Below are 144,179 nucleotides of genomic sequence, written 5' to 3' on the forward strand. Positions count from 1 at the left end.
AACAACCAGCTTTTAGATATAGAAACTATGCAATCCTTATTATAAAAAACAGCTCATTTCAATTTTGTCATTGAGCCAAAATGGCATTAGGGTTCTGAGTTTCTTGATCCAGAAGACTTCTCTCTGGAGAAGGATCTTCGAGTTATCCAAGCCCGGTTTCTTTGGTATTTGTTCAATGATTTGAAATTTAAGTTGGGCTATCGAATGACGTTGTTCTATCCAGTGAACATCCAATGGTGATGTGAGATTTTTGTTCCGAATTCGACTCTTATGTTCAGAGAGACGCGTTTTGATTTTGCGGGTTGTCTTCCCTACATAAAACAAGCCGCACGGGCATTTAATCATGTACACCAAGTGTTCTGAGTCACAGTTAGTGGTGTGGTGTAATTTGATGCTCTCGCCCGTTCTGGGGTGCGATAAAGTATTCCCTGGAATGACATTATTGCAATTTTTGCAATTCCAACACTTAAGTGTACCACGTGGTTGTTCATCTCCATTGGGTTTCTTCGGTTTACGCCTAGTCAATATTTCTTTCAGGTTTTGCACCCTTTTATAGGCGAACAAAGGTTTTTCACGAAACAGATCTTCAAACTCGCTTTCAGCTTCTAGTGCATCTCACCTTTTCATGATTATGTTCTTAATGTCTCTGGAGGCAGAAGAGAATTTAGAAACAAACACCATTCTTTGTGTGCTCTTTTTTTGTTTCTTTTCAAGTAGTGTCCTTCGGGGTAAAGCCTTGACTTTTGCTATTTGTTTGTCTACATTTGTTTTTGGATATCCTCGTTCAATACACCGCAATTTTTGCTCTTCTAGTGTGTTGTTATACAAATTTCCTCATCTGACGATATTCTTTTAATGCGCATGAATTGAGACACTGGCAGATTCTGAATTACATTTTTTGGATGAAAACTATGAAATTATAGTGCATTGTTTTTGTCTGTTGGCTTTTTGAACAGCTGTGTTTGGATTTGGTTGTCCTTAAGTTCAACTACTACATCCAGGAAAGATATAGCTTTATCACTGATAGTGTAAGTGAATTGAATCCTTGGATCTACTAAGTTGAGACTTTTAATGTTGTTGATTAGAGCTGTTTCTGTGTTGTTCCAAATTAAAAAATGTTGTCGATGTACCTTCTGAAGTATACCAAACCAGCTTTCCAAGTCTGGTCTGTCAATATGAAATCATGTTCAAATTTCGCCATGTACGTATTTGCGTACATGGGTGCTCCTGGAAAGCCCATGGAAGTACCATTGAGTTGGCAGAAGAATGTGCCTTGCCATTCAAAGTAACTGTTTGTCAAGCAGAAATCAAGTATCTGAAGAATAAAAACTTTCAGGGTGTCTGGTATGTTTTCTTGTAAGAGAGCCCATTCAACTGCTTCCAACCCGGCAGCATGTGGAATTGAGGTGTATAGAGCGACTACGTCTATTGTGCATAGAATCAGGGTATCTGTTCGCTCAATGGATATTTCGGCCAAACTTCTTACAAAATTTGAGGTATCTTCAATGAAAGTAGACCATCTTTGGATAAAGGGTTGTAAGTGATGATCAATGAATACTCCAGGGTGCTCGAAGATTGATTGACAGCCTGAAACAATTGGTCTGAATGGAGGGTTGGTGAGGTTTTTGTGAATTTTAGGTAAAAAATAAATCCTGGGTCTCCTTGGGAATGTTTGTAACAGATAACCTTTTGTTTAGTGTCTATCCAACACATTTGTTCAGCCTGATCTAATATTTTACTGAGTGTGTCTGAAATTTCCATGGTGGGGTCGTTATTCAATAATCCATATGTGGTTTCATCCATTACATGTTCTGTGCCTTTTTGAAGGTAAAAGTCAGCATCCATAATCACAATAATTTGACACGAGCTGAGTACAGTGCTCTGCAACAAATGGCTCAAGATGATACTCTAATCTTCCAGAAGGCAGACAAAGGAGGAGGACTTGTGATTATGGATGCTGACTTTTACCTTCAAAAAGGCACAGAACATGTAATGGATGAAACCACATATGGATTATTGAATAACGACCCCACCATGAAAATTTCGGACACACTCAGTAAAATAATAGATCAGGCTGAACAAATGTGTTGGATAGACACTAAAACAAAAGGTTATCTGTTAGAAACATTCCCAAGGAGACCCAGGATTTATTTTTTACCTAAAATTCACAAAAACCTCACCAACCCTCCATTCAGACCAATTGTTTCAGGCTGTCAATCAATCTTCGAGCACCCTGGAGTATTCATTGATCATCACTTACAACCCTTTATCCAAAGATGGTCTACTTACATTGAAGATACCTCAGATTTTCTAAGAAGTTTGACCGAAATATCCATTGAGCGAACAGATACCCTGATTCTATGCACAATAGACGTAGTCGCTCTATACACCTCAATTCCACACGCTGCCGGGTTGGAAGCAGTTGAATGGGCTCTCTTACAAGAAAACATACCAGACACCCTGAAAGTTTTTATTCTTCAGATACTCGATTTCTGCTTGACAAACAGTTACTTTGAATGGCAAGGCAAATTCTTCTGCCAACTCAATGGTACTTCCATGGGCTTTCCAGGAGCACCCATGTACGCAAATACGTACATGGCGAAATTTGAACATGATTTCATATTGACAGACCAGACTTGGAAAGCTGGTTTGGTATACTTCAGAAGGTACATCGACAATTTTTTTTTAATTTGGAACAACACAGAAACAGCTCTAATCAACAGCATTAAAAGTCTCAACTTAGTTGATCCAAGGATTCAATTCACTTACACTATCAGTGATAAAGCTATATCTTTCCTGGATGTATTAGTTGAACTTAAGGACAACCAAATCCAAACACGGCTGTTCAAAAAGCCAACAGACAAAAACAATGCACTACAATTTCATAGTTTTCATCCCAAAAATGTAATTCAGAATCTGCCAGTGTCTTAATTCATGCGCATCAAAAGAATATCGTCAGATGAGGAAATTTGTAACAACACACTAGAAGAGCAAAAATTGCGGTATATTGAACGAGGATATCCAAAAACAAATTTAGACAAACAAACAGCAAAAGTCAAGGCTTCACCCCGAATGACACTACATGAAAAGAAACAAAAAAAGAGCACACAAAGAATGGTGTTTGTTTCTAAATTCTCTTCTGCCTCCAGAGACATTAAGAACATAATCATGAAAAGGTGGGATGTACTAGAAGCTGAAAGCGAGTTTGGAGATCTGTTTCGTGACAAACCTTTGTTCGCCTATAAAAGGGCGCAAAACCTGAAAGAAATATTGACTAGGCATAAACCTAAGAAACCCAATGGAGATGAACAACCACGTGGCACACTTAAGTGTTGGAATTGCCAAAATTGCAATAATCTCATTCCAGGGAATACTTTATCGCACCCCAGAACGGGCGATAGCATCAAATTACACCACACCACTAACTGTGACTCAGAACACTTGGTGTACATGATTAAATGCCCGTGCGGCTTGCTGTATGTAGGGAAGACAACCTGCAAAATCAAAACGCGTCTCTCTGAACATAAGAGTCGAATTCAGAACAAAAATCTCACATCACCATTGGCTCTTCACTGGATAGAACATAGTCATTCGATAGCCCAACTTAAATTTCAAATCATTGAACAAGTACCAAAGAAAGCGGGCTTGGATAACTCGAAGATCCTTCTCCAGAGAGAAGTCTTCTGGATCAAGAAACTCAGAGCCCTAATGCCATTTGGGCTCAATGACAAAATTGAAATGAGCTGTTTTTTATAATAAGGATTGCATAGTTTCTATATCTAAAAGCTGGTTGTTCCCCCACCAGTGGTCCCTATTTCGCAGTAGAATACATTGACATACACTCCATAATAATCTATACATTCACAATTGGCCAACTAAAACCTTCAGGAATGGGTATATTTGTTTTATTATTTGTATTGCTTTGTTCATATTGTTATTTTGTTTACATTATTTTATTTTATTTTTATTTATTCACTTCACAATTGTAATAATGGTGATTTTGACTGGTGTCCAATGTTTATATAACTTTAACATGTATCTCTAGGAATGTCTATATCACTGTCAGTATTGTCTCTGCTTTCACATCGGACATTCACAGCTATGTGGATCTTGAATAACGGCGACACAACGTGTCTGCTTCTAGAAAAGAGTTACTATGTTTACAAACAAAAGCATGATGCACACCGTGCCAAATAACAACCCTAGCGTTAATCTCTAGGTAGACTTGTCTAGCGCGTACAGTCGCTTTGATGACGATTTTCGGTTTCACTTGGTCATTCATACTGTTGGCATTAAATATGAGCTTGTTCGCAATATCATGTGAGCCTACTGCTTAAAGTTTTGGCTTCGTCAATAATAAAAAAACACACTTAGCAGCGAGTCCGTCATTTATGTTCACTTCTCACCACGCTAGTCAATAATTGCGGAATCTCAAACGGAAGTGTATCCACCCTTCTGAAATTGAATGGTCAAGCGTTCCACGAGTAAACGGACGGCGGTATCGGTAAGCGGATTTGTAAATGCAATTGTGAGTTTGTCGTAGATAACTGTCGATAAGTATAGTTTCTGATACGTATATTTTTCGCATTTCACAGAGGTTGCTTTTCGAACTTCATCCTAACCGTCGATTAACGTGACTCTGTAAAAGAGGTGAGCACTCGACTTGTTACAAACGCACTGTTCGTTTCAGTTGCTCATTAGTTTGAACACGAACAATATTGTGGACTGTCGTCTTCACTTTATTTCCCAACAGGTTAAGTACCTGTAAATCGTCCGGTCGTCCAATAGGTAAGCCGCATAGTTATTAGTGAAAAGTGCATTGCACGTCTTTTTGTAATTTTTTGAACAGCATAGTCTGATCGCATATTTGTAAATATCTATATTGCAGGCTACAGTTTCTAAAAAGATAGAAGTAGCCACAAAATCACCAGAAGTTTTTGTGTTTCTCAAGGTGAGCGCTATAATTTCATTGCTCTCGACTGTCATAATGTTGGTCTTAGAACACTGATTGCGAAAATGTTAAGGGGAGTAGTGTCACATGTTGAGCACACGAAGTCAGATAGCGCTTTGAATAATGCTGTCTTTATTTTACTAAATTTGTGCATCGTGTTTTTCTGTATAAAGAACCTGCACAGGCATCAGATAAATAGTTTCCTTTTTCTTCACAGGAACCCCTGATGAAGGGACCTTGCGTCCCGAAATGCATTAGGTACTCAAAGCTTGTGGTTTCTTTTATGTATAGTTACATCAAAAACCTCTGAAATGTAATATATATATATAATGATGTATTGTTGAAAATTGCAATTCATTTTGAAAAATGTGAAAATATCCTGATGAATATGAAGTAAAAATTACTGAATGATTTAAAGCATCACTGTTGTTGCGTGCTGAAGTCTTAACCGCCATTCTTGGGGTCAGACCACTTACATTGTTTACATAACTGTTTAGCAGGCAGTAATTCAGCACAGCACACATACCATACCAAACAGACAATCAGTTTAACCGAGTGCGATCTCCACCCACATTCATCATTGATTCTTATGGGCCTCAAGGCTCATAGGAATCAATGGCAATTTCCGAATTGGTAAATACCAATTCGGTAATTACCAAATCTTAACGATTCAGTAATTTCTACCGAATATTTACCTACATAGCATTTAGCGATTTGTAAATACCGCATCGGTAAAATTCGGTATTTACGAATCGGTAAATACCATTTACCTACATGAGGCCCTTTGTCTCCATTGTTCCTCTCATCAGCAATCTCCTAAAGGCGTAAAGTTTGAATGGTGCAATGAGCATGTGACGCTTTCAATCAAGTTAAGTTGTTGTTTGGAAAGAGTGCTGTCCACAAACCTTTTGACCCTAGTCCATTGTGCCGTCTCACTGTTGATGCCAGCCAAGTTGGGAAGGGGTGGAAGATGGTGTAGAAAATACCATTGGGTTTGCATTCAGAGTTTTGAGGGCTGCCAAATTACAGTACTCAGTGATTGAGAAGGAACTTTTAGCTTGTTCTTGGGCAATTGAAAAGTTTTGCCCATACATTTGGGGAAAACGTTTCCTTCTGAAAACTGATCACAAACCTTTACTCAACATCTTGGGTGGAAGTGTAAGTAAACGTTGTACCCCTAGAATTTTGAGGATGGTCATCAAAATCTTGCAGTATCAGTTCGATTTTAAGCACATTTCTGGAGGTAGGAATGGTAGAGCAGATTGTCTCTCGCATTTCTCTGCCAAACTTGATGAAGATGATGAGATTACTTTTGGGGACCTCATTGATGAAGAATGTGAGGACTGCCTAGTTGCAGCTATGGCGATTCCAGAGTTGAGGTTTTGTTCAGAAGATTAGTGGAGGTCTGCTTTTCATGATGATAATGTTCTCAAAGATGTACTCTTGTTAGGAATGGGTGGCCTAGAGAAAAATAGCCTCATTAACATGTTAATGGTGACCATTAGCATGTTAATGAGGCTATTTTCACCTCTCAGCGCCCCTGCAGCCCCACTCTGACTACGGCGGCAATCGCCCGGCCCCCACAGGCAGCAGAGTCTCTGAGTCAGCTCTGGTTGCAGACAGCCTTTAAAAAAAAAATGAGGGAGACAGAGGGAGGGAGGGAGGGAGGGAAAGCGAGGGAGGGAATAGTGCTACATGGGCCTAATTTGTGCCGGAGCTTTCCGGTGCTCAGCACCGGCACTTATTTTTCAGGGCCGGTACTACAGCTTTCTTCATGCTGTCAGGCCATCCCCAGATAGAACGTAACAGATAGTCCTAACGAACCAACCAACCATATCCCACGTTTATCAAAACACTTCCAGGAAAACATATTTTGCGCAATGCGTTTTAGAGGGCTTGCACATTCATGCACGAAACAAAGAATACAATACCCCCTTGGTTCAGGCACTACAACATCACACGAGACGTCACTTCAGGAGTTACGGCCGCCGTTTAATTACAGATCACGCCCGAGTCACGTGCTTGTGATTAGCGCAATATCCGGCTCCTGCATAGCGCACAGACTCCCGGCTGAACAAAGGTAGGAAGTGCGCTTCGGTGCTCATTGTGGCATAAGATCTGCTGCAAGACTTCCAATATGCATGCCCTGGAAAGGCATTTCGCCTGAGCACGGGTTGACAGTTTTATACCGAGGAGCCCCTTTGAGCAATGCTAGCAGGAAACTTGCTGTGTGTGTCAATCTACACTACTACAGACTACCTTCCATCTGGAAACAGACAGAAGTGGGCCCGTATTTTGGTCCATGGTATGTGGCCCTACAGGTCACACTCACTCTCGCTTAGTTTTGGAAATTCCTGCAGGCCCTGCACCGACCGCCTGCCTCTCAGCAGCCTTTCCCTCCCTGGCGGATTACGCGACTCAGGCACCCTCGCCAGATAGAGCTGTAATATTCACCTGCCTTCCATGTGGGAACCAAGGGGACACACAATTGCACTGAGGAAGGCAATTTCAGCACCTGGAGAGCAGCACAGCTCCTCTCAGACCCTCGGAGAGTCACGCAGATTGACCCCTCCCTTCTCGGGGCCAGGCCCTTTGAAAATGATACGAAGGTCCGGGTCCAGGTCGACGGATTTACAGCAGTGCTGCAGTGCTCAAAGAGAGTGTCTTCTTGGCTGTCTACTCCCAAACACCGTTAAACCACCAGCATAAGGGACACGCTGGAACTGACACTTGTAAGTATGTATAGCAGCAGTACCTCAATTGCTGTTAATTTCTTTTGGCATTTGGCCTCGTGCAAAATGTACATGTAAGCAGAGCAGTTTTGATGTACTGATGGTTTGGGTTCCATGGCAGTATGTTATAGTAGCAGTGGGCTGCATCAATATCTGGTGTATTGTAATTTGAGATTACCGTTTCCACATTTCAGGCGGGAGCCAGCCAAAATAAAGCACTTTTTGGCTTTAAAAATCAGGAGTCTCCCTTCTGAATCGGGAGAGGGAGACAGAGGGAGGTAGAGCTAGAGGGAGAGGGAAAGTGAGGGAGGGAAAGGGAGGGAGAGCGAGGGAGAGGGAGGGGAAGGGATGGGGAGGGAGGGAGGGAGAGTGAGGGAGAGCGAGGGAGGGAAAGGGAGCGAGGGAGGGATGGAAAGCGAGGGAGGGAGGGAAAGGGAGGCAGACGGAGGGAGACAGAAGGAGGGAGGGAGGGAGACAGAGGGAGGGAGGGAGGGAGGGAGACAGAGAGAGGGAAGGAAACAGAGAGAGGGAGACAGAGGGAGTGAGGGAGACAGAGAGAGGGAGGGAGACAGAGAGGGAGGGAAAGAGAGGGAAAGGGAAAGTGAGGGAGGGAAAGGGAGGGAGAGCAAAGGAGAGCGAGGGAGAGGGAGGGAGAGGGATGGGGAGGGAGGGAGGGAGAGTGAGGGAGAGCGAGGGAGGGAAAGGGAGCGAGGGAGGGATGGAAAGCGAGGGAGGGAGGGAAAGGGAGGCAGACGGAGGGAGACAGAGGGAGGGAGGGAGACAGAGGGAGGGAGGGAGACAGAGAGAGGGAGGGAGGGAGACAGAGAGAGGGAGACAGAGGGAGTGAGGGAGACAGAGAGAGGGAGGGAGACAGAGAGGGAGGGAGAAAGTGAGAGGGAGAAAGTGAGAGAGTCAGAGTGAGTGAGACAGAGGGAGAGATGGAGAGAGATGGAGAGAGAGAGAGTCGGAGGGAGACAGAGTCAGAGGGAGACAGAGAGAGGGAGAGGGAAAGGGGGAGGGAGAGGGAGAGGGGGGGGAGAGTGAGAGGGAGAGAGAGGGAGGGAGACAGAGAGAGTGAGTGAGACAGAGGGAGAGATGGAGAGATGGCGAGAGATGGAGAGAGAGAGAGTCAGAGGGAGACAGAGAGTCAGAGGGAGACAGAGAGACAGAGAGTGGGAGAGGGTGAGGGAAAGGGAGAGGGAGAGGGAGGGAGAGGGAGGGAGAGAGGGAGGGGGAGAGAGAGGGAGAGAGAGGGGGAGAGAGGGAGAGAGAGGGGGAGAGAGGGAGAGAGAGGGGGAGAGAGGGAGAGAGAGGGAGAGGGAGAGAGATGTGTGTCTATGCCGGGTCTGGTGGCTCAATGGACAAAGGCGTCCGCTGCAGGGACCTATGATCAACCTTATGGTCACAGTTTTTGTTGTTGTTCTAGCCCCGCCCCTTCCCCACTGACCCCGCCCCCACCGGTGCGGCCCTCAGACACAAACCACACTGTAAATTTGGCCCCAGAGAGAAAGTTTGTGAGTGCCCATGGCTTAAGGCAAGTGTTGGTATATTTATACCTGGAAAGTGCTGTGTTTGATGTAAGGTTGGACATAAGACGTCAATAAAAGATGTCACTAAGAACTGACTGTTCCTTTAATGCTCACAGGAGTGCAATGACAAATCAAAACAAAGACATGGGGAATTCCCAGGTTGCTGAAGGTTTGGTGTGTCGAAAGAACTCTTTGTGCTTTCTAGGAATCTAAAGATGTAGCCTTGCCATATTTGGGCTGCGTGGGCTATGGCTGAATATGGGTAAGATTCGTATGCCTTCATTAGGACATGATTTATCACAACCGCATAAGGGCATGAATCAGGAATATTTAATTAGGGTCCTAGATACATTCACAACACCCACTCCACATATAATGTCCATCATTACTAAATACTAAGCAATATATAAACATATAGGTATGCATGTGTTTTCCAACCCACCCCAAAATACATTGAAAAGCATTTGAAATGGTATAGATACACGAAATGAGTATTATACTGTACGCTTTCAAGCAGAGTTATCATTCAGGAAATGCAAATATGAATATAGGCTGAAAGAATTGCAAAAATTACATTTATGAAATGGCTCTGAATACAGAAGTCGTGACCATTTCATCACAAAGCTATATAAGATTGTACATATGCTAGAGGCTGATTCAAAATATTGTCTCTAGAGTATATAAAAATAGAACTTCTGTTCTCTAAGAATAGTTCTACTTTAAGCAGAGTACCATGTGTCAAAAAATGGTAAATATTTTGAAAATTAGGGGAAAATAATTTCGTTCTCGGGAAGGGAGAAAATAGTGTCACTGTCTTTTTGGAGTTCTGTCTATCAAAAACTGAAGGCCGAATTCAGAGTTCAGGGAGCGCTGTGAGCTCGTTTTTTCAAATATTATTCTCGTTGTTAGGAGAGAACATTACTTCTGATAGGCCGGTAAAAAATTTGTCGACAACATTAGGTGAAAGTTGGGCCAACTCCGAAAAGGTGGAAATTGTGCAAATGTGCGATGCATTGCCATCATCGATGTCAGGATCAGCAATGTTCACAGAAGGTTGTACCTGTGTGGTGCCGCTTTCATCTCGTACCTCACCGCCACTTAATCGTAATGGTGAAGTCTCAACGAATGCAGTCATCAGAATAGGTAGCCGCTGGGGACAACACGTTGCATGAGTCGTTACTGGACAAAGCAAAGCGTTGATATCCATTGGTACTGCTGATGGTAGTGTAAGACAAACATCCAACACGCATTCTTCTCCGCATAGCAGACATCGAAGCACAGGTAAGATGCATTTTTGCCAAATTGGTCTGAATGAAAGAAACCAGGTAGTATTCAGATCTCTTAGCTGGGCCAATCCGAGGGCCTTAGTGATACGGTCTCGATATCGTATTGCTAGGATCGTTTCTTTCATCATAGCCAGAGTTTTGTCTGTGACTTGGCTTGCCAAATCGGAGCAGAAGGAACAAAAATAAAATTCCTGCTACGAGTCCCAAAATAAGAGGCAGGCCACCGAAGAACGAATGCACAAAATTCGGGAAGACGCCAAGAACTGCTTTGAAGGGTGTTAGCAGTCCCGAAAAAATTGTCTTAAATACATGTGGGATGTCACTGGTATCTGACATGTTTAAGATTTGACTTAACATTTCTACGAAATGCACCGGGCAATTTGTCGATAATAGGGTATGTATCCCTGCAGCTGTCCTTGCAACTTGCAGGTCATAAGTCTCTTTGGACGAGGTTAAAGGCACATTTGTCTGTAATTCTGCTTAAAGTATCAATTTGAATAGAAGAGATATTCACATAAGGCCATATTGCCGCCTCCATGTCTGGATTGCTGTTTGTATACAATACTTGCATACAGCAAATGACCCTTGCCGTCACAGTTACGAGGTAGACCTTTCCTGGCACCATGCCACAGCAGCTGTGATCACTTATTAAAACGTAGCTACCGTTGGAAAGCTGTCTGAAAAATGGCTCTATCTGTGTAGTAGGGGTGCCCTGAAGATGACATGAACGGTTGTTCGAAGAACCTTCACAGGCTCCATGCAAGTTAATACCTTGACACAAGAGTGTACTGCTTAGTGATTTTTTACAATCATTACCACTAAGAAATACCTCTTTTTTCCCTTCACTGTAACATTTGTGTGTATAAGGTAAATTCCAGGTCGATTTGATGTATTCTTTACCCAACCTTCCATACAGGCCTGCTGGTATATATTTTTGGCAGTATTGAAACTGAAAAGTTGTTATCGGGATTGTAATGGTGCCATGTATTATCCATTCAATGACAGGTCTTTCTGACATTGTCAATGGTAATCTCTCAAGTTTTTCAATGCTCAGTATCGTATAGTCTGCTCCTTTTTGTGCCAAACTGATTTGTTTATCAGTAAGGTTAAAGATAGAAAACAATGACGTTGTGTTGATTAAACGCCATGGCACATAGCCTAAACGCAGGTTTTGTAACGCCCAACCTAGCTGTACAATAGAACGTAATTGGGACTGGCCATGTTGTAACATTAGCATGTCCTGCTCTATTATATCAATAGCAGATGATACAATGCTGTCCAGTTAATAGATTCTGGAGGACAGAGTCGTTAACCCATTGTCCACTACAGAAAGTGATTTTTCCAAATTGATAGTCAATTTCCCGTACTTTTTCAGCAGTTTCAATTTGTTTTAATTTCAAAGCTTCATTGTAAACTGCGTATATACAGGCGTATATGAAACGTTTTTGACGCTGTTTTGCGAGGTCCCATTATGAAATCTCGCAAGTCAGCACCTTCTTTAAGTAAAGTTAAGTGTTGCTTTATTTCGGGAAGTGTGGATTTCTGTAGCTATTCAAGGCATAGTTTTCTACACTATATGTTGTTACTATCCCTGTATGTTGTCTCTGGGAATATCTAGGGTCTGGCCTGTTCTGTTTGAACCCCTGTATTTTGTTCAGGAATCTATTTTGACAGTTATTTGTGTCTATGGGCCATATCAACCATTTTTTCCAATCAGGATTTGTTCTGTTTTGTTTTAAAATATAGGACACGTCTAACCCCTCATCTGTAGTGGTGTTTCTATCAGGCATAGGTTTTGGTATAGACGGGGTATTTAAATCTTTTATCTTAGCTAAGTCAAGACAGGTTGTTTGCTGAATTGTGTCATTCAGGACTATTATTTGTTCTGGGATCATGCAGGCTCTAAATAATGCTTCTAGACCTTGTACCTGCCATTTTTTTGTTCCCCAGATGTTTTTTTTTTCAATGTTGTTTTTCCAAAACCCAAAACCAAATGTTGACATTTTGTCATGAAATTTTTCAGAATAAATCAATTTAGTATTTATAAGCATGTTTTTCATTCCTGTCTTATTTAACAACTTGAAATAAAACATTTCTGGATCAGTGTGATTAAACCCTGAAAAGTATTGGAATTTTTCAGAAAACGTTTTCGAACTGCCTATTGGCGGAGTTGGACAATGTTCCCACTGATTATAAGTAAAAACGTTTCTAGGATTTGCAGAATTATGCAAATAATGATGACCATAGTGGTTATAACAGTACATCTCTTCATAATTCGATGAACCCTGTAAATAATCATGTTCTGTAAATTTTGCTGACATTTCTAAATCTGACATCATATTATTAATGTTTTCAAAGTCCCAATCATCAGAAAAAGAACTTGGTGTCACAAAGTCACTTAATGAAATCTGGAATTGGTGTGGATACTTCAAGAGCTCTACCGGGCCATAGATTTCATAGTCAGTTCTGTCCCATGCTATACCAACAGGTATAGGCTTTGCTGTGATGTTCACTGATGATAGTTCTCTTTTATGTATGTGAGAGGATCTGTGTGGTTTCAGGACCAGGTTGATGTTCTGACTTGCTGTGTCCATTGTACTGTAATAAATCTACCCAAAATTCGAACTAAGATTAACCAAAGTAGAAAGATAAGTACACCTAGCACAATCCATAGTTCAATCCAAGGGGAAATCAGATATGTTTCTTTGAGTTGATGAAAAAGTTCTGTAATTTTCATTTTGAAAGTTTTTGTTGCTGGCTTGTCTCCATGTTCACTAGAATCATCGGAAAAGTCATCAAAGTTGATAAAGTAGCCAGATGCAGTTCTGTCAATTGGTGGGATTGCTTCCGGATTTCCATTGATCTTTGCATTTTCTTTTGTTACATTTGTATAGTCCGAGGCTACATTGTTGTAGACTGATGTTTCTTGAACTGTTGCAATTTGGGTTTCAATAGGCACAAGTTCCATGGCTTTGTTGCATAGTTCTTTTTTATTCACTGATGGTTTATCGAAAGTGATTAGTCTTTCAGTTTGAACCTCTTGGATTGTAGCAAGATTTGGTCTTCTGCTATTTCTTGGGAGTCCACTGGGCCTACTACTAATTATTGGCCACATGATTGTGGTTTCACCAGGTCGATGGAAACAACTCTGTTTTCCTTTTTACCAGCAAGTGGCGGTAGTACTACTGATCTTGTTCCGCTGACAGCTAAGACAGGTACTGCTTTTCTGTAAGAAGGCCAAATTCCTTCTTCACCGCGATCTTTTCTCTGACCAGATTCCCAATCTTTGGAATCCAGACAGGTCTTGCTGGGACAGGTGGTTCTTCAGTGGTTGTTGGCTTAGACTTTATGTTACTTAGACTTTTACTTCTTTCATTCAAGTCCTGTAAAACAGCCAAACGATCTTTGATATCAAAGGTTTTTTCTTCTACCACTGAAGTATGACAATCTAAGTCCTGGATTCTCATTCTAGTGTCGAATATTAGTTTGCATGGAGTGAAACCCTTTAGAGAATTTCTTGGCAGATTGTTAAGACTACGTTGGACACTTGCTAGATGTTTGACCCACCCATCACCCGAACCTAATACCCTCGCCATTATAGATTGCTTTATGTCACGGTTTTTTCTTTCCACAACTGCATTTCCCTCAGGATGGAAGGGAGAAGAGTACCGCAATGCAATGCCCATGCTGCTCATGGCCTCTTTGTAAGCTTGAGAGCTAAACACAGGACCCTGATCAGAATGTAGCATGCCAATTACGTATGTGCCGATAAAGACTCGCAAATCTTTTATAACAGTTCTGGCGTCAGCCGAGCGCTGGGGCCACATCTTTAGTGAATCTAGTCTTAATAATTATGGGACTGCATTTGTCCGGTCGGACGTCTGCGCATAGATAGCCTGATGCTGTCTAATAGTGGTGTCTGGGATGGTGCCTGGTCCATTTCACAACTGCGATCTCTGTTGCAGTCCTCACAATTTATTGCAAAATTCTAAAATTTCTACGCTCATCCCCGGCCACCAGTATTGTGATTGTAATTCTATCAGAGATTTCAGGATCTCTTTGTGCCTCAGACCCAATCCCATGTGTGCTTCTTGTATCAAGAAGATTCTCCGGTTCGTGTTTGGAATTACTCTATCCCCCACTCCAGGGATTCGAGCAAACGGAACGGAGTTCGCATCATTTATGTATGTATTATTGAGTGGCTAGTTGAGAGGTAATGCCGCATAGTCGCCTTTTAATGGGGCTTTTACTGCCAGCATGGTTTCTCCATCTATTTGTTTTTCTGAACGCTTTTTAGTGGCTACGGAAGCCAGCTGACCAGCCGCCGCTGTGGCTCTATCAGCCAATGAATTCCCTGCAACGTGAACGCCATCACGTCGATGCCTCAGTGTATGTATCACGTGAGTCTTTTGTAGTTCTTTCTTCAAAAGAACTACTTGTTCCCAAAGTTTTTTATGCTTTATTGTGGCACCTGTGTCATCAGGCATTCTGGGCCACTGGCCCAGCAATTAACCTCCCCCTAATCACCCCGTACCACCCCAACAGAGAGCTGCGATCTACCCATGCCTTTCTGGCCACAGTACCCAAAATAAAGAGAACTAGAGCCGGAGGCTGCTCTTTCTCCTTTAATGTGGCCAAACTGTGGAATACTCTACCACAACACCTTAGATCCAACCCGGAACTCACCTCTTTCTGTAAGCAATTAAAAACTAAGCATGGGTGGAAAATCCGTTCCGCTCGCGGATTTTGCGGATTTTCGGTAAATTCGCAATCCGCGAGATTCGCGAATTTCCCGCAAAATCTGCAAACAGAACGGATTGGGTCAAAAGTTCAAGCTGACTTTTGTAACTCTTTTAGAATGGCGCCGGCAAGCTGCCAAAGCCATTCTAAAATAGTTACAAAAGTCAGCTTCAACAGGAAGCTCTAATAGATAAAGTAATGCAGGTGCTGCTCAAATTCAGTTACACAATCATTAATCACCCCAAAATGATTGTGTAACTTAATTTGACCTTCAACTGGAGCACCTGCTTTACTTTATCTATTAGTGCTTCCTGTTGAAGCTACTTCTAGCTATTTTAGAATGGCGCTGGCAGCTTGCCGGCGCCATTCTAAGTGGTGCTGAGGGCAGAAGGGCACAAAAGTGGGACAGAGGGCAGAAGGGGACAAAAAATGAGTGGGGCAGAGGGCAGAAGGGCACAGAAATGAGTGGTACAGAGGGCAGATGGGCATAAAAAACGAGAGGGTGGCAGTGATTAAGCAGGCAAAAAAAAAACCTTGCAAAATTGCAAAGCGCTTCGTGAACACCCCCGAACACGCAAAGCGCCTCGGGAACACCCGCGAACACTCAAAAACAAAAAAATCCGCAAATTCGCGAATTTTGCTGATTGCCAATTTGCAAAATCGCGAATTGCCAATTTGCAAAATTCGCCCATGCTTTTGTTTCTGTTCAATAAGTAGGCACTACAGATCTCATCCAACTCCGTACCCTCTGTCAGTTCCAGCGCTTGGACGCCTCAGGGCAGCAATGTGCGCTATACAAAAATCATTTTCATTTCATTTCATTTCATTTCATTTCTTTGTAACCGTTTTGAATCCAAGTCTGCAGGTTCTTATTGGAAGATTGGACGCAATATTGAGAATCGCACACTATTAGTGTGGGGAATTCGCGATCAGCATTTTCAAGCGCCATCTTTAGGGATCTTATTTCAGCTCGCTGAGCTGTACAGTTTCTGAATGATTCTGTTTTAGTGACCATTGGTCTGACTTTACCTAAGCGCCAACGACCTTTAACAATTGCGCACGCGTTGTTGTAAATTTGCTTTTCCACAACAAAACGTTGTGCAAATCTGTCTGTGTAGATTACACAGGTGTATTGTTCGAGAGGCAGGATTTCGGCCAGCAGAGGATATTCATATTCGTATTCCAGATTTTCTAGTTTTTTCATTTTCGGATCAAAATAGTGTTTCACGTCTTCTGCAGCAAGAGAATTTTCCCATTGTATCCATTTCGGATCTAATGCCACAGCATTTAGATTGCGTGGGCTTGTTAATGCCTCAATGGCTGATTCTGATGTAAAAACAGTTATTCTCTTGCCTTGGGCTAGGGCTCTTTCTCTTGCTACAGCAGTTTGAACCGCTGTCAGAATTTTTTCCGTCAAACTGAATTTCATTTCAGCTTGTGTGTACAAATGTGATTTGTAAGCTATTGGTACAGTTTCTCCCTCATTAGAGGTCAGGTATGTGAATCCGCATCTTCCTGGGATGACTCGGATTACCAGATTGCGTTCGTTTGCACGTGTTCGCAGTTTTGTTTTAGTTAACATGTATGTCTGTAATGATCTCAAAATTTCTGTGTGTTTTTGAATCCAATTATTTGGTTTGAAATCAGGTTTTATTAATTCGTAGAGAGGTTTAACCCTCTCTGCATAATTTAGAATGTATGTTCTTCCAAAATTCCGGAAACCTAGTATTGATTGTAAATTCTTCAGCGTTTTAGGTGCTTGGAGTACTGCACATTTCTCTAAGAAATTGTCTGCTAGGCTTTTGCCTTCACTTGATAATTCATATCCTAAAAACAGGACAGTTAGATTGGCTATTCTTGACTTTTTAAAGTTGAATTTGTAACCTTCGGATGCAAACTCAAGTAGTATGGTGTTAACTCTTTTCAAGTGAGTCTCCACACAGAAATTTTGAGATCATTATCATCATTTGACATTCCTTCAATGTCTGGGTGTGGTGTGTAGCTGGCTAGAACCGGCCACGTGGCTCCTGGTCTACCTAGTGGACCGAACCTGGTAATGTGATTTTGATGTTTTAGGGCATCATTAAATAAGAGCAAGTTCTCTTGGTATGTTAGTGGAATTTCAATTTCCTCGAAAGGAGAGTATTCCGCTGGAGATTCCGCTACTTTATAATATTGGAACTCACGTGTCACAGTATGTGCTGCTGGAAAATTTATCTAGGAATAGAATACCTCTGTCTGCCGATACTCATGTGCCCCTACCACAAATACAACTGTACCACCTCTTGGTGATACCCCATTTTCTATAAGTTTTATAGTTATGGTTTTTCTTATATTGACCGGGATAAGTATTGCATCCGGTTCTGTATTTTGGATGACTGTGTCCTCCGCTAGGAGTTGAGCTGCTAGCCTAACTCTTTCCCTTTCATCCTCACTGTCTGACATTTATACTGACAGAAAGGTTTTTTGTTGCAGATCAAGTTTCAAGGAAACAAAGATTAGGTGCACAATATTTTGGAACACTGTATCCTTCAACGTTGACTATACCGTAAACTAATACATAGGATTCTCATCCTACTAAGTTTCGGCGGATATTAACCTTTCACCTACTCCAGACGTCTATTGGAGTTTTTACAAGAGAAAGGGGTCTGTGTGAAAAGCACGACTGAGTTACTCTAGTATCTTGCGTTAGATTATCGCCTTACCAAACGTTGGGCGCCATGTAGTGTAGTTCCTATATTCCCAATAGGCTCTGCGCATTGGAATAACATAAACAGCAGTGTAGACGTAGGACTGAGGTCCTCTAGGTCTCTACTGACTTTGTTAGACTTAATTAGTTTTGCCAGCTAGCTCAGAGGTCACTAGAAACTTTCTCGAATGAATGGGGAGGGGTTAACTTCCCTGATTTAGACAAGAAGGGATTAGCTTCTGACAACCATATAACATGACAACTTTGCTCCCCCAGAATAAGGAGTGTATCTCCAGAGTCGTGTGAAAACAATAGACAGCTATTTCACTCAGTCAATTGTGCATGCTTAATTTCACCAGGGTGCAGAGAAATAGAGAGACGGGCGTTTTCAATAAAAGGTGTTATTTTATTGAGCAGTCTACATTCTCATGCAAGAGAAATGAATTGCCACAATTGCAATACTTATTATGAAGTAAAGTGCGTACAGTAAAAGGAGTATTATAAAATAATACTGTAAAAGCATTGATATGGTTTCTTAGCCATATGATACTTTAAAACGGATAAAATATTTACATACATAAAAACATTGACTAACTAACTCAACTGGTGCTTCTAAGACACGCCTACCCCGGTTTACCTGACCTAAGCCTAATACGTGGGAAGGAGTAAGTAAATTTCAGTTTTAAGTTAAGTTGGGTTTTTGCCCAGAATCTGAATCAAGAATTCTCTCTAAGGTTTGAATCTGCTCCGTACCTTGGTTATAGAATGAAGGAGGTCTTGTATCTCGTTTCTCAGGACTCGATCTCCCAATAACCCACAAGGGTGACTGGAAAACACCAGTGCTGGATTTCTCGGTGTGAGAAAAGGCAGCTTCTCCAGTCTGTCAAAGGGGAGGGGCGGCTTTCTTCTGCTCTCGCATCAGCTGGGCTTCGGATAAGTAGATAGCCGCTCTGCTGCACACCACCGTGTGTTTGCTTAAGGCAAGTGTTGGCATATTTATACCTGGAAGGTGCCGTGTTTGACGTAAGGTTGGACATAAGACGTCAATAAAAGATGTCACTAAGAACTGACTGTTCCTTTAGTGCTCGCAGGAGTTCAATGACAAATCAAAACAAAGACATGGTGAATTCCCAGGTTGCTGAAGGTTTGGTGTGTCGAAGGAACTCGTTGTGCTCTCTAGGAATCTAAGGAAGTAGCCTTGCCGTATTTGGGCTGTGTGGGCTATGGCTGAATATGGGTAAGATTCGTATGCCTTCATTAGGACATGATTTATCATAACCGCATAAGGGCATAAATCAGAAATATTTAATTAGGGTCCTAGATACATTCACACAACAGTGTCACAGGAGCTTTTACAAGGTTGCAAGATAAGCAAATATCCCAAAGTTATGTCTGATCATAAACCTTTGGTGATTGAAATAAATATTGGGCTACAATCCTCACAGACACCATGGACATTTAATAGGGCTCTATTAAGTGAAGAGGAGTATGTACAGCAACTTGAGGAATGGATCCCCAGGTTTATTGTAGAGAACCTAGGGAGCACTAATATAAGTATAGTGTGGGATACAGGGGTTAGAGGAGAAACATCTAGGTATGTCTGGGAGGCACAAAGTAAGGATAAAACCTTGTTACAGGCCCTGTATGAGGATTTGGGTAAGGCAGAAGCCAAATTGTTTGAGGTATGGTCTGAAGGGGCAGAACCGGAGGCAGTCCAATCAAAGATTATCATTGCTAGATCTGCCATTATTGAGATATCTCTCAAAAAATCGGCTGGCAAGTATACAGCTTGGCAGAGTAGGGTTTATGAGAATAGTGAGAGGGTGGGTCATTTACTTGCTGTACGTACAAGGGAAAAAAACTGTACTAACCGGGATCAGTGAAATTAGAGATCCTAACGGAGGTATGGTAAGTCAGCCTGATGCTATCCTCACTTCATTTAAAAAATGTTGTCAAAGATTATATACTGAGGATATTCGGGTGGAAGACCAAAAAATCAAAGATTATCTAAGGGGCCAAAATTTTGATCAGGTATCTCCTGAGGAGAGCGATAGCTTAGATGCGCCAATCACAATACACAAATTAATAGAAGCTATAGATTCTATTCCATTAGGCAAAGCTGTGGGAACCGATCTAATACCAGGGGAATTCTACAAAAAGTGCAAGACACAGATTATGGCACTCATGTTGGAGGTATTTCGTAGAACACAATTAGATCTGCTATCCCCCAATTCCTGGAAAAATGCTAATATTATAGTCTTCCCTAATAAAAGGCAAATCCGCAAAGGAATTGGGATCGTACCGGCCAATTACATTGGTAAATAGTGATGTAAAAAAAAGTCTAACATTTTGGCAAATAGGCTAGCCATAGTTATCAAGAAGCTTGTATCCTCTTTTCAACATGGGTTTGTCCCGGGAAGGGCCACACCTGAAAATATTTGATGTATAATCACGCTTTTTCATTATACAAAGGTTCCAGGAGACCCTATTACTACTCAATGCTGAAAAAGCATTCAGTAGGGTCTCATGCCCTTTTTTATGGGCAATTATGGAAAGGAAAGGACTGGGCAAGGGTTTTATTGGAGTCATCAGATGTATGAATCAGGAACCTGTGGCTAGAATAGCTATGATAGGTCTTACATCTTATCTAATCAAAATTACTTGCGGTACACGACAGGGGTGCCCCTGCTCCCCGCTATTATTTGCACTTTATATAGATCCTTTAATTAGAAAAATTGCGACGAATAACAAGATTCAGGCTATTCATTCTATCGAAGGAGATACCAAGATTCTAGCATACGCAGATGATCTTGGTATAATTACAGCTAACCAATTAGAGGCCATTAACGATGTAGTAAGGGAAGCAAAAGACTTCAGTAAAATTTCAGGATATTATCGCAATGAGAATAAGATGATGATTGTTAAAAACTCTAGAATAGACCTGGATGATACATGGGTATTGGGATATGCTAGATATCTAGGGCTTATGATCTGTGCCATCATCGATGAAATTGTGCAAAACAACCTGGAAATTTGTTCTAGAAAGTTGTTCCTTCAGTGGTCATATATATCTATAGGCAATATACATCAGATAATTTAGAGAAAGGTGACAGACTTATATAGGCATGTTTATTTTGTCATAGTTTTTATTTTCATTTGATTAAGTTTTTTTCATTTCAATTTCTCGTATACAAATTACATAATTCATCATAAATACATTTTACAAACTCGAAAAAAAAAATTTGGTTTTTAAAACACACATTATTGATAAAACCCAGAAATAAAAGAAAGAATTATTTATACACAAAGAGGAAATTGATTGATTTTTAAGGAGGCCACCTGATATTTAAATACACAACTCAATTTGCAAACATACACACATGCATACCACAATTACACTACCAAAAGGGGAAAAAAGGGGAGAGAAACTACGTATGGACTGACAAGTTCACAGGTTGTCAGGTTTTAGGGTCTCAGAAGAACTTAAGACCCCCGCACATGATTGGTCGACGCGCGTTTCGGTGGATAACCACCTTCCTCAGGACCTTTTTTTCTCTTGTGGGTCAAAGATATCAGGGGACAAGAAGGGATAGGCCAATATGGATTCCTTGCGTGCTCAGTTGCTAGATTTTCGGACCGAATACTTGTTAAAAAACACCACTTTTCATTGTGAGACAGGGTTCGATTACTTCAACCTGTTCAGAGACAATTATATGTTCTCCAGGGAGTCAATTAAAAACTTTTAATGGCTGATGATGCTCTCAGTAGTACAAAATGAATCGGTAAGATGTGGTCTCAGTAGTTTCGGTGTCTCGTTATTTGCAAAGATGACGGAATCATTCCTTTATATGGCTAGTGGTCTGCCGCAAATTCCTGGACCGGGAATAGGGATATTACTTTTTTCAGCTTGGTTAATCTGACCCCGTTCTTTACACTGTATCCATCTGTACATGTGAGGTCTCGGAGTCTACTCAGATCTTCCTCGGTCGTCGGTGAATTATGTAATTTGTATACGAGAAATTGAAATGAAAAAAACGTAATCAAATGAAAATAAAAACTATGACAAAATAAACATGCCTATATAAGTCTGTCACCTTTCTCTAAATTATCTGATGTATATTGCCTATAGATATATATGACCACTGAAGGAACAACTTTCTAGAACAAATTTCTCTCTTCCCCTCTGTTCCTTGGTCGCAAATTATCCTTTTGAGGGGGTCCCATTCTTCATGCTGTAGCAAAACAACCTGGAGCCTCTGCTACAAAAGACTAAAACAGACTTTAATAGAATGAACTGCTTGCATCTTACACTCCTAGGGAGATGTAATGTTATCAAGATGTTATTTTTGCCCAAAATTTTATACTTTTTCAGAGCTATTCCAGTCGAAATAAATAAGGTTTGGTTTTCTGCTTTTAATCAAATAATCTTGAAATTCCTGTGATCCGGGAAACGTCCCCATAGAGTACTAACATATATCCCAGAGATCGGGGGGATTTGGTCTGTTCCCAATGTCCAGATCTATTATTGGGTGTCAGCTCTACAACAGATGGCCGAATTATTGGGTAAAGAGATGGTAGCAACAGAGGAAACATCCTATACTTCTATTGATAGGCTAGTATTAGGGGCAGAGGCCAATGGCTGTCTCATGCGTCATATCGATTTGATTATTTTAAAAGAGTGACATTTAAAATTATGCTGGGAGCATTTAAGGTTTGGACAGCAGTTGGAAAGAAACTTAAAACAAGCAGGATACATAGATATACCCCTCTGGCTGATAATGATCAATTGGCAGAAATCTTCCAAAATGGATATATGAAAAATATAGATTGATAGGGGCATACGGCATATTAGTGATCTTATGGTTGATACTAAAATACACTCTTTTGATACACTCAAGAGAAAATTCGGGATTGGAAATAATAATTTCTTTAAATTTCTACAAGTGAAGGATTATCTATCTAAGAAGGCAATCAGGTGTCATAGAGTCTCCTTACTGGATATGGCACTAGGGACTCCATCACCAATACCAACATTTTATCAATTACTTAGCAATATAATGGAGGAGTATCTCATAAAACACACCAATCGCTGGCAGGATTTGGTGCAAGCAGGGGTAGAGGAATGCGGGGATTCTTAATTATTGAGTCAGACTGCATTTTTTTTGGCAATTTTACAAGCACAATGTGTTAAAACCTGGCTTAATTTGTACATTACTCCAGCACGGATTTCTAAATGGGGAGGCTCTAGAGGTATACATTGTTCTCAATGCAGATGTTTTGCCGCAGATAGTGTACATATGTTTGCAACTTGTCCACGATTATCATCTCTGGTCGCCGAGGTGGGTAACTATATCAAGCTTATGCTGGGGTTTGAGGTGGATCTTACGCTGCAAGTAATTGTGTTGGGGTAAGCAACCAAGCAATGTCGGAACCAAATCCGGTCTTGCTCTTTGCAGCTATGACGGTGTTTAGGCTATATCTGGCTACTGTTTGTTTAGATAAAGAACCTCCTTCAGTACATTGTTGGTTGGGGAAACTGCTAGCTACCTACCGTTGTGAGAACGCGGTACACAAACGAAGAGGTCTAAAAGCCAAAATAAGGGGGCTTGAAATTCGGTTACCAATAACCAACTGGACTAATGAGGCTATGACTTGATTTTTTTATTTTTTATTTTTTATTAGGGTTTTTTACATTTCCAGGATAGGTCACAGAACAATCAACATAGATGCTATCATTATATGACAATTACAATTGGGAATCAATGACAACAGGTTGGCCTTTGTCTCTTGGGTGTGACAATGGTGCATTGAGTCCCTGAACTCATAAGTGGGCTATCTTGTTGCAAAATACCATGTCTTAGTGTACCTGATCCCTTGGACGATATAATTATGGGGTCGTGTGGAACTGTTACCCCTCCGTCAGTGTTCCACCCTACTCGGCTTATGCTAACAGCAATGTTATATGTAAACGTGTTGGACTTGAACTTGCGGACTGAGGCTAAACTGGGATCCGCGGGGGATACCCCCGAGAAGGTGTAAGGGAAGGAGGGGGAGGAAAGTAGCGTTAGAAAGGGATAACGGCGTGCATAGGGGGCGCGGCGCTTTCGGCCGGTGCCCCGGTGGACACCTCCTGGTTGGCGGTGCGTGTCACGGGGGCTAGCAGGACAAAGGGAGGGGGGAAGATCTGCGGCCGTATCAGATGACCCTATCTACTGGTTAGGCCATCGTGGTGCGTCGACTACCCTGCAGGGGTGCTGTGTGTGGAGTAGTGGTTGGGTCCGTGGGCTGGGGTCCCGAGGGGGATCGCCAGGTTGGGACTGCGTTGGCTCTGGGGTGTCTCAGACTGTCGTCTCGTGCTTAAATTGTATTAGCAGGTGTGCCCACTCCATAGAGATAGGGTGTCTGTGTGCACCTTTTACCTCTTCATCTCTTAGGATCTCTTCCTCCGCCGCACCCCACTTATTGATGGCTCCCACCCAGGCCGCTTCTGGCGGTCCCGGAGGGGCCCTCCAGTGCATGGCTATATTTTGTTTTGCCAGGAGGATGGCCAAGGATGCGAACCGCCACTGCAGCTTCTCGGATTTCTTCCTTTTATAGATGCCTAGGGCACAAGCCTCCCAAGTGGTAATGTGTTGTAAGTGTACCAGCGCGTGCAGCGTACGGTATACCTTGCTCCAGTATGCTTGCAGGGACGGGCAGTCCCAGAACATATGTTGAAAGGTTGCGTTCATCTGGCACTGGCATCGGGGGCAATGGAATTCCGTGTTGGGATAATATTTATGCAGCTTGTCGGGCGTTAGATAAGCTCGGTGTAAAATGTTGAACTGTATATTTTTGAAGCAGGCGTTCCGGGAAACTTTTTTGGGGTATTCTAGCGCCCCTGTCCACTCAGTGTCGTGGAGGACTCGTCCTATGTCATCCTCCCAGGAGTTGCGTAGCCTGTCTAGAGGATTTTCAATGAGATCCCGAATGGCCTTGTAGTGCCATGTCACCAGGTGCCTGCCCGTGAGGCTACGACTTGATATGATTAATTTACCTAATTTATCTGATTTATTGACATAAGACTTAGTGAGATTAACTGGGATACTAAAGAGAGACTGAAACGAGATTTTACTAAATTCCAAACTCCAAGGTTTAGAGCACATCAAGGCTTAATCTAAATTAAGATTCCTTTGGTTTCAAAGGCAGGAGGGGGTCGGGTGGGTATGGTAGGGGGTGAATGGGTGCTGTAGTTTAGAAGGAGGGGAAGGTGTAAAGACAAATACTTGACATCCTGTACATAAGTATTGAAATTTATATTGTTTAAGTGTATTAATTGTAAGTATAATGTATGTGTTGGATGTCTAAAATAATTTATTTTTTTTAAAGTCTCGCCTTTCAAACTAATGAGGGGTAGGACGGCTAATACATCTTCAAGACATGGATGGATGTCTAAGTGGATCAAGATTGATTCTGATATTTCAAAATTGATGGCTATTGTCAAAGAGAACATGTCTTGCATTCGGTATAAGCAAAAACAGTGGTATGAATCCAAGAAGGATGGTAAGGCTTCTCCTTTGGAGTTTGGAGACTTGATTAGGATCAGGAAGTCGATTCATGTCAAGAAAGGGAAAAGTAAATTTGGCAAAGTATCAACGATTGTGGGGAACACCATGCAAGTAGATGGGGGTTTTGGTGAACCTGAGCAAGGTTGCTAAAAGTTGGCAAAATAATGAAAGTCCTCTATCTGTTAACAGGAGCTTTGTTCCTAGTAATGTAGATCCTCTACAGGGTAATCTTAGGAGTACCCGTGAAATTGTTAATCCTGCTAAATACAGAAAGCAAGTTTCTTTTTTGATTTTTTCTTTGCTTTGGGAAGAAGGAAAGATATGCAGTACATAGTTAATGTGTGGTATCTTATGTACTATGTGCCTTTAAGCTATTTTAGTATTTGTAGTATTTCTGTTGTGTTTGGAATGTTCCTAGTTGCTTGTGGACATTAGAATGTGTGAATTCCTATCTTAAAGCTGTGCTGTTGGAGCTGGCTTCTTCCCTGCTGGCTCTTTTTCATGTAGCCTGGTAATAAATATCTTCAAGACTCTACTTGTTTCCTGCTTCCTTACTCCACTCGCAATTCTCAATTGGGAGCCAATGCAGTTTGCCAATAAGACTAGAGACAGGACAACAATTTCGAAATGAGAAAAGCAGCCTGGCCACTGCATTTTGAGCCAGCTGGAGTCTGCGAATCACAACCTTGTTGGTTCCCAGGTAGAGGATGTTGCTGTAGTCTAGCCGGGAATGGATAGCTGCCTGAATAATTACTTGTTGGGTGGGAGGGTAAAAATTGGAGAATCGGTTTAAACCCACACATAAGTCCAAAGCACACTGCCTACCTCTGATTTCGCCTGCGTTTCGAAATTTCTGCCTTGCCCACCCAGCCACCTATGCTTTTGACAACAGACTTAGAATGCAGAGGAGAAGCAAGTGATGGAGGCCACCAGTGGTCACCCCAAGAGTGGCTGACTTTTCTTAGGAGGAGGGTCTTAGTTTTGCTTGTATTAAGTTGCAAGCAATTGGCTTCCATCCACTCTGCAACAGCAAGCATATTTTGACAAGGGGTTATTCGAGACGAACACGAGCTGAGCGTCATCCACATAGGGCACTAGCGTGAGCTCTGCACCAGCTACTACAGGGGGAGTAGTGAAGAGGCGGGCGCCGGAGTGTTAAATAAAAGAAAAGAGGAGTCAAAAAAAGAAAAAACACTTGCCTTCCCGGCAGCCAGCTCTCCTCTGTCCTCTTCATCCTCGACACAGGCAGGATCAGGAAGCACCCAGGCTCCCTCAGGGACACTGAGCGCTGGGCGATCGAGCAGGGGAGCATATCAGAACGAATGTTAGGCTCACTTTGCGAACATAGAAGTACTGACGCTGATCGCGCACGCATTTTGAATTATAGAGATAACGGAGGCTCCACACGATTGAGCACCAGATTAAGTATGCCTACATCCTGTTTCCTTCAAGGAATTATCATTCTACTGACACTCCCGGTAATATATAACAAGCAAGAGAGGACATCAAAATATCTTGCTAATTAGCTATGCCCTGGATAATGAGACTGCGCTCGCTGAGCCTTCAACTATAAGACGTTGCTATATTTATCTCCATATGATACGAACCCCCAGTTTTTATATTGGTATGTATATGTCTTTGTCTATGTTGGCCCTGAAGAAGGTGATATAAGTTACTCATGTTCACCGAAACATACGTAGGCCTCATACATCTGAGATCTACATATGAGAAGAAGATAAAGAAATAAAGATAAAAAGAAAAAATCAGCATAAAAATTATGAAGCATCATGATACAGAATTGTAGATGTAATCATTTGAGGATATACTTATAATCTCAGATGTACTGCCCTTCTCTGTTGTCGTAGTTGTTTTCTATATAGTTTTGGTATGAGTATGCATGAGTGGTTGTTAGGGTGAGATAGTTTATGAATGATTGCTGACGGTATCATTTGCACTATTTAATTATATCTGGGGTTCATGTCGAGTTCACTTTTGCATTTAATGAATTTTTCAAATTATGTATTGTAATAATGTATTTCATAAAATGTTATAAAAATACCATAAAAACTTTTTTACTCTGACAAACAAAAAGAAAATAAATAGCAAAAAAAATAAACAACATGACAAATAATTTGTTTGTTTGAAACGTTTTACATGTGTTGCATCTATCTAAGTTTGGAGATTTAATCACTTTGAAACTATATAGGTCAGTTCAGAGGTCCTTCATTGTTGTTATCTACTGTCACTCCCTCCTCTAGACCTAAAACTAATTGTGGGAGTACCCTTATCATATTATTATTGCACCCAGGCTCCCTCCCCATAGCCAATTACGATTCTGCTATGCAGCGATGTGATTGGTCTGCGCGCTGTGTCTCTGCGCTCAGATAGAGAATGGGAGGCTGGGCATGTTCCTCACCAGGCTGTGCAATGGAGCCTAGTGGGAAACTTGAAAGTGCGGATGGTTGTTTGGCCAGACCAGGACAGCCGGCCAAACAGTCATGCACACTTTAGAGTGTGATTTCCACTCCTTCCCTTGCTCTGCAGCCGGCACAGTCCCACCAACAGCTTTAAAAAGCACCACAATAATGAAAAATGAAATGATAATAACATTGTTATTATCATTTTATTTTTCTTGTTGGGCAACACTCCTCCGCCTTAGCGAAGGAGCCGCCACTGCGTGAGACGCAGGGATTTCACAAACTGAGCCAAATGTTGAATGTAGATATTTAACAGAGTGGGTATCAGAGAGGAACCTTGGGGAACACCTTAGATCAGAGTGTGAAATTGAGAGCTATGCAGGGGATTAAACTTGAAAGAGTTGTCAGAGATATAGGGGTAGAAAGAGGGTAGGGAAGGATCGCCTGAGCCAATCTCCTAGGACAAATTTTTGTGGGACACAGTGTTAAAAGTGGCACTTAAGTCATGTACGATGAAGGCCGAAGACCTGCCTTCTTTATCAGTCAATTAAGATTTATCAGTCACATTAATTTCCCTTCTCTTATGCTTGTTTAGTTTATCCCAGACAGAAGTAGCGCATATGCTGGGTTTGTATGTTGGAAGGGTTTTCTTAGGCAGTTGATGTAGAGAGAGTAACCCTCCTTTACATTCCAAAAATAATTTGTGTGGTTTCAGAAAGGGCGTGAAGATATAGCATAGCATATTCTTAAGTTTACAACACAAAATAAAATGTAATTAAATCTTATGTCAATATCTCAGACCTTAACTCCACATCTGGAAAGATGTTTTAATATTTGGGCATAGCATCATAACATATCTATCCACAAAGCTAACTGGGACAAAGGTGCTAAATGTATTCAAAAGCTAGCACCACACTACGCACAAACCCCGCAATCAACATCTGCAGACCTGGTCAATGAAGGATCCTTCAAGAGAATGAGGCATGGATGTAGCTCTCTGGGAGTTGAAAGCGCTAGAATATGGAACCTTACAATCCGTACCCGAGATCTGAATAGAACCATTGTCGATTGAGGGAAGTCTGAAAACGAACCTATTTGGACTAGGCTTCAAGTGAACTGGTCACCACAGAAGAACCTGAGAAATGGTTACTCATCCACCGGGTCGGATTCTAACTTCCCCTCCATTCTTAACATTTTTTTTTCTAAACTATTTTCAGCGCTCTGAAGTAACTAAAAGGGCAAGGGCAGCGCTTTACAAAACTGCTACCTAAATACATACTTAAATAAATAATGACTTGCAAGTATCACATAGAATATGAAACTATTGATCTAGATACCTGTTGTTACACTGTTAATTTTACGGAACACATTAAAATAATGCCCCAAATCCCGAGAGTCCATTTATGTTTTGTAGTCCATGCATTATTCATAGCACGTACACGGGTCTATATTTAGAGGTTCAGATGTTCAGCAGCTAAACTGACAGAGTCCAAAATGCAAAACATGCCAAGCCCGGTCACTCTCCGAGCCAGGAATCTCTTGCTGAAGTGTGAAACGTGCATTAAATCATAAACTAATTATGCAATACGTTTTCTATTACATTTGTGGAGCAAGCAGTTTCTTATGAGGCAGCATTCCAGCGGCTTTTCACATTAAGAAATATGATCTCTCATAAATCATTAAACTCTCTTTTCAACAGGTACAGGCTGGGTTTCATATTTGGTCCTCGCTTGAAATAATGTGCTGTTATGAACGGAATTTGATCTCTTTTCTTTGATGTAAATTTGCATATACAGCTCTCTACCGTTTCAACTTTATTTCTAAAAAGTGGGGTGCACCCGAAACCCTAGCAGTAGGTAAGCAACATGCATATTATGTTATTTTGTCTTAGGTGTGCATTGCCCTATAGAAAAATCCTTACTTTGTGCCATCGTGCACTTTTTAGCAATATTTTCCATTTAACTGATGCCTTCTTTCTTGTGTTAGTCCTAAAGTAATAATAAGGTGGCTATAGACACAAGTGTTCCAAAAAACAAAAATGAGTAATCCTGCTCGTTCTCTACTAGTCGCTGGGAATGGGGTAAAGGACTCCATCTCCTTTACCAGCATTTGTAAAGCGCAAGCTACCTCCGGAGAGGTGTCCCGGCGCTGGGGGCCATCGGGAAGATTAAGCGAGCTATTGCCCAGAGTCACATGGTGCTGGGATGACCTGCCACCGGCACCGGGGATGGAACCGTGAACCCCCTGGTCCAGAGTCAGGAACCCTGGCCGCTGCGCCACACCTCTTCCACAAACAGACGATAAAACAGTAGTGAACATTAAAGGCATGTAATCACGACATTAGCTTCTTTCCTTCACCAATTATTTTTTAATCATCAGGAGGTACATCAGCCTTTTCTCTTGCTCATACCCAGAACAATGCAAGCCACCTTCGATGCTGAGCATGGTACCCCTGACCAAAAACAACAGGGAGGGAGGCTCCACCGAGAAGCAGCGACTGAAATACCGTTGTTCCATAGCCTTAAGCCTTCACTGTTTCCACATTGCATGCATTAGGAATCAAAGGTGGAGGTTACCAGTCTGGATGCTGCTAGATGGATGCCTGAATTTCATCCATCTATCTTCCCAGAAGGAAAGGATTAAAGTGTACCACTAGAACCGCCTCATGTTTGGCTAAATAAATAAGCTGCGGCTTGTACCATTCTTTTCCATGCAAAGAGTAGCTCTAGAATGCTCAGCGCCCTTCCCGAAAACCCTATATAGGAATCAAATATCACACAATCATCTTCGAAGTCTTCTAGGCGTCAGCAGCTTGATGGATGTCCAGAGCACTGCTGTATGAGATTACTGTTGTATTGAAAAGATGTCCAGTAGTCCGATGTAGACAATGTAAAATGTTGAGAGTCAGTTGGAGAATGGGCTGAGCAGTAGGAAGGCTGCTCCTGGTGGGGCTACTCATCCGTGGCGCCACAAAAGTTAAGGGGGCCCCCCTGCAAGGTACACGCAGGGGCTCCCACTCTGCTTTAATAAGGAGCGCACAGGCCTGAGTACTGTGCTGAGGGGGCCCCCTGCAGATCGGTGGGCCCCCTGCAGATTGGGGCCCCCCACACCGCGGGGGCCGCGGTGGCCTGTGTTACGCCCCTGCTCCTCATGACAGCTATAATAAACATCTTACATAGTCTACCCTGGACTACTGGACATCTTTTCAATACAACAATTACTTGCCCCGAGAATTGCCGCTATGGGATTGGAAATAATCCTACAACACCATTAGACTGTCTTCAAATCAGAAGCTGATCCCTGAAGATGAGACACAATCAGGGAAAAAACAGAATACTGCCTATCTATACTACTATTATAAAGATAGAACGCAAACCTTTTGGCAAGGTAAACGCGGGAACCACAGCGCCAATCCACACACCCAATACATTGTTGTAATCATCAAGGTGTGCAGATGGACATAGGCTATAGAAAATTTTTTAAAAACGTAAATTAAAAAATATAACTTAAAAAAAGTAGTGCCCTGAAAGTAGCGCCGGCCGCAACGCTGACGGCCACGACGTAGCGCTGGCCGCAACGTACGTGATGATGAGGAGGAGCGGCGGTGAAGTGAGGAGTGGCGGCTCAGGTAAGGCTCTGGGACACGGGACGGGAGGGAGCCGGTGCGGGAGGTTGGCCCGGAACAACTGCGGTAAGATCAGGGTCTGGGGCAGCATTTCAGGCTTGTGTGCACTCCCGCCCCAGCCCCCGCCCGCCACAACATTCTCCGGGACACAGACAATGTCGTGGCGGGCGGGGGCCGGGGCGGTAGTGCACGCAAGCCTGAAATACTGCCCCCAGACCCTTTCTGCCCCGGGCAACGCTGGGGCGGGCTGCTAGTAGGGAATACAAAGGATTTCCAGCATTCTGACACTTTACACTGGACACTTGCAGGAGACCTCAGCCACTAGGCCCAAATGTCCCATTCTCGGCCAGATTTCTATGAGTAAGGGAAACCCTGTTTGAATAGTATGCCTGCATATTACCTAATCCTGCCAGAAGCTGTAGAGCGAGCTAGTAAATGAACTGCCACTGGTAGACTAGGGTTCCATAGCAAAGTGAAGAACAGCCTGGGACACTTTTTTTTTACCAGAGATATGGATTGAGACGGAGAAAGCTAAAATGCACACCACTGATTGCAGAGGAGACATAATTCAGTGGCACCTCCTGCTCCTGCCCACAGAATAGCCATGAGTGGAGAAATTACCTCATTTTCATTTTAACTTCGTTGCTAACACCTATACCGTACCAATTATAAATGTAAGTTATTTCAGTATCCACTATGTTATTTTTATTGAAATAAAATGTAATCATGCTCCTAATCCCAAATGCTAGCTATACTACTACCCCTAAACTGTGCAACCATTAAATTATTAGTATTTCACTTTATGCAATTCATCTTAATTAAATTAAATTCAAGTTAATTATTTTGTTCGTAGCCCTTGACTTGTATGGTAATTACTTTTTTTCAAATTAAATTAAGAAACCCTAATCCTAATGCAAATGTTAACTCCAACCCAAAATAGTATACATATATAATTAAATTAAATTAAATTAAATTCAAGTTAGGTGTTGCACAATATCACACTTTGACACTAAACCAAATACAAATTCTATTGCTGACATTAAACAAAGTTTATTATTTAAGTTAATGATTTGAATTAGATTACATTAAAGTACTTTCAATTGATGTGTCTCAAACTGGGAAACTTTACACTACCATTAAAAATACCCGTAACTCAAAACTAAACCATAACGCTTACCTCAAGCAATGATAGATATTTTGTAATGTGTTTTTCTTACATTCCACATTAACCTAATCAAATAACAAACACATCTGTTCACATACCAACCCTAGTAATGCTAACTCTAACAGAACATTAACCAATGGTAATACATTTTTCATATTATTAACTGCCTTTCATTTAATATTTTAATTGTTTAATTGCATTGAATTAAAGAAATTTACATCAAATATGTATTTTAATGCTTTCGACTTTTGCAGGAGACTGGTGTTCAATTCAATGGCAAATGAGGCAATGATGTTGTTGAGGTAATGGTGTTGAAGTAATGATCAGTAGATTGTTGGGCAGGTAATGATATGCCTCTCCCCCAGATAATCTAGGCCCCAGCTCCCACTTACCTGGACTGGTTGCACGACTAGTCTTCAGGCTTCAATTCAAGGGCCCATCCTGAGAAGGATCATTTCCTTCCTCACCTACAGAATCAAATGACTCCTACTCCTCCATACACCTCTGAACCCAAGAAGCTCGTCTGTGGAGTCCCCAAGGGGTCCTTCCTCAGCCCAACTCTATTAAATGTGTACATGGCACCCCTTGCCTACATCATAAGAACCCACATCATTAGCATTGTCTGCTAGGCCTACAATACACAAAGCTCCCTTTGTGTGTTGGAACAACACCAACAAGACTAACGTCACCTCCTGCATGACCAATGTGGCCTACTGGATGAGGGAGAACTGCCTAAAACTCATCACGGACAAAACGGGGATCCTGATCCTCAGAAACAAGAGCGTCCCATAGGGCCCCTCCAGGTGGCCATCCAAAGTAGCACCCACGCCCACCCCACAGACCACGCCAGAAATCACAGTGTCATCCTAGACGACATACTCACAATGAATAAGCAGGTTAACACTGTAACTGCATCCTGCTGCCTCATTCCCAAAATTCTTTGCAAGATTTTCAAATGGCTCCACATGCCAATTAGATGCACAATCACTCAGGCCCTCATAACCAGACGACTTGACTAGGGCATTGCGCTCTATGTAGGGATCTCCAACCAGCTCATGCAAAGACTGCAGACTATCCAAAACACCAAACTGAAACTCATCCAAGATGTTTCATGGAGAGCCCACATCACTCCCTGCCTCACTAAGCTACACTGGCTACCCATCCAGAAATGTTGCCAATTCAAACTGCTCACTCGCACCTACAAAGCCCTCAACAACACTGGACAAGATTATCTCAAAGGCTAACTTTAACTCTACCATCTGTTCAGACGGATATGCTGAACCTCACTCATCCTTGCGCCGGTCCCCCACATCCACAGAAGCAAGTCAGGAGGGTGGCCCTTCTCCTTCATTGTTACCAAGTCCTGGACTGAACTTCCTGAACACATCACAACAGCTCCCTCGCTGCTCAACAACTGGAAGAAACGTACAACCTGGATGTTCAACTAGGAACTTCACCCGGCCTAGGTACTTGCTCCAACGCCTGGATACTCTAGCAGATGATAAGCTGCATTGTACAAATCGACCTGACCATTGCATAGCATTACTAAGAGACAAGAAAGTCTTTCCTCTGGGCCTTGGTTTTCTGTTGCCCAAAATCCAAATGTACCCATCTCGTGTCTCACAGAAATCTTTGGGAAACCATTAGAAAATTGCAGCGCAGAGTTCAAGTTCAAGTTCAGTAATTTGTATAGCGCACTACTCACCCAGAGGGTCTCAAGGCGCTTGGGGGAGGGTGGGTACATTACTTATCGAATAGCCAGGTTTTTAGTTGCTTTCTAAAAGAGAGGTGGTTCTGTGTAAGGCGGAGGTGAGTGGGGAGAGAATTCCAGGTTTTGGCCACTAAGTAGGAGAAAGATCTTGCTCCCATGGTGGATTTATTGATGCGCGGAATTGTGGGGAGGGCTTGATTGGATGAACGTAGTTGGCGGGTGGGTGTGTAGAAGGACAGTCATTTGTTGAGGCATTCGGGTCCTAGGTCGTAGAGGGCCTTGTGTGCGTGGGTGAGGAGACGGAACGTTACTCTCTTGTTGACGGGAAGCCAGTGGAGACCTTTCAGGTGACCGGAAATGTGGGCTTGATGGGGGATGTCCAGTATGAGTCTGGCTGAGACGTTTTGGATGCGTTGGAGTTTTTTCTGTAGTTTGGCTGTGGTTCTGGCGTAAAGGGTGTTTCCATAATCTAGTCGGCTAGTGACTAGTGCGTGGGTGACTGTTTTTCTTGTATCGGTGGGGATCCAACGGAAGATTTTTTTGAGCATGCGTAGGATGTTGAAGCATGATGATGAAACGGCGTTGACTTGTCTGGTCATCGAGAGGGAGGAGTCTAGGATGAAGCCCAGGTTCCGTGCGTGATCTGTAGGTATGGGTGCTGTGCCCAGAGCCGGTGGCCACCAGTCGTCCCATGCAGAGGAGGACGATCCTAAGATGAGGACTTCCGTTTTGTCCGAGTTTAGTTTTAAACAGCTGTTCTTCATCCATTCGGCTACTTCTTTCATTCCATCGTAAAGATTGGTTTTGGCTGTATTGGGGTCTTTGGTGAGGGAAAGGATTAGCTGGGTGTCGTCAGCGTAGGAGATGATGTTGAGGTCGTGTTGTCGCGCAATGGTTGCGAGGGGACTCATGTACACGTTGCAGAGGGTGGGACTGAGTGATGATCCTAGTGGTACGCCGCAGATGACTTCGGTGGCCTCTGATTTGAATGGGGGAGGCGGACTCTCTGTATTCTTCCGGCGAGGAATGAGATGGTCCAGTCCAACGCTTTTCCTTGTATTCCGACGTTGCTGAGGCGTTGTATGAGGGTGTTATGACAGACTGTGTCGAAGGCGGCGGAGAGGTCAAGTAGGATGAGGGAAACTGTTTCTCCGTTGTCCAGTAGCGTTCGGATGTCGTCCGTAGCAGCGATGAGGGCGGTTTCGGTGCTGTATTTGGCTCGAAAGCCGGACTGTGATGGGTCGAGTGTATTGTTGGATTCAAGGAAGGCGGCGAGCTGGCTATTGACGGCTTTCTCGATGACTTTGGCCGGGAAGGGGAGGAGTGAGATGGGGCGGTAGTTCTTAAGTTCAGAGGGGCCCGCTGTGGGTTTCTTCAGAAGGGCGCTGAGTTCAGCATGTTTCCAGCTTTCTGGGAAGGTAGCGGAGTTGAGGGAGCAGTTGATGACATCGCAGAGGTGGGGTGCTATGATGGAGTCTGCTTTGTTGAAGATGTGGTGGGGGCATGGGTCAGTTGGTGAACCTGAGTGGATGGAGTTCATCAGACGAATGGTGTCTTCAGTAGTGATTAGGTTCCAGGCGCAAATGTTGTGAGAATGCTGTTTTGGTTCGGAGGTGGGTGGAGTGTGTTGTTCATCGGACATGTTTTCAAAGCTGTTGTGAATGTCGGCGATTTTGTTGTGGAAGAAAGATGAAAGAGAGTCGCAGAGGTCTTGGGAGGGAGTGATGTCGTTGGTGCCGGCGGTGGGGTTGGTAAATTCTTTGACGATGTTGAATAGTTCTTTGCTGTTTTGGGCGTTGTTGTCGAGTCGATCCTTGAATGCTGATTTCTTGGTAGATCGGATCAGTTGGTGGTGTTTGCGGATGGCGTCCTTGAAGGTGGTCAGGTTGTTGGTGGTTGGGTTTTTTCTCCAGGTTTTCTCGAGGGTACGACATAGCTTCTTGGATTTCTTAAGGTCATCGTTGAACCAGGGGGCCTTTTTGCTACCTGGTTTGATCTGGTGGTTTTTCAAGGGTGCTAATTCGTCAGCGCTGTGAGTGATCCATTGTGTGAGTTTGGTGGCAGCTTGGTGTGGGTCCGATGCTATGGCGGGGGGATTTGGTTAAGCGATGTGAAGAGTTGGTCAGTGGTGATTTTGTTCCAGTTTCTTGGAGGAATAGGTTGTGGTGGGATGTGAGTTGTGGTCTTTTTGTAGCTGAAGTGAAAGCAGCTGTGGTCCGTCCAGTGGAGAGCTGTGGTGTGATCGAAGGAGATGTGTTTGCTGGAGGTGAAGATGGGGTCGGGCGTGTGTCCGGCAAAGTGGGTGGGGGTGTCAACAAGTTGTTTGAGTCCGAGATTTGCCAGGTTGTCCAGAAGGGTGGTGGTGTTGCTGTCGTTATTCTTTTCCATGTGGAAGTTGAGGTCTCCCAGTAGAATGCAGTTCTCGGAGATGAGGGCTTGTGGGCTGATGAAGTCAGTGATGTCTTCGTTGAATTGTGTGCGGGTTCCTGGTGGTCTGTAGATGAGGGTGTCTCTAAGTGCGGTCCTGGGGTCGGTGTGGATCTGGAAGTGAAGGTGTTCGGCGGTCGCGAGATTATCGTTGGAGCTGGTCGTGATCCGGATGGTGTTCTTATGGGCGATGGCGATGCCTCCTCCTGTTTGGTTGGTGCGGTCTTTTCGGATGATCTTGTAGTTGTCTGGGATGGCTATGGCGACATCGGGTGCTGATGAGGCGTTCATCCAGGTTTCTGTAAGGAAGGCGACGTCCGGTGATGTAGTGTCGAGTAGGTCCCAGAGTTCAGTGGCATGTTTGTGGATCGATCGGGTGTTCAGCAGAATACACTTTAGGTGGTTAGAGTCGGAGTTGTGTTCGGAGGGGGAGGGTTTGGCATGGGTCCTGATGCAGGCGAACTTGCAGGAGTGGCAGGCGAATGGTCCGTGGGTGTGTCCTGGGAAAGCTACGCAGCATTGAGGGGTGCGTCCGGGGTTAAGGGCAAGGAGAGTAGCGGCGTCATACGTTAAGCGAGTGGAGTGGGTAATGCGAGGACCAGGGGGTCTAGCACTGGGAGCGGTCCAGGCGCGGACGGACGTAGACGGACTTACCTTTGGCGCGCCTTCGGCGCGCATAGGGCGCGTCCGCTGCGCGTGTACGCTGCACGAAAATGCATCTGTCATAAATGGTTAGTGGAGGGGGCGGAGCGTGGGAGGGGCAGCTGGGAGGCGGGAGCGTGGGGGGAGGGACGGGCTGGAGGCGCAACCAAATGGCAGCGACAACAACAAAAGGCAAACAGGACGAGATTGGGGAACGCTGCAACTAATGCTTAAGGGCACAATCAGGCACAATTAATCTCAGGGGCAATGTGAGCGGTGGAGCGCTGTAATTATAATACAGGCACAATCAATAACAAGGCAATGCACAGGCACAATCAATGGTCGCAGGCAAGGCACAAATAGATTATTGAGGCACAGAATCGTTTTGCCAGCAGCGCTATGATACCAGGACGCAGGGTGGAGCAACCGCTTCTGCCGGAGACAGGCTGGTCACAGCGCTTCGCCGGACGGGATGTTCCTGGTAGCTAGTGGGTGGGAGGGGCAGCTGGGAGGCGGGAGCGTGGGGGGAGGGACGGGCTGGAGCAGCAACCAAATGGTAGCAACAACAACAAAAGGCAAACAGGACGAGATTGGGGCACGCTGCAACTAATGCTTAAGGCCACAATCAGGCACAATTAATCTCAGGGGGCAATGCGAGCAGTGGAGCGCTGTAATTATAATGCAAATGCTGGTCTCCACTGGGTATGGGTTCCCAAGCAGTAAGGCCAAACCCTGCCTTAATTGGTATCAAAAAAAGATTGCCAGTACTGCCAACTGATTCTAAGGGCTTAGTAGACACTGTACATATGTGAACCAAACAATATGTAAGGAAGATACAAATCATAGAATTAATCACTTTTAAATTTGCATTTTATTTACACTTTTTCTTTTTAACTTATACTTTTTTTACCATTTCAAAGATTTTTACAAAATATTGTGGTGAAACATATTACAAAAAACGAACATCAAGGTACTTTTCGCATCAAAATCTCATTCATACGCATTCATACAACTAGACATTTCATTCATACTCAAAAACATTCATTCAACTAACAGTCTAAGACAACATATACTTTTAACAATTTATATACACTTTATGACTCGGAAACCATAGAATCTCATTTGTGAAAGTAAATCCCTCTAATCATAGAGTTGTTCAATTTTCTTATGGTTTCAGCGTGAGAACGTTATCTGAGAAGGTCTACGCGTTTCAAACTCCTTAATTATGGAGTTCTCGTCAGGACCATAGACTGTGAATGAAAAACAAGGGGAACCTCTATTAATGCGTGATCTCAAAAAGGTGAAAGCTGCTTTTGGCTTAACACCCACTTCTCTGCCTCTTACCTCTCTAATTGTCAGTAGGATGTACCTCATAAGTTCGTCACCGTCCGCGGAGCGGGACCACCTATATAACAAATGTGCATGCTATTGAAATCGCTCAAGAAATGACTCAAAGAAATGATGACAACACTCACTCTCACACATGTTTTTTAAGTATACTCACTTAAAGGTGATGATCTTTCTCTTTAATTCTAAAACAAAGCATGGTGGAAAATTGAGTCAGTGACCTGTTTTTTGCTGTGAAGAACCATACCTATGGCGTTTTAAGGAGTTTCGAATCTTACCGGTTTTGTTGTTCTCAACCACTGTGGATTGGATTCCGTTTGTTTGAATTGATGATTCGCAGAGCGCCTGGGGGAACCAAGAGAGGACGATTCAGAGTTTGTTTGTATGAGACACAGACCTCAGTGGCGGTGTTTTTAGTGGATCATACCTTTCGTTCGCAGTGTGTTCTGGCTGTGTCCCGCCTCACGCTCAGAGATGTGTTGCTCTGTGGAGCTATTATTTCCTGTTTTCAAAAGTCACATGACTTTGTTGTGTACTGTGGTCGCCATCTTTGTCTAGTCATTTCTTGTTTGGATTCACATGTGTGTACTTGACGCTTGTTGTATTACCTCATGAAGCTAGGTGGTCATCCTGTTGGTTTTGCTGATTGTGTGCCATATTGAATCTGATACAATTGTTGTATGATTCCTTCATCGGGGTTTCTATTGGATATGGAACCTGTCCATAGGTCCTAAGCATGGTTCTGTCTTTGGAATAGTTATAACTTGAACATCTCAGAGAGTTCATTTAATCTGTTTGTAGCTGTATTGAACCTTACGATCATTGATGCTTCTGTTTTTGATAATTTGGCATCTAGATCTCCTCCTCTCGGGTCCTGTTCCACATTTGTTATCACTGTCCATCGTAGTTCATTGTCTCCATGATTCTTCATTTGCCAATGATTTACCAGTGGGGCATTTACTACCTTTCGTTTGATCCTTGATTTATGTTGTTGGATCCTTAAACGGACCTCCTGGTTGGTTTTCCCAATATATAGGAGGTTACATGGACACTTGATTCCATAGATGACCGATCGTGTTTTACAGTTTGTAAACATCTCATGTCTCCATGTTACTCCGTTGTGTTTAAATGTTGCTCCTTCTTCGGTGGACTCACAGCAGTTGCATCCTCCACATTTATGGTGTCCCATCACTGGTGGTAAGCCCATCATGTTCCTCAGATTCGTGGGTGGTTTAATTGGGAGTGCAGCTCTCACCAATTTATTGGCTAGACTTGATTCTTTTTTGAAGGCGAATAGTGGGGGTTTGTTCAATTCCTCACTTAGATTTTTAACCAAGTGCCAATTGTTATGTACCACTTTTTTTAGCATGTTGGAGTTTGGGCAATATGTGGTGACTAGAGCTATTCGGTCCAATTTCTTTTTGGCTTTTTTCTCCAACAAATGTTCCCGTGGAGTCCACCAAGCCCGTTTTTTTGAACGGTGTAGGAGTTTTTTGGGGTACCCGCGATCAATGAGATTGTTGGGTAATTTCTCAGCATGTTTTTCATATTCTTGCCGATCTTGGCAATTTCTCCGGATCCTAAGGTATTGCCCATATGGCAAATTCTCTTTTAAACTACGGGGGTGATTACTGGTGAAGTGCAACAATTTGTTCCGGTCAGTTTCTTTTTTGTGTAATGTTGTAAACAGATCTCCTTCATCCCAAGGGTATACTTCAACATCCAAGAATGGAATTTTATCTTTTGAGTACATGAGACTAAATTTGATCTCTTCAGTTCTATTGATCAGCCATTGATTAAAGAGCTTGAGTTCCTCCTCGGAACCAGACCACACAAAGAACACGTCGTCAATGAACCGACACCAATGGTTGATTGAATGTCCAAAGGGGTTGTCTTGGTAGATGAATTTGTCCTCATAGATTGACATGAAGAGGATGGCTAATTCCGGGGCGAATGGACAGCCCATAGCCACTCCTCCTGTCTGAAAGTAAAAATCACCATCAAAGAAAAAGTAATTGTGTTTGAGTGCAAACTGGGCCAACTGTATAATGAATTCTGTGGGAACCTGTTCTGGCTTCTCTCTGGTTTCCCAAAAATATTTAAGAACCTGTATTCCTTCATCTTGCGGTATTTGTGTATATAGGGACGTTATGTCCATTGTAACCAACCAATCAGATCTTCTGTCAAATTTAACATTATGTAGTTTGTTGATGAAATCGGTTGTGTCTCTGATGTAAGATTTAACATCAGGAGTAAATGGCTTCAAGAAGAAGTCCACGAATTTAGAGATCGGTTCCATAAGAGACTCGCATCCGGACACTATGGGTCGTCCGGGCGGAGAGTTGGCGTTTTTATGTACTTTGGGTGGTACGTAAAAAAGAGGAATTCTTGGGTGTTTTATTTTCAGATATTCCAATTCCTTTTTTCCAAGGAATCCCTTTTCGGAGGCTTCATCAATGATGGAATGTAATTGATGTTTTAATTCCATTGTCGGGTCTTTGTTCACTTTGCGATAACAGTTTGTGTCGTTTAGTTGTTTATTGACTTCGTTGATGTATAATTGGCGGTCCCATATAACAATTGATCCCCCTTTATCTGCTTGTTTGATTATTACAGATGTGTCTTTTGATAGGTTTGTTAATGCAGCAGACTCGGATTTGGTGATATTGTATTTGACCCACCTGGTCTTTTTTTCCATTACCCAATTGCAGAAAGGATGGTTCTCTCAAAGGTCAATAGTTCCTTTGGTACTTTGTGGTTTGGAGGGCAAAAGGTGGATTTGTTATGTAATCCAGTTATTTCCGTGTTGGTGTTGGTGGGGTTTACTGAAAAATATGTCTTCAACCTTATTTTACGAAAAAATTCTATGGTTTCAGTTTTTAGTTTTACAAAGTCAGTCCTTTTTGAAGGGACAAAGGTGAGGCCCTTTTGGAGTATATTCTCTTCGTCTTTTGTCAAAACTTTATTTGAAATGTTGAAAATTAGTGAAGGTTTCAGTTCTTGTAGTTCTGACGTCGGGTCGACATCTCCCATGGCTGTGTATATCTCGGTTTTCCTCTTGGTTTTGTCTGACCTCTCTCTAAAAAATTATTGGGGCCCTGTTGGTTTTGTTGGAAGGAGCCTCTTCTATTAGTCGTTCTTCTAGGCTCTGTATTTTCCCCTTCACTATTACTACCTGACGATGAGGTATCGGAAAAGGTGATGTATTTTTGGAATGATCTTCCTTGATTTTCCTGCAAGTATCTTCGAGAGTCTGGTCGTGAATAGAAGTCTTGTTGAAGATACGGGTACACCTTCTCTATATTGAAACTTTTTTGATCTTTTTCAAATTGATTTGTTTTTTGATTGATGGTGTAGTCCTTGAATTCACTGATCTCTTTTTCAACTTTATCTAGTAATCCTTTAGCATCCGATATGAGTTCATTGGTGGTTATATCTGTTTGTAACTTTTCTATTTCCTCCAATTGGACCTTAGATAATCTTTGAGCTGTTTCAATTTTCAGGACCATAAGGTCCCGACTGCATTTTGTTTCTATGAAACTATATCCCTTTTTGTAGATGGGATCTTCCGTGAAGATGACCGGTATGTTTTTTATCTGTAGGCCTCCTGGGATAGTTCCTGCTCTCAAATGTTGGAGCAGGAAATGGCCATGTAGGTCTGTTCGTATCTGTTTTTTGTTTAATCTCAGGAGTTTTTCCGTTTCGTTTTGGTTTTGTGCTGGTGCACTTAAAGAGGCTGATGCAAAGAGAGGTGGATCCGCTAGCAGCTTTTTTATGTGATCCTCACTGTATGCAAAAGTTTCATTCTCTGACATACTTTCCTAACACTGTAAACACACTTATTCACAAACACCAATCAAAAAAACAATCACTCAACGGACGACAAAGACCGACGCAGGACCGAGTTCCTGATTCTCCAACGAGAATGTGCAGTTAAACAACAACCAAATAACCAAACTTCCGTCAAGAAGGGGCTACCACACAGGCGACTGCCTGCTAATACAAATGCTGGTCTCCACTGGGTATGGGTTCCCAAGCAGTAAGGCCAAACCCTGCCTTAATTGGTATCAAAAAAAGATTGCCAGCACTGCCAACTGATTCTAAGGGCTTAGTAGACACTGTACATATGAACCAAACAATATGTAAGGAAGATACAAATCATAGAATTAATCACTTTTAAATTTGCATTTTATTTACACTTTTTCTTTTTAACTTATACTTTTTTTACCATTTCAAAGATTTTTACAAAATATTGTGGTGAAACATATTACAAAAAACAAACATCAAGGTACTTTTTGCATCAAAATCTCATTCATACGCATTCATACAACTAGACATTTCATTCATACTCAAAAACATTCATTCAACTAACAGTCTAAAACAACATATACTTTTTACAATTTATATACACTTTATGACTCGGAAACCATAGAATCTCATTTGTGAAAGTAAATCCCTCTAATCATAGAGTTGTTCAATTTTCTTATGGTTTCAGCGTGAGAACGTTATCTGAGAAGGTCTACGCGTTTCAAACTCCTTAATTATGGAGTTCTCGTCAGGACCATAGACTGTGAATGAAAAACAAGGGGAACCTCTATTAATGCGTGATCTCAAAAAGGTGAAAGCTGCTTTTGGCTCAACACCCACTTCTCTGCCTCTTACCTCTCTAATTGTCAGTAGGATGTACCTCATAAGTTCGTCACCGTCCGCGGAGCGGGACCACCTATATAACAAATGTGCACGCTATTGAAATCGCTCAAGAAATGACTCAAAAAAAGGATGACAACACTCACTCTCACACATGTTTTTTAAGTATACTCACTTAAAGGTGATGATCTTTCTCTTTAATTCTAAAACAAAGCATGGTGGAAAATTGAGTCAGTGACCTGTTTTTTGCTGTGAAGAACCATACCTATGGCGTTTTAAGGAGTTTCGAATCTTACCGGTTTTGTTGTTCTCAACCACTGTGGATTGGATTCCGTTTGTTTGAATTGATGATTCGCAGAGCGCCTGGGGGAACCAAGAGAGGACGATTCAGAGTTTGTTTGTATGAGACACAGACCTCAGTGGCGGTGTTTTTAGTGGATCATACCTTTCGTTCGCAGTGTGTTCTGGCTGTGTCCCGCCTCACGCTCAGAGATGTGTTGCTCTGTGGAGCTATTATTTCCTGTTTTCAAAAGTCACATGACTTTGTTGTGTACTGTGGTCACCATCTTTGTCTAGTCATTTCTTGTTTGGATTCACATGTGTGTACTTGACGCTTGTTGTATTACCTCATGAAGCTAGGTGGTCATCCTGTTGGTTTTGCTGATTGTGTGCCATATTGAATCTGATACAATTGTAGTATGATTCCTTCATCGGGGGTTTCTATTGGATATGGAACCTGTCCATAGGTCCTAAGCATGGTTCTGTCTTTGGAATAGTTATAACTTGAACATCTCAGAGAGTTCATTTAATCCGTTTGTAGCTGTATTGAACCTTACGATCATTGATGCTTCTGTTTTTGATAATCTGGCATCTAGATCTCCTACTCTCGGGTCCTGTTCCACTTTTGTTATCACTGTCCATCGTAGTTCATTGTCTCCATGATTCTTCATTTGCCAATGATTTACCAATGGGGCATTTACTACCTTTCGTTTGATCCTTGATTTATGTTGTTGGATCCTTAAACTGACCTCCTGGTTGGTTTTCCCAATATATAGGAGGTTACATGGACACTTGATTCCATAGATGACCGATCGTGTTTTACAGTTTGTAAACATCTCATGTCTCCATGTTACTCCGTTGTGTTTAAATGTTGCTCCTTCTTCGGTGGACTCACAGCAGTTGCATCCTCCACATTTATGGTGTCCCATCACTGGTGGTAAGCCCATCATGTTCCTCAGATTCGTGGGTGGTTTAATTGGGAGTGCAGCTCTCACCAATTTATTGGCTAGACTTGATTCTTTTTTGAAAGCGAATAGTGGGGGTTTGTTCAATTCCTCACTTAGATTTTTAACCAAGTGCCAATTGTTATGTACCACTTTTTTTAGCATGTTGGAGTTTGGGCAATATGTGGTGACTAGAGCTATTCGGTCCAATTTCTTTTTGGCTTTTTTCTCCAACAAATGTTCCCGTGGACTCCACCAAGCCCATTTTTTTGAACGGTGTAGGAGTTTTTTGGGGTACCCGCGATCGATGAGATTGTTGGTTAATTTCTCAGCATGTTTTTCATATTCTTGCCGATCTTGGCAATTTCTCCGGATCCTAAGGTATTGCCCATATGGCAAATTCTCTTTTAAACTACGGGGGTGATTACTGGTGAAGTGTAACAATTTGTTCCGGTCAGTTTCTTTTTTGTGTAATGTTGTAATCAGATCTCCTTCATCCGAAGGGTATACTTCAACATCCAAGAATTTAATTTTATCTTTTGAGTACATGAGACTAAATTTGAACTCTTCAGTTCTATTGTTCAGCCATTGATTAAAGAGCTTGAGTTCCTCCTCGGAACCAGACCACACAAAGAACACGTCATCAATGAACCGACACCAATGGTTGATTGAATGTCCAAAGGGGTTGTCTTGGTAGATGAATTTGTCCTCATAGATTGACATGAAGAGGATGGCTAATTCCGGGGCGAATGGACAGCCCATAGCCACTCCTCCTGTCTGAAAGTAAAAATCACCATCAAAGAAAAAGTAATTGTGTTTGAGTGCAAACTGGGCCAACTGTATAATGAATTCTGTGGGAACCTGTTCTGGCTTCTCTCTGGTTTCCCAAAAATATTTAAGAACCTGTATTCCTTCATCTTGCGGTATTTGTGTATATAGGGACGTTATGTCCATTGTAACCAACCAATCAGATCTTTTGTCAAATTTAACATTCTGTAGTTTGTTGATGAAATCGGTTGCGTCTCTGATGTAAGATTTAACATCAGGAGTAAATGGCTTCAAGAAGAAGTCCACAAATTTAGAGATCGGTTCCATAAGAGACTCGCATCCGGACACTATGGGTCGTCCGGGCGGAGAGTTGGCGTTTTTATGTACTTTGGGTGGTACGTAAAAAAGAGGAATTCTTGGGTGTTTTATTTTCAGATATTCCAATTCCTTTTTTCCAAGGAATCCCTTTTCGGAGGCTTCATCAATGATGGAATGTAATTGATGTTTTAATTCCATTGTCGGGTCTTTGTTCACTTTGCGATAACAGTTTGTGTCGTTTAGTTGTTTATTGACTTCGTTGATGTATAATTGGCGGTCCCATATAACAATTGATCCCCCTTTATCTGCTTGTTTGATTATTACAAATGTGTCTTTTGATAGGTTTGTTAATGCAGCAGACTCGGATTTGGTGATATTGTATTTGACCCACTTGGTCTTTTTTTCCATTTCGCCAATTGCAGAAAGGATGGTTCTCTCAAAGGTCAATAGTTCCTTTGGTACTTTGTGGTTTGGAGGGTAAAAGGTGGATTTGTTATGTAATCCAGTTATTTCTGTGTTGGTGGGGTTTTCTGAAAAATATGTCTTCAACCTTATTTTACGAAAAAATTCTATGGTTTCAGTTTTTAGTTTTACAAAGTCAGTCCTTTTTGAAGGGACAAAGGTGAGGCCCTTTTGGAGTATATTCTCTTCGTCTTTTGTCAAAACTTTATTTGAAATGTTGAAAATTAGTGAAGGTTTCAGTTCTTGTAGTTCTGACGTCGGATCGACATCTCCCATGGCTGTGTATATCTCGGTTTTCCTCTTGGTTTTGTCTGACCTCTCCCTAAAAAATTATTGGGGCCCTGTTGGTTTTGTTGGAAGGAGCCTCTTCTATTAGTCGTTCTTCTAGGCTCTGTATTTTCTCCTTCACTATTACTACCTGACGATGAGGTATCGGAAAAGGTGATGTATTTTTGGAATGATCTTCCTTGATTTTCCTGCAAGTATCTTCGAGAGTCTGGCTTCTGCCGGAGACAGGCTGGTCACAGTGCTTCGCCGGACGGGACGTTCCTGGTAGCTAGTGGGTGGGAGGGGCAGCTGGGAGGCGGGAGCGTGGGGGGAGGGACGGGCTGGAGGTGCAACCAAATGGCAGCGACAACAACAAAAGGCAAACAGGACGAGATTGGGGCACGCTGCAACTAATGCTTAAGGGCACAATCAGGCACAATTAATCTCAGGGGGCAATGCGAGCAGTGGAGCGCTGTAATTATAATACAGGCACAATTAATAACAAGGCAATGCACAGGCACAATCAGTCTCAGGGGGCAATGCGAGCGGTGGAGCGCTGTAATTATAATACAGGCACAATCAATAACAAGGCAATGCACAGGCACAATCAATGGTCGCAGGCAAGGCACAAATAGATTATTGAGGCACAGAATCGTTTTGCCAGCAGCGCTACGATACCAGGACGCAGGGTGGAGCGACCGCTTCTGCCGTTGCAGTACATGGGCATTTCCAGTTCAAGCTGCTAGTAAAACAAAATATTGGCAGAGCCTGCAGCGGTTCTCCAATGCCATGCTGAGCATTGCAATTCAGCACAGCTGAATGAATTCACCACAGGTGTGGAAAACACAAAGGACTGTGGTCAACTGACCAGGGCTAGCTGCTCCCCTTATCAGTAGGTGGCATTGTAGTGCTCCACATGCGATCAAAACGTTTAACTCCATAGAGGGGTGCACCCTCCTTTTTTGTTAATGTATTAAAACTGAAATAAGACATTGATTAAAAAAAGTCCATATCAAAATATATATTCCAAACACTTATGACACCTTTATAGCTGGGATTTGAAATGAACAAACTTCACATAGTAGGCACTTCAATAGGCTTATAACCAGGGCATAGTGAAGAATTCTGTTTAGTTTGGATGTCATAAATATTTTTCTACATATTCCACCATTACAGCTCCAATAAATAATGTTCATCATTACACTTAGAGGAATTACGTAAATATGGGTAGATGCAAGTCTGATTATTGGAATACTTCATATGATAGCTTTGAACTTTAATTACTACCAACAGATCTTATATGTCATATTTTGTATTTTTCGAGAGTTTTCTTTCAAAGATCATTCAGAACCTAACTGTATTATTATTGTAAATTAGTTACACTTATCAAAGTGTAATTCCATTATTCTGAATGAATCAGATATGGCATGAATTATGCAGGGCACTACAAATGCATTTATGAATCAGTATTGCACATGTCGATATTCTTCAGATTGATAATCATTCCACAATTCCAACACCTTCTGGACAGGAAAAACAGCGTACTCTCCCTGTTCGTACTCTCCCTGTTCGTACTCTCCCTGTTCTTGCTCACGTGTGGGAACCTGCAAGATGGTTCTGTTGTCCAATAGAGCCTAAATTTTGTTTCACATGAAAAATGTTCTGTCTACGTTGACAAGCTGTGGAGTGACTGGTAAACAGATTGAGGAGGTAAGACAAAAGAATCGACCTTATAGCCCGATATGAAATTTACAAACCCCAAAGTTCTGTTCCAGGTGACAAACCTGTCTTGCCGCTGTTGGAAAGGTCTGAAACAAGGCACAAGGTAGGACTTCCCATGGATTTTGCTAGTTGGCTTGGATCTGAAATCCCCCTTTAATTGGCCAACAGGTGATGAAGAACACAACTCAATACCCTCAAGTAGGATAAACCATATGCTCAGTTGTCCTAGGCTTGCTTATTGCATGTAAATCTACAACTGATCATGATTATCACCTGGAAGCTGAAAGCTTCTGCAGGATGTTTTCTGGATGCGGCCTGTCTAGCAATCTTCCAGTCCTTCTTCAAAATCTGCTACTCTACCACGGGTAGGAGCTATGCAACTATTGCAAAGGTCAAGAGGCTGTTAAATGGCTGTAACTGAGAGAAATCAAACCTGAAACCCGAAATTTATTAAAGCCCCTCAGAGTGAATCCCCTTATAGAGTGCCTCAGACAGACTTTGAAAGTACCTCATTGAGCAATAGGGGACCTAGGTGGTGTAATATCCAGCTCACATGGTCGAGATCAAGTGTATATTGAGCCTAACCAGGGCTGAGTGGCCTTGTTGTTCACTGGACCTACTGGTGAAAAATTCTACTATCCTAGGTAAACACTTCTGCCAGGTTTGTCAGTAGACTATCTATGTAGCCAAATTGTGGATTTAGTGCTTCCACACTCCTCCACCTTCATGGTACAAGTGGGTCATACATTTAAGGCTCACTGCTTTCTCCTGTGGCTTTCCTCCACCCTTCAAGCAGAGGGTTCTGGACCACAAGATAAATGTGAAGCTTCAATGGTACCTGCAGTCAGAACTATTCGAATGGTGTTCCGATAGATCTGGCTTGATGGCCACCTAAATCTAAGCCTGAAAGAAAGCCATGAGAAAATAAATGCCCTACTTCTAAAAATACTCACATCTTGGAACAGGCTCAAGAGCATAAGGGCCATATGTATCAACACATTTCCCCATAGACACAGAATGGGCAAAACCCTTTGATACATCTGGCCCTTAGTCTCCAATGTTTCTTCCTCGATAAATGCAAAGGCAAGGGCGATGAAGAGTCCAAGAAATGCAAGGAATGAAAATTAAAATGCTATGTCTTTTTCAGAGCCTTTTTTCAATGGGGCTATTTTTTCTGGATAAGGTTTACCTCATTATGCCCCTAGATAAGACTGGAACAGACACAGGTGAGCTCTGCATTGGTTCTCTTTCGTAGTGATGTATTATGGAAGAATGGAGAGATCAGACTCAACAAGAAATGTAGGACTCTGCAATGTATTCACCTTTAAGTCACCCCCACTTCTCAACAGTTCATAAATGTCGCCAAGACGCTGTCGATGAGGGGAGTGGGTTACGCCAGTATACAGCTGCCAAAAGTCCTGGCCACCATTAGAAAATATCCCCAACTGTGATTGAATTGATAATATTCTACTTCAAGACGGCCACACCTATAACATGCATAACAACAACTCTGGTCCGCCTTCCACCTGTTCCTGACCTGTATAACAGGACAGGAGAGAGGAACTGGATCTTGGCGGATAAGACCAGCGCTTCCAGCATCACGTATTTTCTCCTGGAGGACTGCCAGTAGAAGGTTGAATAGGATGATGCTTGAGAACCTCGCCTTCTCCTTAAAGAGATGGACAGCCCCTCGACCCCGCCTTCCAAAATGGAGTTCACACAACATCCTTCCTTCCCTCTCAGGACCTTACCTTGGCCTTTCTGTACATGACGATCACTCCTTGGCATCCATCAGGTCACCAGAATTAGAAGGCATTGGCCTTGAACCCCAACGTTGAGAGTGCATCCCTCTGCAGCCTCAGGTTCTGAAGACCCTCTTTACAGATGGCCACACACAGAAAACTATCTTATTCAACACAGAACAAGTACTTGGATGTCAGGGGAATGGACCCTATATGGCCCTTCCCTGGGAAACCTAGCGAGAGCCCTTGGCCCAAGCCATTATTGGAGGGGTGTGGGAGATCTTGTGGGTGCCTGTCTCATGAAGCTGGGACAGTTCTACGGTTAAGAAGCCCATGAACTAAAAATGGACACGAGGTGGTGGCAGGAACGCTTGATGTCTCCCCATTATTTCATTATTTTTCTCAGATATCAGCGCCTTGTGTCGCTTGATCTCTGTTCCCAAGATACAGCAGTCGAATGGCTATTTAATTATTTTTTTCTCGAAAAGATAGCGCCGACAAGGGCCTCGTACCCTAAGAAATGCACAATGCGCATTGTCATCTTTTTGGATAGACAGCTTCTGTTTTAAATTGCGCATGCAGTGTATTTCATCTGTTCTCCAATGTCAAATATGTAATTGTACCCTCCAAAGAGGGATTATGTCAGAAGAGAATTTGCAAGGTTAAACAGTATCTATAAAGAACATTCAGGGCGCCATGGCTTGACGTATCCATTGAATATCATTCATCTTCACTACCTTGCCAGCTTATAACTGCCTGAAATACATTTGCTTGCCCCAGAATAGCTGACTATTTCATATTGTGCTTTTCTCCCCATGAAGGTAAAGGCGACCTTGCTTATTTGAAACGAAAGGTATATTGAACCAGTTAGAATCAACACTGTTCCGTTTCATTTAGCCTCCACTAAAAATGTGAGGAGCGAAGCTATTGATCGCTTTTATTTTACTATATATTGCCTCATTTGAACTTTACAAAGTCATTAGGCACTGAGGGAATCCTTATCCCCCCGCATAATCTCTTATTGATGGCATGCTGAAGAAATTGCCTTGGCTTTATTGATTGTCAGCTCGGGGTACGTGGCAGCATCTCAAGTGGAAAGGTGCATGTTTTGCTACATTCTTAGAGATGGGGTTCCTTGAAAAGAAATGCACGTGTGCCTCTGTAAAATTAGCATCAGCTGAGTCAAAAGGATTACATTAATTTAAAAATGTTGCAATTGATAAAATATGGTGGCTGACAATGGTAGTTTTACTAAAGGTTGTGCTTGATAAAAAAAAAAAAGAATGTATGGGATTAACGTTGATATATTTCATTGCACCTTGATTGTGTTCATCTAGAAGAATCAATAAGGGGTGTTTCGTTGCGAGATTTTTGATTTATATACAAAATAGTTTGTATCTCTTGAGCATCTTTGAAGCATGGGAATGACCTAGGTCTAATCCTTGCAGTGATGGGTGGGTTTCACCATACCAATAAATTACCTACTGTCCAATGCACAAAGGGCAGGCCGCAAAGAGGGCGTTGAATCTGGATGTATAAATCAGTCACGACAGCACGCCTCCTTTTGCAAGGATTTTCCAAAAGTCTTACCTCAATAATATGCATTAGGTGGGTTTCCTTTTGCAACTCGTTATAAATGGGTGTAAATGCATGATAGGGGCCTGCAAGGGACAGCAGGCCCCCTTCACATTCACAGAATAGCTATTTGATTGTGTTCATTCCAGCCCATGTCCTTTAACGGGACAGAGGCTGAATTCCAAAAGTAAATTATCCATTCTGTGAAAGGCATCACGGAAGAACATGCAGTGGTTCTCTGTACTCCTGTCTGCTACCCCCAGTGCTCCAGATGTGATTCACAAGGTAAAACTATGTCCATCACAAACAGCGTCCACATTGTGAATCATTACCACCTGCTTGGACAGGTCAGTAGCATGAACAGTTTGCAACTGCAATTATGGTTACAAGTCATTGACACATTGTATTATGAACAACAATGAGGAAGGGAATGCCTCATTGGTATGCCAAGAGCCAGCTCCAGTAGGAAGGCCCTGTGGCACTGGGGGCCACCACCACTCTGGTTGCCCTAGGCCCAGACACTTTATTCTGAATTCTGGAGAATTGTGAATAGGCCCTGTTTTCAGGATAACACTACCCCAGTTATTAGTGTAAATATCCTCCCTGACCAGTGGGTTAGACACTTTGAGGGCCTGTATAATAACACCAAGGGGCCCACACAAGAGGGATTGTGGGAAGGTGACAGGAGTGTAGACCTAGCCTTTACACTTGAAGAACTCAAACTAGCGATACAAGGGCTCACACCCAATAAAGCACCAGGCCCCGATGGAACACCACCGGATCTGTATAGAAGCAACATAGACCTATGGGCACCTATCCTAACAAGGGTCCTAAATGCGGCGGTTAGGTCTGGCCTCCCACGCTCCTGGTCCACCGCACTGATAGTACCCATTTTTAAGAAAGGGAGCCGAGAAGATCCTAAATGCTACAGGCCGATTTCTCTAATCGATGTTTCAGCAAAAATTCTAGGGAGGGTGATATTAAATTGGCTAACAGAGTGGACCGAGGAACACCACACCCTAGTGAACACTCAGTATGGTTTTAGATGTGGTAGATCAACTAGCAACCAGTGTTTAAACCTATAACTGCTAACTGCTAAATATACCAAAGCCAGCAAGGGCACTGTTTATATGGGGTTTATGGACCTGGCAGCCGCATTCGACAATGTCAACAGAAGTAAACTATGGGCGATGATGTTCACGATGGGCATGGAAGTGGAGCTCATCAACATCCTAAAAGAGCTCCATTGGAACACTACGGCTAAAGTGAGATTTAGCCCAGAGGGGGGACGCACGGAAGCTTTCCCTTGCTTAGGAGGAGTAAGGCAAGGTTGCATCCTCGCTCCGTTTCTTTTTTCGTTATATATCAATGGACTAGAAAGCTCCCTCATCTCCCTTGCCCAGGATTGCCCAAGAGTAGGATCGCGGCAAATCCCAGTACTTTTGTACGCGGACGACGCGGTGTTGCTGGCCCACACACCGAGGAGTCTACAACACCTGGTAAACGGCTTCGTGGAGTTTATGGCAAACCTGGACCTTACAGTGAATCTAAAAAAGTCTTTTGTCATGGTGGCCGGCAAAAAAACAGCCAAGAAACCAGTGTTCAAGATAGGGACACATACTCTTGAAACGGTTAACACCTTTCCCTATTTGGGCCTTTTGTTGGATAGTGACATGCACTTTAAAGCGCTAGTGGAAGAACATTTCTCAAAGCTTATATCCTCCAATGGGGCAATTTTAAGTTTTGCGAATAGACTTGGCCGGTGGTGTCCTGAACAAATAATGACCCTCTATGGTTCGATCATCACGTCAAAAGCAGTATATGGAGCTGAGGTGTGGGGATTCAAGGACCCGACAAAACTACAAATTGAAGAAGACAAGTTCTTCTGTAGAATCCTCAAAATTCCACAATCTACCCCCTCAGTCATTGTACACCAAGAATTGGGGATGGGATACATCTCGGACGAGGTGAAGATTAGGCCTATCACTGCTTGGATTAGAATATGGACCAACCCAGAGGCTGAATTAACCAGGGAAATTGCAAAAGACTGTCTGCTAAGGGACAATGCACTCCAAATCCCCTGGTTGAAATATGTTAATGTTACTCTGACAACTATTCACCAGTCTCATTTGTTTCTTGATCACGCGCTGATTACAAACAATTGTAAAATGACAGTGAAGAAACTGTTATTAGAAAGCTTTGCAGCTGCCAGACTAAAAGCGGGGATACTTAAGAGATCAGTAACAGCGCATAGCCTAGTAGACAACGGGGTGGGCATGGAACCCTATCTGTTTTTAATGTATAATTAACAGGACAGATTTTTAATATGTCGTTTTAGGCTCAATCTTTTACCTAATATTTTAGCCTATCCTTTGGGGTTTACTGTAACGATTGAGCAGAAGGGTGCCTGCGGCTGCGACAATAGGTCTCCGCAGGACACCCTTCATTTTGTACTTTTATGTCCATTTTATCAATTGCCTAGGCGTCGATTTCTGGTCCACATACTTAAAAGCCAGAAAATACGACATGCGAAAGCAGCCCTGTTGTTTCTACAAAAAGCAAATGATACGTATACCCTGTGCGCCATTTCAAGTTTTCTAAAAATAGCTGTTAGATTAAGAAAGACAAGAAATTAACCTTAGCACGAACTTTGTAGTTGAATCATGATCCATGTACAATGTGCCCAGTCAATGTTTTAATCTTTTTCAAATAGGCGTAATGTTCAGAAATGTAATTTAATTTAATAACATTTTATGCACTGTTTACCATGTATTTTTATGATGATTTTTAATTATCGAAATAAAAAACGAACTGAACACTTTATGCTCACTGTACAAGAGCCATTCTCTCAATGAGAGGTGATCTCCAGAGGTGGCACCAGCTGCCTGAGCCTCAGCTTGCTGCCTCAAGCTCTCCAGAGTTCGGCACTCTTTCTGTGCCTTAGAGAATTCTTTCCTGGTGGGCCCAACCTCAATTTGCCATCCATCAAGCTCAGGCAGGTCTCCCAGAGCAACAATGGTAGGCTTTGTGGCTGTCTTCTCAGTCACCCAATCGACCTGGAACATGTGGACTTTGGGGGCTGTCTTCCCATTCCCCCCACCCTTCCCTTTCTTGGCAGCTACCTGGGCCATTTGTTCAGACTTCTTTGAATCCCTCTTGGGCAGCCATGGACCTGGTGGTGAGGCAGACTCACTCAGGCAACCCTAACATCTAAAGTTGTGACCCCTGCTGCACTTCTTTCCAGCCAGTGTGCTTCAGGTCATTGCCTAACAGGCAATCTACAGGCATGGCAGGGCTCAGAGCTACATTAAGAGAACCTGAGAACCCCTTACCCACTCAAAGAGAACTAGAGCCACTGGATTGTGACTCTCCTGGTTGTCTGCCACCACAAATAGGTGGAATGTATTTGGTATGATTTCCTATGAGGACACCAGATGACACATTACAGCAGTCATGCTGGCTCCTGTGACCCTCAAGGCCTTCAACCCCTGCCCATTGATGGTGACCCACTGCCTATACTTGAAAGTTTTAGAAGGTATGTGGGCTTTGGACACCATCTCTTTGTCATTCCTAGACATTAGAGTAACCTCTGCTCTCTCTCCCACACTAACTGGGACAATCTCCTGTCCAAGCGCTACACTGGTTTACCTGGGGATATGTCCATCGGTGGGGCAGCTGTTCCCCTTGGGAAACTTGGCTTCCCCTTTCACATGCCTACACTTGAAGCACTCTTGGCACCTGGGCCATACTTACCTGCCTTCTTATTGCTATAGATAGTTCCCGTTTGGTCAGATTGGGGTTAAGGTCCCTTCGCCTGAGAACTAGTTTGAGGGCCTTTACAGAACTCCCTGTTTTTTATGTTTCTCACCCCTCTTTCTTCTGGTGGGGACTGTGACCACCCTTTTGAGAATTCCCCCATCACACGCCCAGATGCCTTCTTAGACATGCTAGTGATAACCCAGAGGTCTGTCTCCGTAGCAAGGGTTCAGTTAGCTTACTATAAACTAGCTTTATAAAATAGGTGTTGAGCATGTGCTCTCTTAGAAATAGATTGCACAGGCCAATATAGTCATTAACTTTGCATCCCCTCACCTAGTCACTTAGTGCCTTCCTGTTATAATCTACAAATCCACTCAAGACTTGTTTGGGAGTTTGTGCCTGTCCCTGAACCTAAGGAAACACTTTTTAAGGGTCTACCCAAATTTTGTAAGTAAAATGGCCTTCATGGGAGCATACTGCATCTGTTCCCCTATTCGTGTTAGAAGGGTGACCCTCCCCAGCATGGGCATGTGTTTGCAAAAGCTTGCTCCTCTAACCCCTCTGGGACTGTGTGCATTCTGAGGGCTACCCCATATGCTAAAAAACATTAATCTATATCATCTCCCACCACATAGCTGGGCTACAGGTCTTCCGGTATGCTAAGTCTCCCCTCTCCATCGCACACTGAGGGTACACTACTACCATTGTCACTGTACTCTCCTCACTGGGCTGTGATGTTCAGCACTCCGAGACTTACCTCATGGGCCACTCTCCTTTCTCCATGGCCCTGGTGGCCTCCTCTGTTGCCCTCTTGGCAGCAGACTCCTCATTGGTCCGCCTCTCTTCTAGGACCACATTCCTTTCCTCAAGGGCCCTCTTGGTAGTTGCCTCCTTCTTGCCTGCCCCCGATTTTAATCTAGCCAGCTACAACTGAAATTCTCTCTTAGCCCTTCTGTCCTCCAACTCGTCTGTGAACAGGCCATTGGAAAACACAAAGGTGCCCACCCTGGCAGGGTACTCATCCTTTCTGGGGTGCTGCAGCTGAGGAGCTATGCTAAGGTCCTCTTCATGCTCCTCCATAGCCTCCTCCTCCAGTCTAACAACTGCTGGGCCTCCTCATAGGCCTCAAGGGACTTTTGAAGCTCCTCTTTTTTGGGCTCCTTTTGGCTGGGCACCATCCTTTCTTGCTGAAACCCCTAGAGCTCAGCTATAGTGTAGCTCTCCAGGTTGAGGAACTAAAATCACTACTTGTAAGTACAGTCACAGACACAGCCAGTCAGGTAGATTGGGAGTGAATTTGGTAAAAGCAAAATGGCCCACTAAAGAGAATTACAAAAAAAGCTGAATCTGATACCAAATTATTTATATGAGATTTTAGTGTTATACTAATCATTGTATGTGACTGCAAAAACACAAGTACTGGATCTCACCATTGAGCACCAATGTGAGAAAGTGGGTTGTTGGCTGGGAGTGGTTGAAACCCTACTCAAATACAGCAACAATCCTTGTCAGGGTGAACCACAAAAAGTCACTAAATGAACATTTGCTTAACTCTGTTGTAGCTTGGCGCAAAAGCAGTAAGGCTTAACTTAGAGGCAATGTGTAAAGTATTTATGTTGCAGTTAAACATTAATAAAGTGAGAACACAACACAAGAAAAATCACACACCAATTTAGAAAAATCGAGTAAAGTTTAGTACATTATTTGACACCAAAACAACAAAAATCAGTAGAACTAGAAATATGCAATTTTAAAGATTTAAGGCGAGTATAGTGCCTAAAAGTACAAAGTGCTGCTCGCAGCTATCTGGTTGCGTCAGAACTGGTGAAAGTCACAGGTTCAAGCTGACCGTGAGGGAGTGCAGGCCAAATACAGGGACCAGGTCAGTACAGCTGAAAAAGTTATCTTCTAACGTCTAGCGCAAAGAGTTCTGTTCATGTTGGAGGAGGCCACTCGGAGCAGGGAGAGCATTGTGGATAGTCGTCTCTGTAGCAGATAGCTGCAACTGAACCACGGAGATCCTGTCAGGCTTTACTTAGGTTAAATATTTTTGTTGGTTGTATATATTTGTTATTTTTAAATTGGCTTTAGTGTTAATATTTAAAATTAAAATAAGTCTAAAATATGGGGCTCATTATGATGCCAGTGGGACCAACATCCCCCACATTGTTCTGATGGGCCCAGCAGTGGGTCACCATCAATGGGCAGGGGGTGAAGGCCTTGAGGGTCACAGGAGCCAGCATGACTGCTGTAATGTGTCATCTGGTGTCCTCATAGGAAATCATACCAAATACATTCCACCTATTTGTGGTGGCAGACAACCAGGAGAGTCACAATCCAGAGGCTCTAGTTCTCTTTGAGTGGGTGAAGGGGTTCTCAGGTTCTTTTAAGGTAGCTCTGAGCCCTGCCATGCCTGTAGATTGCCTGTTAGGCAATGACCTGAAGCACACTGGCTGGGAAGAAGTGCAGCAGGGCTCACAGCAGAGGAGCCCAGGTGCTGGCAGCAAGATGCGGGTGATGTCTTTGATATGCCTGAGACTTCAGTAACAGGAGGCAAGCCTAAACAAGCCCTTGGAGAACCTTTAAAGATGCAGCATGCAGAGAGTAAAGTCCAGTCCTCTCACTCCCAGACAAGAAGCAGTGGGTAGCAGTCCATCACAGCAAAGTGACAGTACCTTCCTGGCAGACGGTCCTTAGTCCAGAGGTGTTCTGAGTGTATGGTGTCAGAGGTCCAGTACTTATAACTATTTTGGCCTTTGAAGTAGGGAGACTGAAAAGAAAGGTATTTGTAGTGCACAAGACCCTGCCCTTCATAGCCCTGGCTCCAGACACTACAGGAGGGTATGCAGCTCCTTCCGGAGGACAAGCACAGTGCTATTCAGGTGCAAGTGTCAGCTCCCCCCTCTCACTCACTCTTGCTCAGGAAGACCCATCAGCCTGGTGATGGGCCATCAGGAAATACAGCACACACCTCAGTTTCCTTTTTTGTGTGACTTCCTAGAGGAAACGCACAAAGCCTATCTGCCACCCAACCTACATGTGCATTGTAGAGATAGGCAGATACACTGAATGGTTAAAGTAAGAAAATGCCAACTTTCTAAAATTAGTAAAAGTTACATGCAAGCTTGCACTCCTTCCCTTATTCATTTGTAATCATTCAAAGACAGACTGTGATCTGTAGATGTGTGCGATCAGCTGCTGTGAACCGTCCCAGTCACAGCATTTCAACAAAAAGTCCAAGGGGCACATTGCTCACGCACCCAACTGTCGCACTGCGATTTAGGAAATGTTCCCCACAATAACTAGCAGTGCGGCAGTTGGGTAAATAAGTAGAAAAAATCAGTAGAACTAGAAATATGCAATTTTAAAGATTTAAGGCGAGTATAGTGCCTAAAAGTACAAAGTGCTGCTCGCAGCTATCTGGTTGCGTCAGAACTGGTGAAAGTCACAGGTTCAAGCTGACCGTGAGGGAGTGCAGGCCAAATACAGGGACCAGGTCAGTACAGCTGAAAAAGTTATCTTCTAACGTCTAGCGCAAAGAGTTCTGTTCATGTTGGAGGAGGCCACTCGGAGCAGGGAGAGCATTGTGGATAGTCGTCTCTGTAGCAGATAGCTGCAACTGAACCACGGAGATCCTGTCAGGCTTTACTTAGGTTAAATATTTTTGTTGGTTGTATATATTTGTTATTTTTAAATTGGCTTTAGTGTTAATATTTAAAATTAAAATAAGTCTAAAATATGGGGCTCATTATGATGCCAGTGGGACCAACATCCCCCACATTGTTCTGATGGGCCCAGCAGTGGGTCACCATCAATGGGCAGGGGGTGAAGGCCTTGAGGGTCACAGGAGCCAGCATGACTGCTGTAATGTGTCATCTGGTGTCCTCATAGGAAATCATACCAAATACATTCCACCTATTTGTGGTGGCAGACAACCAGGAGAGTCACAATCCAGAGGCTCTAGTTCTCTTTGAGTGGGTGAAGGGGTTCTCAGGTTCTCTTAAGGTAGCTCTGAGCCCTGCCATGCCTGTAGATTGCCTGTTAGGCAATGACCTGAAGCACACTGGCTGGGAAGAAGTGCAGCAGGGCTCACAGCAGAGGAGCCCAGGTGCTGGCAGCAAGATGCAGGTGATGTCTTTGATATGCCTGAGACTTCAGTAACAGGAGGCAAGCCTAAACAAGCCCTTGGAGAACCTTTAAAGATGCAGCATGCAGAGAGTAAAGTCCAGTCCTCTCACTCCCAGACAAGAAGCAGTGGGTAGCAGTCCATCACAGCAAAGTGACAGTACCTTCCTGGCAGACGGTCCTTAGTCCAGAGGTGTTCTGAGTGTATGGTGTCAGAGGTCCAGTACTTATAACTATTTTGGCCTTTGAAGTAGGGAGACTGAAAAGAAAGGTATTTGTAGTGCACAAGACCCTGCCCTTCATAGCCCTGGCTCCAGACACTACAGGAGGGTATGCAGCTCCTTCCGGAGGACAAGCACAGTGCTATTCAGGTGCAAGTGTCAGCTCCCCCCTCTCACTCACTCTTGCTCAGGAAGACCCATCAGCCTGGTGATGGGCCATCAGGAAATACAGCACACACCTCAGTTTCCTTTTTTGTGTGACTTCCTAGAGGAAACGCACAAAGCCTATCTGCCACCCAACCTACATGTGCATTGTAGAGATAGGCAGATACACTGAATGGTTAAAGTAAGAAAATGCCAACTTTCTAAAATTAGTAAAAGTTACATGCAAGCTTGCACTCCTTCCCTTATTCATTTGTAATCATTCAAAGACAGACTGTGATCTGTAGATGTGTGCGATCAGCTGCTGTGAACCGTCCCAGTCACAGCATTTCAACAAAAAGTCCAAGGGGCACATTGCTCACGCACCCAACTGTCGCACTGCGATTTAGGAAATGTTCCCCACAATAACTAGCAGTGCGGCAGTTGGGTGCGTGAGCAACGTGCCCTTTGGAATTCTTGTTGAAGTGCTGTGACTACGACGGTTCACAGCAACTGATCGCACGCATCTACAGATCACAGTCTGTGTTTGAATGATTATAAATGAATAAGGGAAGAAGTGCAAGTTTGCATGTAACTTTTTCTGCTTAGAAAATAACATTGTCCCAAACGAGATTGCACCCCATAGAGAAAGTTGAACTTTGCCAAAACATAAAGTAAAAGTATTTCATCACTTCGGAGACAGTGAACCATTGGAGTGGATTCTATGGAGTTACGATCGAGCTAACATTTAGCGTGAACAACTGCAGCTGATCCAAGAGACAGTTTATTTCATTTGCTTATTTGGTTTCTTTCATCTGCATGTATTTTGTTTATGTTGCAGTGGACACATTTTTTGTCTCAGCGTATGTTTTATTTTCCCGAGCTAACATTGTGGTTTTATTATTCAGAGATAATCATGCATTTTTTTCACATGTTATGTGGGGTTTGATATATATAGGGGATGGGAATTGCCTTATGGGAGATCGAGTTCTTGATACAATGTTTGAGAAATGAAGCATGGCTATTGGGTGAATAGGTTACGTAACGACAGTTTATTAGGGAAACAGGTTTAATGAGTGAGAATATGATTTAAATTACGGGCCGCTTGGGAGGGAGACGGATAACAGTTTGGAGGAGGTTAGACTGCCAGTTGCGGCTGTCCAAGGTAACTTATAGTAGGAGAGATAGCATGGGGCACAGGGAAGGTGGTTTTGAAAGGGCAGTGGGGTGGATATTTTGTGAATGAGGGATTTTGAAAGAGTGTAGAGGATTTTTCTGATGTAGGGGTATCAATGAGCCATTAGTTGCACATTATTGGGCATCAGGGAAAACTGGCATGGTAAAGGAAAGTATGGTTTAGGGGTTTGGTTGCATTACATGAGTTTTTGCATCAGATGTGGTAGAAGTTTGGATGGTTGGGAGGTTTTGAGTAACAAGGGCGTTAGGGACATGAATTGAGTTAGTGCATATGAGTTTTTTAAAATTGGAGTGGGTGTATTAACGATTGATGGGTGATTTGGGAAGGGGATGCTGGTTGGGGCACAGTTTTGCATATTGAAGATTTTATTTGAATTGTCAGCAGAGCAGTTTTTTCCATCTGTTTTAAGACCCCTGACGAAGAGCCGCGTGGCCTGAAATGCATTGGGTATTATTTAATGAGCCTACTCCAGTGTATGATTGACTTGGACGTGTCACTGTTAAAAAGCCTGGATGGGCATGCAGGAGGCATGAGAAAAGTTGAAAAAAGAATCTTGGTGAAATCCCGCTGTCTCCGCAGTGACTAAAATCATGAGGAAAATTGATTAAATAAGAATTTTGAAAATATTGGTATCAAATGGTCTAAATGGATAACTCAGCAACAAGTGGTTTATTGTGGGGAACATTTCCTAAATCGCAGTGCGACAGTTGGGTGCGTGAACTTTCTAAAAGTGGCATTTTCACACCTGCAATTTAAAATCAAAATTCACTAAAAGATGTGTTTTTAAACTGTGAATCCAGAGACACCAAACGTACTCTTCCTATATTTTCCCAATTGAAAGTTACACTTTTAAAGTGTTACAAGGGAGTTCGTACTGTAACCTATGGGAGAGATAGACCTTGCTCTAATGAAAAACAAACTTAGCAGTCTTTCACTTCCAGGACATGTAAAACTTGAAAGTACATTTCCTACCTTTTAAATACATGGCACCCTGTCCATGGGGCTACCTAGGTATTACCTTAGAGGTGACTTAAATGTAATAGGGCCTGGCAAGTAGGTGAATTTGCCAGATCAAAACTGTAGTTAGTTTAAAACTGCACACACAGGCTCTGCAGTGGCAGGCTTTATGGGCTACTCATGTGGGTGGTACAATCAATGCTGCAGATCCCCTAGTAGCATTTTATTTACAGGCCCTGGTGCATGTAGTGCACTGTACTAGGGACTTATTAGTAAATCAAATACGCCAATCATGGAAAAACCAAATGCCATTACATTTTAGACACAGAATGCATGCATTTTAGCACTGGTCAGCAATGAGAAAGGGCCCATAGTCCTATAACCAGCAAAAGCTAAGTTCAGCACACAGTCAAAACAGAAGGTCAGAAGGCAAAAGGTTAGGGGAAAGCATGCCAAACAATGCCAAGTGTAACACCTGTCCCCTCAGCAGAATGTGGGGGGAACTACCCAAACCTTCTGATTTCTCTTTACAAAGGTGGGAGAACCTGAAAAAGACTATCTAGGTAGATGGACCACCTCAACTGTTTAGGATTCTTACCCTTCCTCTGCATTAGCCATCTGAGTGGCCTGTGATCTGTCTGAACAAGGAAGCGAGTCACAAACAAGTAGGGTCTTAGCTTCTTCAGCGTCCAGACAGCAGCAATGGCATCCCTTTGTATTGTGCTCCACCTCTGTTCCCTGGTAATTAACCTCGACTAATGAAGACTATATGTTGATCTAGGCCCTCTTTGTTTAGCTTTAAGCTTTCTCTAAGGCTTTAATTAGTCTGCACCACAAATTCTTGGGAGAGGTCAGGCGCCTTGAGCATGGGTGCTGTGCACATGGCCTTCTTCAGGGTGTCAAAAGTTGTCTAGCATGCCTCTTTCCAGATCACCTCACGTGGTTGTTTCTTGGTTGTCAGTTCTGTCAAGGGAGCAACCATGGTACTGTATCCCTTGACAAATCTTCTATAGTAGCCAGTGGGGCTGCAGAAGGCTCTCACTTCTTTCTGGGACTTGGGTGGTGTCCAAGCCAGAATGGTGTCAATCTTTGGTTGTAGGGGCTGCACCTTGCTGCCCCGTACTTGGTGTCCCAAATACACCACAGAACTCAGCCCTATTTGGCACTGACAGGTCTTAATAGTGAGGCCTGCAGCCTGCATGGCCCTCAGCACTTCTTCAAGGTGGTGCAATTGGTCCTCCAAACTGGAGCTGATTACCGCAATATCTCTAAGGTATGCAGCACTGAACTGAAGTTCTTCAACCTAGTCAGGACCTGGCTGACCAACCTCTGGAAGGTCGCAGGGGCCCTAAAGCCATGACCCGAAACTGATAGTGCCCTTCTGGTGTTGAGTACACTGACCTCTCTTGTGTCCCCTCGGTCAAGGCAATCTGCCAGTACCCAGAAGTTATATCAAACGTGCTGTCGAACTTGGCAGCTTCAAGCTGATCAATAACTTCATCAGCTCTGAGGAAAGGGTGTGCGTCATTCTTGGTGAATGCCTTGAGCCCAATGTAGCCTACATAGAAACCGAGTTCAGGTATGATACCAGGTGGAGCAGCCTTGGGGATCAAAACCACTGAGCTTGAACAAGGACTGTTCGAGGGCTCAATAACCCCATATTCCAGCATCTTAGATACTTCCTCCTTGTTGATGGCCCTCACTATGTCAGACAATCTGTAAGTTTTATGCTTACCAGGAAGGCTATCCTCAGTGTCCTCGGGTGAGTGAGAACAGAGACGCAAACTATCCCAGAATCTGGAGAAGGTCTCTCTGCTGCTCTAGAGTCAAAGTAGGAGTGAGGCTCACACCCTCTACTGACCTATCCTGCTCTTTAGAAGACAGGAGGTCAGGGTGAGGTTCACTCTCCTTTCCACCCCATCATCTGTGACCAAGAGCATGGTCAAGTCAGCCCTCTCGTAGTGAGGCTTGAGGCTGTTCACTTGCAGGACAGTCAAGGTGCTCCTAGGAGTCTGCAAATCCACCAAGGAAGTGACGTCACTCTTGAGATCCTTTACCTCAAATGGGCCTGACCACCGGTTTTGCAGAGCATGGGCTCTACGGGCACCATTACCCACACAGTTTGACCAGGCTGGAAACTGAACCTGATTGATATTCTGGTCATACCAGCGTTTAATGTCCTTCTGGCGACCTACCAGATTCTCCTGGGCGAGTTTCCGGAAACGGGCTGCAACTAGCATGTAACTCAATATATCTTGGGGTGGCTGCCTGGGAGCTTGCTCCCAGCCCTCCTTCACCAAACTGAAGGGTCCCCTCACAGGGTGTCCATACATGAGTTTAAAAGTGTTGAAGCTAACCCCCTTCTGCTGTACCTCCCTGTAGACAAATAAAAGACATGGCAGTGGAACGTCCCACTAATGCCTCACGGGTTCAGGTAGACCTATTATCATGCCTTTGAGGGTATGGTTAAATCTATTAGCTGACCTATTGGTTTGGGGGTGGTAAGGAGTAGGATACCTCACACTCCTTCCACATGGATATGAAGTTGGTATCACAGTCAGATACCACCTCCTTTGGGAATCCCACAGGGGTAAAGATTCCTATCAGTGTCCTGGCCACAGCGACTGCACTCACCGTCCTCATAGGGATAGTTTATGGGTACCAGGTGGCATGGCCCACCAAGACCAGGATGAACCTGTTGCCCATAGCAGTCTTGGGATCCAGAGGCCCCACAATGTCAATGCCCACCCACTCAAAAGGGGTACTCATGAAAGGAAAAGGTTACAGGGGTGTTTTGCATTTCCCCCTGTCTTGCCACTCACCTGGCATGTAGGACAGGATCTGCAGAACGCATCTGAGGCCTTCCTCATTTGAGGCCAATCAGTGGGTGACAAGCCTGTCAAAAGTGTTGCCTGCCCCAAATTATCTGCCAGTGGCACATCATGAGCCAGACCCAGTAGGAAGATTCTGAAGTGCTGGGGTACCACCAGCACATACATGCGGTGGGCACATGTAGTGCACCCCTGTATTTGCCATGTATGCCACTCCATGCATGAAGGTGCAGTCAGCGGTCTTCTATGAGCCTTGCAGACTGCCGCAGTCAGACCATCGCAACACCACCCACAAGACCAGATTTAACTCCTGATTTATGAGGGCTGTTGCACCGAGGGTTTGGCAGTCCAACAGTGGATGATGGAGTACTTCCGCCACTGTAGGATCACCGAATGCCCTTAAAGTTTACCTGAGCTCATCCTCTGGTATCTTGGCACCGAAGAGTCAGGCTAGACTAAATAGGCAATGTGTAAAGTATTTGTGCACACATACACAGTAACAGTAAAAACGCCATAAAGTATACCACACCTGTTTCGAAAAATAGGCAGTATTTATCTGAATAAAACAAGATCAAAATGACAAAAATCCAAGTAAAGATATGAATTTTGCAAGAGTAAATCAAAATATAGCACTTAAAAGTCAATAGCTTCAACTGGGGCTATTCAGTCATACTTGGCCGAGGCAAATGCCAATCCAAAAGTTCAGTCTGACAGCAATGAAGAGCTGGCAAGATACAGGAGTCACGCAGACCCACTGGCAGTAAATTGGGAGTGTCGATGCTCGGGGACAATGCGTTGAAATACGGAGGTGATGCGTCGCTGTTGCAGGCGATGTGTTGGTTACGAAGTAGGGTAAAGTCATTGATGCGTTGATGTGTTGATGACAAGAGCACTGTGTATTGCTTCCCAGGCATCGATGTCAAACCATTGATCTCAAGGCCATGTGTTGATTTGAAGCCAAGGAGGGCCGGAAATGCTTATGAGACGGGGCGGGGCGGGCGTGCATTTATCAGCGATGCATTGTCTGAGGCTCATGCAGCAGCTGTGAAATAGAGGCGCTTTGCCTGCAAAGTCGGGGTGTATTGTAAGTCAAGGTTGTTGAGTCGGCGAGGTATGTCCACAGGTTCTGTGCAGGCAGCTGCAATGCCTTGAATTACCAGGGAGTGCACTGATTTGAATGATGCTTTGGTGTCAATGCGTTGGTTTCTTGGTTTGCAGCACCAAACACTCACTTTTAAGGGCTCAGGACTAGGTGTGGCACCACTTGGCAGAGCAGGACTCACAGCAGAGGAGCCTAGGTGCTGGCAGAAAGGTGCAGGTGAAGCCTTTGATATCCCTGACACTTCAGTAACAGGAGGTAAGTTCAAAAAAGCTCTTGGAGAACCTTTAGAGATGCAGGATGTAGAGAGTAAAGTCCAGTCGTATCATTCCCAGGCAAGGAGCAGCCGGCAGCAGGCTAACACAGCAAAGCAAGTAGCAAAGTGGTAGTCCCTTCTGGCATCACAACAGCTCTTCTTCCTGGCAGAATGACCTCAGTCCAATAGTGTTCGGAGTATATAGTGTCAGAGGTCCAGTACTTATACCCATTTTAGCCTTTGAAGTAGGAAGAATCCAAAGAAAGGTCTTTGTAGTGCGAAAGCCCCTGCCCTTCTTTGTCTCCAGACACACTACAGAGGGGTAGGCAGCTCTTTGTTTGGGGACAGGCACAGCCATATTCAGGTGCAAGTGTCACTTCCTCCCTCTCACTCTAGCTCAGGAAGACCCATCAGCCTGGTGATGGGCCATCATGATATGTAGGACACACCTCAGTTCCCTTTGAGTGTGACTTTCTAGAGGGAATGCACAAAGCCCAGCTGTCCCCAACCCAGACGTGTATTCTAGGGACAGGGAGAGGCACATAATAGTTAAAGCTTCAGAAAAGTAGCATTTTCAAACCTGCAATTTAAAGTCCAAATTCACTAAAAGAAGATACCAAACTTACTCTACCTATCTTTTCCCATTGGAAGTTACACATATAAAGTGTTGCAAGTCAGCTCCAATTCTAACCTATGGGAGAGAGGCCTTGCTGTAGTGAAAAAAGAATTTAGCGGTTTATCAATACCAGGAAATTTTTTAAATCCATTGTACATGTCCTGGCTTTTAAATACACTGTACCCTGCCCATGGGGCTACCTTGGGCCTGACTTAGGGTTTATAAATATCTAATAAAAGATAAGGTTTGAGGCTATCAAGTAGGTGAACTTGTCAAGTCGAAATTACAGTTTAAAACTGCACGCACAGGCTCTGCAGAAGTAGACCTGAGATAGGTTTGAAGAGCTACTCATGTGGGTGGCACAATCGCTGCTGCAGGCCCACTAGTAGCATTTGATTTACAGGCCCTGGGCACATGTAATGCAGTATACTAGGGACTTATTCAGTCAGTCAGTCAAGCAAGCTTTATTCGACGATTTGTCATAAAAGCATACAGTACATATAAGTTTGATTTAAAAATAGACAAAACACAGTTAAAAATTATTTTATAAATGTGGGACTTATTAGTAAATCAAATATGTAAATCATGGAGAAATTCAATGACATTGTATTTTATACAAAGAGCACATGCGCTCCATCTCTGGTACTCAATGTAAAAGTGCCCAGAGTCCTAAAACCAGCAAAAACAAAGTTCAGTACACAGCCAAAACAGGTCAGAAAGCAAAAAGTCAAGGGAAACCATACCAAATCATTTTCCTCTCTGAAACAAATTCAGTAGGCTTTTCAGGGTTCCTTATCACTTGTTTGCTTTTTGTCGCTTGTTATTTCCACCCTCTGCCAAAATAATTGTTTTACTTTTTAAACGGGTTTGACTCCCTCTTGGCAATAGATTTATGTTTATACTTGTATCCAGCTATCAAAGTGCATAAACAATGTATGGGAACTTTGATGTTGCATGCAGTGTGGATGGGTTAGTGAGGTCAAAGTTGTGGCTAGAAAAACTACATATTCTGTACTTTTTTGGTCTTTTACTGTCAGGTAAGCAACATATAAAATAACGTTCAGCTTAAATGAAAAATGAATAATAAAAGTTGTTATCAGTGGTGGGAAAAGCACTTTAGTATGTTCTGAAACCTCTGTAGGTTATACACTGCAGAGGTCTGTGTGTAACCAGAGAGCCGCAGAATTAAATCCTGATTGTTGCAGTAGAGAATAGTGATTTGTGTATTTTCAGTGCTACAAGGTCACAGCCTGTGACAAAAAGCACTGTGAATATATGTCATTATTTTAATTTTGCATTGCACACATTATACGATAGACTTAAACAAAATGTGCACAAAGGTTTAAGATAAAATGGTGTTCACAATATATAGATGTTGATAATACCCAACTGCACGTAATGCAATTCTTTTTACATTACTGTCCCATCAACACCTCTAGACGTAGTAAGGGCTATATAAATACAACTACAATTAAAAGCACACACTTCACAGCTCAGTTGTTAACTCTTTACACTACCAGTCAAAAAGAATAAATCTTTGTTATCCCAAAGCTTTGAGTGATTCGATCAATTAACCCAGTACCGGCTCCCAAGCAACCTTTACATTTGGAAATTACCCTTTACATTTACAGATTAACTCGTATCGCACTTTTGCATTTCTTTCAGGCAAGCAGGCACCCTGGCAGGAAGGCTTGTTTAGCTGTCTGCCCACCTTCAGTTTCACAGCACAGAAGACTCACAGAATGACACTTCAGCTGAAGCATTTGAAATATCGGAATTAACCGTCCTGGGTCAGTTGTCTTTACAAGAAGTAGGGGGTCAGTTATTCATGAATCAATAAAGTATGGGCACGTCATGCCCCTCAAATACCACCCACTTTGACCTCTGCTTGAATCATGCCTTCCTATTTCTTTCATTCCCCTGGCCCAATGAGGTCTGGCAGTGAGCAAAACATGTTTGGTGTTTTTACAGCCAAGTCATACTCAACTTTGTTGTAAAATATATTGTAAAGATAAAGTGACCTTCAGTGGGTTTTAACCATATGCTGTCTACATCTAAATCTAAATGCAAACCTCTCTAATTCAAAAACAGATGATCCCAATATCAGAGGTCTCTAAATATTGAATGGATGGAATCTATGTAAAAAATTGAGACTTAAAAAATGAGCATCTTGTTTGCCCTTTATAGCAGGCAAAGCATAGGTTTTTGGCTTTCTGCTTAAATGCAATACCTATCTAATTCCTCTGTGCCATTTCTATAATCAAGGCAGATTATGTCTATCTTTGGTAGAGTTACAATGCTATTCTTTTATCACTCAGTTGTTGAAAAGCCACCTTTAGATGGAGCCCTGTGTGGTGACCGGCTGGTCACTGTTCTAGTGTTCCGAGTTGTATGATTGTACCAGCCCAGAGGGCTGGCTTACACTACCACACAACACCCATCCATCACAGGTGTCACAGGAAATGTCACCTTGCTAATAAATGGGGTGGGGTGCACATGCCCTGGGCCAGTTCTAGGAAGCCTATTCCGTGGAAGTGTTGTTACTCTTAATGCATGGGGGCCTATGGCTCCACCCTTTACATTTGAGACGAGGGGGTTGACCTGCGTGTGCAGCCGCCTTGATGTTGGGGTAGTATAGCCTGTGTTGAGGGCAACTCCTACCAGTAGCAGTGATGCTGTGGAAGAGGGGGGGGGGGGGAGCAGGCTCATGGTGGCCCTGGGCAGGGAGCGTAGGTAGGGGGCCCCGGAAGACGGGGTCCCGGCGGGGCAGAGCGGGAGGCCAGTGAAGAGGGGGGGCTCAGAGGATTATTATATTAAGGATATATATTGGCGTGGTGGCCCCTGGGGGTTTGGTGGCCCTGTGCATGTGCACAGCTTGCACATGCCTAAGGCCGCCCCTGGGGGGAGTCCTCAGTGAACAGCTGGGCGAGTGGTGTGCCAGAGGACCTTGGGAGTGCTTAAAGGAATGAGACAAACTACTGTCCCTCAGAGACAATGCCTGCCTGCACCCCAACTGACGTCTGGGTCAGTAGAGGACTGAGGCCAAGCACCTGAGTTTTCCTGACTGCGGCAGCCCCCGAGGCGAGTGAGACTGCCCCAGAGCTGTGGGAGCAAGCGAGGTGCTGGAGGGTGCCATCGGCTGCGCTGCGAGGGCAGTGAAGCAGAGCGCAGGAGTAGTGAAAGGCCCACCGGCACCTTCCTGACCCCAAAAGAACCCGTATGGGCAAGAACCCTGCACTCAGTGTGGGGTGGACCATGTTCCAGTGAGATCAGCTTCTTCTGCTTTTGGTGCTCCCAGTGATAGAGCAGACCTGCGGACTGAATGAGGATGTCCTGCAAAGAGAGCTTGCTACATTAGATGTTCTCCCTATAGGAGAGAGGTGCCAGATTGAAGAGGGGCCGCGCCAGCATGAGGTGAGTCTCCTGCTTGTCCTGTGAATATAGAATGATCAAATTGCTGCCACAGCTCCATATGTCAAGTAGCGGTGTGAGGTGGCTCATGACAGCAGAGAGATCTGCCGTGGGTGTTTAAGAAATGGAGGCTCTCCGTTGGCAGCTCGAGCTCACGCAGCCCATGCGGTAAGAGAGACGGCTGCGGAGGGGTGAGGGGGATTGGAAGGCCAAAGAGCGGCTTTTGGCCGCACAGCAGTGCATTTAAGTAAGGTCAGGAGGAGAAATTATTACCCTCCCTATACCGAGACACTGCAGAGGCCTGGTGTGCCCTCCCGGACGAAAAAAAGTTCTTACTGTGCAAGGGAGGAGGTGCCACTGCTGAGGGAGGGTCCCTTGCTGCGCAATGGGGCTGGTGGCAGCCTTCAGCAATGGGGCCCTGCTTGCGGGTAGGGCAAGCACGTAGTTAGCGGGAGTGCTCTGAGCAGCATGAGGAATCCTGATGAGAACAGGCTGCAGGCAAGCGGAAGAAGCAGTGGCAGCGGCTGAAAAAATAAAATAAAATAAATACACCCTGGTGCAATGTGAAAGAGACTGCAGTAAATGGTGCAGTGAGTAAGAGACTGCAGTGAAGGAAAATACATCTGTGACCCACCATCAGAGTGGGTTGGTGCCTTTGCATGAAGTGAAGGGGCAGCCCAGGTGAGGCCGCACCACCAGGCCATGTTTGGAGGGAGGGCGACGCTTACTCCTCAGTGACTAACCTGCATGGACCTCAGTGGTCAGAGAAGCAGGGGCATATAGAAATGATGCGGTGATGCTTAGTGGTCATGGGTGGTCACTGCATGAGGTAAAATATCCCTGTAGAAGAGCAAGGCTGCAGTGTGTGGAGGGCTGCCTGGCACAGAGATGAAGCTGGTGGCATCACTAAGAAGGAACAGGAATTATGTGCCACCACTGAAAAGAACCCCAAGTAGCTTGAGGCTGGCCGAGCCGGAAACAAGAAACACCCCTACTGTACAGGTATGAGTCACGGGCAGAAAAGAGACGGTGCAGTGACCCATGGTGCCAGAAGAATGAGCACCCCCAAGTGAAGGATAGAGGGTGCAAAAGGCAAAGTGCGCTGAAGACTGTGTCAGAGGTATGGGCAGGAGCCCGAGGATGAGAGCCCTGCAAGGAAGAGTGCCAAGGTTTTCACAGGGAGTGACAGACCATGCAATGCCTACCTGAGTAGAGTCTGAAGAGTGCCCCAACAGCATAGCCTTGAGGCACAAGGGGTGCATCTTTAAGTGAAGAGGAGACCTGCGAGAGGTCGAAGAGGAGACCTGCGAGAGGTTAAAGACGAGACCAGTGGGAAGCCGGAGAAGAGACCTGTGAGAGGTCGGAGAAAATTACTTGTAAGAGGTCAGGGAAGATGACCTTTAGGAGGTCGGATAATATGACCTGTGAGAGGTCGGAGATGATGACATGTGAGTGGTCGGAGAAGAAGACCTGTGAGAGGTCGTAGAAGATTACCTATGAGAGGTCAGAGAAGATGGCCTGTTAGAGGTAGGGAAAGATGACCTGTGAGAGGTTGGAGAAGGAAATTTGCGAGAAGGCGAAGGAAGAAGATCTACCAGAGGTCATGAAATGAAGAAGGTCACAATGAGAGGTTGGGTCACTGGACGAAGAGAAAGCCTTGAGCTAGGGATAGGACATGGCCATGGAGACCTGTGTGAAGTTCACCTCATATGGAGAGGCCTAACCAGAAAAAAAAGAAGAGTGAGACAAGAAGGGACCAGACCGCGATGTGAAGTGAAAGAAGAGGAAAAGGAAGAAGTGTGGCACAAGGTCACAGCGTAATGAGTCCATAAAAAAGAATAGAGGAGTGTGTGATAGACGTCTGGCACACCGGAAGGTACAGAAGATGACTGAGAGCAAGAACATCTTAGGAGTGTAGAACATCGTGAGTGAAGCCCAGTACCTATGTAACATCTGCACACTATGAGAGAGTGGCTGTCCACAAGTCTTCGGTTACACCAAGCAAACAAGAACTTCAGATGAGAGAAAGCTGGACCATTGTACCATCCATCTTTGGGGTCGCACATGAGACTGGATGGTGGTCCTGCCCAGACGTCCTGAGAGACCTCGGTCATAGGGTCTAAAAGAGGATCTGACCAATCAACACCTGACCATGGTGATCCAGGGGCAAGGGCCTCAGGGATTAACAGTGAGAGAGAGATCCTGACACGAGAGATGCATCTGCAGCAGCTCCCACGCAGGTCCCAGGAAGCACAAAAATCTTTTGTTGGAGGCTGTTTAGCCCAAAGACTGTCCTGTCAATGCCGGTACACCATTCTGGATGGCAGGAGTAATCCAATCTGAAACAACTACCCTCTGGAGTGAGTGACTTGGAGGTGGGGCTCGTAGTGATTCCTCTTTGAGCCTAGGGTATGGCATTGGAGTGACACAGCGAAGTACACCAAGCGAAGTGGAAGCGTGGTGAAGAGGACCTCAGGGGTATCCCGTGAGAGGTGAATCCCAATATGAGAGGCGAACCTGGTGAGAGAAGGATATTGGAAATTACTCCACCTTCCTGAAGCTGGAAGCACTGCTGCATCTGTGGAAGTCTCTGCATCCATAAATAGGAGGTCATCCATCGGAGGAGGCTTGATGTTCATAGAGCAATGGCGTCTTTGTGAGAACGTAAAAAACACAGTCTTCACTATCACTCCACATGCACCATAACAGTAAACTGCATATCAACCTTGGTTGTAAACTTCCACGTATTAAGTCCAAGGTAGACAAGATCCACAGTGCACCGCTGAACTGTGCCAATTAGAAATGGTGATCCTAGCTGCAATTGTACCATTGCCCTGTTCTGAAAGCAGCCGAATAGACTCTGTAGTTTTCTGTTGTTTTATTCTCTCCCACAGGTTGTTCCAGTTTTAATAAAGTTTGGGAGGAATGTAATGACCGGCTGGTCACTGTTCTAGTGTTCCGAGTTGTATGATTGTACCAGCCACTCCCAGCAGGCTGGCTTACACCACCATCCCACACCCATCCATCACAGGTGTCACAGGACATGTGACCCTCTAATCAAGTGCCCTGGGCCAGTTCTAGTAACCATATTCAGGTTTCTGTGTTGTTACTCTTACTGCATGGAGGCCTAGGGCCCCAACCCTTTCCACCCTGGTCAATTCCACTTAAAATAATGCCAAGCCCTTCTTAGCCACATATTCAAAAGGGTGCACAGCTCGTTGACACGTTAGTATTAGGTGGAAAGAGAACTTCCAAAACGAATCTCTTGGAATCCAGTATTCGTGGCCACAGAGCAGCTAGCTGGCCACAATGTTTCTAGATTTTTGGGGATCGTGCAGACTTTGACATCAGACACTCAACTTCTGCCTTTCCTGAAGTGTTTATGGGTGTGTGTAAGTGATGCTGCTCTTTCCTCTGTGATTCAGCAGTTACTTCAGACACTTTCGTGAGTTCCCACTTCTGCCTGGCAGATGGCTTCATTGCTATGCATGACACATTGAATTCTCATTACCAATCAAGTTCAATTTACTTTTATGGCTTTCACTATACAAAACACATTACTACACATCATAAATATATTACTTATGAATGAAAATTGGTTATCAAATCTTGCCATTTGATATTTTACTTCTAATCACTAATCTTCTTGATGACTCTTTATTCATCATTCTAACCTACAGAAACGACTGTCACGATAATCTATTTGAATTTCCTATGGCAATTTTTTAGAAATCACACAATAGTTTAACTAACCATTTTGTTCCAACCACCCTCTAACACAGCTATGCCCTCAACGCTGAGATAATGAGCAGGGGAAGCTGCAATTAGGATTAAAAGGTAAGTATTGACAAAACCAATAGGCCTGACTGCCCATTTTAAAATTGCAAGTACTTATTCATTGATTGGTGAGTTAATTAGGGCAAGTGTGTGTGTGTGTGTGTTTGTGTGTGGGGTGTGTGTGTGTGTGTGTGTGTGTGTGTGTGTGTGTGTGTGTGTGTGTGTGTGTGTGTGTGTGTGTGTGTGTGTGTGTGTGTGTGTGTGTGGGTGTGTGTGTGTGTGTGTGTGAATGTGTGATGCATAAAGGGGTGACTGTGACAGCCAGTCACCTGTGGGCATGGATAAATTATAGTCAAGTGTGTTCATGGATGCATTGGGGAGTACATGGAAGAATTGTTAAATATTTGAATGTATGGATGAATGGGTACTTGCATGAAGGGATACAAGCAAGAATGTGCACATGAATGGTTGCATACAGGTGACGTCAATCACACTGGCAGGGACCTCAGACAGCAGTAATGATAACATTATTAAAATGCCAACATTATTAAAATGCCTGGATTATTCCAGTACAAGCATTATACCAAGCTGAGCACTGCTGTGCCAGCCATGTCCACAATAAATTAATTATGTCACTGCAAGAATTACTCAAGGGGTGTCTCCCATCGCACCAAGTGCACTACTAAATATCAAGCATTACCATCATTATAACAGTGGAGCCATTATACAAGAGCTCCAGCATTCCTGTTATCATGTCAGTGGACCTCACAATCAGGAGCATAGAGGGAAAAACAAAGGACCCAGGTTACCCTCCACTCAAAGTTTACTCAGCAGCAAAACCTGGTCCTGATTCTCAAAGGTGTTTATTCTAGCATCATCTGTCTACTGCTGTGTGTAAATATACTTAAATCTAACATCAACATTATTTCCCCAGACAGGGTGTACCTCTTTTTTGTCTTACTAAAACCGTTGTGTGTCTACATGTGTCTGCGTGGCTACCATCCAGACGCTCTACTAGGTGTCTTTGAAAAAAAATGTGTGTGAGGAAGGAAGGAACCTCACGGGAGCAACCACCAGGGAACTACTGACTGGTACTCACCAGTTTGTTCCTCTTATCATCATTGGCTGCTTCCAACCAAAACAGAAAATAATGTGAAAAAAGTGTAAGTAATACTAAGAAACTCAAAAAGTGATTCTGCCTACTTACATCTATGTTCACCCTACCCCCAGGGTAAGAGAACCGCTATCAGTGCTCTACCCTTTTTAAAAATGGGTTAGATATCCCTGGCTAAATGATACTCTTTATTCTTGCTGGGTATCTACTCCTGTTAAAACCTATGCTCTACAGTTAAGCTTCGTTTTAATCTATAAGAAGCCAACATGTTTCGTTGCCTGTCCTACTTGGTTGGCAACTTCTTCAGGGCTGGGGGTTTGTCTTGACACAGACTGCTGTGAATATCCAGCGCTCAAATCTGTAGGGACACAGACATAGACACACAACATAAAAAACATAGTGTGGCACTGATTGTCAAATGCCCATATTCCAACTGATTGCATTGTTTACCATCACTTTCATAGACGTTTATAATTTACCTTATTGTGGCCACCTACTGGCATACCTGCGGCCACCCATGTACCGGACTCAACTGTGGGTCCTCATTAATTCCTTGCGGTCGCTGTATGTCAACCTGAAAACGTGGTAGGCATTATGTCACTGTTATATGCATTGATATGGAATTTTAATTGTACACTGCTTATGGCATTTCGTGCTTGCTTTAAGGCTGCACTGATGCCTTTGATGTACATTACTAGTGGTTCATATATAAGCCTTTGTTAGTAAATTGCAATCGTAACCCTATTATTTCAGTTTGGCGTCCCAGCCTCGCCTTTTATATGATCTCTCTATCAGCCTTCACGGAGGTCATCATTCACTCAGTTGTTATAGTACCGGCGCTCCTGGCCAGACACTTGCTCAAGTATAAACAGAGTTGCAGTATCACCGTGCAGCCCCCGCGTAGTCATCTCCTCTTACCGTCACCTCGGATAGGTTAACGCTCTATCGGGCTCCCGTTCCGCTGAGTTACGCTCGCGGCTTTGTTTTTAAAGTAGAATAGACGCCCCGGGTGTACTCCGGACGTAATGACGTGCGTGTATATGTCACGTGTTGTTTTCTCCACTGGCGGCCATCTTAGAGTGGACAAAACATTGCGTCTGTTACTGTTCTCCCATTTATTCATCCTCATTGGTATTAGAAGTATTTCAAAACTGCATGTATTTTATCAGGATAGCTCCCGCCCACACGAGTGCCACTATGGGAGTAGAGGACTCATTACCTTTGACTCATATTGTATGGATAGTGTGGTACAGTGGTGGCCATCTTAACGTGATATCAATATTAAAAAAAACCTCATAGCATCCTATCAATAATGCCTAGTTGTGTTACTTTTTCGTCCCCTTTCAGTTGTCACTCTCATGGCATTTTTATATTTTGGATGTTATGTGTGGCATGGAGTGATAAAGCAGGGTGATGCCCATTATTAACCAGTCTAGGGGAGTTTCTTACGACCTGCAACTTTCACTTTCCATCAAACATGTATACTCATGTCTTGGACCTCCTAAACTATGGAACACATGGTCCTATTTAATATTACAGTTTGGAGCACTCTAGGGATGTGTGTTTATTGTCTATTTCATATTTTTGGCCAGAAGGAAACCACCATGATCGGCATCGCATCAGGATTGTTTACTAGGAAGGGCCCTCCCTAAGATGTGGTCATCATCGTGTGAATACTTTGTTCCATTCAATCACATCATTCAGGCCATTCTTATCTGCCCGTTCCTGATAAATCCAACGGGCTTCTTTGGTTATCAATCTGGTCTCAATGTTGGCTGGATCTCCCCAGATTTTCTCTAGAACAACCCACCGGATTTCTCTGGGATGATGTTTATACTCTTTGTAATGTTCGACCAGTCGCGTTGTCAATCTGCTGGCTTTGATCGTACTGAGGTGCTCCTGTATGCAAATTTTCATCTTACTTGTTGTTAGGCCAATGTAATTCAAGCCACATGGACATGTCAGGCGATAAATCACATTGGCTGTGTTACAATTAGTGAATTTGTTAAGATACCACACTTTTCCATTCACCAATTGTACACTCTTTGTTCGTTCCGTTAACGCACATACTGAGCACCCTCCACATGGGTAATGTCCTGCTAATGTGTCTAAGGACTGGGCCTCCTGTCTGGTGCAGGAATGCACCAGTCTGTCTTTCAGGTTTTGTGACCTGTTAAATGCGAACCGTGGGGGAGGCATCTTGAAGTTGCTGGTACTAAGCAGGTGCCAGTGTTTCCTGATGATCTGGCGGATTCTGGTCGATAGTGGATCAAAAGTAGTGACCACTGGGAGGCATTCCCCTCTGTCCTTGTTGGTTCTTTCCAATAATGCTTCTCTAGGTGTATTGAGTGCTCTCTTCCAAGTGGTCTTCACGACCCTTCTGGGGTAGGCAAGGTGTCCTAATTTCTCTACAAGGTCACTTGCTTGTTCCACATATGTTTCTCTTGTGCTGCAATTCCTCTGATACCGATGAATTGCCCTACCGGTAAATTGTCCCGGAGCGCTCGTGGATGGAACGATTCATAATGGAGCAAGGAGTTCTTGTCTGTAGGTTTTTTATGGACCTGTGTGCTAAGTCAATGATTCTGTGCCACTATGTCTAGGTCCTGATATACTGCTGTGTCCCTACTGACATGCCAGGTGAATTTGAGGCATTGATCCAGGTTGTTGAGCCATACAAAGAAGTTGTTTAGCTCTATTTCTGTGCCTGCCCACACACACAGGACATCATCAATAAATCTCTTCCAGAGAAAGATGTTTTTCTGGTAAGGGTTAGATGGATGATTGATATAGTGTGTTTCAAATTGTCCGACGTATATACAGGCTAGACTGGGGGCAAATGTAGCCCCCATCGAAGTTCCTGATACCTGAAGGTACAGCTGGTCTTTGTACTGGAAATAATTGCGGGTAAGTGCTAGCTCCACACATTGGAGGACAAAGGACTGGGGTGTGTTGTAAAACCTATCGCATATTGCCAGGGCTCGCGCTGCTTCCACCAGCGTGGCTTCCTGGGGTATGCTAGTGTATAATGACTCAATGTCGATTGTTACCAGGAACTATTGGTTAGGGTCATATTCCAAAGTTTCCAAGATGTTTAGAATGTCCATAGTGTCCTGCACATAGGATGTTTGAGTGATAACACACTCTCTCAGGAAAAAGTCAGAAAACTGGGACAATGGTTCCGGTATTGACTGGATCCCCGAAACTATGGGGCGGGCTGATGGTGGGGTTTGGGCCTTATGGATCTTTGGCACAATATAGAACGCCGGGGTTCTAAGTTTGAAGTTGATAAAAAAATCCATGTCCTTGGCCGTGATCCATTTCTTCTCCTTAGCACCTGTCACTAGTTCAGTTATAGTAGTAAGGAGCTTCGCTGTGGGATCACGAGCTAGGGGTTGATAATTTTGGCGTGATCCCAAGAGTCGCATTACTTCTGCCTCATAAACTGCGGTGTTCATGATAACAACCGCTCCGCCTTTATCGGCTGCTTTGATGGTCAGTAGATCATTGTTCTCCAGCGATTTAACTGCCATACACTCTGTCTTGCTCATGTTACAATATTTACGTTTGGGTTCTGTTTGTTCAAGTTGTTCAATATCATAGAGGACTTTCTCCTCAAATACTGAGATGTCTGGGTCGACCACACTTTTAGGTGGAAAAAAGGTTGAAGGGCAATGTAGGTTGGAGTTGAAGGCGGGTGTGTGGGTTTATCTGCGAAGAATTTTTTCAACTTGATTTTTCTCAAGATTTCGAAGATTTCACTCCTGCACTTAAAACTATCGTGTACAGTCCTCTGCTCCCATCGTGGCACTCGTGTGGGCGGGAGCTATACTGATGAAATACATGCAGTTTTCAATTACGTCTAATACCAATGAGTATGAATAAATGGGAGAACAGTAACAGACGTGATGTTTTTTACACTCTAAGATGGCCGCCAGTGGAGAAAACAACACGTGACATACAAACGCAGTGTAACTCAGCGGAACGGGAGCCCGATAGAGCGTTAGCCTATCCAAGATGACGGTAAGAGGGGATGACCACGCGGGGGCTGCACGGTGATACTGCGACTCTGTTTATACTTGAGCAAGTGTCTGGCCAGGAGCGCCGGTACTATAACGAGTGAGTGAATGATGACCGCCGTGAAAGCTGATAGAGAGATCATATAAGAGGGGAGGCTGGGATGCCAAACTGAAATAACAGGGTTACGATTGCAATTTACTAACAAAGGCTTATATATGAACCACTAGTAATGTACATCAAAGGCATCAGTGCAGCCTTAAAGCAAGCACGAAACGCCATCAGCAGTGGACAATTAAAATTCCATATCAATGCATATAACAGTGACATAATGCCTACCACGTTTTTAGGTTGACATACAGCGACCGCAAGGAATTAATGAGGACCCACACTTGAGTCCGGTACATGGGTGGCCACAGGTATGCCAGCAGGAGGCCACAATAAGGTAAATCATGAACGTCCATGAAACAGATGGTAAACAATGTAATCAGTTGGAATATGGGCATTTGACAATCACTGCCACGCTATGTTTTTTATGTTGTGTGTCTATGTCTGTGTCACTACAAATTTGAGCGTTGAATATTCACAGCAGTGTGTGGCAAGACAAACCCCCAGCCCTGAAGAAGTTGCCGACCAAGTAAGACAGGCAACGAAACATGTTGGCTTCTTATAGATTAAAACGAAGCTTAACTGTAGAGCATAGGTTTTAACAGGAGTAGATACCCAGCAAGAATAAAGAGTATCATTTAGCCAGGGATATCTAACCCATTTTTATACAGGGTAGAGCACTGAATAGCGGTAGGGTGAACATAGATATAAGTAGGCAGAATCACTTTTTGAGTTTCCTAGTATCACTTACACTTTTTTCACATTATTTTCTGTTTTAGTTGGAAGGAGCCAATGATGATAAGAGGAACAAACTGACAAGTAACAGTCAGTACTTCCCTGGTGGTTGCTCCCGTGAGGTTCCTTCCTTTCTCACACACATTTTTTTTTCAAAGACACCTAGTACGGCGTCTGGATGGTAGCCACGCAGACACATGTAGACACACAACGGTTTTTAGTAAGACAAAAAGGAGGTACACCCTGTTTATAAAATAATGTTGATGTTAGATTTAAGTATATCTACACACAGCAGTAGACAGATGATGCTACAATAAACACCTTAGAGAATAAGGACCAGGTTTTGCTGTTGAGTATCATGTCAGTGGAACCAAATAACAAACAGGACATGATCTGCATTTTCATGATCATATGCTCAAAAAGAAGCTGCTTGTTACTGAGATTTTTTAAACAATTTGGGTGTCAACTGCTCATATGGGGGTATTGTTATTTTCCTCAAGCATAACCTTCTCACCTTAAACTGATTTAGCAGAATGTAACTATTCTTATGTTTTTATGAGAACTTTTTAGCTGGATCTAACTGTTACTATGGAAACTGCTCTAATGCAGTTGTCATAAACTTATGAGAATGCACATGCTAAAATGTCCTTGAATAAACTGCTGTTTACAGATTAAAACTGTTATGTAATCCCTCAGATACTCATTGCATCTAGTATGCGCCATGTTAAACTGCAAATAAATAAGACCCTCAATAATCTTCACTTCATACCCAGATTTGCACCATTAGGTTTTTTGGGGGGAGTTTTGAACCTGAGGTATCAGGTATAAGAGCGGATTACATGAGCACCAGTTGCGTTCTACATGGTCACATTTATTTTTGTTAGGCACAGGGAGATTAAGTGATTTGCCCAGAATCACAGGATGTTCAGCGTGATTGCAGAGTCTCGAACCCGGTTCCCCAGATTTGAGGTCTACCCTAGCCATTAGAACACAACCTCTCCCCATAGTGTGACCAACCGTCCATAAATTTCACAGACTGCCCATAATTTGGACCTCGCGTTCGTTGTCCCTGAGGATTCCTTTTACGGAGGCCTTTTGTCCATAATTTTGGGCCTTATAGGGAACAGAGCTGTTTCCTTGCATGAAGCCTTAGCTCCCTGAGGGGGCTGCCTCACACTCCTCTGAGCACAAGAGCAGCAGCCCCACCATGCCCTTTGATTGCCACAAACAGAATGACAATGAGCCAGTCTGGGCTGCAGAGCATGTGGTGGGCTTCCTCCTGCCATGGTCTAAGGCAGGGCATTCTGTCAGAAGGAAGAAATGTGCCAAACTACAGCGCTCAGGCCAATCACAGCACTTCATTGCAGCATTGTGATTGGCTTAGGGAAACACAGTGGCGGCCTGTTGGAAACGGTGGCTGGGTGGGATTGGTGGGGGTAGAAAATAAACAATCAAAATTACGAGCTGGTCGCCTCGCCAGCCCCAGCCTCTCTGTCGCAGGAAGCAGCCAGGCTATTTATTGCTAATCACACACTGCAATGCAGCAATGTGATTGGTTCCCCAAAGCCAATCGCAACGCTCCAGTGCAGCATTGTGATTGGTCTGAGCACTGTGGTTTGGCACTCAGACCATGACAGGGTGACTGTGCATATTTCCCACCCAGGCTGTAATGTAACCGGGGTGGAGAACATGCAAAGTGCTCATGACTATTTGGCGGGTCAAGACAGCCGGCCAAACCGTCATGCACACGTAGAATGTGCTTAACACTCCTCACCCCTGGCCCCTGCGCTGGCCAGTCCTGCCCCTCCCCGCTCCTAGAAACAGAAAAATAAAATTATAATAATGTTGCATTATCATCATTTTATGTTTCCTCTTCACTGCTCTTAAAGTAGTGAGGCGATGCTCCTCCGCCTTAGCGGAGGAGCTGCCCCTGGGGGAACCTATCACAATGCTTCATTGCAGCATTGTGATTAACTTAGGGGAGTCTGGCTACTTCCTGCGACAGAGAGACAGTGGACAGGTGGCGGCTAGCGACGTGACCAGCAGGTATGTTTTCTTTATTTTCTTTTATTTTCTACCCCCACCCCTCCACCTCCTCCTGTACCCCCACACTATTTCCTACCAGCCGCCACTAAACTCTGGCCCAGCTAGGGATTCTCCAATCAGATCTGACATATTTAAGAATTAGCACTATTTAGCATGCAAGGACCCTTGCGTGCTAAATATTGCATATATTTAAAATATATCGCGAAGGGCGACAGACCTCTTTTAGCCATCCATCATAAACTGCCAACCACAAGGCTGTGCCAGGGGATCAACCGGCTGCTTCCGAGCGCAGAGTGTAATCTGCAACCACACAGTGGCATAGTAAGGGAGGGGTAGTCTGCCCTGGGTGGCACGAGTTGTGGGGCCGGTGGCGTCGCCCTTACCCCTCGCATTTACATGAGTCAATCCGCAAGAATCCTCGCCAGCACCCCCACACCCCTGCTCTTCAGCGCAGCCGCGGGGCAGCCAAGGCAGGGACCACCACAGGCAGCAAAGTGCCTAGCTACGCCACTGCAACCACAAATCTCAGCATGGAAAATGCAGCTTTTCACCATCCGGAAATGATGAATGCAGACCGGCCAACACACACGGTGCCATTTATCTCACACAGTATTTTTCTCTTCACACGGGAACCCCGTGAGGAACCGGTATCACAGGGAGGAACGCATGGTGAGCTGGAAACTCCTGCTTAGAGTGGGTCTATAGCTCGCGTAGGAAGATCCGCAGAACCAGTTTCCGATATGGGCTTTCACATCTTCCCAGGGCGCGGGTGGCAGACTGAAAAGCTTTTTCAAAATGTTTTATTTCATTGTATCTTGTTTTAAGGGGAGCAGTGCGTAACAGGCACTGCTCTGTTCAAAGTCCGCCACCTCCAAGGTCACGACACCCCTTCAGAACAATATAGAATTAGCAGGTCTGAGAGTGAAGTTCCATTCTGGTGGGAGGTAGCAACGATTTTTCTAACAATACAATACAGCACAACACTGTTGTGGTAATAAGGTTTATGTAGAAAGTAAACTGAATAAAGTACATTGCCTGTCTCGTTCTCTAAAAACCAGGAGGAATTGAGCTTGCCTTCGAATGAAATGACAGTTCCAATCTTGGGGATTTATGTTTCTGAAACGTTTAGAGGTGATTAGCTCACTAGTTCAACTGTGTTGATACTACGGACCTTATTGTTTTTTCCATCTAGGATGTTTAACCTCGGTCATGGTATTAATTTGACAAATTGTTTACGTACTTTAGGTTAATTTTTTAATAACAACAAATCTTTACATTTAATTGAGGCATTTGTTTTGGCAAGGTTCATGTCAAGTCAAGTCAAGTCAGGATTTATATAGCGCACTACATACCCAGAGGGTCTCAAGGCGCTTTAGGAAGGGGGGGAGGTTTACTTATCGAATATCCAGGTTTTAAGCTGTTTTCTGAAGGCTAGGTGGTTTTGAGTGAGGCGGAGGTGGATGGGAAGGAAATTCCAGGTTTTGGCCGCTAAGTAGGAGAAGGATCTTCCCCGCATGGTGGTTTTGTGGATGCGCGGAACAGCGGCGAGGGCTTGGTTGGACGAACGCAGCTGGAGGGTGGGGGTGTAAAAGGAAAGGCGCGTGTTGAGACAATCGGGTCCAAGTTCGTATAGGGCTTTGTGTGCGTGGGTAAGTAGGCGGAACATTATCCTCTTGTTGACGGGGAGCCAGTGAAGGTCTTTCAGGTGGACGGAAATGTGGTCTGTGCGGGGGATGTCTAGTATGAGTCTGGCTGAAGCATTTTGGATGCGTTGGAGTTTTTTCTGCAGTTTTGCGGTGGTACCGGCGTAGAGGGTGTTCCCGTAGTCCAGACGGCTTGTCACCAGTGCGTGGGTGACCGTTTTTCTTGTTTCGGTGGGGATCCAGCGAAATGTTTTTTTGAGCATGCGTAGGATGTTGAAGCATGATGATGAGACGGCGTTGACTTGTCTGGTCATCGAGAGTGAGGAGTCCAGGATGATGCCCAGGTTCCTTGCGTGGTCCGTCGGTATGGGGGCTTTTCCTTGGGCCGTTGGCCACCAAGAGTCGTCCCAGGCGGCAGGGGATGCACCTAAGATGAGGACTTCCGTTTTGTCCGAGTTCAGTTTCAGACGGCTGTGCTTCATCCACTCGGCTACTTCTTTCATCCCTTCATGTAGGTTGGTTTTGGCGGTGATTGGGTCTTTGGTGAGTGAGAGGATCAGCTGAGTGTCATCAGCGTAGGAGATGATGTTGAGGTTGTGTTGCCGTGCGATGGTTGCGAGGGGGCTCATGTAGACGTTGAAGAGGGTGGGGCTGAGTGAAGATCCTTGCGGGACGCCGCAGATGACTTCGGTGGCCTCTGACTTAAAAGGGGGGAGGCGGACTCTCTGAGTTATTCCAGCGAGGAACGAGATGATCCAGTCCAATGCTTTTCCTTGAATTCCGATGTTTCTGAGGCGTTGTATCAGGGTGCTATGGCAGACTGTGTCGAAGGCTGCGGAGAGGTCAAGGAGGATGAGGGCGACTGTGTCTCCATTGTCCAGTAGTGTTCGAATGTCGTCTGTTGCTGCGATGAGGGCGGTCTCGGTGCTGTGTTTGGCTCGGAAGCCAGACTGTGAGGAGTCGAGTGATTTGTTGGTTTCGAGGAAGGCGGCGAGCTGATTGTTGATGGCTTTCTCAATGACTTTGGCAGGGAATAGGAGGAGCGAGATGGGGCGGTAGTTTTTGAGTTCGGTGGGGTCAGCTGTGGGTTTCTTCAGAAGAGCGCTGAGTTCGGAGTGTTTCCAGCTTTCTGGGAATGTGGCAGAGTTGAGGGAGCAGTTGATGACGTCTCGGAGATGGGGTGCGATAATGGAGTCTGCTTTGCTGAAGATGTGATGGGGGCATGGGTCTGTAGGGGATCCTGAGTGGATGGAGTTCATCAGGTGAATGGTGTCTTCTGTGGTGATTGGGTTCCAGTCGAAAAGGTTGTTCGGTGGCAGTACAGGTTCGGAGGTGAGTGGGGTGGACTGGTTTACGTGTTGGTTGTCAAAGCTCTTATGAATTTCGGCGATTTTGTCATGGAAGAATGAGGCGAGGGAGTTGCAGAGGCCTTGAGAGGGGGTGATGTCGTTTGAGCTGGCGGTGGGGTTGGTGAATTCTTTGATGATGTTGAAAAGTTCCTTACTGTTGTGGGCGTTGTTGTCTAGTCGGTCTTTGAGTGCTGATTTCTTGGCTGTCCGGATTAGTTGGTGGTGTTTGCAGGTGGCGTTTTTGAAGGCGGCTTGGGTGATAGTGTTTGGGTCTTTTTTCCAAGTTTTCTCAAGGGAACGACAGAGCTTCTTGGATTTCTTAAGGTCATCGTTGAACCAGGGGGCGTTCTTGCTTCCTTGCTTGATTTGATGTTTTTTCAAGGGTGCTAGTTTGTCGGCGGTTTGGGTTAACCATTGTGTGAGGTTGATGGCGGCTTGGTTAGGGTTCGTTGAATAGGCAGGGGGTTTTTGAAGAAGCGATGTGGAGATCTGGTCGGTGGTGATTTTGTTCCAATTTCTTCGCAGAGTTGGTTGAGGGTGGTTGTGGATCGTGGTCTTATTGTAAATGAAGTGGATGCAACTGTGGTCCGTCCAGTGGAGGGGTGTGGTGTGAGTGAAGGAGATATGCTTGCTGGAAGTGAAGATAGGGTCGAGTGTGTGTCCTGCATAGTGTGTGGATTGGCGAGATTGTCCAGAAGGGTGGTAGTGTTACTGTCGTTGCTCTTTTCCAGATGGAAATTGAGGTCTCCCAGTAGAATGTAGTCCTCGGAGGGAAGGGCGTGTGGGCTGATGAAGTCAGTGATGTCTTCGCTGAATTTGGTACAGGGTCCTGGTGGCCTGTAGAGGAGGGTGCCTCTGAGTGTGGTCTTGGGTTTGGTGTGGATCTGGAAGTGAAGGTGTTCGGCGATAGCGAGGTTGTGTTCTGAGCTGGTTGAGACGCGGATGGTGTTCTTGTGGACGATGGCGATGCCTCCTCCTGTTTGGATGGTGCGGTCCTAACGGATGATCTTGTAGCCGTCCGGGATGGCTACGGTGATGTCTGGAGCTGAAGAGGCATTCATCCAGGTTTCTGTTAGGAAGGCGATGTCCGGAGAAATGGTGTTTAGTAGATTCCAAAGGTCGATGGCGTGTTTGTGAACCGAGCGGGTGTTGAGAAGGATGCATTTAAGGTGGTTGGTGTTGGATCTCTGTTTGGTGTTTGTGGGTTTGGTGTGGGTCTTGATGCAAGTGAATTTGCAGGAGTGGCAGGTGAAGGGTCCATGGGTGTGTCCTGGTGCTGCTTGGGCGCAGTTAGGGAGTCGGCCGGGGTTAAGTGCTACGAGGGTGGAGGCGTCGTATGTAATGCGGGTGGAGTGGGGGCCAGGGGGTCTGGCACTGGGCGCGGTCCAGGCGCTGACGGGCGTAGACGGGCTTACCTTTGGCTCACCTTTGGCGCGACCGCTGCGCGTGAACGCTGCACGCAAATGCATCGGTCATGTATGGATAGTGGAGGGGGAGGGGCGAGGCAGGGTCAGCTGGGAGGCGGGCGCGGGGTGGAGCTACGGCCAAGTAGGCACAACAAACAACAAAATGGCTGTAGGAAGGGGAACGATGAAACTGGGTGAGCCTGGGGAAAATAGAGGCACAATCGGGTACAGTACTACAATGCTCTTCAGCCACTGATGCGCAGCCTTTACAGCGCAATATCGATATGTAAAAAAAAATTACAATGCTACAATTACACACGAGATAGGAACGAACAGTGCAGGCTGCGCCAGTGATGTGGGGGAAGGTCGCGCTGGGATTAAGCCTCTAGGCGCTACGATACCGCTGGTCAGCAGGCAGCAATCAGGCGCTTTATTTTCTCTAAGCCAGCAAGCCTTGGGAGCGTGGTGGGAGCGACCTCTTCTGCAGCAGGTCAGGATTATGATTATGATTATGATTACCTTTGTTTGTCAACAAAATAATATTTTCAAAATGTATTTAATAGTGGTGCAGATTAAAATCTATTTACTGTGTATTGCACTGTAAGCAGTGATGGGGAATTCCGTTTGGGCTGATGACTTGTGTTTGCAATTTTATAAAAAACGAACTCGACCGGAAGGTATTGGAGGGGTGCACATGAGTGCCAGTTACGTTATACAAGGACACATTAATTTTTGGTAGGCACAGGGAGATTAAGCGATGTGCCAGAATCACAGAATGTTGAGCTGAAGCCCAGGCTCGAACCTGGTTCCCCAGCTCCAAAGTCTGCAGCTCTGGCCCTTACGCCACATCGCTAATTGCTGTCCAAATCAGTATTTTAACAGATGTAGCATTTCTGCATGATATATTACCTCACATAGTAAAACTGTATGGGTTTCTGTGATATATTCCTCAGACATAGCCCTGATAAAGTTGTCTTTGGAAAACTCGCTGTTAATACAGCAGGTATATGTAAAGTAACACCATTTTCCACAGTAATTTTCCACGTGGTATAACGCAGAATTCTTGGGTGGCTATGCATCCTGAAATTACCAAAACCCACTCTATCAGTAATTTCAGCTGTAAAATTACTCATGGGTCATTCAGATCCACTTGGAATGAGAGCCAGGTGATTTTACCCTATGGCCTACGGTATATATGTTTAGCACAGCTTGCGGTATGTGCTTACCAGCCTCAGGTCAATGAAAGGCTGAGTCAGCCATTTTGAAATTTGCATGCGCATGCCATTTCTGTTTAGTTCGTTCTACAACTTTGCTTCAATACATTTACTAGGATTATTCAATCCAACACTCAGACCAGACAAGGCCAACTGGATTCTACTGCAATCAACCATAAATTGACAAGTTGAAAACCACCTTGAGATTGGAAGCATACCAATACATTTGGAACATATTTCTACGTGGTCTGACTCAGGATGTATCTTTACCCTGCTTGGCTTGTCGTGTGCTGACTTGAAGCTGATTGACATTCAAATCACAGCACACTGCTCCACGCCAGCAATCAGCAATGTCACATATTTGGCTGATAAATGCCTTCCCCTTGTAGGTTTCACAGACGTGCCTCAGATTTCCAGCTCTGCTACTGCATGAGACGCCCGGTTGCCTGGAGAGAGCTGTGACAATATTGATTTGAGTGATTCTGCATAATCAAAACGTGATATCATTGCTTAAATGTTTGTGAGCTGGGAAATTTAATTAACTATTGCAAATACTTTTCATGGAAAAAGTCTTTGAGTAAATATTTAATGTCGCTTATGCCTACTTAGAAATTAAATAGTAGTTTGCTATTAGTAAATTATCAGCTCATTCATTAGTAATGAGCGCTTTTGCATGTATTAAGCCGCTCGCATTGTTTGTCTGTGGGAGTATTGACGAATTGATTTTTCTTTTCAAATGCACTTTTCTTACAAACTGCTCACTCGAGGTGTTTAAAAGGCTAGCATTTAAAATCTTGTTACTAGGGATTACTTGCTTTCTAACACTATGGGCACGTCAATCATACAACATAACAGGCATTAGCTGTTCAGTGTCAGTAGGCTGTGGAAGCAGTGGCCAATGTACGAGGGGCGGGGGCAGTAAAGGGATCTCCAGGACAAGGTAACGTGACTCATCCATTTAAGACCTTCAGACATGCAGACCTCAATGTCTCGAGAAGGGCTTGCCTAATCTATGACATCTCTACCAATAAGGCATTTCTGTGATCCAGTCTAGAGATAAGAATCCATCCAAACAAGATGGCCTTGAGTCCAGGGGTTTGTCATTGCATCATTTTCTTTGAGGATATTAAATGGAATTTAGGGGCAAATGAGCAACAACCGGAGATAATTATCGCTAGCGCTAGGATCATTATCGCCAGCTATCGCTGGATTTTATCTCGGAGATAGCACGATATCAGCGACACTTATCTCCAAAGTGATAAAAATTCCAGAGTTAGGTGCCAAATGTGCGATTATCGCTGGAAATCCAGCGATAATTGCTCAATGATTGGCGATACGTTGTTTATAGGGCAGGGCAGACTTAGCCATTATATCCAAGGTGGATATAACGGGTAAATCAGATTGAAAGCAGGCATAAGAAAAGTAGCGATAAGCGTCGTTAGCGCTACTTTTCTTATCGCCATGCAAGTTAGCAGGAGGTTTGTTGATAGGAGAAATGTCGGGTAACGACATTTCTCACGTTATTTTTGGGCGGAACTCCCACTTTGTATCTCATTAGAGATGCAAAGCTGGGCGTTGAGGAAAAGGGCGCTAAGGCAAGGATTCACGCGATAGCGTGACCTTGCTGATGATGCGATAAAATGAACGCCGCTTTTCGCCCAAAAACTGACGCTAAAGCGGCGATAATTTTATTGCGGCGCCTTGTTGATATACCCCATAGTGTTTTCATTGTATCCTTCAACCAGCACTTAATTTCTGCCAGTGGTTGCAGGTGGTGGACACCAGTACACATTTTTGTACACCAGGTATTTTTCAGGTCACACTTGAGCCCAGAGCAAAACAGGGCAATATATCTGGTATAAATTACCAGATGCCATACCTTATAAGGAAATTGCAAGTCACAGAGGAGTTCTATGGCCCTCCAGCGAAACAAGGCCAAGTGCAAAGTTCCTTTATGATGTTATGGAACTCTGAGGTGGCCTGCAATATCCTTATCGTGTACGAAAAGGGTAATTTATTCCTTATAATACATGCTCCCACCATCATCTTTCTCACAAACCACTTAAATGCATGGTGCTTAGCTCTTGCATGCATATGATAGAGAGAGCATGTTTGCATACATGAAGAATAAAAATAGAATCTCTAGTGCAAACCTGAACACCAAAAAAGCTGGTAGATATTTGTTGGAAAAATATGTTAGTTTCATGTCGTTTTGTTAAAAAAAGGTGCAATAGCTTGGAATGTGTAGAAAAATGCAGAAAGGTTCTAACTTTCTGTTTGTCAATGTACAGCAGCTAGAAACACAAAACAGAAGATGGAAAACCAACTTTGTGTTTATCTCTCTTTAAACAGCTGCTTTAATTATGCTCTGCAACCTGACTTGCCTTTCCACTTTCCTGCTGACTTTGGCAGCAGGCATTGTGACGGCAGACCTCAACTGTAATAAGTTATTACAGTTGAGTTCTGTTGTCATTACAGTATAAAAGGTGGCTTGCAAATAGGTGACTGGATGTGACAAGTTGCCAATTATAAAGAAATTAGAGACACGTTTGTATACAGGGATTGCAGAAACCCATGCATTATAGAAAAGTAAAGAGAAGGATAAAGGTGGGAAAATCATGATTAACTGAAAAAGCAGGCATCAAAAAGAATCTGCAAGAGTGAGGTAAAGAGACAGACATGTTAGTGCAGGATGGGGAAGAATGATGCATGAGGTGAAGTCAAGACTGAACATCCTTGGCATTTGGCCTTGAGCCCATGCACTTATGTTTTTACAAGTGTAATACTGACTCCACATTAGTATGTAGGGACTCAGTGTCATCCATGAAAACCCCTTGAGACAGGGCCGGCTTAAGGGCATTACAACTGGTGCAGCCGAACCTTGCACTGACCTGGGTCACTGTGTTTAAAAATAACTTATGGGGTAAAAGCACCTGTTGCAGAGTTTCTTGTGCTGCAGCAGTTTTAAAGCAACAATACAAATGTTAAGATAGCTCTGATGATGAATGTTCCTGCTGGAGAGAGATGGAACATTTGTCTAGTGGCAGCTTTGCCTCATCATAAAGTAGTGCAGATGGTTAATGTGCCTGCTGCAAAGAAAGCGTACAATTCAGATCACAGAACTGAAGTGTGATTGAACTATGAGTAGCGCTATAAAAAATGAAATGCGTGTCAGAGCGGGTCTTTGGAGAGATGAGGGGCCTTGTTGGAGAGTGATAGAGAGGGAATTCGAGGAGGATGGGATCAATGGGGGTGGGGTCAGAAAAGACTGTCGCACCAGGTGCCCCCAGCGCTAAAGCCGTCTCTACCTCGAGGTGTACTGAAGCCATATCGAACAAGAATGGAAAGGGGCGACCACTCGGTCCCCCCGAACGTATGGTTGGGTGCCCCGATCCTCCCGGGAAACCATTTTGGGCGGGGACGTGTCTCGGCTGGTATGCCCGAAGCGGCGTAGCCGGGGCGCGCCTTTTCCCGCCCAAGAGGGGTTGTCCTAGACACCTACACCGATGGCCAGGCCCAGTAGGCGTACCGGAGGAGGGTACACGCCCTCCCACAGAAAAATAAATAGAGCGGGAATCCGAAGAAGCATCCTCTTGTTCCTGTGCTCTGAAGGCTGCACCCACTCGTTGCTCGTGAGCCCTCGACGGAACAAGCAGCAATTTTGAGAACTTGTAATTCTTGTGTTTCTCTTTCAGTGACTTTAAGGCGAAGAATCCAGGACCGTGTTGATCGACTCGGAGCGGATAATCGAAACCATGTCTGGCAAGAAGGCAGGAAAGGGTTCCGAGACAGATAAGGTGCTACGCATGTTGGTGAACCGAATGGCTGGCATGGAACGAAAAATCGGACAAGTCCCAGCGATCGGTCGAGGTTTGGCGGACGTCAAAAAGCAACTGGCTGCACTGAACAATCCTGGTAACCCTAAAAAGGTAATATGCCCGGCCTTGCCGGGAATCGTCCCCGAGGGTAGAGGGAAGCGGGTCAAGAGGAGGGCGGTTGCAGGGGAGGTTCCGGTCCCTGAGGTGCCCCCGGTCACCCCTGTCACACCAGCTAACGACCCGGTACCAATCCCAGACGCGGGTCAACTGATCCCGGTTGTGATTACGCCCGCTAACGATGAGGATATGCCTCCTGAATTGGCCACCCAGTTGGCTGCATGGCTCAATAAAAAGGCGGGGGGTGCTACGGCGCCCGGAGACACGGCAGAAGAGGCTAAGTTACTAATCCAGCAGTTGCGGCAGTCGCGAGATGCCGCGAAGGCGAATCTTCCTCTTGTTTCCCCACAGGTGACACCGGAAGGACCGGCAGTTGGTCTTGAGAAAGCGGCGGGTACAACGACCGAACTGGGTAAGCTCGCTTTGCCAATGGCGGGGGAGGGCTCATTACCCTCAAGGCGGGAGAGGGTGGCACAACACATCCCTATTGCCACAAAAGAATTGATATGGGGAGACAAATATGTCAATATGTTTTCGTTATTAACTGACCATCGCGAGATGGAGTATGCTAAAACCCAGAAAGATTTGTGGCACCCGAGCGTCTGGCACGCCAAGATGGCGGAGTTCAGGGTGGATGAAACGATAACGAATTGGGCGAAGGCCTTTGCAATATTTACTGCAGTTATGGGGGAACGTAAGCCCGAGGTATTAACTGAATTGTCTTGTTATCAAACTCGTATAATGGATTTTTATGCAATGTATGAGGGGGAGGAATGGAAAGGTTACGACATGAAATTCCGTAAAGCGAAAGAATAGGATGCCTCTCTGACATGGGACTGCCTTGACTCAGTCTCTTGGCATAAGCAGCTCCTGCCGGGGGCGGCAGGTACATCCTTGCCAGGCGGGAGTGGGTCAGGGGTTTCCCGCCAAAGGCCCGCGGTGCCCTTTCGAGCAGGCGCCGGTGGCGATCACCAGCCGAAAACCGGCGGGAATGGTGGAAAGCGGGGGGTCTGTTGGGGCTTCAATGGAGGCAACTGTAACAGACCGCAAGGGACATGTAGGTTCAAACATGTGTGTGCGGGCTGTGGGAATTCCTCACACCCGGAGAGTTCATGTAGATCGAAAAATAACGGGGCAGGAGGAAAGGGAGGGTCCAAGCAGGAGTGAGGTTGATCGTTGTGACCAATTGCCTACACCCGTTGATCTCATGGCTATGACTCCTTGGTTAAACAAATACCCTGATCATGTTTCCGCTGGGGTGTTGAGGAAGGGATTCTTACACGGCTTCCACATCCCGGCGGGGGATTTTCGAGGGGAATCCTTTTGTAAAAAACAGTTATCAGCGCAACATAACCCAAGTGTGGTAGAGAGAAAAATTGCAAAAGAAGTCAGTCTAGGGCGAGTGGCGGGGGCCTTTTCAGCGCCCACCAGTGGCGGATTTCATCTGTTCCCCATTAGGGGTGGTCCCGAAGAAGGACCTGGGGGAGTTTAGGCTGATCCATAACCTGTCTGCTCCAAGGGGTTTCTCGGTGAACGAGGCCATTGACCCAGAAGTCTGTTCGGTGCGGTACGCATCATTCGATGATGCCGTCGCCATGTTAAATCGCCTGGGCCCCGGGGCGCTGATGGCGAAATCAGATATCGAATCAGCGTTCCGGTTGCTCCCGGTACACCCACAGGATCAGCGTTTGCTAGGTTTTGCATTCCAAGGGAGTTATTACATGGATAAATGCATGCCGATGGGTTGCTCCATTTCTTGTGCCTATTTTGAAAAATTCAGCTGCTTTTTAGAGTGGGCATTCACCGAGGCCACAAGGCATAGGCATGTTATGCATTATCTAGATGACTTCCTGTTCTTGGGAGCAGCCGGCGACACGAAATGTGCGCAGGCGCTACATGACTTCTGTATCCTCATGAGGGAGTTTGGAGTCCCATTGGCACCAGGTAAGACGGTTGGACCGTCTACTTCACTGGAGTTTCTGGGAATTGAGCTCGATTCTGTGGAGGGATGTTTTTGTTTACCGGTAGGAAAGGTAACCAAATTTAGGGCTTCCTTGAAGCTATGCCTGAGTAATGTGGAGCAAGCCGCCAGCGTCTTCAGACGAGCTGGGTTTGTGGACTGACTCGGCGGGGAGCGTGGGATTTGGCTCCATTTTTGGTAACCGATGGTCGGCGCAAACATGGCCGGTGTGGTGGCACTACAGCGGTCTCACAAGTAACATTGGGTTCCTGGAGCTGTTCCCTATTTTTGTTGCTCTGATGGCATGGCCAGACGATTTCAGAGACCGCTCTGTGGTATTTTGGTCTGATAATATGACTGTTGTCGAATGTATTAACCAACAGGCAAATGGATCTTGAGATTGTTGAAAGAAATTGTGCTGCTTTGCATGAGACTGAATGTACAGTTCAGGGCGAAACATGTGCCGGGTGTACTGAATCATGCGGCTGATGCACTCTCTCGTTCACATATGCAGGCGTTCAGGGGTTATCTACCTACAGCGGACCGAGTGGCGGCACCATTCCCCGAAGCACTCTGGCTAATCGGTGCCCCGGATTACAAAACCTCATGGCAGCAAGCTTAGCCCCCAGGATGAGGAAGGCATACAAAGGAGCGTTTCGTTCCTATTGTGCATTTTTGGGTCCGTCAGGGAATCAGAACTGGGGTCAGGAGGAATCCTTCCTAGGGTTCCTGGTAGCACTGCACAGAGAAGGCCGATCAGCGGCAACGGCCAATAGGCACAGGGCGGCCATTTCATTCATGGCGCAGGTGCATGGCATCAAAGACCCAACAGGTTCCTTTTTGGTGAAAAAAGCCCTTCGCGGCTGGCAGCGCCTCGAGGGTCGCAAGCAAGATGAGAGGCGCCCGATTGGCTTAGAAAGGTTGTCCCTACTCATGGCGAAACTAGTCGAGACATGCCCCTCCCAACTCGAAGCAGTTCTGTTCCGGGCAGCTTTCGCATTAGCGTTCCATGGGGCTATGCGGGTGAGCGAACTGGTCGCAAGGAATAAGAAAGATGTTGAGGGAGGCTTGTGCAGGGATCACATCCTAATTAGGGGTGATTCGATGGTAGTCACGATAGCCAGGTCCAAGACCGACCAGGGAGCTACGGGAAATAGTGTTGTTGTGCAGCGCGTGCGAGGGTCCCCCACGTGCCCGATAATGTGTATAGAGGAATACTTGGCACTGAGGGCGGATACATGGGGGGGGGTTTGCTGAGGCACAATGATGGCACCCCACTGACGAGGTTTCAGTTCCTGAGGGTGCTAGCACTGACAATCGCTGCTGCGGGCATGGACCCGTGCGATTTTGGGACCCACTCCTTTAGGATAGGGGCTGCTACTGAGGCTACAGCCAGGGGTCAGAGTGCGGAGGAAGTGAAACAGTTGGGACGATGGTCCTCGAATTGCTTCAAAAGGTATGTGCGATTGCACATGTTGTAAAGTCAATTGACAGGCACTCACGCTTCTTGTCTTTTGTTTGAATTACAGTTTCGCGAGCCTGTCACGCGGGGCGGAATTTGCAGTCGACCCAGTACCAGGAGACCAGCGGTCATGGATCACCGTCTAGAGAGAGAGTGGTATGGGTCGTGGGCCACTCATACGTAAGGCGCCCCGGGGACGTATTCAAAGCAGGTGACGCGACTCGCGCAGCTGGGGAATACGGGAACAGAGTGACCTTCCATGGGAAGGGCGGGCTCTGTTTTGACCAATTTGAGTCATTTGTCGAGGGTCTCTTAGGGCGGCAAAGGTCACCGCCATCTGTAGTCATAGTACACCTGGGGGGCAATGACTTGGTGACACTGGGTAGACGAGTGTTGTTTGAACAAATTTTGTCTGCTGTTAGTTGGTTGGCAAAAAGAATCCCGGGGTGCACGATTGCCTGGTCCCACATGATTCCCAGGAAAGTATGGCGAGGGGGCCTTTCGGTGTCAGCACTGAACCATTCGGTGAAGAAGGTAAACAATAAAATAGGTAGATTGTTTCGCTCTGCGCAGTTGCATAGCATTCCTCATGGGTGTATTCGGGGTGATCACATGTATCTGAATGATGGGGTTCACCTGTCCCGGGAGGGGAATGTTTTACTCATAGGAGACTTCATAGCATGGCTAAGGGGTTTGAGGAAGCATGACCTTTAGGAGGAGTTTGGGGGGGCCGGATAGCCGGTCAACTATCCGGCCTGTGGCGGTAAGGTCATGATCGGTGAGCAGTAATTTCAAGGTCCCTAGAGGGGGGCGCCACCCACTATGGATGAGAGCGCCCGGGGGGAGGCGGCCATTGGCCCCTCCCACGGGGAGGCGGCACCCACTAAGGATGGGTCGCCTAAGGGGAGACGGCCATAGGCCCCTTCCAGGGGAGGAGGCGGCTATATGCCCCTCCTACTAATTTCCCGGGGGCCGGATATCCGCGACAGCGGATAGAGAGTGTGGGGATGGGGGGGAGTCCACGCTGTCCTTCCTACAGATACCTCACACGGGAACTCGGACGACCCTTAAGATGGCGTCGAGTGGAAAGGGGGGCCCCCACCAAGACAAGGGAAATTACAGTTGGCAATGAGGGTACAGTCCTCTGCGCATGCGCCACTCACACCGTGAGGGCGAGAGTTTTGGTAGTAGGGATCTGACACCGGTTAAGACCTTGCCGTTGGCCCTTAATGCTAGGATGTACAATTTTAATTTAGAATGTATGCATTTGCAGGATGTTAGACTCGGCTAGGAAACCTTTGTATTAGAGATCTGTTAAGGTTAGCCAAAGAACATGTCTTCATCGAAATGTAATAAATGTAAAATTGTACATGATTATGAAACTTTTTTTTAATGTTTTAAATTTTGTTTCATATTTTAATAAATACGGCCGGGAGGGTGACTCCCTCCCGCCTTCCAAAAGTTCAAGACTGCGTCCGACTTCCCATCCTTTGGGGATTGTGTTGGGAGGGGGTGACGGGCATCCCGGCCATATGGAAAGGGGCGACCACTTGGTCCCCCCGAACGTATGGTTGGGTGCCCCGATCCTCCCGGGAAACCATTTTGGGCGGGGGGCGTGTCTCGGCTGGTATGCCCGAAGTGGCGTAGCCGGGGCGCACCTTTTCCCGCCCAAGAGGGGTTGTCCTAGACACCTACACCGATGGCCACGCCCAGTAGGCGTACCGGAGGAGGGTACACGCCCTCCCACAGAAGAATAAATAGAGCGGGAATCCGAAGAAGCGTCCTCTTGTTCCTGTGCTCTGAAGGCTGCACCCACTCGTTGCTCTTGAGCCCTCGACGGAACAAGCAGCAATTTTGACCCACCCACCAGCCCCTTATGGCAATGTTTGTTTTGCAATAAAGTTTTGCTGTGATAGGCCCTTTTTCCTCTGCATAAAAGTAAATGAATGTTTAGGTTGAGGATGTGCCTTCTGTCTGTAGGATACTGCTTTTTCTTTTAAAAGTAAACAGTCTTGATACAATTAGACATGCTGACTATTTTCCTTCCTTAGTAGGTGAACAACTGTCGTATTTATTTTTTGGTCGGGCGGTAAGGTCATGATCGGTGAGCAGTAATTTCAAGGTCCCTAGAGGGGGGCGCCACCCACTATGGATGGGAGCGCCCGGGGGGAGGCGGCCATTGGCCCCTCCCACGGGGAGGCGGGACCCACTAAGGATGGGTCGCCTAAGGGGAGACGGCCATAGGCCCCTTCCAGGGGAGGAGGCGGCTATATGCCCCTCCTACTAATTTCCCGGGGGCCGGATATCCGCGACGGTGGATAGAGAGTGTGGGGATGGGGGGGGGTCCGTCACAAACTTAACTGAATCCAGAAATTCCTAAATAACCCAGAGACAGCCACTGATACCACATCAGGAGGGGCTTAACACACAGCACCCAACTGCAGGGTGATGACATTATGGCTTGGCAGACAGTGGACTTTGAGGCACAAATGACTTATTGGGCAAGTAAAAAGGCCTTTTTAAATCTGGTTTGAAGGCATAGCTGTCTGCATTAGCTATTCTATCAATTATTTAATATATAAATAGAAGGGATTTGCCATGTAAAAAATATTACTACAGCAGAGTATTTTTCTCTCCTTATGCTGTTGGCTGTTTGATGTATCAGTCCACCTCATATGGACTGCTTGCATTACAATGCAGGAGGGACTATTTCATACCTCATCAGTACACGGATTCATCGTGCATTAATTTCTTTGTCTCATTCATGCGGCTTATCCAGAAAGCACACCTTTTCATTTTTTATTCTTTTTTCACCGCAGTAGGCTTTTAATTTTCTTTGTCAGTAATTATGTGCAAGACTGATTTTAACATGACTGCCTTATTATATTCTCCAAATCAGGACAGTGTAACCCCAATATTCCTGCCCAATAGTCCAACAAGATCCATGCCAAAGGCTGCGATCTTGCAAGACTTTAGGGTGGCCATTTTGGTTTAATTGCATATTTTCATTTCTCAGAACTGGAGCTGCAGCAACACCACACAATGTACTGCTGAGTTTTAAATGATCTAAAAATATTGATACGCCTGCATGTCTGAACTATTTTAAATTGTGTGCTATAAAGGTCCCAAAACGTATATACCAAAAATCGTAAATATATGGAAAAAATTGCCGTTGCTTATCAGAATCTTATGGTATTTTAGAACAAGAATGTGAGACTGACTCTACATGGCCTGTCTTTTTATTGGCTATCTCTGCCCAGCCAAGGGGTTGGCTCTCACAGGCAACATATTTTTGATTTGTAAATATATCAATGCTTGTTGTTATTGAGAGTGGAGAACGCATACAAAGTCATCGCTGTCCCACCATACCTGCAGTCACTTGATTGAGGCAATCACTCCAATATAATAAATGCTTCTACATACCATTATAGGAATGTATAGTAACAAAATGTGTCTGTCATAGCGAATAAGCACTACAAAACCTCCCATTGAAGTCCTTTTGTAGGGTTGACACTGGCTTGTGAGCCTCCCTAGTGTAAAATATAGCATTACCCTACTACGCAACCTGTTTTCCCATTAATATTTTCCTAAACTATGTCGAAGATGCATACAGCCAGCCCCTTCGCCCTCATGCACAGCCACTCATATTTGAAAGAGGAAAATGACCTACAGTCACCAATGTGCTAGAAGTTGTTTTGGTTTCTGACTGTAGAATGTGGCTTTCTGCTTGAGTCATCCTCAGTATTGCTTGAGGGTTTGATTCTGATATACCAACGGGAATGCAAATTAACTTCATATTTAGTTTTTAAACACTCTTTGTATTGGCATTTTCAACACACACAGTACACATAGGTCAACATGTTCTTTGCTCTCACCGCACATGCCACCCCGTGCTTATCTCAGTTCCTCCCCACCAATTGCACATCTTTAGTTTCTTAGAAGCAATATGGCTGCCCTGCAGCTCTCCCTGGGTGTTTTACAAGAATGTTCAGCATCAAACTGGTTGAAACCAGTAGTTCATCTCTTGTTATCCACCAACATCTTACATACCCTGCCATCCATCATAGGGCATCCACACACCTTTTATGTGGTCTTTTCCATTGTAATGGACATGTCTATGCTGCCCTTCTTTCTTGCAATTCTGGGCAATGTCCCTTATCCTTACAACAAGACACAGATGTAGTAGGATTTTTTTGAAAGTGAATGAGACCAGTATTCAACCGAGTCATTTTGGGAGCTAGGTGTAATGCGGGAGTCTCTTGGTGAGTTGGGAGTCTATACAGTGCAGAAGAGGTTTGTTCCCCAGTACCCAGATTTCAACTCTGTTATGCCCTTATATAGGTACAATTCACATTACCCAACGAGTTCTTGAAAAACCAGACTCTTGAGCCTTTAGGACTTCCCCTTGCTTGGATATTGATTTCTCCAAGAACTCATTTATTATGCATGAACATCTATTCCTTAGGGGTTCATTAATGACATTCTTATGCCAGACTTTTACATCAATACTGGCATTACTAAACACCTTCAAGGTATAAATATGCCTTCACTTGCCATGGAAAACTACAGTTCGGTCCACGGTTCGACTGCCTTCTTGCATGACGCAGCTCGTCACGGCAAGTTCAGAAGGAAGTCAAGTCCACAACTAACGCACTGACCAGACGCTGCCATCCTCCTTGCAGAGAATCCAGCTCTAGTGTTTCTGACTCCCCTTGCGGGGTGTTAGAGATCTAGACCCGGGAAAGAGATTCCAACCTCTTTCATTCTAAGGTATAGAGCAGACTAGAACATAGAGGGACTCTTGGCAACCATAGCTGAACTAGACTATCATTAAACACCACCTACTTCTTCCCTCATACTACACTTAGGTTAGGTACACTGGGGTAGGATTATTTTAGAAGCACCAGATGAGTATTTTAGCCTGTGTTATTTATGTATGTATTTTGTGGAACGCCCACTGCAACACCCACAGCATGCCCCTTTTGCACTAAATTTAGCTTGAAAGTGGCCTTATTCACAAGGCAGGGTTCAGCAGCTTAACGTGGCTTAAAGCCACATTAAGTGGTTTTAATGCTGCCTTGTGAATAAGGCGCTGACCCTATCATCACGGAAACATCAGAAAAAGTGACCTCCTGTGTCAATAGGGGCTTGAGAATATGCCTCTGTGATTCTAGATCGCTGAAGTGTGTCTATACACATGTTGTCTAGTAGTGGGTGTATACTCTCAGTTCTTTCAACCAATCCTTATTTTTTGCATTTTTGATGTCTAGGTATATGAAGATTCTCCCAGAAATTATAACCCTCTCTCAGTCAGCACCCTTCCCTCCCCTACTGTGTGATTTACAGGAAATAGTCTTGTTCACATTTATTCTGAGGCTGGAGTGTGAGGTTCTGTAAATTACGAATTTGTTCGTGCTCAGCCTCCATTTTGTTATCGCTGCCATTTTAGGTTGCCCTCACTCAGGCAGCGCGGCGAACGCGATGTTTCTGTCGTTTCTGCATTCGCGTGTCAGGTGGCTTCTTCGCCTATGTTTACTAGCGAGTGTCAGGGTCTGTCCGAGTACACTAATTCCTGTCTGAGCTGATTAATCCCCGTCCGGACTACATGTTGGTTCACACCATTGTTTCCTTTAAGTTATCTTATCTGCTGTCCTTCGCTACATGTCTCATGCATTCTCCTGTTTCACGAGTGTCCTTCTACAACACGCAGCTGTGTTTTCTCTACTTGTAAATCGAATTGTGTGGATTTATTTGTGATTTGCTGAAGGGGTCGAGTGACAAACAGAACCGGGAACTTGAGTTGCTTTGGTCTTAAAACATTGTCTATAACGTTTGCCTATAGCTCATGCTCTTGTGTGATTGCCTTTTGCTTTGTATTGTATCATATATAAACCTGTGCGCCACGGAGTTAAGTGGCAGACTCTTTTGAACCTCGTTGTACTGACGACTTCTAAGACCACTGTACTAGCTGCAGCTAATAAATACCTTCTTCTACGCCAGACGAAGAGTCCGTGTCTCTGCTTCTGACAAGGTAGGTGAATCCAGGGGATTTCAGGCGTACCCTGCGCCGCCGGGCCTTATGGCTGCGGTTCTCCAACTGGCGCCCATCGTGGGGCGACTTCAGTGGTAGCGGTTGAGCCCGAGGGTCGTGAGGATCCCCGCAAGAAAATTCCAGAGGAAGCGCACCACGTGATCAACCCCTGTATGTCGGAAGTGGACCGAAGGTCTTTTACAGCGCGGCTACTCCTCTCCGATGGCTGCTGACGACTGCTGCCCTGACTGTCGCCCTGCCTTGGACCCTTCTGATGATGCTTGGTAAAGCGAGACGATAGACGGACCTTCGCTGGTGTAGAACGATCCTTAGTTAAGTATTTGGTAAGTCGCTCCCACAGACCTTTGTTTTATTTTTGGGTTTTTATTCAGGCATTGCAATAGCTGAAGCCAAGGGATAAGTACGTTTGTACTGTTTCATTGATATACACCCCTTGTTGTTTGTGATCAGTCTAGAGAAGTGACGATGCCTGGGCTGAGTAAGTTTAAAAGAATTTGTTGTTTGGGTTGTACGAGGGATTCCCAGTTGGAGGAATCATGTCCGATCCCTCCGGTTGGAACTCCCACTTATAAGCTCTATTCCAAACATGGTATTGGTCCTATTACTTCTAACGAGACATGGGTCCGATACACGAAAAATGGTGGAGTTTTGAGATGGCCCCAGAACGGTAGTTTTAACCCCGCTATCTTAGATAATCTGGAAACGATCCTGTTTAAAAGAAAAGCCCGGCCGGCGATGTTTGACTCTTTCCGCCTTTGGCGTAAGGAAGCCAAACAGAGAGAAATTAAGCAAGCGAAGAAAGATAGGAAAGACAAGAATATGTCGATTATGCAAGCTGCTAGGCAGTATGAAGAAGATGAAGAAGATCGTGCGATAGAGGTGTCAGATGGACAGCATTGCATGGCCATTGACAAATGTTATCTGGCTTTGCCACCTCTTCCTTTGAATGCGACAAATGACCCTGAAAAGGATCCCTTGATGTTGCATTTGTTGAGATTACCACCCCCTTATGTGCAGAGTGCTACAGCACCTCAGCAACCCCCAGTTGTTCAACCCCCTGGTGCTGCTCAGCCGCCAGCTGCTACTCCACAGTTGGTTCTTTCTCCATTGGCGCAGCCTTCTTTAGGGTCGCCAGCTTTGCTACCAGTCTTGTCTCAAACTCCGTTGCCTTCTTCTCCTTTGCCTTTGACTTCTTTTTCTACTGATCCTATGTCTTTGTCTCCTCAAAACACTTCGTCTCCTGTTCTTATGTCAACTTCTTCTCCTTCTGCTCGGAAACGGATGTCTGAGACTGTTGTTAGTCTTTTGTCTCCATTCTTTGGGTCACTAAATATGACCCTGGTTTCGGAACGTAAGCAGAGTCGTAATCAGCTTCCTGGTCCCGAAGAGCGGGCAGTGTTGGATCTCTTGGCTCGTAGATGGGTTTAGAATGTTTCTAGGTATGATTTACAAGCGGTTATGGATGTTTTCTTGCAGTGGGATCCGCCTAAGCAAAGGTATGTCTTTGACGTGGTGTGTTCTTTCCTTCGTGAAGAATGGGAAAATAATGAGTTGGGTCTGATTCCGCAGGAAGTGCTCGACGTTCAGTCTGAATTTGCTAAAGGTTAGATAGTTGGTTCCCGATGTGGAAGAAGCGGTAGAGACGCTTCTTGCGTTTCGGTGTAAACTTTCTTCTCAGACGTTGTTTGAACCGGATCCTTCTGTTAGGAGGAAAGTGAAGCAGTATCCTATGAAAGAAGTTCCCCCAGTATGGCGTGAAGCGGTACCCGCTGGTGCAAATAATAATCCTCCAGCTGTGCCGGCTCATTTTCAGCGTGTATGGGTACATGTTCCTTGGAAGAGAGCAGAGGTCTTGGCTCTTAAGCAGACCTTGCCTGACCCCCGTAAGAATCCTGCTGGGTACTACAAGGAGCTGTCCCAAACAGTTGATGCGTGTATTATGACTCTAGCTGACATAGATAGGTTATTGGGTAATGTAGTTTCTCAACCTTTGTGGGCGAAGATCCGTCATGAGAATCATGCACAGGAGTTAGGAGACACATGGGCTAACATTGCTGCTGCAGATGGTCGACAGGTAGGAGGTGCCAAACCTGATCCTTTAGTTGCAGAATTACCTGGTAGGATTATTAATTTAATGAAAACTTTGATGCCTCCTATGCGAGTGAATTGGGATAAGTTAGCAGCATGTAAACAGAAGAAAGATGAGAGTGTGTCTGATGTCTTCACTAGGTTTGAAGAAACATTCATCGATCATAGTGGTCAGGACATGAGTACAGAAGGTGGCCAACGATTGTTTGTGGATACGTTTGTTTTTAATCTACTGCCCGAACTTTGTAAAAAGTTGAAGGTTGAGAGTTCGTGGGCTGTTTCTTCTTCGGCCCAGATATTGGCCACTGCACAATATTACGAGAATAGGGATCAAGAAGAGAAGGATAAAGCAGAAAAGAAGACTAAGGAATTAAAGGCGAAGGTTCTTTTACAGCAGGCGTATCCACCTCGCTCGAATGAGCATCAGCAACATTCCCAGTTTCAGCAGCCTCCACAGTTTCAGAGATTGTTGCAGAAGCCTGAGTCTTTTTCTCCGCGACCTTCGTTGGGTCCTAATCAATGTGCATATTGTAGGGAAGAAGGACATTTCAAGAATAGTTGTCCAGTTTTATTACAGCGTAATAATGGGATGTCTGCTCCACGAGGTCGTGGTAATTTTCAGACAGGATCTAGAGGTAGAGGACGAGGTGCGTCCTCTCAGGAGCAGCGTTCTTTTCCTCCATCTACTTCGAATTACTTTGACCAACAGACAGTTCATCCTACGCAGTATTACAATGACGATTATCACGTTGAAGATAGGGCTGACGATTTTCATATCGAATTGGACAGCCATGGACGAAGTAAGGGAGTTGTGTTGACTCCAGTAGATCAAAATAGGCCGTATGTCACTGTCAATACTATGGGTGTTTCAGAACAGTTTCTTTTGGATACTGGTGCGATGAGAAGTTCTATCATTTATTCTAAACTCCCTGGGGCACCTTTGTCTGGCTTAATGAATACCTCCATTGGATTTTCTGGTGCCCCAGTCCTTAATCCGGTCTCTTGCCCCTTGCCTGTTTCGATTGGTCCTTATGATTTGGATGCATCACTTATTCTGACAACTGGCTGTGGTGAGAATTTGTTGGGTCTGGATTTGTTGAAAAGACTGCATGCAACATTGTATTGTTCCCCTTCTGGTGTGCATCTTACGTTGGGGAAGAAATTGACGTCTTCTATGTATTTGTCCCGAGACCAGTTTCCACCTGAGTTTCTTTCTCTTCCTGAAAGTCTTTGGGCTACAGTCCCGAATGACGTGGGTCGTCTTGCGATCCCACCGTGTGTTGTTACAGTTAAAGAGAATGTTAGAATGCCACACATTCCTCAATATCGTATCTCTAGTGATGGAGAGAGAGCACTTTTGGCTATTGTTGATGATTTTATTCAGAAAGGTGCGGTTGAAGAAATGAGAGGCAATGTTTGTAACAGTCCTGTTCTTCCGATCCTTAAGAGGACTGATCCTTCAAAGCCTCCTGTCTATCGATTTGCTATTGACCTGAGAGAAGTCAATAAAATAGTGGTGCCACAGTTCCCTGTTGTTCCGGACATTACAGCCTTGTTGACGATGATTCCTGCTTCGGCAGCTTGGTTTTCAGTGATTGATTTGAAAAATGCTTTCCATAGTATTCCTATCGCTGAAGAAAGTAGGGATATCTTTGGTTTCTCTTTAGGTGGCCGAAGTTTCCGATTTAAAAGAGCTCCTCAAGGCTATTGTGAGAGTTCCTCCCTCTATAGCAAAGCTCTTAAATCTCAACTTGATGCTTTTTCTTTGCCTACAGGTGCTACGCTTATTCAGTATGTGGATGATTTGCTGGTAGCTGCTGATACAGAAGATGTATGCAAGAGTGTGACTGTTGTGTTGTTGCATCATTTGTCTGCTTTGAATCATAAGGTGTCACCCTCTAAGCTGCAATATGCCCGCCAAGAAGTGACCTATTTAGGACATCTCTTGTCGAACGAGGGAAGGCGATTGACCCCAGAACGTATTTACGCTATTTCGTAGATGTCTGTACCTACCACACAGAGAGAAGTACGTGCCTTTTTGGGTATCACTTCCTACTGTAGACAATGGATTCCTAATTTTGCACTTTTGGCTAAACCATTGTTGGCACTAACGTTGAAAGATACGCCCCATCCGCTCCCTTGGACGGATGAATGTTAGAAAAGTTTTGTTGACCTACGTACTGCTCTATGTTCTGCTCCAGTGTTGGGTACCCCAGATTATAGCAAGTCCTTTACACTGTACGTTCACGAGAGAGAGGGCTGCGCATTGTCAGTTTTGACACAGCAATTCAGAGATAAGCAGAGGCCATGTGCCTATTTCTCCGCTACACTAGACCCAGTAGCAAAAGCTTTGCCCAGTTGTCGCAGAGCTACTGCAGCTGCGGCGATTTCTATTAGACAGTCTGCCGGATTAGTTTTAGATAACACACTCATTGTTATGGTTCCAAATGCAGTGGATACCTTGCTGAATAGAACAAGGGCGCAGCATCTCACGAGTGCTCGTTTGTCTAGTTACGAGCTGACACTTCTAGTGAGTCATGTACATATCGAAAGATGTAACACGTTAAATCCAGCTACACTGTTGCCACTCCCAGATGAGAAAGACGATCAGGAAAAGCATGATTGTTTTATTCGAACGGAAGAAGAAACGAAGGGTAGGATTGATTTAAAGGACACTCCGCTCAAGGACCCGGATGGGATCCTATGGGTGGACGGTTCTTGTTTCAAGTTTCCAAATGGAGAGACTACATCTGCCTATGCTGTCACCACCCTATGTACAATTGTTGAGACGGCACATATTGGACATAATTCAGCCCAAGCAGCTGAATTAATAGCCTTGACCAGAGCGTGTGTGTTGTCGAAGGGAAAGAGAGGGAATGTGTACACGGATAGTCAGTACGCTTTTGGTGTTGCACATAGTTTTGGCAAGTTGTGGAGGGAGAGAGGATTCTTTACCTCCCACAGGACAAAGATTCAGCATGGTCAGTTAGTGACTGATCTTCTTGAGTCACTTACCTTACCTGCACTGATAGTGATCATAAAGTGCAGCGCACATAAGAAAGTCACAGATGATGTGGGTCGTGGAAATGCGTTTGCAGACGAAGTAGCAAAACTACAGCTAGAAACACCACTAGTCGAATGTATGTGACAGGTCCTGCAAACTGGGTTAGGGAAATTGGAATGTGTGAAGACACAATTGAGAGTGTGAAAACGATTCAGAGAGAGGCTACTGAGAAGGAATTGAGTACGTGGAAAGAAAGTACGGGAATGTTAGATTTGATGTGTTGTTGGACGGAGTTGTCGGAACATCAGCAATGGTTGTTACCGGACGCTTATGTGTTGCCGGTCGTGACTATGGCTCATGGTCCAGCTCACATTAGTGCGAAAGGTATATGTAAGCTCTTGGCTCCTGTATGGCAGAATGAAGGAATTCCAAAATGTGCGGAAAATGTGGTTAAGCATTGTATTGTTTGTCTAATGCATAACCCAGGAAAGGGTACCCCAACTCCGGCAGGTCATTTTGCTCCCCTGTCATATCCTTTTGAAGTGTTGCAGATCGGTTACATTCATATGGATCGATTCAACTAACCTTAAGTATGTTCTGGTGGTGGTATGTGCCTTTTCCCGCTGGATAGAGGCCTACCCCTTGAAAGATAACACTGCATTGTCAACTGCTAAAGTGTTGCTTAAGGAGTTCTTCCCCAGATTTGGTTTGCCGCGCATTGTCTGGAGTGACAATGGAAGTGAATTTGTGGGCCAGATTATGCAGAAAGTATGTTCTGGTCTTGGTATTAGACAGAAAGTCCATGTGGCAAACCATTCACAGTCAGCGGGTTTGGTTGAGTGTTATAATGGTACACTCAAGCTTAAACTAGCCAAGATTCAATCCAGTACGGGCCTCGCTTGGCCTGATGCCTTGCCCCTAGCTCTTTTGTCAACCAGAACTACTGTGCACTCTCGTATGGGACTTAGCCCATATGAAGTGGTATTCGGACGCCCAGCTAATGTTTGGGGCGTCCCTCGCCCCAAAAGATATTCAGATATACCATATCCTCTGTTAATTGACTATTTGCATGACTTGACTACTAAATTAAGTGTTATTCATCAACAGGTACAAAGTGCTTTGCCGGAGGCCTCCACAGACCCAGGTCACACCATTTTGCCCGGTGACTGGGTCTGCAACAAAAATTTTCAACGGACTAAGAATTTGGAGCCTCGTTGGTCTGCGCCTACGCAAGTTTTGCTCGTCACCCGCATGGCCGTGAAAGTGGTCGGCAAGCGTAACTGGGTGCACGGCGTGCACTGTAAGAAGGTGCCACTGCCATTACCCTTTGACCAGTGGATCCGCAGTGGTGTAAGACAATCTGAAACTGCAGCGATCCCTTGTTTTGTGCCTTTCAGTGATGCCCAAATTTATGGAACTAAATCTGAAAAAGCAGATGATGACATTCTTCAAGCTGCTGTGCCTGCGCATCTTCGATTAGACCTTACTAATCCAGAAACTCTGTTTAAAGACCAGACCGTGCCGACCAAAACACGCTACAACTTAAGACCAAGAGCTAACCAAGGGAACTGAACACTTTGAACACTTTTTCTTTATTACTTATAGACATTCTTTTTGGGTCCTTTTTGCCTCCTTGTTTTTGTGTGATATTTAGTATTAGATGTGCCATCTGTCTCCGTCGCAGGGTCACGGTAGGAGACTCAGACTGTAACCTGGTTTCTGTTCTTTTAGCAATTGGCTAGCGCCTCAGGATATACAGAAGTGAGTAGCTGAGTGATTGAGGAAGATTGCCGTGAGCGACATTTTTTTTAGATAAAGATGGATGGTACAACAATAGTAGGTAGGGAAAATAGGAAGCAGGAAATGAGATCGAAGTATTGTAAATTATTGTGTAGTCAATTTGGCGTAACTTTGTGTGTTTTTATGTTTTTGTGTATTTTATTAGCTTGCACAGGTTGGATGGTACATGTTTTGCAATCAAGAAATGCTGTTAATTCTACAACTTCTTTGCCCTCTCGTCTTTCTGTCTTTTCACATAAAATGCATGCTCTACCCCCTCATGAACAGATAAGGAGAGCTGAATATATGAATAATACGTTTATTCAGTTGTTACACCAACATCAGCTGGCTATTAATATGACTGACTGTTGGGTGTGCGGACTTATGCCTCACAATACACAAAAGGGAATGCCATATCTGGTTTTTCCTTTCTCATACGAAGGTTCAGCTTGAGCCTATTTGACAATGTTTTCAGCCGCATTCCACAACAGACTCAGAAGCCCTGTAAGAACTTCTGGGAATGGATTAGACTTCAGTCACAGCTCCTTGATTAAAGGTATAGTGGTAATGGCTAAGATTATAGAGAAGAACAAGATTCCGTTAGATGAGAAGAGAGCTTATGATGGATGGAATGTTACACACTATGTTTCTATCCATGGTGACAAAACTATAAAGGGTGAGTCTTCTCCAGTATGGACTGTGCCCCATCAAGGTAATTTTTGTCTCCAAGTCAACAGCAAGAAAGCTGACATCAAGCAGAAATATTTGTATACGTACATTTTTTCGTCCCCTGATTTCCCTCTGTTAGTTCCGTCTCAAGGAACATATTTTGTCTGTAACGACCAAGCTTATACTTGCCTCCCTTCCAACTTTTCTGGAACCTGTTACATAGCTTTTCTACTTACCTCTACATATACGGCTCCGTCAGACCACCACAGAGTTAGACATAGCAGAGGTATGTTTGATGCCAAAGACACAGCAGAACAAGAGGGAGGAGATTTCCTTAAAGGATTCCTTCCCTTTTGGGGTCCAATGGTTAACAGCAGAAACATCAGGCAATTGGTTTGTGTGGTTGAGACCACTATTAATGTTACTGCAGGTGCGATAGGTAACATTACAGCAGAGCTTCAGGCTGACCGTCTTATGACGTTGCAAAATCGGATTACGCTAGATGTGATCTTAGCAGATCGAGGAGGTGTCTGTAGATTGATCGGATCTAGTTGCTGCATTTATATTCCAGATGATGCTCAGGCAGTATACCAAGCCATTTCCAAATTGCACACTGTCTCCGAGTCGATTCATCAGGACGAAGGAGATTGGTCTTTTATGGGATGGTTTTGGGGAATATTGTCAACTTGGGGATGGAAGATCCTAACGTTCCTTGGAGCAATTTTGGCCATCATATTCTCTTGTTGCCTATGCGTCCAATGTGATCCTGCAGTTTGTGGCCTGTTGGCTACTTTATGTGTTCCACAATCCGCAACTCAGAAGACAGAGAATATTAGGATGATGGTGCAGCAACAGCTTGAGGATTTTATGAACATCGATGTTGATTCCGACTCAGATTAGCATGAGTTGGTTTGTTTTTGCCTGAGTAATGGCAAAAGAAGGGTCTGAGGTTCTGCAAATTACGAATTCGTTCGTGCTCAGCCTCCATTTTGTGATCGCCGCCATTTTAGGTTGCCCTCACTCAGGCAGCGCGGCGAACGCGATGTTTCTGTCGTTTCTGCATTTGCGTGTCAGGTGGCTTCTTCGCCTATGTTTACTAGCGAGTGTCAGGGTCTGGCCGAGTACACTAATTCCTGTCTGAGCTGATTAATCCCTGTTAGGACTACATGTTGGTTCACACCATTGTTTCCTTTAAGTTATCTTATCTGCTGTCCTTCGCTACATGTCTCATGCATTCTCCTGTTTCACGACAGTCCTTCTACAACACGCAGCTGTGTTTTCTCTACGTGTAAATCGAATTGTGTGGATTCATTTGTAATTTGCTTAAGGGGTCGAGTGACAAACTTAACCGGGAACTTGAGTTGCTTTGGCCTTAAAACATTATCTATAACGTTTGCCTATAGCTCATGCTCTTGTGTGATTGCCTTTTGCATTGTATTGTATCGTATATAAACCTGTGCGCAACGGAGTTAAGTGGCAGTCTCTTTTGAACCTCGTTGTACTGACGACTTCTAAGACCACTGTACTAACTGCAGCTAATAAATATCTTCTTCTACGGCAGACGAAGAGTCAGTGTCTCTGTTTCTGACAAGGCAGGTGAATCCAGGGGATTTCAGGCGTACCCTGTGCTGCCGGGCCTTAAGGCTGCGGTTCTCCAAGTGTCCTAGAGTATTTTCGGATGTTGTATTGCCCCAGAGATCTCAGGGTTACTCAAGTAAACGAGGAGATCATCATGGGGAATGGACACCTTATCTTCAATTTTCTCGGTCTAGCTGTATCCTAAGATGTGCTCATTCTGAGTTGTTGTGCCAGAGGTTCAATGGATAGAGCAAAGGGTAGGCGTGCAGCTGGCAACCCTGCATAGTGCCTCTCTGTTGTGTTTGATTTTAGATTCCGATTGAATTTCCTGATTCATGCCCTTATATAGGTACAATTTGAGTTGCCCTTATATAGGCATAGAAATCCAGTCCTTATTTATGCGTAGCCCATCCTGCCCAAATACAGGCATGGCTACTTCCATCCATTCATCTACGTCACAACGATTTCTTGGAAAACCAGACTCAAGCCGGTAGGGACTTCCCCTTGCTTGAATATTGATTTCTCCAAGAACTCAGTTATTATGCTTGAACATCTATTCCTTAGGGGTTCATTCATGACGTTCATATGCCCGACTTTACGTCAAAGCTGGCATCCCTAAACACCTTCAAGGTATAAATATACCTTCACTAGCTATGGCAATGCATGGTGTGGTTCGGTGCAGTTCGACTACCTACTTGCCTGACGCAGCTCACTACAGCAAGTGCAGAAGGAAGCCAACTCTCCAGCTGACGCACTGATCAAAAGCTGTCCTCCTCTGCCAAGAAATTCAGCTCCAGTGTTTCTGACTCCACTTGCGGGGTGTTGGGAAATCGAGTCCTTGAAAGAGATACCAACCTCTCTCATTCTAAGGTATGGAGCTGATTAGAACCTAGTGAAACCTTTGGCAACTCTTGGCAAAACTAAACCTATGCTAAAGACATTACTTACTTCCTCCCTCGTACTAGACCTATGTTAGGTACATTGGGTTAGGCGAATTTTAGAAGCACCAGTTGAATATTTTAACCTGTGTTATTTATGTATGTATGTTTATATGCCATTGCACAGACAATGATATTACAGTATTATTTTATATTTCTGTTTATGCTGTACGCATTATACTTTGCATTCTGTCTAACGATTGTAGCAGTTCACCTCTCTTGCATGAGAAAGAAGACTGTTCAATAAACCCCTTTTATTGAAACGCCTATCTCTCTATTTTCTCTGCAACTCTGTAGAAACGAAGCATGCACGATTGACTGGGGTGAAATAGTTATCAATTGTTTCCACAACTCTGAAGATATGTTTTTATTTTTGGGGAAACAAAGTAGTGATGTTTATGCGGCTGTCAGACACTAATCCCTTCTTGTGAATTCGAAAAAGTTTCTAGTGATCTCTGAGCTAGCTGGCACTGACAATTAAGTTTAGTATACTCGATAGAGACATACTGACCTCAGTCCTATGTCAAATCTATAGTGTATATTATTCCAATGCGCAGAGCCTATTGGGAATATAGGAACTACACTACATCTCCTCAGCTTAAAGGAGTCTCACAAAGCTCTGCATACTCTCACTTGTGCCACTGGTACATTGCACAGTCATTTTGGAATGAAATGAAGGATGGGCCAAACCCAAGGTATTTGAGCAGGGAGAATAGGATACACCGAGAAAAAACTGTTATTGAAGTACTTTTCAAAGTCGATAAGATCTAAAGCTGGTGGTTCAGATGTTCTTTTCACCATAGCAATGGCATCATTAAACCTTCTGATATTGTGCATTGATGGTCTATTAACGTATAAAAAAATTATGGGTGGAAAACTGGAAATAATCTCAGCCACTGGAAATTACTCTGGACCGCATTCCAGTCCGTTGTTCTTTTGCTCACCATGTCTCCTCAAACAAGAACCAGACAGAGGCAAATCTGTCTTGCTCCTGCCCTAGTAGGTACAGTCCAGCCCGACTGAGAATGAAGCCACTCTGATGAATGTGGGTCAGATTAGTGATTATTTTGAAGAGACGAGTGGCCAGACCATTGGCCTGTATTTTGGCTTTGCAAGTATACAGGTCTGTGTGATACACAGTAATCAGTGGGCTTGATGAGCTTTAGGATAATGTTTAAATGGCCCACCTCAATATCTCTTGGTGGACCATCTACTCATGTTTATGTATGAGTGGTGCAGCTGCTGTGTAAGAACCTTTGACAGGCACTAGAAGAATTTAATAGGAAGCCCATTAGGGCTGGGTGTTTTGCCAGTTTGCAGCAGGAATAGAGCTTCAGCTATTTCATCATTTATATTAATGTCCACTCTGAGATATTTCTATTGTCTATTGAAGCTGAGAAGAGTGGATTTTTTTAAGGTATCTAGTTGAGTCATCATGTGCGGTGGGAATGGGGCAGCTATACAATGTCTTATGGAAACGTGAAAATGTATTCCTGTGACGGTCAGAGAGGTGTATGTCTCTCCTCCACCTCTAATGTGGATAATGCTTCCTGTTTTTATCTAAGCCAGTGCAATAGTTCATCTGTTTTGTTTCCTTTCTCATAGAGGTGGTTTTGAGAGGTCTGCTAGATCTTTCAGACTGTCAGGTTTTGAATGATGATATTTTAGTTTTGCCTGCGTCAGTTACCTTAAGATATTGTCGGAATGGTCAAGGGCTGTGCTTCTTTCTTTCATATCGTGTTTAAAGTGAGCCACAGTTATGATGGCTTCCCCTTTATAACAGCTTTAAAGGCCTCTCTTTGGGTAACTAAGGACTCTATTGTGGAAGTATTGAGCTGGAAATATTCTTTATTTAGCTCTCTAAGGGCCAGATGTAGGTAGGCCGTTACCGATCGGTAACGGCCAAAAATACCGATTTTGGGCCCTTACCGATCGGTATACAGCCATCGAGATGTAGGGAACAAAAAAAAGTCAAAATCGGAGCGAAAACCGATTCGGAATGAGTACCGAATGGAAAAGAATCCGATACGTACATACCGAAAATCGGATATGTAACGAATCGGTAACACACCGAATCGGATGCAAACACCGATTCGGTCAATGTACCGAATCGGTAGACACACCGAATCGGAAAATAACCGATTCGGTCCATGTACCGAATCGGTAGTGACACCGATTCGGAAATTATCCGAATCGGTCCATGTACCGATTCGGTACTGACACCGAATCGGAAATTATCCGAATCGGTCCATGTACCGAATCGGTAGACACACCGAATCGGAATAAAGCCGATTCGGTCCATGTACCAAATCGGTAGATACACCGATTCGGACATGAGCCGAATCGGAGAACCTACCGATTCGTATGAATCACCGATCGGGAAATTCCCCGATTCCGACAGATGGGGAGATGTAGGGAGGCACAGAAACACCGAATTCGGCTCAAAATCGGTAGAATTCACTCGGTATTTACCATGGATTACAATCAGGTGGTAACCAACTCCAACCCATAAAACAGCCCCAAAATGCATTGCAACTTGCAGGATGGCAGCTTTTTATGTCATTGCGAGGCGGCTACGGCTACAGCAGGAAGGACAGAGGGAATGGCAAAGAAATGAACAGGTCTACAGACAGAGGATAACCCTGTTCATGCTCACAGAGGCAGAGATCCTACAGAGATACAGGCTGGACTCTGACACCATTCTTGAGCTCATCAGGGACCTCAAACCATTGTTGGACCACCACACCCCAAGGGCACACGCCATCCCAGCACACGTCCAGGTGCTATGCAGCCTACACCTGCTTGCGTCTGGCAGCTATCAAAGTGGAGTTGCAGCGGCAGGAGGGGTGACCCAGAGCAGCCTGTCAAGGTTCTTCCACACATTCCTTGACGCCATGATACACAGGATGGACCAATACATCTCTTTCCCTGCAACCCACGCAGAACTGCTACAAACTAAAGCTGACTTCTACCAGATGGCACAATTTCCCCAAATCATTGGCTGCATAGATGGCACGCACATTCCGATTTGCCCACCAGCGGACACAGAATACATATACCGCAATCGGAAGTCTACACACACCATCAACGTGCAGGTGATCTGCAATGCGAAGTGCACCATCACAGACCTGGTAGCAAAATTTCCAGGGAGTACCCACGACTCCTATATTTTCCAACAGAGCGGCATCTATGCATGGCTGATGGCTGGCAAATTTGGTGAAGGATACCTCCTAGGTGAGACACATCATCAGACCCCCATAACACAAAGTAGCTAGGTGGAATACATGTATGCATGTGTGTAATGTTACCCCTTTCCCTTCCAGGCGACAGTGCATATGCCCTCCGCTCATTCATACTCACCCCCTACCTCAACCCCTCCACACCCAGCCAAAGGAGGTATAACCGGGCCCACATACGCACAAGGAATGTCGTCGAACGGACCTTTGGCATCTGGAAAAGTAGATTCAGATGCCTGCACAAGAGTGGAGGTGCAAGGCAGTATACCCCCATCACCTGCTGCAAGATCATAGCTGTATGTGCAATGTTACACAACCGTGCGGTGAAGAAGGGCACTGAGGTGGAGTTGTCTGACTACGAGGACCATGACGACGACGAAGCTGTGCCACTGACACAGCCAGCTGGGGTGTGTACGCCAAGTGATGGCAGATACAGACGTGAGGAGATTACAGAAAACTATTTCTGAGTGAGTACAGATGCACAGACAGGTAAATGGTTGTGGTGAAAAAGCAATTTTTAATACTGTTGCAACACAGTTACTGCACTGATGTGCAACAAACAAAAGGTGTAATAGCAAAGAAAACAAAAGTCTAAGGTCCAGGTTGCCTCACCCGCCCTTGCAAGGCTATTTCTTTGAGCGCTTGGGAGCCCCACTGGGGTGTCCCTCACCCCCTTCAGAATGACCAGCGGCTTCTGCGGAGCGCCTGGTGCTCCTGCGTGGCTCTGACGCAGCGCTGGCCGGGCTGCTGCGGCTGCTGCTGTCCCCAGCATCCCCCAGGTCCAGGGCAGGATTTGCGGCAGTGTTAGAGATAATCATGGCCTCCATTGCTGTCGTGATGCGGGCCATTCCCCTTGTTATCTCGGCGGTATTTTGGGTGAGACTAGACTCCATGTTGGCACCGCGCTGACAGAGTTGTGCCGTTGCAGCAGCAAGGCGGCTTATGGAGCGGTTCTGCACCCGGGCATCCCGCCTGCGCGACAGCTCATGCTCCTCTAGTCTGCCACATAACTGGGTAATGGCAGTGGTTAGCCTGCCTAAACCTGCTGCTACCTCCTTGTTGGTATCCACAAAGGCCTGAAAACCTTTCACCATTTCCCCCATCTGCAGGTTGTGCTGCAGGAGCTGGCGTTGGCAGGCCATGATTGACTTCGCCTGCTGCCTTTGGATCTTCACCATATTCCCTTCAAGGCCCAGGAAGACACTGCCCTCCGGTGCTGGCGCTGCAGTGGTGGGAATGGCACGGCGCCGGGTACTGCTGCTGCCGGCCTGCTGAGTGGGCTGGGGTGCCACTGGTGGGGGTGTGGTGCTGGCCGGGACCTGAGCCCCTGCTCCCAGGACAGGGTGTACTGGAGCCACAGCCATGATCGTGGCAGGAGCTGGTGTAGGTGGAAGGAGGTCCCTTGTCTGGGAGTTCTCTGGGGAGAACAGCAAGGGGGGTGTGCTCGGCATTTGTGGGGAGTGTAGTGAATCAAAGTCAATTGCCAGGTCTCCCTCAATACCCAGCCCTATGGTGTTTTCCTCCTCCTCCTCCTCGGCAGCCTGACTCGTGCTCGGCCCTGCGAGTGCAGTGGTAGATGGTGCTGCTGCCTCTGTTGTCAGTGGTTCTCCGCCTGATGGTGCCCCTAGGTACAAAGAAGCATTTGTAAATTGAGTGCCGATGTATTACAGTCAGTACAATTAAAGCATTCCACATGTCCTTGCATCTCCTTAGAATGTGTTCCACTGTTTCCTGTCTTGTGATTCTGCACTGCCATATTTTGCTAACTTCTGCTGACTACATGTACCATGATGCTTGTCTCTTGTATGTTGGTTACAGTACTGTGCTGGGGTTTGGCTGTGCATTGTGTCTAATGGGGAGGTGTCTGGTAGGGTGTGTCATGATGCGCATGCTTCTTACCTGTAGCTGTAGCTCTGGCTGAGCTGTCCAGGGTCCCAATTCCGGTCACGCTCTCCCTCTCAATGGTGCTGGAGACCAGTTCCTCCAGCTCGGTGAGGGGTGGCGCCGGGTTCCTGCCTCCACCTGTGACTCCAGCTTGCCTCTGGATCTCTGCCATCTTACGTTTGGTGAGGCTGCGGATATCATAGAAGCGCTTCTTCAGCTCATCTAGGGACCTGGGGGTGACACCCACAGCATTGACCTTTTGGGCGATTTCGCCCCAGAGCCTCCTCTTGGTGCTGTCTGGCACATTGAGGGACAGCTTCCCGAATAGCTGCCGGTGCACCCTCACCACCTCCTCAACCAACACCTGCAGCTCGATGCTGCTGAACTTTGGCTTCCTCTTCTGGCTGGACTTCTGGCTCTCAGTAGGGTTTGCCATCTTGATCTGAACAGTTCACTACCTCCTACTCCCACTGCTGCTAACTGTGAGTGTTCAGCTCAGGCTGGCTCTCCAGAAAGTTCTTAATTAGCTGCACCTGCCAGGGTTGCCACTCCCTGTTTGGGTGGGGGAGGGGGAGCCACCTCATTGGCTGAATCGGATTTTACCGAATCGGCTTTTACCGAATCGGATATTACCGATTCGGTAAAATCCGATTCGGTAAAATCCGAATCGGATTTTACCGAATCGGTTTCTTCAATGCATTCCTATGGGCTTTTTGGCCATGGGTGTGTTTTCATACCTCCGATTCGGTAATTGCCGATTCGGATTTTACCGACTCGGCTATTTCCGAATCGGTGGTAGCCGATTCGGCTATTTCCGATTCGGTGGTAGCCGATTCGGTACTTTCCGATTCGGTCCGTGCCGATTCGGTACGTAGCGATTCACATTACCGATGCCGACCGATTCGCTATTATTTCGCGGTTTGTTTGCTACATCTCGTTTTCCGATTTCAGAATACCGATTCGGCCCGCCTCGGTATTTTGAAATCGGAAAATCCCTTTTACCTACATCGGGCCCTTAGTGTGCTGCTAAATCCTGGTTTAGTCAGCCAACAAGAACGTAGTCTCCATATTGGACTGGTCTTGGGGTTGAAACAATGAATCTGGATTTCAATTGGGGTGTGGTCTGATAATGCATATGAATGTTATTTTTCATTTCAGTTATATGATTAAAAAAGGATGCTGGTTCAAAGATGTAATCTATAGGTGGGAAGCAGGATTGTGCCCCAAAGAAGTAAATATATCCTCATGCCTCAGGATGATAGTGCCTTTTATGCATCATGCAGGTCTAGGGCCCTTGTGGATTATACAAGGGAATTAAGGGATGAAGGGGCTAACATAGGGGACCTGATCTGTCGAGGTTGCTACTTATGAGTCCATTAAAGGCACCTCCTATAATTTTTATTCCCAGTGGAGCTTCTATTACACTTCTGCAGATATGAGAGAGAAATGTAAGGGATAGTGAAGGTGGCAAGTATACTGTAAGTAACATTACAGATGTGTCATATACGTACACCGATCACAGTATTTATCGCCCTAGTCTATCTGTTCATGTGTGGTCAACCTTCATGATCAGTTGGTGATTGGTTAATATTGATTGATTGATTGATTGATTGAGCTTTTATTCGATATGCAAGATATCTTGTAAGCGTACACAAAATACAGCCATTTACAAAACTACAAAAGACATTATTTAAAAAAGCAATATTAAATGCACATTTTAAAAAAGATAAAAGGACATATAATGCCAGAATAAATTAGCTAAAAGTGGATTAAACCGCTATTGACAGTCTCTTGCATCGAATCAACCAAAACTGTTTTAAAAATGTGGCTATACCACAAACAATAGGGGGGGAAGTGTCCGTCATTAGGATGCGCAGGGCTACTAGATAACTACGTGTGCCCATATTGCGGCAAAGGGGTTTAAGTCAAAAACGTCTGGGATTTGCATAGTCCGGACATTCAAATAGGATATGCGTAATGGACTCTATCCTAGTAGGACAACATGCACAAAAAGGGGACGTGTGAGCACCTGATTTCCACTTAGACACCAGAGCCCCAACTGGAAGGGAGCCCACTCTAAATTTAAAATACAGTGCTTGATCGACTGGAAGAGTAATTAAGTCCAGATAAGGCTCGTAGACTACTGCATCTTTTACTGTTAAAAAGGCAGCTGTGGATTTACAATGTTCAGAGTTTGTAACTAGCTGTTCCGCAACCCAATTCCAGTAATGTCTCTTCAGAACCTCTTTTGGTGGAGCCGATCTTGACAACCAACAATCCCCCAGTCCAATTTCCTCCAAGAGTTTTTTGGTGTCTCTCAGCCATCTAATTTTTGCCCAACCGCCCAAGCTCATTATCTCCGCCAACCCTTCAGCGTACGATTTTAACTCTTCACCCCTCCAGATGCGTGTCCATAAAAGGAGTGGGCGAAGCCGGGCTTGGTCTTTAATGTTCTTACAACCTGTGTCCAGAAGCACAGGTACTGTTGGGGTGCTCGGAGGGATGGCGATTAAGGATTTCAAGAGCTTGCTCTCTGCTGTTGCCAAGGAGTCCAGACAGCAATGCCCCCACAGTTCGGCCCCGTACAAGGCTGATGTTACTACCTTAGCCTTGTAGATTTCAATTACTGGTGTAAGCGACCTCCTTGGTGATGCCCGGAATTCCCTCAGGAGGGCACCTCCTATTCTCTTGTGGTTGAGGACCATCTTAGCAATGTGAGGTGACCAGTTCATGCTATCCGTGATCCGAATTCCGAGGTAGTCAAATTCGGATACTTTCTCCAGGGCAACAGAATTGAGAATAGGAGGGCGGCCCAGTTTCCTTGGAGGATTTAGGACTAAAAACTTAGTTTTGTCCACGTTGATTACTAGGCCCTTTGCAACACAGAAGTTCTGGAAACGGGTTAGCAGTTTCTGGAGGCCTTGCGGAGTCTTTGAAATCAAGAGCGTGTCGTCCGCAAAAAGCAGGGTGGGGATACGCACTCCTCCGAGACAGGGGGCGTCGGCTGGTTCTTGCTGGAGATATTCCACCACCCCATTCACATATAATGAGAAAAGGGTGGGCGCCAGAACGCATCCCTGTCTCACACCCCTAGACACTGGTATTTTCTCTGTTAGCTCTCCATTTCTACCCCAGCGGACCTGGGCAAAGGTGTGGGCGTGAAGGCTAATAAGGAGGGACAAGATGTAAGGAGGCAGTCCCAGCCCATAAAGCACCCTCCATAGCTCCTCCCAGGGGACTAGGTCAAAGGCAGTCCTCAGGTCTATAAAAGCCAGGTATAGACTGCCCTTGCCTAGCTCCACCACCTTCCACCCAAGAAGTGCCAACCTAAACACCTGCTCTATCGTCCCCATTCCTGCCCGAAAGCCTGCCTGGAAGTCTGATAATATTTTATTTTCCTCCACCCAATGGAGAATCCTACCAAGTATAGCTTTTCCTGCTATCTTTTGGGTGGAGTCTATCAGGCCTTATGGGGCGGTAGTTCCCCGGGATTTCTCTGCATCCTTTTTTATAGATCGGGACCACCACCGCCCCCTTCCAGGAATCGGGCACTGGCCCTCCCATCATAATGTCATTAAGGAGAGCTGCAATAACCCTTCCCCACGCCACTGGATATGCCCGCATAAGATCCCCCGGCAGACCATCTGGGCCTGCTGCCTTGCGGGGGGCTACCCACCCAATTACCTTTTCGATCTCTAAAGGTGTAAAGAGATTATAGGTATGGGGTTCAGATACCAGTGGGGAGGTCACCCTGACATTTAGATCCCCATCTGGCGGGAGGTATAAAGCCCCAAAGTGTTTTACCCAGCTTTGTGGGGGAATATTACAGGGTCTCATAGTTTCCTCGGGCCTGTTCCGGGAGCCTACCAGGTTCCAGAAGTCCCTTGAATCCTTACTTTTGCTAGCATGGAGTAGGTCCTCCCAAAATTTCTCTTCCCACTCCATCCTAGCAATTTTGAGGGATCTATTGTAGGCCTTCCTTGCTTCCAGTATATCGCTATGAGTTTTGTACTTCACTGCCTCTACAAGAGTTGTTTTACGTGCCCTACATGTTTGTGTGTACCAACCATTACCTTGCTTTTTACCACGTTTGTTTCCAGACTTGCTAGAAGGGATGGTAAACACGTTTGTCAAAGCCTCTACTAGAGAGACAAAGACCCCACTCACCCTACCCACCCCTTCCGAGGAAAACGCCAGATTTGACACTGCTTGATTTAAGAGGGTTGAGATTTCTCCAACCCTTTCCTCGGAGAGGACCAGTTTAGCCCATTTTAGGCGCCTTCCACAGAGAGAGACTACAGACTCATCAGGGGGAGCTACTATGGGGTTAATGGGACCCTTTTTAGGAGGACACCACCACTGGGCCATGGTTAAGGAAAGTGGGTTGTGATCACTTTCAATTGTCGGGACCACAACCATATCCCTCACTTGGCTCCAGAGACACACATCTAGTAAGATATAGTCTATTCTAGAGGTGTGTCCTGGTCTGTTATATGTATGCCCCCCCCCCCTATCCGAAGTTGTCCTTCCATTCACTGCCCTTAGATTTAATTCAAGGCTTAGTGAGTATAGCTGTAACGCCACCTCTGACCATCTCCTAATGGGTGGGATCTCTAGAACAGGGATCCCTATCCTAGTGTCCTCCTCGTCCTGGTCTAGGGCAACGTCCGAGCCCAAGGGCTCGAACGTACAATTCATATCACCCGCGACCAGGATACATGACTTGTGTGGGGTTGTATTCAAAAGGGTCTCTAGGAGAGATAGTACAGAGGACTTCCTCCCGCCCTTAGTCCCTCTGGCGTAGACATTATAAACATTTAATATTATTCGACCCCTTCGGTCTCTTAAAATAATATTTTGGATATCCGGACAGCCTGACTGTGCCTCCTCTATTCTGCAGTCTAAGGAGGCTGCTACCCATATGAGCAGGCCACCCGAGGGGCGTCCTCTCCCTGATTCCGAGGTTAGAGCAGGCACAGAGTATGAAGAGAATCCCACCCTATGTACCGACTCCAAACTCCAGGTCTCTTGGAAGATGCATAAGGAGTGCTCATCAACCAAGGCATTCCAGTCTGGGAGGGCCAACTTTCTCGCGATCCCTGAGACGTTCCAGCTGAAAACCTAAAAAACTAGGTCCGTCACAGCTGGTGTGTCGCTGGTCGCGAGAACAGTACTGTCCGCAGACCTCACAGAAGGGACTCGCAGATGACAATCTAGAGAAATGGGCAGAGAGGCTACCAACCCACTGACGCTTGCAGATGAGGGTGGGGCTGTTCGGGGTGGTGATACTACCATTGGGTCTATTCCAGTAACAGTTGCAGTATCTGCAACTGCAACTGTAATTTCCCTCGTGTCCCCCTCCTCCAGTCAACAACTCCCTGGCACCCAGGGGGGGTTCAGGCCATTGCCCCCAAGGCCCCCAACCCAGCGTGTGTCCCAGTTTTGACAAAAACCAAGAGTACTAGGGCCCTCCCATGGCGACATAGCAATTTGCCTTGGGTAGAAAAAGGATAAGTCCACTACTTTAACCCCTGCTGAATCCATGTTTTTTATAGGACTACAGATGGAGCTCACTACTCTGGGGTCTTGGAAGTTTATTATTATACAGTCCCCCTCCTGTGTTTTTTTCCCCTGCCCTACCCACCCTACTCTTCGAACACTTAGGATAAGCCCATCCACGCCAGACGGAATTGGCTTATTTGACTTTAGCCAGTGGATGCACTTATTCTTAAGAGATTGGTGGTTCTCCAACTGGCCTTCTTTCAGAGGGGGAACATTTACTAATACGGCGACAAAAGGTTGACAATCTGGTGGGAGGTTTACAGGGGGGATCCGCCGTGTGAGGTTTCGAGGGGCCACTGTAGTAACAGCTGGGGCTATAGATTGGGGAGCAGTTTTGGCGACCATTCCTGTCCCTGTTCCCTTGACTTTATCTTGTATACCAGGTGTTTGGCTAGCTTTTACTTTACCTCTGCTTGCCTGGGGCTGCCCTTGTGGAGGTGGCTTAGGTGTAGTTTTGGCAACTTCTATGGGTGTTGACGTTCCCTTGGGTTGGGGCCCTGCTGTAGGTGGAGAAGGAATTTTAGGTGCTAGGGCTTGCACTCTACTAGCTTCAGCCTAATTTGACCTGTTTGGAGGATTAGAAACTACCTGGGGTGGTAAGGAAGCTACTGGGGGTGCACTCCCCTTTGGTCCCAAGTCCTGGTTGTCGCTCACTCTTTTTAGCTGTTTAAATGTGGTTTTAAGTGAGTAGAACCCATCGAGGGTTGATTGCTCTAATTTATCTATTCTATCCCCCAGGCCCTTAACCTGATTCAGTAAGGGCATCAAGAGGCTATTTACCCTCTCCAAAATGGTATCAATAATCATGGGATCGATAGGTTTGGAAACATTATCAGTACCATTACTAGTGGGTGGGCAGTTATTTAAACCCATGTGTGAGACCACAGCATCCCCCACCACCTCAGCCTTATCCTCTGGGAACAGGCCCTTTGCGTCTTTCCCACCTTGGCCAAAAGCCTTTCTTGTTCGTTTGTAGAGCGTGGCCTGTCTCACCAGCCTGCCCTTAGTATGGTTACCTGCCTTTTTACTTTTAGCCCTTTTATTCTGCCTACTTGCGTCAGTTACAGAGGGCACCCCATCTGGGATTACTATGGTGGGGGTGGGCGATATTAGCAATGGTGACTGAGTTGTAGCTTTGTTTAAGGGCGTGTGAGGTGCAGGTGGAGATGATGTGCTTGGGCCACCCTCTTCCTCAATGCCACTAGGAAGAAGCGCGGCCAGATGCTCCAACCTGTCTATGTTTTGCCCTATTTCTAGCAACTGGGGTGGATCTATAATGCAGCCCGGGACAACAAAAGGGGGGTCAGATTGGTCCTGCTCACAAGCCGGTGTCAAGGCCTGTGCAACGGCCCCCAAAGATGAGCGTCAGGAAGGGAGATAGACCTCTGATAGAAGGCGTTCGGACATAGCAATCTCCTTTTCTATGACTGCCGCCACTCTGGTGATAAAGCGGTCCATAGTTCCGATCACTGGGCTCCCACCAGCAACTCCCCTTTCGCCCTCACTCCTGAGCAATTTGCCAGAACGGGTTGACATGGCTAGGGTAAACTCTAGGGAGTCACACACGGCCCACCTGTGCTCAGCGCTGGATGTAAGAGACGTGGCCCAGCCCAGCCTCTGTCAGCCCCTGACTGCCACAGACTGCCACAGACTGCCCGCCCTTTGCTCGGGCTTCGCTCGGCGTCCCGCACGCGTCCCGCTGTGCGTCAAGAAGATCGTTAAAATAGGTGGTTGTGGGCGGGGGGGCGTGTCTCCCAGGAGGCGCGGCCGTGTGCACCTGGGCTGCTGCCGGGACTCCTGGGCTCTGTAGTCCAGGTGATGTTACGCCCTCCTCCTTGCCACCTCCTGACTCCAGTGATGTCCTTAGTGCCTGGCCCCTCGCTGTAGCCCGCGATGCGGCACCCGCGAAGCGGGTGCGGCAAGCTGTGGCAGAAGCTGCGGTGTCCAAGGGGGAGAGGGTCACAGGTCAGCAACAACGATCCGTGGCTCCTTCACCTCTCCCACAGCAAAGTTTGAGCGTTAATATTATGACCCCTCTGTAAATTCTATGAAAGCCTGCATGTTATACTCTTGTGAATCCTAACCATTGTATGCATCTACAGCCATTGCCTAATAGATGTGTTTCTGGTAGCATAAGGATATCTGCCCCATATTGTTTCCCTCTTTTAAGGACTGCACCTCTTTTGATTTCATTTAGCAGTCTGTTTATGTCTTAGGAGAGTAATTTTAATGGATATGTTACTTATACCATGCGTTAATCTTATAGCTGCCCATTCCAACAGGGGACCTGCTTCGATAAGTGCCATGAGTGAACTTCATAGATAACTTGTTAATAAATCCTCCCTCCCTCCCCATACATAGAACATGGAAGTATCTTTAAAAGTTACAAGGATCAAATATCAACATACAATGAGTGTCCAGTCACAAGTGCTTCCTGTGTTCCCTAAATTCAAATGATAAATTATTTGTAAATGTAGTCTGCAGTCAACTTAACTGTCCTTTCACATTTAACATATTTCTCTTGTTGCCCGTACAAGACTGGCCGTATAGTAGCTGTACCAACCTGTATGTCTATCCATACCATTGATCATCTATGCATGTTGATGACGTTCATTAGTGCAAAAGGTCAACTATTTGAGTTTCATTTCCCTGAGTTCTATCAGAGAGTCACCTTGAGCTCAATCTCTGATTAAGTGGGTCACTTCCTCCCATCGTATGGGTGGCTAGCCAGTTCTTCCTGCATTATTTCAGAGTTCGCTGAATCTCCCCATTCAGTCCCCATTATTTTGTCGCTTGCTTGAGCTCTGCAAAGTTCTGTTTCTCAAATCCAGGCTTCATCTGTTTTGTAGGGTTGGTCTTTGTTCTTTGGGTCTGACTGTTAGAGGTAGTTTAGATTAGTTGTTGATAAGAGTTTGTCCCCTTGTTCCTACGGACTGTTTTTCTACGACCCATGTCAATGCTTGCTCTGGGGATGAAAGAAAGTTGACTTTGGCAACATTCTTTTAGCAGGATATAGGAGCAAATATTTGAGGCAGTTATCCTGTAGTTTTTGCTTTGCCTGTTTATATGGTTTCAGGTGTTTTTTTGACCATTTTCTTATACTCTGGGTGTAGGAAATCCTCCTTTTCTGTATGGCCTCTTCATATTTTCCACCTTTGGTTGGACCCTATATTTTTGTTGGTTTTAGAACTCTGAGCACTTCAACAGTGATAATTAGTGATACAGTGCCTGTGCTCCTCATTCAAACATGGTGGAATTGGCATATTCCTAAATTGTATATCTAACTTTCCTACAAGTCTTATTTGTGGTACAAAAATACCCAGGGCCTGCAAGTTAAATATCATCAGTAGACTGCAGCACCTAATGTGCCATCCACTATAGTGCAAGTGTAAAACATGGCTTCAGGCCTACCACTGTAGCCTGACTGTGGAAATGTAAACACTGCAATTTGCGCCTCCCTTTTTAAATATTAATAATTCACTCCTGTTTATGCCCTGTCATGGGCAAGGCAGAGTGCATGGTATTTAAAAGTAAGACACATAGAAATGTAATGTTGACATGTCCTTAAAATGACTAGCATCCAAAGCTATTTTTTACTGCAGCCACATTACAATCCTAATATTCTATCTCAAGAATGGGAGTAGCTAGAAAAGTAATTAAACAACTATTTTTAATAGTTAATAAAATCCAATTCAATGGTAAAGTCAGATTCCTAATAAATATTAGGAAAACGTAACTTATAGAAAGTTAAATTTGACCTGTATGAATGTGTCTTAGGCAAAAGTTGATTTTGCTCTCCCACTTCTTCTAGCAAGTAATTAGCATTTGAATAAAGGTGGAAAGGGTGTGAAATGTTTCCTTGCAGAAAGCACTAGGTGGACCTGAATTGGAAAAGGTGACTCCTCTGAACCTCACAGAATCTTCCTTTATTGGCTTACAATATAACAGGACAAACTCAATAGTCTTATCTAATAGGGTTGGGTGTGCATTTGGCTGGCTTGAAAATACAAAGCATGTAATTTCTTATTACACTGTTAAAGGATAAAGGAATACATTAACACATACATTAACACATTAACACAAAGGAGTGGTTTCACAAAGGTTATGTCCGAAAATACTACCCATCCTTGTCCCCCCTTCCACTTGCCAGTGATCTATATCTCCCACTATCCAAGAGCCTTCCTCATCCCTCAATATAGACCCACTTCAGGTACATATAACGCATGATCAGGACCAACAGCTTCATATTATCTGGTTGATACAGTGTCCAATTACACCAGTCCGGTCAATCCCTTCCAGCAAGAAGACCTCCCGGGTCAAAGTTTGTGGTCCACATCTGTGTGTATAAAGAAAGTCCCCTTCGATTGGTTTTCAATACAACTGGACAGACTCAACAGTCAGTTTAGCGCAGCTCCTACGGCTGTGAGCCATAATCCGGCAATTATCCTGCTATCCGGCTCTAAAATCATCAGCGAGCCGAGATCATTTCACGGAAAGGACTCGTTCACACCGAGGACAGCAAATTTGCCCCTGGAACCACATGAAAACTGCAATACAGACTGCAACTGCTAAACCGTGCGAGCGGCTGCCACACTCAAAATAGCATATGCGTGAGGAACCACAGAGATTCCCAGACAAGCCAGAGTAAGTGGCTGTCACTGCTTTGCCCTGTGGGATTGGTTGTGCTGAGGACGCGCTGTATGGGATTGAATAGAGTGTGAAGGTGGGAGTTGCGGTATCGTTGCTGCTCATGAGTGGCACAACTGGGGGGAAATGGCCAATCAAGGGCAACCCGCTGCCCGATGGTCCTTCTGCAGCTGGATTGCCTCCGCCATGAGCAGAATTGTCGCTGTGGAGGCAGGTGGATACCCACGGTCAGCCTGGAGCAGAGATTGCTGGTGCTCAGTGGCTGAGACCAGGGGGCCTCCTGAACAAAGTGGAGCGGCACTAATCAGCATGATCAGCCGGAGGAAGGCCTAGACACCTTTGAGGCCTTTGTCAAGCATGAACACTGCCAGGGGACACACTATGGAAGCTCAAGAATTGCGATGGCCACTGACAAATAGATGGCCCAGAAACAGCTGCAACACCCAGCCCCTTTTTACTGGGCTTCAGGGCCGCCACAGACTTCAACATTGTGGACACTAAGGAGAAAGAAGGTAAGAGTGCACTGCATCCTCCGTGGACTATCCTGCTGCCTGCATTGGGTGAGGGGGGTTTCCTCATCATTGAGACCATTGCTAAGTGTCTACTGTCTGGGGCACTCTACAATTGAAACATCTATATCACCGCTGGGAGAACCCGCTGCTCCATTAGCTTAGAACAGTTGCCTCCGAGAGGCCCCTGCCATTCTGAAAACATTCACCCCTGAGACACTGCAAGATGGAATGCGATTTGCAGTAGGACATTGAGGAGTATGGTCCAGATGTATCAAAGGTTTTTACCTATTCTGTGCCTATGTGAAAATGTGTTCATACATATGGCCCATAACATTCAACCATTAAGGCTGTCCTGTTGCCTGCACCAAGGGGAGGTATCTTGTGCTCATGATCACTGCCCTGCAGTTACCCTCCCGGTGCAATCTATACCTGGAGTGCTCACGGCATTGCTGTAGGCCCCCACTGTACCACTAGCTGAGGACAGCTATTTGTGGGGTGCTGCTGCTGTTCTGCACCTGTGCAACCCTGTGCCAGATTTCACTCTATTACTTCATTAAGATCCATGCTGTGCTGCTGGACGGTTGAGGGGTTGGCGGTGTTGGTGTAGCCCGACAAGGCTATGACACCTTCTGACCGCGGAGTCCTGGAGGGGGAGTCCAGGGTTTCCTCTGTGGACACTGCACAACCCCTGCTACTCCCAATGGGAGCTGCAGTTCACGTTGGAAGCACGACGACCACCAGGACCCAAAGGCCGTGCCCGCGGAACTTGAAATGGATGCTCTTAGTCAGAATACATCGGTCCTTGAAGCCACGCTCCTTGCCATGCAGCAGATTTACAAACTATTGATGGTAAAATAGATAATCTGCTCATAGATAGCCTGGCTACCAAGCTGGATAAAGAGACAGTGTGAGGAACAGCAGTGGAACAGCGCATCTCATTGACAGAAGGGTACATCACCTCGATGAGCATAAAATGCCTGAGCATGGAAAAAGTGCTGGCGGTAATGTAGGCTAAGAATGGAGACTTGGAGGTGTGTTAATGTTGTAACAATTTACGCATCACAAGAATTTTTGCAATCTATGAACACCAACAAGATGTACTGTATTTAGAAACCCTGCTAAAAGACATTAATATGGAGGAGGCTTGACAATCCCTTCAGATTTCTTATGTTGGCGAATAGAAATAATTTTCTCAGAAATTTACTTTAATAGCTTTTCATAAAGCTGAAGGGAAAGATGCATATCTGTGTGAGCAGAAAATGTACTTGCAATCCTTTGACAATTTTAAATATATCCCTAGATAAAACAGGGTCTCTAGGTAGTCATGAGGAAAATATGTATTTTGTTTTTCAGTTTTTTGCATAATATTCTTTGCTCATTTCTGATTAATCGCATCTTAACTCAATTGTATAATCTTTACACCATTGACGCTCAAGCTGTTATAATTCCAATTTAAAAATTGCGAATTCAGAGGCGAGCGAAAATTTTTCTTTCCGTTTAAGTATTTTATATTACGTTAAAGGCAATGTTTCATCTAGAACAGAGCTTCAGAAAATGTGTCCAACCAAATGGGAAGAGTTTCTGTCTACATGTCCATGAGTTACACTATATTTTTAAAAAGATTACAGAAAGCGACATGGACTTTGTTTCATGGCTGTTTTTGCAAAAAAGTATTTTTCATGCGATCTGAAAAGGACATGCTAAAGGGAACAGTCAAATGCTTAGTCTAAATCACAGTAATAGGTTTGTAGATTATTATGTTTTCCATTAAAGAAAAAGAATTGGAACTAAGAGGTGATCTCCACAGAGATTAGATAAAGTATTACATTTAAAAGCTTGCAGATTTCGTTTAGAAAGGAGGGCCTGATCATACAGGTGTTCTAGCCATAGATGCAAGTGCCCTTAGAGAACGACATTCGACAGAGCCACATGGTGCATTATTCGTCTTAATTCCAGTAAACTAATGCTAGTAATGCAGTGGAAGGGTGGCATAACTCATTCCAAGGAACTCTTGGAGGAAGCCATTCTATCCCATAACGTTTAATAGAAATATTTTCAAAAACGATAAAGCTATAATGTCCTAGTCGATAAGCAAGCTCTAACAAAATGATGGCCTACATTTTCCAAACAAACTCTCCAAATTGATGAGATGTTAACTACCAAAGTTACACGCTTTCCAAACAACCAAGGACTACACTGACTAGAAACTCTTGTTCAAACGTATTATAACCGACTCCACCACAAGCACATAGGAGCACGGTACTAACAAACCAATCCTTACAAAACCCCTCTATATGTAATTCATATTTTTCAAAGTAATTACAATTATAGCATTCTGAAAGAATGAATCTTAACAAATACTACACAAAGAACAAATTCAGTATGATATCAAATAAGTTACTATTTTTTACTCAAAATAATATCATATTACAGCACAATCCACAAATATAAATACAATATTATTTCAATACCAAAAGTAATTCAACTTTTTATTACCTTTAAACTAAAGTGAAACGTTAAAAACACTCCAAAATATGGCATATGTAATTTCTAGCAATGATTAAAACTACTACAGCATATCAATATATAATAAAACACACATACAGTTAAATAAGTAAGGTATAACTAAAATATGTAGATATAACAGTAATCATTATTTTTTTACCCTAATATATTCAACAATTCTTTTCTTCAAGACACCAGTGGTACTCCCTATATAACTCCAATCAAGGGTGCTGGAGCTAGTGGTGCTGCAGCCCCCCAAAATAACCACGATGGAGGTCAGGAGGAGAACGAGCAAGAAAGAAACCTTTGTATTTTTTATTGTGCTGCATTTACTGTGTATCTTAGGAATGTGGTCCAATGTCAGACGTCTTTTGACATATTGCTGTTTATTCTTTTAACATGATAATATCAGCAGCAAGGAAAGTTAAAACGAGACATTGTTTATTGTAATTCTGAAGTGTGAAGGAAACAAAAGATTTCAATGGGATCAAAACAGCCAAAACACTTTACACAAGTCCTAAATATGCACTGAAACCAATGCTCACACATTATCGTCCCTCCTCCGCTTCTTTGGTGGTCCGACCGCCCAATCAGGAAGTTAGTGGTAATACCGCCTCAGGACTGCCATCACTGACAACATTTCCGCAGCAGCAGAAGCGGCCCATGGAGGCGGTCCCTGTTGCAGCTCACCACCAGCCCAATCATGAGCTGCCTTTACGCCAATCTGTTGCTCGCACAGACACCACCATGTGAGAGTCGACTGAAAGGCAAGTAATGAGTCGAAGTAATGGCGTGAGGGCAAATGTGCCCATGTGTAATGTAGCTGGTGCTCCTGTAGGGCCCTCACGTGTCTTCAGGTCAGGTGTGTGCAATGTTTCTCTTCCACAACAGAATGCAAGGAAACAGTGCACCGACTGGCTGGAGGCACCGCAGAATGCCCGGCACTGACTTCTGGCTCATTTCCAGAGCCAATGTGTGCCACCACCATGGCTCTACCGCCCACACACTGACGGCCCCGTGGGAGACTCTGAATACTGACGGACGGGATGATGCCGGCTTGGGGAAGTTTTCTGGGCCTCCACCTCGGAGAGCTGGCAGCAAGACCACCTAAGTCGTAATCAGGCCCTTGGATTTGTCACCATCTCTATGACTTCAGTATCACAACATTGATGGCAGTACCCCCACTCCGAACATGTTCCCAGCACCACTGCTGATGATTAGTGCTTTTATTATCGTGTTCCTTTCTTAAAGAGTTCAATCACTTATTGTTACCAAATTCCATCACTATGTCAGTTTGTTTTCCTGAAAAAGGTTTCCTTATACCAGAGACAGGAACATTCCTACTGTTAATACTATCGAGCTTTATTACAAATCTTACTTTTATGTTCCACTTTCACTTTTTGCATCATATTTACTACCTTACCTAAACTGTTTTGTGGCTATTTTCAACTCCAATCAATTGTAACTTATTATGGATACCCAGGAGCCTCTCTATTGCTTAGTGCCACTACTTGGTTGTAAAAGTCACTCTTAAGTGACAAAGTAATTTAAAAAAGGATATACAGATTAACCGATCAAACTAGGTAACTTGTTTCCTGCAAATTCCTTGAAGGGGTACCTCAGCTCTTTTGACCGTTAACAAATGTTTGTGTAATCCAAATCATAGGTTTTATTATCCTTCAAAGAATAAAAGGCTGAATGATCCCTTTGAAATTTGAGCCTATGACGACTGAATCAAACACAGATACTTGCACTATATACATTAATCCACTGAGCTCCCAGACCTGTCTTAAAGTAATTGAATACTCAAACAGCAAATGTGAATTATCAATCCAGCTGGTGGGTGAGGCAGGCATATCATTATTTTCTTCCTGGTATGGGATATAATGATTATTGTTTTTCAAACTCTGGAGGAATTTCTGGCCCTCTGACATAAAACAATAAGCACTGCTCTATTTCAGTAATCAGGCAGTTCAGCTTGAGCTGCAAAAAACTTCATATGGTGCTGCAACTGTATTGAAATCTTCTATATGAAGTATAAGGATATTTTGCAGAATTGATTTTCAGCTCTAACCTTTTACAAAATTGATTCAACTGCTGTCTTCAATGATGCTACCCTCGATGATGACCAGACATTCAGGAATAGCGCTGAGCAAGACTTTCGGCTTAAATGATATACATTGGTTTATTTATTTAACACTTTAAACAGTAGAATTCCTCTGGTATTTTGAGGTATGGGGTTACATAAACCTTTTGATTTTAGAAAAATTATATATAATATACTTACAAAAATTGGGGCTTTCAGCCAGCCCGCTTCACCCATTGATCTGTTGATGTGTCATTCATATATTTTTTCAGCACTCTAAAGCATACAGCAGGGGACAGTTGGCCAACCCACTAAAGCCATTGGTGATTTTCACAGCACGGTTTCCTGACTCAATATTATGGTACAAAATGTTGTTGACAAAAATATTGTGACGAAAATATTGTTAACCACAATATAGTGTTCCTATACATGTAATGGAAATAACATAAATATTGACTCAAATAAATTGTGGAAGTATTGTGAAAGGGAATGTCGTCCAAAAACTGGTTAAATAATGTTTTTATCAGTGATGTCATCCGTGATTTCACTGACCATGTCATGAGTGATGTAATATGTGACGTCATCAGTGGTGCATTGCAGAGGTGCAAATTATAGTAAGTTCAACTGACTATAACGGTCAAATTTCTCTGTTTTTGTACGAGTGAAATGTCAGCCTAACTAGAATGTGCCTGAAACTTGGGAATTTTTCAACGAATTTCTAAGGTTTTTTTAAATGCTAAACCCTAACTATAATGTCCCTGACACCTTTGTTTTTTCAGTGAATTTCTAACGTTTTTAAAATGCTAATTAGTAACTATAACATCCCTGAAACCTGCATTTTTTTCAGTGAATTTACAAGTTTTTGTACATGATTTTATTCATGAAAAGATGTTTATAACAATTATTTTTATTTTCTGTCTACGTCTTTTTAAATATTTTTATGTTTTAAAATATATAACATAGCTGATGAAAGATGTATAGTGTTATCTACTTAAATTAAAACTGTTTTATTGTTTGTAATTTTGATCATTGTGATATAATATAATAGAATTTTCAATTGGAAAAGATTTTTTTTAATGTACAGTTTTTTTCAATTCGTTTTTGCTAAGTAACATTTTGTAAAATTGCTTTCAATACCATAAAAGTTGTTTTGTTGTATTCTTATGATAACTATCTTTTTTACCTGTTTTTTTTTTAACGAAAAAGGGTTGTGTATCCTACACAATCCCACGCGTTGGGTGTGCGGATCAGGAATAAGAATGTCCATCTCAAAAACACATTTAGAATTCATATGTTTGAGACATAGAGGTTTATTACTGACTACATAACAATTGTAATAAAGGTGTCTTAAATTTGTTTTCAAATGTTTTTGACAGATTTTTGTGGACGTGATGGTATCACATACGAGACGCGGTGGGTGCGCGAACCCTGCCGTCAAGAATTTCCGGGTTTGCGTAGGCGACGCGACTCTGGTGTAATTTCAAAAGTCTGAAATATGACTGTTTCTAATTTAAATATCAGTTTTGCATGAAGAGTTTTCATTAAAATACTTTGTAACACAATGTCTTGGTAGCAAACTACTGTTATATATAACATTTAGTACATTTAATGGGTGCACGATGGATATGCGTAGAGGGGCGCAACCCGTACTTGATCCCATGTGACATAAAAAGAAAGCTTTTCATTGGTTGAACAGCTTTTCATTCTCTTCATGGGTGGAACCAACACATGTTACAGTTTTTTCTTTTTTAGTGTGTCTCACAACCTGTTTGTAGGCTTTCTCATTTTTCTTTTTTTTGTGTTTTTTTTTCACTTTCCTTCAAGAAAAATTGCATTCCCTGAGGAGCAAAAAGAGGAGAGGCAGGAGGTGGAAAAGCCAGTGAAGAAGAGGAAGGAAAGCTACATGTGGGTCTTCTTCAGTGTGCCTGAAGGCAAAAAAAAGTAAATACCTATAAGGTGACATGTACCATTTGTCACAAAATATTGTCAAGAGGCTCTGAGAAGAAGTACTCTTGTGGTACTTCTTCAATGAAAAAACACCTGAAAACAATGCATCCTATTCGCCTGGCACATGAGGTGGAGCGTTGTAGACAAGAGGAAGCAGCCAACAATTATGGACAACAACCATCAGCATCTGCAGGCGTTGTTTTGACCACTCTACAACCCCATATTGTTCCAGAGTTGGCGGATGCTGCCATCGTGTGTCGCCACTGACTTACGGCACTAAGTGTGGGAGAGCTATGCATTGACAAAGTTACGGCACTCCTCAAGAGCCACAAATGTTAATTTTTTGGTTGTTGTTGCTTATGTTTCTAGTTAGACAGAAACAGCAGAGTTGGACTGTTTAACTTTTCTCTTTCCTTTAAATTTTTTTTTTTAAAAACCCCAAAAAAAACATTTCAGAAAATACAAAAAAATATTAAATTGTTCTAAAAAATAAAAAAAAGTTCTAATGGAACCAACTAAACTGGTTAAAAATAGAAACATTGTATGTAATGAAAGTGAATGATTGTATACATTTGTGTATGATTAATGTTAGAATTGTGTATAAGTAGTGTCTCAGTAAGTGAATGAATGCATGGATAGTATTTATGGGAATTGATAAGTGCAACAATTGTGCCTGAGTGATTGCATGACTGTATGGATAGTGTTTGAGTGATTGCATCAGTGCAGAGGTAGTGCCTGGGTGATTGGAGGAGTGCATAGGTAGTGTGCCTGTGGAAGCATGGATGCAAGGCTAACACCGGTGTCAATAAATGAGTACATAGGTACTGCCTGAGTCAATGGATGAGTGCATGGGTACTGCCTAAGTAAATGGCTGAGTGCATGAGTAGTGCCTGGGTGATTGCATGAGTGCATGAGTAGTGCCTGGGTGATTGCATGACTGCAGGGGTAGTGCCTGAGTGATGTATGAGTGTGTGAGTAGTGTTTGAGTAAACAATGGGTGAAAAGGTAATGCCTGGGTGATTTTATGAATGCATGGGTAGTGCATGAGTGTATGGATGAGTGAATGGGTAGTGCCTGATCGAATGATTGAGTGCAAGAGTAGTACATGAGTTATTACCTAAGTGCATGGGTAGGGCCTTGGTGATTGCACGAGTACAATGGTGGTGCCTGGGTGAGTGTCTGGGTAGTGCCTGAGTGATTGTATGAGTGCATGGATAGTGCCTGGGTGATTGCATGAGTGCAGGGATACTGCCAGGGTGATTGGAGGAGTCCATGGGTAGTGCCTGAGTGAATGGATGAGTGTATGGGTAGTGTTTGATGGAATTTATGAGTGCAACAGTTGTGCCTGAGGGGGTGCATGGATAGTGCCTGGGCGATTCCATGAGTGAAGGGGTACTGCCTGGGTGATTCCAGGAGTGTATGGGTAGTGTTTGATGGATGCAGGGGTAGTGCCTGAGTCAATGGAGGAATGCATAGGTACTGCCTAAGTGAATGGCTGAGCACTAGAATAGTGCCTGAGTGATTGCATGAGTGCATAGGTAGTGCCTGGGAGTTTGCATACGCGCAGGGGTAGTGCCTGAGAGATGGGAGGAGTGTATAAGTAGTGTTTGAGTGGACGAATGGGTGCAAAAGTAATGCCTGAATGATTTCAAGAATGCATGGATAGTGAGTGAATGAATGAGTGCATGGGTAGTGCTTGAGTATATGGATGGGTGCATGGGTAGTGCCTGAGTGAATGGTTGAGTGCAAGAGTACTTCCTGAGTGATTGCATGAGTGCATAGATAGTCCCTGTGTGATTGCATAAGTGCATTGGTACTGTCTCGGTGATTGGAGGAGTGCATGGATAGTGCCTGAGTAATGGATGACTGTATGGGTAGTGTTTGATAGAATGGGTGAGTGCAACAGTAGTGTCTCAGTGATTGCATGAATGCATGGATACTGCTTGGGTGCTTCCATGAGTGAAGGGGTACTGCCTGGGCGATTGGAGGAGCACATGGGTAGTGCCTGAGGGAATGGATGAGTACATGGGTAGTGTTTGAGGAAATGGATGAGTGCAACAGTTGTGCCTGAGTGAATACATGGGTGCATGGATAGTGCCTGGGTGATTCCTTGAGTGAAGCGGTACTGCCTGGGTGATTGGAGCAGTGCGTGGGTAGTGCCTGAGTGAATAGATGAGTGCATGGGTACTGCCTGGGTAATTGAATGAGTGTTTGGGTAGTGCCTGTGGAAAAGAAACAATGCAAGAATAAGGACTGTGTTTTGCTATTACTGCGAGACTTGTGCTTTAGATTATGCACAAGTCTATTGGTAGTGTCTACATGTAAGGATATCTCCCTAATTCATTACATAACCAACATAATACAATTGTTGAAGTTGTCTAAAGGTACAACATTATTTATATTAGAAATAAATAACATATCATTAAACTTTAAACATTTTTTCACGTGATCATGCATATTATATTTTGTGTTCCTACCTTTTAAATAATTTAGATACATTACTCATTAGTAATATTTAAGAGTAGTGTTGTCATAAACATCATTACAATTCTTCTCAAACTTGAACAGTACCTGCTATAAAGAAGCAGAAGAAACACTATTATGTAATGATAATATATTACTGAAATTGTAAGATTATATTTTCAGCATCTCAACATAAATATACAATTAAATAAAAAAATTAGATTCCCTTTTTTGCTGTTCTCAGATTCCACTTAACTTCACCAGACAAAGTGATTTGAATGTTGTATTATCATTGAGTAGCGGAGAAAAAAACAATCTAATTGATTGTAGAAAACCCCCCAAAATCATCATAAAGCATCATGTTCAATATGTGTAGCTATGTATTTTTATATCTACACTTTGTTAATTACTTCCTTCATCTACATTAACTCTATTATTTATCTTAAATACATTTGCCAAAATATAGACTTTCATTTATATCTGCTATAAAATAGACAACAACTATATAAACTATTTCCTTTTCAACAGAACTTTCCAAATCCAATATCAATTACCATAAATAGTAATCCAAACACTAATTATAAATACTAATAGTTTGCAATCCCGTTTAGTTTCTGTTTACATCTTCCTAATTGGCTGAATGATGTACTCCAAACTTTAGCTTGAACCATATCACATTTGAATTTTGTAATTCAAAAGGCAATCTAGGTTTGAATTCCAAGTGGGCATCATTGCATTGCGTCCATCCTTTATTTCAATTTAAAAACACAGTATAGTGTCCAGATGTTGTAGTAGGTCCATCATGGAAAATAATAGCCTCTGCTATAAAAGTTCTTCCTGAAATAGATGTTTGACTTGCATTAAAATTTAAAATGTTGGTTTCCAATTTTCTTCCGTTTGCTCTACAACGTTGTAGTATTAAAATGATATATTTTGGAAATCTTTCTATATGTAATGTAGACAACATCTCTAATCTACAATGTGAACACTTCATGCCCTTATTGGCTGTTTTTATCAATTTTTTAATATGTACTGATTTATAGTCTGGTATCGTAAAGTATATGATTTGTTCTGTTTGCATCGTAAATGAACACTCTTCACAATTATGATCCCATCTGTAACTTATCCCAAATTAGTTTTCAATCTGTATTCTTTCATCTTCTAATACTCCAAGGCTAAGTATTAGAAATTCATGGCTTGTGCATCTTGTTGTACATTGAGACTAAATGTTAATGAACCAGTACATAAATCCAAAAGATGCTGAATCCCAGAAGCAGTATGGATTTTACTTCTGTTTGTTACCACCTGTTGTAATGAAGAACAGAATCTTTTTTCAGGAATTTTCATGATTTCACAATGGAGCTATTCTTGATAAAACACAACATTCAAAATCACATTAGCATTGCAGTTGATACCTGAACTTTTTTCTAACTGGTATACTACAATCTCATCAACAGTTTCCATTTTCTGTTTCTTTACACCTTCAAGTTACTCTTCATTTGTTTTCATTTTTTGAACCTCAATTCCATCTTTGGCATATTTCCTTTTTGGACAGAGTATACCTTTCTCATATATGGGATATTCACCTAAATTAGGAGCATTAAGTCTTCTTAAACGATTTTACTCTCTTGCACATTTGAATCAGCACTAACCTTTCTGTCATCGAAATCTATCAAAAGCAAATCAGATAATGTTCTAACTCGAGATAATACAAAATATGCTGTTCCCTCTTGGAACACTGTACTTACGATATTTACAAAACCACTGTCTATACTTGAGCCTTTAGATTTATGAATACTTACTGAATATGCTAAGGACAGAGTAAACTGTTTTCTATGAACATACAAATCTTTTACAAGTAAAAAATGTACAACGCAACCCCCAATTTGTCTTACTTCTTTAATCTGATCACATTTTATTACTGAAATTTTACAAAATCAATCACTTTTCCCATTGCTCCATTTACTAAACCTTCTTCTACATGTAAACTATGCAGTAAAATTACCCGACTGTTTATACACAAATGTAAAGTCTTTTCTAATCCTGCAGTTTTAGATACAGACTTTTCCAAAGAATCCAATTTAGCCTGTAGTTTCTCTGTAAGAACAAAAGTCACTCCCTGGTGTTCAATTTTATCAATAGATTCAATTTCCACTTTTTATTCATTTTCCAGTTTCAAACGTTCCTGATTAAATGTAGAACACTCTTGCAGTGTAGGCATTAGGCACACTATAGACTTGTTTTCTGCACGCCTATTATACGTTATTTCAGCCGGTGTGTTTCCAATTGTAAACAAGTTCCTTAGTAGACGACTTTCTAAAGCTTGTTTTTCATGTTTCGTCAAGACACCAAGTCTTATATCTTTGAAGAATATTTCTATAATCTTCATCATTAGCTTGTCGCATATTCTTTACAAGTTCTTTATATTCAAAATGTAACCCGATGTTTACATTTCTAAAGATTTCCTTGTGTCTTCATGAACAAGTGTAAAACAGGTTGTCTTTTTACAGGAGTAAGTTGTAGTAGATCTCCGAATAAAATTAAGGGGTCAGTTCAGATGTCGCTCAGACAGCCCTCCGAGGACTGTCCTTAGCGTTACCTTATGACTAGGGCTCCCGGTTTTATGGTATTTATTTTTTTACCATTTCCGTCTGTATTTATCCATATTTATTTTTGGGGCATTTTTTCTGTATTTATCCACATTTATTTTTGCCACAAGTAAAAGACGACACTACAGTTAGTATTTTTCCATATTTATTTAAATTGACAATGCACACATGCGCTCACTTATACTAGCGATTTGTTGTGGCTTTAGCAGTGCTTTAGTGGTCTGGTACTGAGTAATTTGAAAAGGAGAGTACCTGTGCTTTCCAGTTCTGCTATAAAAACACTTTAGGGTAGAGGATAGAGTACAAGCACTTATCAGGAGCGAACATGTGCCAGCGCTTCTGTCTTTTCATCTAGAGCCAGCTAGAAATCTGCCTTAAAATGTCTATGGTTTTCACACAGATAGTACGTACCAATGGGGCGCCTGGGCATGCATTCTGAACACCCCGTGAAGTGAGTTTGGGTCTCAGCTGTGGGGCGTGACAGAAGCAGGCACTAGGCTAAAGTCTGAAAAGCTGGCTGATCAGAAGGCACTGCTGGGTATTGTGAGAAGCTGACGCAGGTGGGCAGTTTTACAAGGTGGCACCCGAGGTCGTTAGAAGAATATAGCACTCATGTAAAGTGTCAGTGAAGTGAGAGGCGCTGGCATTACTTGGGAATACTAGCATTCAACAAGTGCCTAGATATGCATCAGTTTGTAGTGGGCGCTGTACAAGAGATTCAGATTAATGCTCACGGGCATAGGTGAAGAGTGGAGGCTGCTAGGGGCCTCTCGATGGTTACTTACTCCCTGCTTAGGGGAGTGCTGCATTAGTGCCAACCTTCCGGATGTTGTCCTTTTTCCGATTTCAGGACTGCTCCTTCTTGACATGTGGTATTTTCGGCATAGGTTGGACGGGAGTGCTGCCTTAGCACATGCAAAGCAGGGAATGCAGCCCTCGGTGCACTGACAACAAGCACTGTGGACAGGACACCCCTTTTACCCTGCTTTATTTATAAACAGGGGCGCCTCGGGTGAGATCATAGGGAGGTTACACTTAGACAGGCTGTGGCCTGTTGAATATTATTAACATTCCTCTGACACTGAATTATTGGTGTTTAGAGCAGACAGCGTGTTATGTGGGGTACGAACTACCAAAGCTGCTCTGTCTTGTGTCCATGGTGATTGCAGGCATCCTATTATGCTCACTGTAATGTGTGGATTGGGGTCAGACAGTCCTCTGGGTATTTGTTGGTTTGTGATTGTTTCTTCTTGGTCATCGATTTTACCGCGAAATTACTTTGAAGTCCAAAAACAGCTGATGACCTGTGATGTCCCTCACTTGTACATACCTGATGAAGGCAATGGAAGATGTGTCATTGAAGTGTTCAGTTTAAAAATAATGGCCGTTAACGTATTACTGCCACAACCAGTCATCGAAATGAATGAGTCAGGCTGACCAAACAGAATATTGGCTCCTCTGAAATAGACGGTGTTCCATCTCCAGCTGGGCTGTTCTATGCCATGCACATCGGGAGCAATAAAGCCTCATTAACAAGTAAATGGTCTTTCAAAAGACCTGTTAAGTACTCGGGTGCAGCTGTGTGTGTGCCCGGGGAAGGTATTTCCAGCAGCAGGAAGGGGCCATGGTGAGAACTCTGGATTCGAGCATGGCAGAACGGCAAACTTTTCTAGTATTTTGCCGTTTCTAAATATAAATACAGATAAAGGAAATATAGATTTCCGTCTGTATTTATATGTAAAAAACCGTAAAAACGGAAAACCGGGAGCCTTACTTATGACCTACTCGTCCCGAGTACTGCTCTTTCTGAATGATGAAGTACGATGCACAAATGTGTCCAAATCCCATGTGACACGTATGATCCGATTCCAGCAACATTTCCCGAATGAGCCAGATCCGCAAATTCTGAACAGAGTCGCCCGGAAGCAATTTCCACAGCAGTTTCCGGTCGGCAAAGTACGATGCGTACGTCCTACGTGCCGAACAGGTCGCCAACTCCAGCACATCACAGCTCCGGAAGATCAGTCTTTTAGGTACGATTCGCGTCACAACACAATCTATGTCTACGAGACGAACCAACGATAGACGCCTAAGAGATGAACCAACAATTGACACCTTCGAGACGAACCAACAATCTACGCCTACGAGACAAACCATCGATCTACATCTACAAGATGAACCACGATCTATGCGTAGAAGATGAACCAACCATGAATCCGCTCAAGCAGGTCATCCCTATACTGTACATCTATGACTGGATAAACAACAGGAACCGACGCGTATGTCGCAGACAGTGAGTCAGACACCTACCACACAAACATCACAAACCACCACAATACAAAACACACATAGGGGTGGATATCCCTCTCCACCAGCATTGCACAACCCATAGGGTGGAAGATGGCTATCACTACCAGTAGTCCCTATTCAAAGGGGGAGGTTACCGCCACTACCAGTCGTCCCTACTCATAGGATGGGGGGTGGCTGTCACTACCAGTAGTCCCCATCCATATGGTGTAGATGGCTACCACTACCAGCATTGTCCAACTCATAGAGGCTGGATGGCTATTACTACCGGCATTGTTCAGCCCATAGGGGGCTGGATGGCTATCACTACCAGCGGTTACTACTCATATGGTGGTGGATGGCTGTCACTACCAGTAGTCCCCACCCATAGGGGGTGGATGGCTACCACTACCAGCATTGCCCAGCCCATAGGGGGCTGGATAGCTATCACTACCAGCATTTTTCAGCCCATTGGAGCTGGACGGCTATCACTACAGCAGTCCCTACTCATAGGGTGGTGGATAGATGTCACTAACAGTAGTCCCCACCCATAGGGGGTGGATGGCTACCACTACCAGCATTGTCTAGCCCATAGGGGGCTGGATGGCTAGCACTACCAGCAGTCCCTACTCGTAGGGGTGGGTGGTTACCATCACTACCAGTAGTCCCTACTCATAGGGTGGGGTATGGCTAATACTACCAGTAGTCTCCATTCATAGGGTGCTGGATGGCTATCACTACTAGCAATGTCCAGCCCCTAGGGGGCTAGATGGCTATCACTACCAGGATTCCCTACTAATAGGGTGGTGGATGGCTATCACTAACAGTAGTCCCCACCCAAAGGGGGTGGGTGCTACCACTACCGGCATTGTCCAGTCCATAGGGGGCTGAATGGCTATCACTACCAGAAGTCCCTACTCATAGGGGGGATGGCTAACACCAATAGCATTCCCAACCATAGGGGTTGTAGGGGCAAACACCCCCCCCTAACCTCATGTCAATGTTGTGTATTGTGTGGAAACTGCCGGCAACAGTGACACTGAAAGGGAACACATACTGTAACTCCCATCACAGTTGTGACAAAAAGGTAAATGTGGGGCTCAAACCCCAAGTATTTTGAGGAACATTGTGGGAATGGGGTTAAACCCCCGCCTCACCACAGTGACCAAAAGTTGAATGCGGGGTCCAAAACCCCAGCAAATGTGGTACATTGTTGTAATGTAGTTTAACCCCCCCCCCCCTCACTACAGTGACCAAAAGGTGAGTGTGGTATCCAGAACTCCAGCATATCAGGAACATTGCGGTAATGGGGTTAAACCCCCTCACTACGGTGACCAAAAGGTGAGTGCAGGCTTAAAAATACCAGCATCTGCAAAACAGCATGTATGATTCCTGGTCCTAACACCACACGCATTGTAGTGGCAAAGTAGTGGTTGTGTTGCAAACAAACCTAGATCTGTTGAGTGAATGATGTTTTGTGTCGTATAAAAAACCCTCTGCCATGTGCAGAGAAGTATCGCACATGGGGGCTGACAATGTCTCCAATGTCCAATTACACAATGTAAGAAGTGACCATCCTAATGCATACACACATATGCTCACAAACAGACCCACATACTAAGGAATCCTGTGTAGATTGCATCTTATAGGTGATCAAGACCCATACCATGGCAGTAATGGGACATACTAACCATGATGAACGTGCAGACTGAAGAGGTAGGAGTCCCAGGGACAATAGGAAGAAACCTGCAACCAACATCTAGCCAATGGCCCACAAAAGCTATACCAATGCATGTGTGCAGGTGCAAAAACACAACCAGCCAGCCTCACACTGCATATCAAACACAACATGTGTGTGTGTGTGTCTCACTGTACCCAGGCTAGTATGAAACACATGATGTGGGGCTGAACTCCAATGAGACATATGTGTACACAGTGCAATTCAGAAGTATCACATGAATTGGGTACCTCTTTGTGGGCAATCAGGCATTACTAGATAAGTTGGTGCACAACAGACTCATGTTACATAAGCTGGGTGGAACAGCAACCAACACAGCAAGAGACAAACCCACTCCATCAGTACCCACAAGGACCCTACATTGCGATGACAGTAGCCTGTATGATGATCCCTCTGTGATGACAATTGTGGATGTTGCCCATACTGTGGAGCACAGGCACATGTGGGCACTGTCACGTCATGACAGACCAACTTCCATCACACTTACACACAGAAAACTCACTGGGCTTGGCCTGTAATTTAAGGCCACTATGTATGTAAGTAGGGGCCTAGTCATGAGACAACTCACTTATGCCCTCTCTCAATTCCACACATCTTGATCTGCACCAATGTGCATCAGCTACGCCCACTTGGACTGGTGACATTGCACATACACATATAAAAATCTCAGGGGTGGAGGGGGATCCAAGGTGTACAAACTCATCACACATGGCCAGTCAACAAACCTTGTGAATGTCTTCCACACTGCATAGTATGAGGTACATGTGAATGACGTGAAACATATCAGAAACATTGGGATCCCTGTCACAGGCCCAGACCAATGAAGAGCCCTAGGAGACCACAAAGAACACATGTTGACATCATCCAACATTGAAGTCTTGGATTTGATGAGTGTGAGCAGTCACACACACATACAAGTAATCCAGTCACAGACAGACACCACATAGTGAAGACAACCTGATGCTGGACACACAAAAGAGCCTTGGTGAATCCTGAATATGTTCTGATCAGGGGGGTGAAGGATCACTTGTCCTGCATAACTTTGGGTATGCCGTAACTGTTCCGAGTAGTCCCAATGTTAACCCTCATGCACGTGCTGGTAAATGATGTGGTATTAAGCGGTATATCTTGTATCTCCGCCGTCCCTCGCACGTGTGTGCATAATCATAGGGTTGTTTTTTCATGCAACCTCCATCCAGGAGGCATTACTCATTGTTAAAAACAGTAGTGATGAGTGATTGTGACGTGAAAAAGTGATAGAATAAAATTGTCTCTCTTGATCAGAAAAATTCTTTATTAGTTCTGTATAGGAGGCAATGGATTTAAAAATTAAATCGGTGAACGTGAGTGATTATGACTCGTTCACACTAAGTGAAAAAGGTCGACATGTTTCAGCCCTTTCTTATGCCTGGTAGGTCATTTGGGCTTTCTTCAGGACCGTGGTGTGAAATAGAGACCTCTCACGTCTCTATTAGTGATAAGAAAAGAATTTAATTAATGGAACATATCGTTATGTTGCTCCATAGGAGGTCAAAATATACCTGCAAAGAGAGAGGACATAGTAGACACAGGGTAAAGGGTGAAGGGAAACATATAAGACTATACGACTGGTTAAATTCACCAGGAACACATAAATCACACTGTGGCGTAGCAACTAAAAAATGGCAATACTTTGCACTGACTG

This window comes from Lissotriton vulgaris, chromosome 10 (genome assembly GCF_964263255.1).
Source record: "Lissotriton vulgaris chromosome 10, aLisVul1.2, whole genome shotgun sequence".
Lineage (NCBI taxonomy): Eukaryota > Metazoa > Chordata > Amphibia > Caudata > Salamandridae > Lissotriton > Lissotriton vulgaris.